Source organism: Scleropages formosus, chromosome 5, assembly GCF_900964775.1.
Source record: "Scleropages formosus chromosome 5, fSclFor1.1, whole genome shotgun sequence".
Lineage (NCBI taxonomy): Eukaryota > Metazoa > Chordata > Actinopteri > Osteoglossiformes > Osteoglossidae > Scleropages > Scleropages formosus.
Window position 1 is genome coordinate 10537028 of NC_041810.1, and position 137585 is coordinate 10674612.

Here is a 137585-nt window from a genome sequence, read left to right on the forward strand (position 1 = left end):
CCTCAGAACTTTCCTGGCCACAACTTCACAGTGTTGCTCAATATTGTTGTGTTTTTAATAAGGACCCATGTCATCTTTGGATATGGGCCATGAAAAATAAAAGAGCTTTTTCATGATGGCCAGGAAGGTGTCCCAGGAGTACCTTTGGTTGAATTTAAGCCAGATGTCGTAAAGCAGGGGAATATTTTCTTCTACACAAACATCACCCTCAACCCCATACATTTAAAGATGTTACAACACTTGATAACCATAACTGAGAACAAGCAATGGCCAACATCAGTTTTTTATTTTTATCAGATCTTCATTCTGATCGTCCACATTGCTCACTTAAGATATCATCTACAGTCCCAGAACACTTGACTTTTATAGAAGCTGACTAATGGAACATGGAACCAGTTGCTTTGCTCCTCATTCGTTTGAAATAATTGTTTACTTTTTGTTTTTAGTTCACTTCAAATCAGCTGCAGCTGTGGCATCAATATGATGAAAGTTAAGAGTTTGTTATGACACCAAGATGCATCTTTGATGAGTAATGGTGTTTGCATGGTGACAGCAGTTAATAATGAGCTGTGCTTGCAACATCTGCAGGATGCCCAAGGGGCTGGCATGGGCAACGGTAGTGAGGCTCTCCTGCTGCGTGCCATTTACTCTGCAGACCTCTTCACTCAGCAAACTGCTCAGTCACGGAACTTCTCCTGAGTTAAAACAACCTGAACAGGGAATTCTATGGAGGTTAGAGAAAACAACAAGCCTGAACACTTGCTTTTCCGTGAGTCTGTGGCATATATTGTAGGTGATGGTGAAATGCTCAGACTGGGAAGCAGATGTAACTAGCAGACACTGACCAGGATCAACATTTCGCACAACATGATGAGTGATGTGATGTTGTTGTCTCCTTTGGATGTGGCAGATGGGCAGACAGCCATGCACAGTATTCAACTGAAGAATTCAAGGTTCAAGGTGGGGGTGTTGCCAGTTAGTGCTAGTGATGGTAAGAGGCATCTCCCATGCAATGCTCAGGTAGCTCAGTCTCCCCAAGCTGCTCTCACATGGGTCACACTAAGGCTCCGTTTATGAGTGGAGCAGTGGAGCATCACCATCGTTTCTGTGTTCACCTCTTTTTCTGTTTTTCACTATTCTGTAAGGTTCTCAGTTTCAGACAGGTTTAATTCTTCACTGTATATTTGCTGCAATCGAAAACTACAAATGATCATATGTGATACATAATCACAGAGAGGAACGCGAAGCTACAGAAACAAGTGAAAAGCAAAACTAAAAGGGTACAGCATTAAAAAGTATACTCTAAACATATGAGACATTTCCATGAACAGTAAGAGAAGCTATTTAATCTCCCTGTGCAAGTAGCTAGATGGTTATACACTAAACAGAAATACTGAAATCAGCCCAGTCAATATACACAGTCCTTTGACCTTGAGGAATGGGAATTCAATTTGAAACTATTTAAAATAATTAATTCAGTAAGGACAATGCCGAATGTGGAAAAGTACTGAACTGAATGTGAAAGACAGATACAAACATAGTAAAATCATGTTTTTATTTAACCCTTTAAAGCTCATATAAATGTAGAAAAATACAAAAAAAATGACCATTGATTCTTCTGCTTGTTGTATTTTTTTTTTATTATGTGATGTTCATGTATGAGACATAGTTGTATAAAATAAACATTGTGCATTTATTCATTAATTAAAAACAATGTCTTTTACAATAAAAATTCACACTTTACATACACTCCCAAGAATAACTTTTAAAAGCCATAATAATGGCTAGTCCAAGAAAGACCTCAGTCAACACCTAGGGCTTCGTTCCATATTTCCACACCCTGGTGAAAAGGTAGGGCAATGAGAATATTCAACCAGATAGCCAGTCAACCAACAATCCAACCATCCACCCATCTATTCATTCAGTTCTGCAACAACCTAAATATTCAACAATTTGGCCTTGTAATTGTCCAAACACCCAATCTAGTAACCATCCAACCACCAAATAATCCAGCCATACTGCTGGAAATCCTGCACACCTTAGAGTTTGGACTTGGACTTCATGACCCTCTGGATCCATTTCACATAGTTGGACACCCTGGTGTAAACACCAGGCTTGTGGCTCCGCCCACAGCCATCCCCCCAGCTGATGATACCATATAAGAAGGACACTCCATTCTTAGTGCAAGCCAGTGGCCCTCCTGAATCTCCCTGTGTGAGGTACAGGGGTAAAGATTAGCAAACAAACACAAACATAATGTGTTGAAGGAGGGGGGTGTGTTTGCAGAAATGTTTAAATATTTACATAAACAATAACATCAGCCAAATAATGCCTAGAGAAGTAACAGAACAAACAAGAGAGGCTTGAAACCCTTCAGCACCTTGAAGTTTAATGGTATTGGAGCAGAACCAACAATATGGGTGATTTCACTTATGGGTCTTTCTAACAGTCACCTCCCAGCCATGTGCTTAGTCTGTGGATTTAATCTCAATGCACTATAAGACATTAAGAAACCATAAAGTTTACCCATTTTGCTTTTTACGTATTTGCTGAGCAGACTTGCCTACAAAATTACTTTGTGTTCAATTTAACCATTGTAACAGCAGTAAAGTTATGGATTTTCAGGTTAAGTGGTAATGAAAGAACCCCAGGACAGGGAGCTGAACTGATAAACAGAACATCATAGGTTCAGATCACAAAACATGTGACGATGGTACACAACATAAAAGTGCACATAAACACACACTGTCTGAACCACTTGTCCCATACGGGGTTGCGGGGAACCAGAGCCTAACCTGGCAACTCAGAGTGTAAGGCTAGAAGGGGAGGGGACACACCCAGGACAGGACGCCAGTCTGTTGCAAGGCACCCCAAGTGGGACTCGAACCCCAGACCCACCGGAGAGCAGGACCCGGTCCAACCCACTGCGCCACCACGCCCCTGCACATAAACAATACAACCTAAAAAACTGACAGCAAGAAAAACCTACCTGGCAAGCATCCACACATCGATGACTTCCAGCACAAAGCATGCTGGAAGTGACCTCTGCCCCATACACATCGGGCCTGGTGCACTGCTCAAATGGGACAATGTAGACCACCCCTTGCATCAGCTGAGCGGCATATGTCTTCGCCTCTGAGAAGAGGGACAATACAATAAAACTGTGATGAAATGGCTCAGGATGAAACAGGGCCTAGCAGAGGGCCAAATCCACATATCAGAAACTTACTCTCATACATGTGCCCCCAGCCTGTGATGTCACAGCAGTAATAGTCAGGGAAGGTGATATCTTCTCCAGGGAGGCATATTGGTCGTACAAATGGCGTGATTTTAGCACACCTGCCGTTCTCCTTCTTCAATTTAATGAGCACTGCAATTAGAGGAACATTTTGTCATAGAACTGCTGAAGCTGGAAAGCACACAGCTGATTATATAGGCTATAATGACAGATTTTAGAGTGTGTGGTCTTGTAAGGAAAGGGCCACACATGTAACTAAATCAGTGTACCCTAGATGAGCTTTCACCACCCTCCGTGTCCCGTGATGAGCTTTTTCACCCCTCATTTCTAACTCTGATTACTTCCATCCTGCTTGCAGATGCTGGCATGAGTGACAGCAGGCCTGGATGGAACCCAGACATAAGCACTATGTGTTGAGCTTAATAATAAAGTTTAAAATCAGGGCTGTGGAAAACTGCAGTTCTGGTACTTTTTATGATGGACTGAGCACACAATTATCATAAGAGATTCAGTATATGTAATCAGCCAGCAATTTCACAAAAGCATTTCCAAATCAGGTGTCAGCTGCCGCTGTCACTCTCCTGTCATTTTACACAGAACATCTCATGACATGCTCACAGCACAGCATGTAACTGACCATGAGGTTTGAAAAGTGAGGCTGTTTCATGGCCTGAGTGCTACCTACACAATCATCACAGAAGCCAAACACACAGCAAAACCACAACAGACAACCTGTACAGGGATGATAGGAAATGCAATAATATCATAGCTCTTACTTATGTCACGAATGGTCTCTTACCTATGTCATGAACGGTAGGATTAAACACAGAATACCGATCAGGAAATATGTACTTCTCAATGCGGTGAGATTTTGCATTGGGGCCCGTGTCGTTAAAGTAGTGCTGACCCAGAACTACACGGACTTGGGAAACCAAGGGGCTGCAAGAGAAATATAGCAATGGGGAAAAGCAGGTGGTTACAGAACTGGATGTTTGACCATCATGTACGGTCCTTTTCGCTATCCAGCTACATTATTTTCTTCTCCTTTGTCCTCTCTGAACTTAAACCAGGGTGACTCTTACTTGCCAGAGAAGCAGTGTGCTGCTGACACCACCCAGCAGGAGGCAATCAGGGTCCCAGCACAGAAAGACTCCCCAAAGTAGATAGCAGCCATCCAGGGGTGAGCTCCAGGCAGAGTAGCATGGCCACCCAGGATGCGTGGTCGTGGGACCCTCTTCTTATGTTTGGTCCCACAAGAGACAGGTCGACTTGGCTTGGGAGTGGCCACCGTGGGCGGCAGGCTGCTTGGTTTCATCAGGCGTGTAAAAACTATAGGTGGGTGGAGGAGGAGGAGCACCATCAACATGTTTCAACAAGTTCTGTAAACATTAAAGGAATTTAGCAAAGTGCAGAAAAGATACATGCTGGTCCAATGTTGACAGATACTTTGGCCTCTGTTACCATGGAAGCTTTATACTGTACATTGGGGTGACATGACACAACCTTACTGTGAGTAACCATCCATTGCTGGTAGTACCTCAAAATTTATGTGCTACTGGACTATTTAAATCAAACACAATTAGGTGAAAACACATACAGTACTTTGCAATGTAGTCAAGAAATGGGTAGAATTTACAGTAAATGCATTTCAAAGAATAAATCAATGATTTCAGTCCTTCACCATTCATTCATTATCAGTGACACCTCATCCTAATGCACAGTTGCAATGCTCTGGAAGCTATCCCGGAAGAACAGGCCACAAAGCAGAATACTGGGCATCATCTCCCAATGGATTTATATAAAAATTAAAACCATTTGACACTCAATATACACACATATAAGAAATGAAAGTGTTTAAATCAAAGGCTGTACAGAAACATTGTGCGCCTGTGGCATTCTGGTACTCACTGACAGGCGGCCTACAGGACGGGATGTCACAGTACTCCCAGGAGATGGCAGAATTTTTCAGCGTGTAACACCATGGCATTGAGTCTCCATCTGGGTTCCTGTATGATACACCGCGGGCATCACTGTGCTGCAAACTCCCTCTCACAAACAGCTTGTCTCCCTCTTCCCAGTGCAGAACTGAGGCCTTTCAGCAAAGCATTTGTGTTCACAGCCACAATCAATAGTAAAATGTCAGAATCCAACACCACAAAGTATGAAAATTCCTGTGCCAGCAGTCTAACACACATGCCCACATACCTACAGAATGCGTGTTCTCCCAAGCCCAGCAGGGCAGCACTCTCCACGTTGGCTACAGTCAATTCATCATGCAGAAGCTCGGAATTCCAGGCCAGGCAATGAGCCCCGGAGAATGTGATGTTGGCTGTACCACGGTAATCCGTACCATTCATCCAATAGCAGTCTGCCCCAAGGGCTGCGCAAAGGGAATGAGTCTGCATTAGCAGGAAAGAGCAGTGCACAGAGCCACTGGGAGCCCACTATATAGCAAGTTTACACAAACATGATTTATACACACTTCTCAGCACACTCTGGAAACACCCTATCAGTTTTTGGGAACTTCGGTGTTGGCGTGTAACTTCAGGAAGCACTCACTGATGCTGCAGTGCGGACCCGCAAAGCCAGGCCGGCAAGCACACACAGCTTCTCCCGTGGAGGTGATTGTCCGGCACACCCCTTCATTCTGGCATGGGTTAGAGGTGCAGGCTGCATATAAAAGCAAACAGCAAGACGTTTCAAATGCAAACACAGGAAACCCCCACACAGGTTCCTTCAAAACAGATGCACTGCATTTTTTCATCCTCCTGTGATAGTGGAAAAAACTTGGAAAGTTGGCTACAGCGCAATCATCAGGACATTCACCCGCTTGTGGTGAAAACTGACATCAGTCTAAAGAATGAAGGACATTTATCAATGCCCCATTATCTATGTTTTCTCAAGAAATTTACATTTATTCATTTAGCAGTCACTTTTCTCCAAAGTGACATAGATTGCAGAAGACAATATAAAAACTGCAGAAGAAAAAACCCTGAAATATATCCTTGAAGATTCACGTCACAAAGTGCACTGTGCCAAAGGCATATATATGGTAAACATCCTGAAAGTCAGCGTATAAAGGATGGAAAATCTAGGACCCACTTATTGGACAGTGCCCCCAGACCATGCAGTTTTTCTATTTCAAACACTTTCCCAGCACTTACTATATTTTACAGCAGATCTTCTGTTTGGAGATTTTTTCAACAACTTTTTTAACCAGATGAAATGTAAACATACTGTAAGAATTTATGTCTGTCCCTACATCAACTGTAGATATCAGGAACAACAAGGGAAATGGAGGGGAAAATGTCCATTTTCAAATCACTTGTGACTTAACACAGCCGGAAGTTTAGCATTTCTTTAACCAAACCAGCTGAAGTGTTGTGAAGAGCCTAAAGGCAAGAGTGGGCAAAGAAGCATGAGTTGGCCTGGATGTGTGTAACCAGAAGCCTGGTAAGGTGTGAGGGACAGTAGCGTGGGAAGGGAAGGAAATGTCAGTAAGAGGAGTCACCCTGTTGGCCAACACAGAATGACATGTGAATAGAGATCAACATGATAAAACACAGCCATCGGCTCCTTATTATCCATACCTGCATATCGAACACGCTCACACTTGATCTCCCCGCCAACACAGGTGCACTGTTCCACAGTGTGCAGATGGATCCTCCCCCAGGACTGAGAGGTGTCATAGTATCTCAGGTGCAGCTCCTCATAGCACTTCTCTGAACAAAGGAGAAAAAGAAAAAAAAGGGTAAAAGGACAAAGGGAGGAGGATGGACAGAGAGCTGAAGAAAGTATGGAGGAAGGAGAAGAAACAAAGAGAAAAGACAGAAGTGGAGAGACAAAGGAAACACAGGATAGGATGGGGTGAACTGAAAGAGGAGAAAAAGGATGAAGGAGGGCAGAATGGAGAGAAGATGAAGACAGACAAGAGGAGAATGAAAGAAGGTCTAAAAAGCTCAGAGTGATATAGGCAGAGGGTGGACTGGGCAACACACTGCAGGTCATCAGAGTATTTTGGAGAACCACAGAAAAATTGTTCCCTTCTAATCTTGTTGTTATTTTCCTACAGTATTCCCAAGTGTTGCTTGATGAGCTACACTCCTAGATTGTGCTGGGATTAAAACCATTTTATATGGCTGTAGTCCCAACTATGAACACCCTGTGTGTGTGTGCACACATGACTGAATGGGTGGGGGCAGGGCTCACCCTGCAAACACTGCCTCCCGGTGAAAGGCTCAAGGCAGCGGCACACGAAGGCCCGTCGGCCAGGGATGCTGATGCACAGCCCGCCGTTGGCACACGGGTTGTCGTCACATGGATCCACCGCTGCATGGGCAAACAGCAGCCATGAGCCAGGCATAGGGAGAGGGCTGCACTGGAGTTGTGGGGGCCACAGGGGGGTGGACCCAAAAGGACCACGTTCAAAGTGCATCTGACTTTTTCAACACACTTACTAGGGGTTGTTGGGTCTTCTGGGGCACAATAGCCCCACTGCCTGTCTCTGTCAAAGTTGGAAGTGGTCGAACACCTGAAATTCAAAGAACCAGAACCAGAGAGAAAACATTTAAAACTGATTTGCTGACAGAGATGAACAGAAACATCAACACTACAACTCTCTGATCACCCTTCGTGCTCAGTGTATCACAGACAGAATTGTGTCAATAGTCACAGCCTGATGGTATCGCTGTGACATGCACTCAGTGTGACGTGAGCACATCAAGTCTGGCACTCTGAGTGCTTTTAAGTAAATGACAAGCTGCTATTTTTATATTCCTATTTCCTACAGTTTGTCAGAAGTGCTGGCCAAAATCTGGACTACCTTTCATCTCTGGTCCAAAATTTTTCTGTAAGTTTACAACTGTATGTTTTATCTGTAAAACATTTTCAGAGTTTTACAAAGCTTAACTTTGGGAAAAGCACCCAATGAGATATTGTAATTCAAGTGGGTAATTCTGTAAACATGCATCTGCAGAGCCAAGTTGAGGACATAGAGCAGCACTATGTGGGGAAAGCCCAACCTGAATTACGCCCTGCTAGTCTTTGCAGATACCCAGTATTTATATGTATAGCGCATACTGCTAGAATGAATGAGCCACCTAGTTAGCTCTGTTCTAAAATCAGAAAACTCAGCCAGCATGTAAACAAAAATTATATTCAGTGATTTAAAAAATGTGCACACATTTGATGTTTATCACTCATTTGTTAGCCAAGTTGCGAGGTGCCAAGATGTTACCAATGAAGATTTCCAACACTTGACCTAATGCATCATTTGTCAAAGCCCTTCTTTGTGCACAAAATATCTATCTCCAGTAAATTATCTAATCACCACTCTCTGTGCATGAAAGTATGCATACATTTTTGGGGACAATATGTGTTTATGAAATGCAATAATAAAGCTTAAGTTTTGACAGTTTCAAATAAGTACAAGAGAATAAGTAGCTGTGATAATCCTTAGACATATGTACTTATGTTTCACACTGTCAACGATGAAGCAAATGTGACTATCAGACAATTACCATGAAACACTAACCCAACACTTTGTCTTACCACAAGCGCGATGATGGAGTGGGGAGACACTGATGGCGAAGGATCCCAGCGTATCGGAAGGGGAACCTGCATTCTTGCCCATCCACGGTGAGGACTGGAGTACATGTGTCAGTGTTAAAGCACTTGTCCAAAACAAAGGCCCAACTGAGCCACAGTTATGTAGTTCTTGAGAAACACCGTCATATACAGCCATCTACAGCGTTATATCACAGTACTTTTTTTTTTTTTTTTTCTACCTTTGTTGAGACCATTCCTGTCTGTGGTCCTTGAACTCAAAACCTTCTGTCCTGAGAAGTCAGGCTGGAGACACAGAAACCCTCATTAACATTAAAGCAATATGCATATTGCTGCGTGTTGTCATGTGTGCAAAAAAAACATTGACTGACATGTATAATGTGTGTCCAGCTGGCCAAATTATGTCCACAGGAGGCAACAGGTAGAGGCGAGTTGGAAGTGTAAAAAACGTTTACATTCATTGTCATTCACACTGTAAACAAGTGTCATTAAATGATTTTATAATTAACTGTTTAACATATTTATTCGCGAACAAATCAACTCTTTACCTTATAGGTCATTAACTTATTATCTTTCTAAGTCATAACTTATTATTATCAACTCATAACGGGTCTTCTCACAACGAGCGTAAAACTGTCCTCCGTCCAGCAGGAGGGGCGGAGGAGCTGAAGCCTGAGGTTTAAAAAATATCGGAGAATATGAAAAGTTTGAGGTAAAAAGTCGGGGAAGTTTGACTATAAAAATCTGAGATTTAGATTCGGAGACGCCTGAGCATAAAAACTGTGAGGTAAAAAGTAATAAGTCATACGTCTGAGTATAAAAAGAGTGAGGTAAAATTTTTTAAAAAAGTGAAAAAAAAAAGTATAGAAGAGTCTGAGGTAAAAAAGTGAGGTAAAAAAAATCGAGGACGTCTGACTCTGATTATAAGTGTCAGGGAAAATGATGAGTCAGAAGTGAAAAGAGTGAGATAAACTTAAAAGTGAAGAAAAAAGTAAGAGCCTGAGGTAAAAAGTAAGGTAAAATCGAGGATGTATTATTATAAAATAGTCTGAGTATAAAAAGAGTGAAGTAAACTTAAACAAGTGAAGAAAAAGTATAGGAGTCTGAGGTAAAAGTAAGGTAAAAAATCGAGGACGTCTGACTCTGATTATAAAAAAATGAGTCAGAAGTCTGAGTATAAAAAAAAGAGTGAGGTAAACATGAAAAAAAAACAAGTTTAAGTGTAAGAAAAAAGCCAGAGGTAAGGAAGTCATCGAAGTCAGAGTATAAAAGAAACTGGGGTAAAAGTCGAAAGTATAAACAAGTTAAAAAAAAAAAAAAAAAAAAAGTCCAAACTGTCAAGCTATAATATATAGCGAGCCTAGTATCAAGCATTCTGAGGTTGATTAAAAAAAAAAAAAAAAGCGCTAGGAACAGTGTGCGATGAACCAGACGTTCGATTACTTACCCAACTACGGACTCCGAAGACTTGAAACGGGAAGAGCAGCAGCAGCAGCGCGCGTCTCGTGCTCATTTCGGACGGTAACGAGAGATACGGAGTCACAGGCGCGCGTCCCCGCTCACAGCGCCGGGGTGGAAAGGGCGGAGGGAACTGTGCGTCATGGGGGACCTCGTGGGGACATGGACTCACCGTTTGTTGCCATGGGGGTTGACTTTCACTAGCGTGGTATATCGGACTCCCAGGCCACGGGCTCGGGGGGGGGGGACGTGCACTCCAGCGGTGCGAATCAGCACCTCGAACGTGTTTGCGGTGCTGTTTTCCCACCAGTCCGTCATTAGAGCCATAAGTAACTGCAGTGTGATTAGTGTGTAATGACTGGTGTGTGGTGTTCGTGCCCCAACATTTTCATTAGAAAGGAGTATTGATTTCAGCCCTGTTTCATATACAGTAGTGTTTATATCTATTTCTGACCGTGACCACAGATGACAAACTTTCTAACCTTTACAGCAGTAATAATAATAATTGCATGAATCTATTATTTATACCTGCTTGTCAAGCCTGGGTGATGTTGGTCCAGGGCCAGGCTGTCCCAGAAGCACCGGGTGTCTCATTGGGTGAGACATTGCTGCTGTCTTACAGTGCCTGGGTGGTGTGAGAGGACATGGGTTCGATCCTTGCTCAGTCTGTGCGGAGTTTGCATATTCTCTGCATGTCTGCGTGGGTTTCCTCTGGGTGCTCTGGTTTCCTCCCACAGTCCAAAGACATGCTGTTCAGGTTCACCCATAGTGTGTGAGTGACAGAGAGAGAGTGTGTTCCACTGATGTATGGATGAGTGACCCTTTGTAAGTAGTGTATCTAGCAGTGTAAGTCACCTTGGTGAATAAGGGCTGTGGGCTGATAACACTACAGAGTTCATTGGAAGGTGCTGTGGAGAAAAGCATCTGCTAAATAAATAAATGTAAATCTCAGTCCAGCACAGAGCAATCACTCACACACGTTACAGGAAATTCAATCACCAGCCTATCTGAAACACAACTTTGGACTACGGCTGGAAGCTCACGTGAAGACAAGAACAACATGCCAACCACACACACACTGAGCTGTATTCGAACCCAGAGCCCAGGAGCCGTGCGGTACCAATGCGAGCCACTGTGCTGCCGTGCCGCTGGTATTAATCCCCTTGCTACAATCTGTGTTTGATCGTGTACTCAGCAGTACCAGGATGTTGTTACAGCAGTCCACCACTCAGCCGCACTTTGCATCTGAGTAAACACACCGTGGGTCACTGACACGTGCTGGCCCGGCGGAATAAGGGAACATCAAAAATGGGCCACAGAGGAGGAGAGACGTGGCTCGGTCTACAGCCACATGACCAGCCTGTCCCTCCTGCTTTCCGGTGTGGAAGGAATCCGTATGCTTCAACGACAGTGATGCTGAACAGCTGGTCGAAACGGCAGAGGAGGATAAAGGGCTGCGTGTAAACGCACAGTTAGTTGACATCAAACATGGTTTATTTATGGTAAGTGGCAATAATGCAAGCACAGATAAACAGTTCACGGTTGGCTCACGGGTCATACGTATCACACTGTTTCCACGCCCACTCACCACAGAGTCTGAACAGTGTCATCACAAGTCTGAACTGCACGGTGGTCTAACAACCCAGTTTTATGGATGCAATATGAACATAAATGTACCATGTTTATTAGTCTTTACATTTAAGAGAGCACAGCCTAGCCTTTAACAATGTAGGCAATACCTTACACTTTTCTGTTGACACAAAACCTCAACAACAGTTTGGAAGAAAAGGAGTCTAGAACTTTCTTGCGTTTTCAGAGTGAGAATGTACAGTTTGTCGATGTGTTTGTACACGCATTTCCACCTCCAGCCACTAGGGGCAGCACAAGGCACCGATACATGCCGAAGCACCTCACACGAAGGTGGGTCTGCATCCGTGCTCGCTGGCTGAGCCGTCCTCGGTGCTGGTGGCCAGGAGGGAAGGCAGGTCAGAGCCCGCATACACACCCACCCTTGTTCTGCCCCGGTACCCCCGCAGCTCGGCCACGAGCCCCTCGAGGCTCAGGTTGAGCTCCGAGCTCTCGCCCAATGCCTCCTCCAGCTGAACCCCGTCTACATCGATTGCCCTCCAGGCAGGGAGTGGGGAGAGTGCCCTCTGGGGGTGGGTTGTGGTCGCCCTTTCTGCTCCCCTCTGTGCCACACCTGGAGACACAGATATCATGTTCAGAGATGCAGTGCAGGAGCTGAACAAACACTGTCCTCATGTAGCGCTTTGCAGGAAAGCAGCAACACGCGGGCCAAGCAACTAGGAGAATCGCAGGTAGATGTGTACCAATCAGATGTGTGCAGCACCTGTTGCCATATTTGTACCGCTAACACTCACACACTCCACACACACAGTGGTCCTCCTGACACGCAGCCACCCCCGAGCTCAGTCCGGCTTTAACACATCAAACCGGCTGGAGACACAGGGCAAGCACAGTAGTCTACCCTAGACTAAGTGGATGACAATTCCAGCCAATGGTTTCATTTGCAGCTATAAAACATGAAAAGACAAACAATTTCACACCACGGATAACAGAATGACATGTTCGACCATCCCTCTGACAGGTGAAACTGGAATTTTCCTTTTTTTTAAGACATTTTAAATTGCTTTTATACAGAGTTCAATTTGAAAAATGTTATGATTTGTCATACATGAAGCTCTTTAAAGAGCCCTAAAGCTGTATGAAGGTTCACTACACTAAATAGGACCTTGCAGTCAGAAGAAACTCTCAGTAGGTTGTGTGTCATGTGTCAGTTGCTGCAATGGCCCAGTGCCCCCTAGTGGCCAGTCTTCACATTGCAGCCAGTATTACGTTCATTAGCAATATTCTCGGTCAAAGAACCAGAAAAGCCGAAGAGGTGTCATTATCATTTCATTTAATTCTTGCGGACAAATAAACATAAAAATGTCTAGGGAATCGTGCAAACTGAATGGCAGACACCTCTAATTCTCAGTCTTCAACCTGGATGCCTGTGTATTCTGAGGTCCGCCCTTGTTCCTGCTGAGACATTAAGTTGCCCTTGATTGAGCCGTTTATAAATAACTTCCATAATTTAACTGTATTATTCAATGACTTGCTGTCAGTATTTTTAAGATAAACAGATGAATATATAGATAAACTCTGATTCCTAAGGAAACTGCACAAAACTGACACAAGAAATAGTTGAAAATTTACTTTTCAGCAGAGTTTAAATGAATTAATGCTGAGGGAACCTCATTACAGGGACACTACGGTCTCCAGAAGCTTGGGAGCTCTTTGACATCTGAACCTTCTGACACGGAACCATTCTAACACTTTGAAGATAACATCACAATTAATCCTTTGACCAGCTGGTGGCGCTCTAGCCTTGTCATGATCAGCAATCAGCGCAATTATATTCTCTGCTTCACCATATACTGAGTACCAATGCATACCAAACTACTGCACATGGACCAATAGAGCCCCGTCTCAGCTGCCGGCGGCTTTGGACACTCCTTCACCTGGAGCTGCCCCTACAAATGGACATAACTAAACTTAGCCATGCCGAGAAGCACGCCCGCCCCGGATACAGAGGTGCTGATCTTCGTCACGACTGAGTCACACTCACCTGTGACGTGTAACACCTGTAAGCCACTGTGGTGCACAGCAAAGGTCACATTGTAACAGGACCACATCTGCAAACTGCCCCAACGTGGATCCCCTCCAGAGTGCCACTGTACTTTGAAACTCAGTCCACCAGAACCACAGACAAAGAGGAGACTGAGAGACCGTCTCCGTCCACCCCTCAGCACGAGCTGCACGTGACCCCAACACCTAACCCTGAGGGTGGTGAGTCCACCAGACAGCTCTGAGTAGTCTTTGTGGCCTGAGCCTGATTGGGTTATGCAGGTAAACCAGTCAGCATGACTATGAGTAGCAAACATTTACTATGGTTTTAATCTTCCATGGGAGTCTATTAAATGGATTTGTTTGTGGGCCCCTCCCCTTCGGCCAATTTGCCGCAGGGGAACAGAGCAGCGGCTGAAGACAATACAGTTGTCAGTATTGCCAGGGCACTCGACCCCTTAGCCCAACAGAGATGTGAGCCATGTTTAGGGTAGACATTTGTCTTAGAAGAGTCTGCAGTCCATCTAGTTGGACCCAATAAGCTGAACAAACTGAGGCATCAGAAGATGCCGCCTCCTTCGGAACTCCCTGTCAGGGCACGGTTGTCTGTGAGTTAGTCCTCTCGTAAACCACACCACTGATGTCACAAATTCTTGGCAGGTTCTTAGTTTTTGCCTCAGTGTGGTAGAATGAGCTCCCTCCCTGCCTCAGTTGCTCAATCCCTCCCAGCATCGAAGAAGGGTCTCAAACCTATCTCTTTCAGAACCACTTTTCTTCTGATCTCCCGACAGCTCCAGAAATGAGTCCAGCACCACCTGCTATGATTATCTCTGTATTTGCTATTTGAATGTCACTTCTATAGGGGCTACTTGAGGGATGTGAACCAGTAACATGGTATCAGACAATCCAAACGCTGTGTCTCGATAATCCTGTGTCTGTGGATATGTTCTTCGCTTGTTGCTGAGGCTCTTCTGTTTACTGAGTTGGCCAGAAATTCGTCTAACAAATTAATAAATGTCAATGTGCATTTTAAGTGGTTACACCTCAGTGAGGAAGAAGGCAAAAGAAGAGTGCGGTGGATGAAGAGATACTGGTGAGATTCTGGTGAAGCAGTTCAGACAGCATGAAAGGCACCTGTGGACCATCACACTGACCACTCACATCACACCATGTCAGCAGATGTCACCGGGTGTGACTAGTCTGATAGTCGCAGCGCAGAGGTTATTTCATATGACACATAGACTGTATGTAAGAGAGATTTGTAATTCAGGTCTAACATTTATTAGGTCTAATCAAACAAATATACAGAAATAATTGATTGAAAGAACTGTGAACACGAGACAGCACAGAAATCAGAGGACAGCAATGATAGAGAAAGGAAGTGGAAAGCAATTCAACAATGCCAAGCATTTCAATTTTTTCCAAAGACATAATCAATACTTTACACTATGTACACAATTTTTAAAAAGCAGAAGGAAATTCAGTTTTGTATTTTGGAGAAAAATAAATAATAACACAAATATTCTGAAGTACTAAGCCTGTTCTGAAAAAAGATGAAAAGTGAAATTATTAGTTTGCATGTGAAGTGGACTTTCTGCAAGCATTGTTGAAGTGAGTGTCAATGAGGAGAGACAGGGAAGAGGTATCAATTCCAAAACTACTGATTTGCACCAAGAGGATGGAATACAAGAAAGCTGAGGGACTGCATGAACTGTGTGCAAACTGACACGCCGTGCAAAACCATTGGCACGTACAGTAGGTCTAAAGAGTGAAAAGTCTGTCATACCGTCGAGAGTCCAGGTACACTTTGATACCCTATGTGTTAGAACCACAGACTTCTGTCTGTGAAAAACCCCCATCTACTACCCTAACCCTAATGGGGACCAGGTGTGTATTGTGTGCAGGAGCTGTATGGAGGCTCACTGTTGTAGTGTGTGTGTGTGTGTGTGTGTGTGTGTGTGTGTGTGTGTGTGTGTGTGTGTGTGTGTGTGTGTGTGTGTGTGTAACAGTGTATAGAGCAAACATGTGCGGACCCTGCTCATCCCCTCGATGACCCCGACAAGCTATCTGTACATCTGCACAAGCTCCACTAGGACAAAAGGAAAGGAAATATCACGCACGATGGGACGGGAATTATTGTCCACAACAAAGCATTACAAAATTAATATTTCACTGCAGAGATAAAAAATGCTTTAAAACAACTGCAACATAACAGCGTAACAAGATTAGACACCTTTAAATGCTAATTTTTATTTTTAAAAAACTCAGTGCATAAAGTGCATGGTGACTAAAGTGGGTTCTGGGTCCACCGCGAGCCAGGGCAGTGCACTCCACACACACACAGATCACACTCCCAGGGTACCTGAGCCATGCTGCACGTCCTCCTGGCGTGGTGGGGGGGACACAGGGGACGGGGGCAGCAGCGTGCTGTTGGGGCTTGACATGTTCCCCTCGCCTACCAGCGTCAAGTCCGCCACATTCTCCTCCTCCACCGTCCGGATGGGGGAGAGAGAGGTGGGGAAAGGGGCGCAGCCGCCTTCGTCAGGCGGACTGCTGCTCTTCACAGGCCGTGCAGTGCTGCTGGGGGCACGGCCAGACAGAAGGAGGGCGGAGTCTAGACTCTGAGACTGGCGGCTGGCACTCAAGGTGTTCCGGCGGGATGTGGGAGTGGAGCAGGCAGGCGCGGCAGGTGAGGGTGTTGGCTCAGAAGAAAGCCGCAGGAAGTCAGGCAGAACCAAATTCTGTTTGCTCAGCAGGCCCCGCTGGTCGTCGGCACGGCTGCTCTGGGCCTTGGACAGAAGCTCAAAGAATTCTGAGAAAGGAAGAACAGTACTTAGCAGTGAAGCCCCCAGCCTGTATTCTGTGCAACAAGACACAAAACCAAGATATGTGTATAAGAATGGCCAGTGTGCCTCTGCATGGTCTGTTGTTTGCTAAGCAGATGGCATTCCTACGGGAAGGAGAAGGTTAGTGAGACCAACAGGAGGACGGTGCCAGTCACAGGAGACGTACCTTCGGCTTCATCTATATTAATCTTTTTCTGCTTGCTCTTTTCCCCCAGTTTGGCAGCTGAGCCATTTCCCCCTCTCACATTCACAGCTTTTTCATCCCCCTGGGTGTCAACAAGGAAAATGCAGGGCGTAAAGGGGCAGAGCCGAGGTGAGGCTGGAGCAGAGTTTAGGTGAGTAAATAACAGACAGCAGAGTTGCCAGCATCAGCCTCTCAAGTTTCATGCATTTGCAAAGATGTCCTTCTGTGTGTGTGTGTGTGTGTGTGTGTGTGTGTGTGTGTGTGTGTGTTAGGAGGTTCAATACAGACAGCAGTGTGGGAGAACACAGAATCAGTACCAGCCACGGAAAGCACAGTGAAACCCGAGTGACACCAGAGGCACCCCCAGTCAACACACAGGATGGCAGAGAGAGCGCCAGCAGAGAGCTTACCGCAGTGGATCGACTCCTCGCCATCAGTGGTGGAGCACGGCGAGCTGAGAGATCTGCTTAGAAAAGAACAGTGATGAGCCAAAGATGTGCCAGAACACACCAACAGGGGGTGCAACATCTCATCAAACTCAAAGTTCACTAGTGACAGCGCACAACGTGTACAAACTGGTAGAAGATGCAGCAGTGATGTGGACTGAGTCACGGTTTCTGTCTGCATGAATCTGTGGTGATGGGATGAGCTGCCTCCCACTCAAACCATAGAATTACCTCTGCCAACCTGTCTATACACACGGACACACACATATCACAGACTCCTGCACAGAATCAGTTCACCTGCCCTTCTAACACACAGGACACCGGAGCCATTTGTGTGTCTCTCTGTGGTCTAACAGCAGACACCCATGCTGTTGCAATAAGGTGCTGCGTACCTCTTCTAGAAGGATGGCGTGCCACATCAAGCACTACCCGCAGTCCATCCAAGCATGATATGGGTCGGCCCAGGTCCAGCAGCTCTCCATCCCCGCTCTGTTTACACACACATCAGTACACTAGGTACTTGTTTCACAAACAGCCAAGTAAGAAATTTTCAAAAACAGAAGCATTTTTCAGTTTATTTTTACTTTATTTGGGGGGAGCGCAGTGGCATAGCAGGTTTGCCTTTGCCTGCTCTCTGGTGAGTCTGGGGTTCAAGTCCTGTTTGGGGTGCCTTGCGACGGACTGGCGTCCCCTCCTGTGTGTGTCCCCTCCCCCACCAGCCTTGTGCCCTGTGCTGCCGGGTTTAGCTCCAGCTCACTGTGACCCCGCTTAGGACAAGTGATTTCAGACAGCGTGTGTGTGTGTGTGTGTGTGTTTTAGTTTATTTCCTTTACTGTTTTCTCAAAATTTGTCTGTAGCAAAGCACAAAGGACCACTATTTAACCTCCAAGCCAACAGATGGCAGTAAAGATCCTGTCTGGTGTGCCTGAAGGCCTGAACAACTGACATGGAATAGGATGTTTTGGAGATTACAGATTTTTATTTTTAGTAATTTTAAATTAGTATTAATTTCAATGTAGCTCTAATGTCATAAATGCTAAAACAAACAGCCTTACAAAGAATTTTTTATTGTAGATATACCTGAGATTTCTACAGAACCTAACTAGAGATTAATTGTAGGGACATTTATATTATTAACCTTTTAATGCTTGAAACATAGCAGTCAAAGTGACTTTGGGGTTATGAGCAAAATAAATTACAAACAGACTTTTGACCTCAACTGTCTTCATAAGGCAAGCAGCTGGTGTGTTAGCAATCACGTAAATGCAGACAACTGCATCTCATTCAAACACCCACAATGTGGCCTTCTGTCACACAGAGAAAGACTCCTGTGGTACATCTTTAAATACAAAGTACTGCACATATACACAACTTACAATTCTGGCTTCCAGGTCATTTAAACGGAGGCCATACTTTGCCACGACAGGTCGTAAAACCTCAGTGATGGGTTTTGTGGGTTTTGCCTTCAGCCCAACAGATCGATTAATTGGGACAAGGTCTAATCTGAAATTAAAAAAAAAAAAAAAAAACAAAAGAATGGATTTGATCTCTTTATCAATTGAAAGTCAGCATTTTCTGCAATGATCCTAAAGCATTTGAATGAAGTACCTTGTAAATAAAAAAGATAACTTTAAAATGTAAGAGTGAATAAAAACAAACACTTACCTAAACAAAGTGCGTTTTTCTAATCTCAAATCCCGGGAGCTCAAGGTCACACAGTCTTGGTCAAGAACAAGAGGCTTTGAAAAACATAAAAAATGTTAACACAACTACACGTTTTTATTTAATTGGTTTACCCTGTCACTTTCCTGTTTCTTTCTGGGGCTAGATCGTGTGAAACTCTACTGCTCCACATGATGGCTAAGCCTCTGAATGATGTCCCTACTGCTCCAAAAGCTTCTGTCAAATACATATAGGAACAGGTATGTGTACCTTCTCTCCCCCAGCCAAGAAGAGGTCCACAGCTGCCAGGTTAATGCAGCGCTTCTCACAGAGCCCCAGAAGCAGCTCCCGGATGGACAGGCCTGGACGGATGGGCAGGTGGAAGCGAGAGCCATCCGGTAGGCTGACAGCGCAGGATGCCGGCACCTTCTCTTTCTCACACGTGGCCACAGGGGTCCGAGAGTCACCCTGCATGAGACACAGCAAAGACTACTAATGGTCAGGCCAAACAGGAGGAACCTGAGCAAGACGCATAACAAACCAGCAAGGAAGCAGTAATGAAACGGACCATTTAGATGGATAGTAGGAGGGGCCAACGGGAGAGACTTAGTGCATGGACAGTAGAGTGAGGCAGTGGGAGGGAAAATGGGAAACATTTCATAGGACACACTTTCATATGAGGAGTTAAATAAGTTACAGCACAAACATAAGACTATTAGAACACCTGGACAACTCCATTTCCTGGTATCTTATTAGTTTATATGGCACTGGAACTCTGGGGTGGTGGACGGACAGCAAAACAGTTTCTCAGATGTCACACAGACCTCAACCCTTCCGGCAGAGCTGCCAGAGCCCAGCTCCAGACTTGCACTCGAAGACAGAGACCCCCGTGACTCCCGTCTGCCATTGCTGCTGGGGACATCTGTGAGAAAGGCACAGCACTTACCTACAGCACATCAAGCTTTTGTTCAAAGCAACAACCATAGCCTGAGATGACTGGTGAGGTTGGTTTTGATAAGTACCATCCACAATGACCTCTCTCACCATGGCTGCTGTCCCCCATGTCTGACTTTTTGGGACCCTTCCCGAAGCTGGTGTTTCGGTTCCGTAAGGAGAAGATGCCCCTCTTCTTTTCAGCATGCTCCTCTTTGCACTCCTGGGTTTTCCCTTTCACAGGGTTCACCTTCTTTGCTTCCTGTGACATCAAAGAGTAGCACATCAATCACTGCTGCCTTTTAACTGTCCCTCATAACCAAATTACACAATGATGTACAGAGAAACCCCCCCATCAAGTTTTTGCCATGTTGACAGGTGGGATGAGTCACAGATACAGTACACTAATAGGTAACATCACCTGGGCTACAGGTGCAACACAATCCAGTCCGTGTTACAGGCTCACAGGAGGCCAAGCAGAACTAGATGACCAAAGCATGAATAAACAGCACCACGCTGATAAATCGAAGGGCCGGAGGTGGTGTCCAGTTTGATGAGCCCCTGGTCTATCTGGAGCACCTGAGCTCTCGATGAAACCCAAATGACTTAATGTTTTCAAACTACAGCTGAGCACTTTTGTGATTTGTGTCTGGATTTGTGGACTCCTAAGGGCTACCTGCTAAACCAGCCTCATGAACTCCTGTCACTTAACAGCTTGACCAAACAGTACTGCTCTGAGATATAAGAAAAAAACCAGTGCAACGCTCTTTACTTTGCAGTATGCATGAGGATTATCAATGTTAATGACTCATTTCTGTCCTTCAAAAGAGGCTCACGCTATTGAATAAAGGTATTTATGCCAATATGAGACTTGCTAAACATCTCTCTCCCTGTAAAAGTATAAAACCATTTATTTCATTCACTTTGGATGCAGTTGTGCCCCTAAAAGCTTGAAGGAAGAGGACATGGCCAAACACAGCAGGCACCTTTCTGGGCGTGACAAGGTTTGGCTGCTCAGGGCTGCCTGAAGCACGGTGGATGCTGGACAAGGGATGACCTTCTACTTCAGCCAGCATGCACTCCTGGTACATGGAAGATCTGAGGAAGCGGGCGTAGCTGTCAAACTTCATCAGGTTAAAGATCTGTAGGAAAGAATATGCAAGACTCTGCATTAACAAAAGCTAATGTGACTTTGGAGTTAGCTGGAGCAACACTAACATAGAGGACAGCCATGGAGCTATTTTAATGCTCAGGATGGACATAGAAGATGGAGCTGAATTAATAATCAGTATCCTTGACTGATATTGGATCTCTGATATTCCTGAATGAACTGGACCCTTCTGCACTCAATAACAAAGTGAAGGAATACATTATAAAAATACCTTAACGCTCAAAGTACAAACACATTTATTTAAGGCTGGAGCTTAAATCCAAATCAGTAATCTTGATAAAGTGAGCAAACAGGACCAGAAGCTTTTGAGTTGGAAAGTAAAAAGCAGAATAAAACTATGTGATTTTGTGCCACAGAACTCTATTCTAAAAAAAAAAAAAAAAACGTAACAGAGCCGTTCAAGCTGTTCGCAGTTCAGCTAAGGTCAGTTTTTTTAATGCGCTGCACTGAGACTTTTCCCGCCTGGAGCATCCCACGCTATGTCACGCGGCTACCGCTGCTCCTCCGCCTTGTCAGAAGCTCCAGCTCTTATATTTAGAACCACAAGACTGCAGTCATCTGTCAAATGGAGGAATGGATTGGATGTCCTTGGGGGATGCAATGTCCATGCAAAGGCTGCAGAGGCCCAAAGACAGCGTCTCTTCCTCAGACACGAAGGGACAGCAAGGAGAAACAGCACCAGCGGGTCTATGGCTTCACATGTGCATCACATTATTCCGTCACTTTGTGTAACTCATGTGAGCCCCATTTAGGCTTTCTGGGCCACTAACAACCTTGGCCTTGTTTCTGCTGGGAACTCTGGAGCAAGACAGATACTTGCTCCTCAACTTACAAACACAACCAGGAACAGAAGTCTCTTTTTTCTAAACCCAAGGTCACGTTTAGAACTAAGTGACAAACAATAAATGCTACAAAATACAGACCTCTTGACTTAATTACAGGTTCCATAAGAAACTCAAGTATAGCTTCATTTTTAAATTACTTTATAAAACTGAAAATAAGCATACATTTTCTTCACATTCCTACTGAATACGGATTTTTGACTGATTCATCCCATACATGTGTATAATGTTCCTTCCATTGTTACTGACCACCAGCACTCAGGAAAACAGACAGGACTTGTACACTGTTGAAATGTGTTCAGTTAAGACAAACCCACATTCCTGTTGTGTTTGGGAGTTATTTACTGCATATATTGGCTTGGAGGGTAAGCACAGGTTAGGTTTGCACCACTACAGAAAAAATTTTTACAAAAATAAGTAAAGAAAGTGCAGTTATATATAAGCATTTTTTTCTTTGTTTTTCACCTAAAGTAGCTGAAGTAGACACTTGTTCAGACGTTTGCCAATAGTAAACACCAAGCAGAAGTAAGTGCACTAGTAGTGCAATACTGTAGTACCTATTAGCAACACCTGTGCATTGGTGGAAGGCACAAAACTATCATCATAAGGTCAAGCCTTACAGTACACTTTTCCAACTGCCCAAATACCTCCAGGTAACCATGGCAACCTACCTGGAGTTGTGGCTCCTGGAACATGTCTGGCCGCGGGGCGTTGAGCACATCATCCGCCAGCTGAGCCTGACGATCAATGTTGACAGGAGTGGTGGCCCGGCTGGACAGGAAGTTGTTGTAGATCTCGCATGCCTTCTGGGACAGCTGTGAGCAGAAGGATGAGAGGGTGGACAGTGAAGGGGTGCAATTCCTGCAGGGAAAAGACAGAACTCCTGCAATACGAGTCTGTAGCGAACACCGTCTGACACATCAGCAAGAGTTGTGCAGTTTACCTGTTTCTTATCGTTCTCAGGGACATGGCTGAACGACTCACAGGCTTGCCAGAATAAGATATTCTCCTCACTAAATTCTTTCTTCAGAAATTCCTGAGTAGTGAAAAAAAACACACAAACAAGATCCAACCCAACTTTTTCCAACAGGGCAGCTGTTCCTAAACACCCAGGTCAATGTGACCCTCATTCCCCCAACCCAGCACGCACAGAGAAGCAGTGGACACCCTCTGGGTCTTGCAGGAGGCGTTCAAACCCAGTGGCCCAGCTGGCCACATTCTGGTCGTGGTGGTGCTGCCGCAGGCCAGGTCCATTGGGCAGGCTTGCACTGCTGGCCAAGCTCGTCTCACTGGTGCCACCCTTGAGGCCTAGGAGGTGGCACACAGAGGAAGAAGAGGCACAGTTAATGCTGACAGTATTACAAAAGCACATACAACTCACCTCCTGTAAATGCTCTACAAGATCCTCACAGTATCACCAGGTGATCTGAAGTTCAGTATAGCTGTTAATCACTAATGAGATATGCCTTCTGGTCATAGCTGCAGTTTTTAACTGCTTGTCTTCAACAAACAAAAGAAATCCTAAGGCACAATAAGGACTAAGAAGAAAACCCGATTAAAAAAAAACTATTATACAGTTATCTTCTAATACTAAAATTATTTGTATTTTAGCGCTGCAACACACAGTGAAGAACACTGGGCAGAGTAGACATGACTCATTTTAACAGTGCCACAAACATCACATCACACACAGCAGGTCTGCTATGTTTCTCTGGATGAGGCACGAGCCAATAACCTTTCCAGAAGAACACCAGAAGGCCATGAGTTCTCTGTACAGTGTGTCTCATCATGAGGAACCCTAAATGAGTGAAAAATTCAGTTGCCAATATGTGAGAAAGCATGACTGTGTGTACTCACCAACACCTGAGACTGCCGCAGACTGCAAGAGAACAGAGAGAGAGGGGTGAGGGACATGAATAACCACTCACATGATTAGCACAATTTTTCACTCAACTAGATGACCTTCATGCACAGTCTAGGAGGAAAGAAGTGTGCTGACGATCATGTGTCTCCTAAGGATCCTTTCGCATGGCACGGTACAACCTTGCTTCAGATCAAAGCCAGCTGAATGAGTTGGTAAAAAAAAAGTGAAATGCGAAGACAGAAGGAACTGAAAAAGCCACAATTTTAAGTGTTTAAGCTGCTCTGCTATTGGAGACACTCATGCCTGTTCAGGTCAGGTTCTACAGAACAGGCTGGATCTCATTAACAGATTCATGACTGTGATGATGGAGAAACCTGAGTGACAAGTGTGGGAAAGCACGGGCTGACAGGGGTGTTATTGGGAGGGAGATGGCTCCTCCTGCCCCCACACTTGTAGGAAGCCAAGGAATCAGGAATGATAGAAACTAAGCAGGAAAGAGAAAAGCACAAAAAATGACAGCTGAGGGTAAAGAGACCTCTTATATCATAGGCTGAAACAAACCAAAAATACCTTCCAGTCTCCATGGACTTCAGTCCAGCAGAGTCTAATTAGCCCAACAGTACCATGTCCATGTGCCAGCCACAGAAGAGCAAGTGAAAATAACACAAGTCTCACTTGTACTCCACGAAAAAACACGAAAGATCTGTCCAAGTCCACAGCGTTTGGAAAACAAAGTTAGCATCACCCTAAAGGGGCTTCACTTACATAATGCTATGATCTGATTATTTATAGAAGGAAAATCAGCTGCTACTGAGATTCGTAAAACAACTGGTAGCCAGACAGGAAGAAAAACTTCCCAAAAAAGAGAAAACAGCCAGTAACTCTCAACCTGTTTGGGCATGTTTATGTTCCCGGTAACAGAACTACTATAATTACTGAATTATGTTACAGTGTGGGGTATTATAGGGACACACTACATGCATACAATAACAAATTCAGCAACCAAAAGCATGTTTATTTCAGAAGTCTATTCAGAAGATTATTTCAAATGTCCAAGAAAAGAAACAACTGAGCAAAAAAGCAAACAATGAGCACACAGCAATCCCACAAAACAATCATGAGAAAACAGCAATAATATCTGTAACACCACAATACAAGCCAGTTACAGGGTGCTTACCATTCGCTTGTGTTTTCTAAAAGACAACCTCTTTCTGAGACTCATTTCTCCTGAACTTCATGCCACTTTGTCTGTCTGTGTACCTGAACACCCTCCCTTGACACTGAGCGGGATACTCGACACAATGCCGTGCCTGTACATGTCGGCCCAAACCTGCCAGACCACTCAGTGCCCGCTTCATCCCCCGGCAGCACTGCCACAACATGCGGCAGAAGGCGCCCATTACAAGTACACCGACAGCATCGCATCTCCCTTCCATCTTCAACAGGATGCTTTGCGTAACACAGTAAAGAGCACCCACATAAACATGCTACAATCAATGCAGACTAACAGCAGACTGACAGAACACACTGCTGAAAATTTCCTTGCACCACCTTGACCTCTGCCACATCCAAGTTGAGAGCTACATAATCTTCTGGCTGCTTCACCACCCGAGTATGGTGTGAACATTTTTCTCCAAAACGACTTCCAATGAACACTAGTGTTATCAGCCCACACCTTATTCATTCAAAATGACTTACATTGCTAGATACACTACTTACAATTAATTACTCACCCATAAACCAGTGAAACACTTCCTCTCTGTCTCTCTCTCTCTCTCACACACACACACACACACACACAACAGATTATTTTACAGTCACCAATCCACTTGAACAACATGTCTTTGGACTGTGGGAGGAAACCGGAGCAAGTGGAGGAATCCCACGAAGACAGGGAGAAACATGCAAAAACTGAGGCAGCTATGAAAATCAAAGGTGAGTGAGTTTGAAGGCAGCAAGCAGTAGGTGGCATAGTGGTTTGAACCCCTCCTTCTGGACTCAGAGATTGAGGATTCAAATCCCACCTCCTTTTGCAGAAATCCTGATTAATGTACTTACCCTAAATTGTTCCATTAAAAAGAAATTATCCACCTTTATAAATGGATAAATAGTGTAAGCAGGTTAACACTGTACATAACTTGGGAGAAAAGTGCCAGCTAAACAAGTAAATGTTGAAAGAAATGCCCAAATGAGTTTTATCAAGTCAAGCATATTCAAATGTTGGTTAACTGAATGATTAAGCTGTCTTCAGTTCTCAACAAATGGGTAACTTAAGAATATGCAAATCAATATTAGGTTGTGACCTATGACCCAAAAACAGACATGAGTACGGTTACTCTACATATTTAGCAATTTTTTTGTCAACATAAATATTCAGACACCAGTATAAATGTGAAAAGTGCAGAATTTTTGGCCGACAAGCTTCCATGTACATTTCACGTCAGCTGTGAGAAAGGAAAAACTCATATAAACCTGTTGGTTACAATGCAAACCAACAGAGCATGTTGCCTGACTGCGAAACACTGAATGCCATGTTCCATGTTTCCTACAGCCACTTCCTCTTCATGAGATCTTCTCTGGGCTCAGATCAATAAGCAATACAGAGGGAGACTCTGCAAAATCCACGTTTTCCTGAAAAAGAATCTGAAAACACCACCAACACCACTGCATATATCTTTGAACTGTTTGAAAGATAGCAAAGTTAGTGATATTGTCTAATGCTGCTCAAAAACAAAACCCTGGCCCTGGTTATGGCTCAGATACTGTGACACACACTTTATTTAAATTGAGTTGTATGTGGCTTTGGAGAAAATCATCTCCCAAACTTAATAAATGTAAATAACGACACTTTCCAGTTTACAGTGTGTCCTCACATTTGACACCGGCTGGAATTTAGTCTTGACTCAAACTCTTCAGAAGAACCAAATGTAGGAGTCAAGACAGAGAGCTGTATGAAGGAGGTTTGGTTGCAGGTGCTAACGTATAAAGCACCCCCAAGGCACACTGAACATCCATGAAGGGTTACTAAGGGTTGAAAATCTTGACATGTGAATGTCCTCTTCCAAGCTTAGCACATTTTGCAGAGTTTTGTGAAAATCGCAGCAATTCTGTGGGAGCAGTAAACAGAACCCTGGTCCACAACTGTCAACATAAACATCCTGACATTAGAGGCAGCTGAAGAAGATGGTCATTTAAATCAGCAGCATTCCTTCGAGCTGAACCTGGCTGTTGCGATAAGCACACATAGCAAGAAGCACACACACTACTGCTACATTGATCTGACCTATTTCTCCAAAGCAACTTACAGTTTTAAGACAATAATTTTTAGAGAAGGATAATTTCTCTTGTGTCAATTTAGGATAAGTACCTTGCTCAAGGGTTTGAACCAGTTCTTGAAAACAAGGCAACAGCTCTAACCACTATGCCACCTGCTGCTCTACACACTGAAAGTTGAACTCCAGCTTTCATGTTCCTCATAAACCTCACCTGAAAAGCAGCTGAGGTAAACATGCAGAGACTGGAATCCAGTCATTCACAGTGGCCTAACAGTGCTCGGTTCCTGTCAGCAAGGAGAAATCACCTCCACGTCTGCATGGCCTGAGAAGCAGAGGGAGCAGCAGAGTGGCGAATGGTCCTCTGGAGGAGGGGGAGCGTGGGCGATTGCAGAACCATTCCTCGGAGGAGGAGAAGCCGGTGGACAGCGCTTGTCGGGCTGGGGCCCTGGCCAGGTTGTGTGGGCGGTCGGCAAGAGGCAGGAGGGAGGAAGCAGTCGAAGGAACTGCCGACTCGGGTGCTGGAAAGCTGGGGGGGTACAGTGCACCAAAACAACATAAAGAGCACCCTCTCTTCTTAGTGAGGCCATATACTGACTTAACTCCAGGACAGCCCGCTGGCCCATAGGCAAAGGACTGGTCCCAGCAGAAGACACAACTCGGTCCCTGCACTTCCAAAAACATGGCTGTTTTGGCCACGCACTAAGAGCCTTCCATGTTTCGCAGCACTGTGTAACTGCTTCTGTGTTCCTTGCAGTCAGAAAGCTGCATTTTGCATTTCTCTGCAAACACCAGAATGCAAACCCATTGTCTACGCTAATTAGCAAAAGGTTTTGTCAGGGTTTCCTCCTCAAGCCAAGGGCATAATGAAGACTGAGTACATGTCCTTCTCCAGGAACAGTGGATAAAAACATCTGCCCAAGTGGGACTGACTCCCAAGAACAGAGTGAAATCTGTCACTGCGGCAATGAATCACCACCCTGCTGTTAAACTGGTAACCTTTATTTATCTAACACCTCTGTCCAAGGCCACTAGCAGTGTTAGGTAAGCAACTTTTATATTGATTTACCCAATTGTAGAGCAGACTATTGTTACTGGTGTAATTTAGTGTAAGTACCTTGACTGAGACTACTACAGCTTGAGAGTGGATTTGAACCAGGCATCTTCAGGCTACAAGGAGATGGCTGTAACCACTATGCCACCTGCAGCTTCTGACTAGATGCAACAGGGACTGAAAGAAAATTAGTGCTGCTGTTGAGCACTCCTCAACAGGCTCACGAGCAGCCAGTCACAGATCACAGCAATGTTAGTGAAAAAGGAGAACGAGGCCCAGTGGGGGGGTCACTCTTTCCCACGCCTGCAGCACAAAAGCCTTTAGGCAAAGACTATACAATACAAAGACCTTCATTGGGTCCTGAGGCCTGGAGTCAATTGTTTTGGGGGAGCAGCATTAAGCACCAAACTCAGAGAACTGGGTAAAAAGTGCTCAGCCTGAGGACTCCATGTCACCCATCATCTCTCACAGTACTGACAATTGTTCACTCTGGGCTGTACATCACTGTTGAGAAAAATGTCTGCTAAATGATAAAATGCAAATGTAAAGGCAGGCAAGTGTCTCAGTGCAGGGCCCCGAGGTCTCGGGCTGTGGGCTCGACATACGGCATATTTCTTTAGCATCCGCAGGTCCAGTGGATAGAACAAGACAAAGGACTGCAAACTGAGAGTCCAGACCTTGTGCCAGATGTCAGGTCTCCTGGTTAAACTCCCACCGCCTGCAAAGGAACACGTTTGTTCTACGAATGGTTCACCCACGCACTGAAAACACCGCACTGCAGAGTGCTGTTGTCTGAACACTGCCCTCTGCTGGTGGCTGTCGGAAGAGTGCCGGCACCGCTGGGGAAGCCCATCGAATTCACAGCACCGTGCCCATTGACCAGTGTCAGGTTCAAATAACTAAAACATACAAACACTAAACAAAGCATACGTGGCACAAAGTAACCTGAAGATCTGTAAAGGGCATACATTTACCGTACTGGCAAATGGTAAAATCAAAACCAAGGACTAAAATATGTCTGAGAAATCAGAGAGAGCAGGAGCTTGCATAACAAGCTACTCTAAAGTTACAGCGCACAAAGAAAACAACTAAACTAAGTGCAACAAATCATATCATTGCAACAAAATATTGACTGAACGAAGGGCAAATCCTCTTCACAATTCACAAGATAATGAGGATTTACACTCCAATGAGTGTGCCAAAGGATATGTTATCTGTGAAATCCTGCAGGGCCAACCATTGCACCTTTAACTAAACAATTTTCGGGACATTCAGATTGAACAGAATCTGAGAGACAGCCTGCTAAATGACACGTTTTAATAATGATGTAATCAACGGATGCAGATGAACAAAGCTCTACTGAAGCTGAGGCCAGATGTGTCCAAATGTGGATTGAGAGTCCGCAAATCACAAGAAAGATGAGAAACAGAGTTGACAGGGTGGTGAAGGACCCCAGTGCGGGAACTCGACTTTCCAGTCTAGTCCATGGTACTCACTCTGCCTGGGCTGCCCAATGAAGTTTGCTCCATGTGCAGTGGTGCGAATCCTTCAGCTGGGCAGCATCCCCACTGGCTGGTGGAGGTTCGAATTCCAAAGCGCTGCTGCACGTTCAGGCGTTCCTCGTCTGTTCTCGCACTCCTCTGTATGCTCTATCTCTTGCTTGCTCCCTCACTTGCCTGCTTCCCTCTCTCTCCCTCTTCTGTCCTGCCTCCCTGCAGTTCCCTTAACGCCCACTTGTGGCAAACTATCTTGGCTCAGCACCGGTCAACTGTTTCACATGGGGGCAACACGAGAGAATCTGATAGAGTAAAACTGCATATGGACTGGACATGATGTGAAAGGAAAGTGTGACATAAAGGTGGAAAAAGCATCAAAGGACAGTGAAGTGAGGGAACATAAAACAGTGCAATAAAAAGCACAGCACTTTTCCAGCACACTGGATGATCCCTGAGTAGCGGAACCCACCTGAACACTCCAGTGCCCAGCAGACAGATGAGAAATGCTGCTTTGGATTATGGTTAGGCAAAAAAGAAGATCTTAGCGGAACAAAAAATATTCTAGATAACATTTCATTGCCAAGGAAATGATGGGGAGACATGCAAGAGGTCCTAGAAGACTGCCCATACACACTGCTGGCACAATACAGTGTGGAGAGGGCACGGAAGGGTGCTCCCATGACCATTTCAGTTCATCATGCTTCTTGGTAAGATCTGGAATAGGGGAAGTAGCAGATGAACGGCATTCATCTGAGCACACACCAGTTAGGGTACAGGTCCCTTATGACTTCTGGCTTTGCGTCTGTCTTCTTTCACCTAAGACACAGACAGAACTTGCCCTCTCATCCCACTTAAGGAAAGACTGTGAAGAAGCTCAAGAGATGCCACCTGAACTTGGAATTCCATATGGCAGCAGCTACAGCAAACATTACATGTCAGTGCAGTGGTTTTCCCTATGTCACCTAATTAATTTCTCTGACACTTTTCCAAGGTGAGTTACAACATGAGGTCTGTACACAGCAATTTACAGCAATTTACCCATTTATACAGTTGGCTAATATTTACTTTATCATTTCAGGATAAGTACCTTCCTTCAAGGTACTGCAGTAGGAGAAGTATTTTGAGACCAAAATCCTGGACAGCAAGGTGCAAGGTCTAATTACAGTGCCAGTTGTTCACCCTTGTTGGTGGTCCCTCTGGCCCACAGTGGTCCTCCACCACACTCCAGGGTTTCCAAGGCCAGATGAAGAACACGGCTCTACTTAACAGGCTCATTACACTGTTGACACTTTTTACCATACATGTACAGCCTCTACACATTTTCCCAATTCTCTATGTCTTCACCAGTGTGAATTTCTTCACCCACAGAGCACCAAGCCCAAGTAGAATCAAAATCCAGAACAGAGCTGTTAAATCAGGTTCGAGAGTAAAGAACTCCTACAAGCACCTGGGGGACTGTGACTGTGACTGCAAGAGAGCGCCCCCCGGTGCTGCCGCCTCCAAGACACGAGGCAGCCATGTCCAATCTCATTAAGTGACTCATGGTAAGAGAGTGGAGAGGAGATCGGAGGTGTGAGGCGCTTCCATTTGTCCAATATTGGAACCGCAATGTCCAAACCTGGTTTCATATGGGCTCAGTACTGAGCCAAGCGCTGAATTAGAAGCCCAAACATAATTGTCAGCACAGAGATTCGTCACAATGGCAATTGGCAAGGAGAACCTGCGGCAATTAGGAGATGTCTGTGGGAGGGATGAGCCGCCAGGAGCACAACACTCAAAATGAGATGAATGTGTAAGACAAGGGTGGCGGAAATTGTGTGCACAGGACTGAAACAAATCTCTGTATATCTGAATGTATTTATGTAAGTGTGGGGAACATGAATTAATATGTGTGTATGTATCTATGTCTGAATATAAGTATAATTAGTGTGTGTGCTTCAGTGCACTTCTCAGTGTTGAAGGCTGTAATTGGTGTGTGTGGCTGAAGAATGACCTTCGTGTGTCTGAGTGTATTTGCACACTAGAGTCTTAATGATCTTCTTCTTCTGTTCTTGGCTCCCCAGATAGTTCCTTCTCGAAATGTAGGCCCTTTCATTGTACCAAGAACAGCTGGGAGCACACCAGGCAGTCCTTCCATCATCATCTAGAATAATGCACATACTGTATAGTAACTTATGTTAAAAACAATTCAGTTATGAATTTTTGAATATACAAAATGTTTTCCAATTTATTTACTTCTTTTTAATTGCTCTTTTTATTACTAAATCTCAGTTGTCTCATAAGCATCAGTGAACTCTTTGTGGCTCAGGAAGTAATTTTTTTCCCTTTTTAAATAAAAAGTAATTAAGAGTTTGTTTTATGGGAATTCTCTTCATGAGCAGATCTTCAAGGACGAATTACCTCCAGGAAGAGGTGAGGGAGGAATGTAAAATTTAATAAACTGATTTGTGTGTCTAGGTTAATTACTTTGTTCAAGTGGAACTGTGTGCATTTGTGTGTTTGTGTTTTTATTTCTATTTGTGCAGACACATTTGGGGAATCTCGGAACAGAGTTAATGAGGGGAGTGTCAGAATGTGGCACTACTCTGGCTCAGCTACTCAGCAGCCAGCTTTCTCTCCCACATACAATACACACCACTCCACTGCCACAGCAAAGGTGATGGGAGTAAGAGAGTGGCACTTTAAAAATTCCATGACAAATGAATAACACAAGGAGAGACGGCCTGCAACCGACTCCTCCGGAGACCGCTGCACACATCAATCCTGAAAATAATAAGAATTTGTTCCATCCTTCAAACAAGGAGCCACAAGGACCAGGACACATGGAGAAACCAGGAAAACCCGTGTTCACTATACTCATTATTGGCTGTAACAAAAGATAACATGACAATCACACAGCATGTTTTCTCACCACCTGCATTCTTTACAGCTTCAGACAAGGAGCTTTAAAAATCTATTTGAGGATCGCCACCTAATGCCATTATCCTGTTGTGAGATGCTCACTAATGAACAAGTTCTCCCTCAGTTAAACCCAAACACACCAACATTTCCAACATCAAAGGGGAAATGATGCTTTTTACATATCCTGCACCTTCTGAGTCTTTGCACAGAAAATCATGCAGGGTTCCTGCATTGTCATTATTCTACACATCGTACCATGTCCTCTGCTTGAATGTGCAGCTTCAGTTACAAATCCAACAATTTCATGAGATAACAGTGAACTTCTTCAACAGATACAATACAGAATATTTCTGGCTAAGAACTTATATTGCATAATCCAAGTAACCACCTGTTTATATGCCTGTAAATACGCCTCATAAACGGACAATCTGTTGCCTGCAACAGTTAGAGGACATGATATTTTTACATTTTCTTTTTCTAACAAAATCTTCTTCAGCAGAGGCAATACCACCCCCAGGCTGAAAAGGGGGGCTACGATCAGAAATAAACACAAGGGGCATGAAAAAACACACGGTCAAACAATGACAGAAGAGGTGTCATTAAAAAACTGTCTCTGTCAAAACCGTTTTCAAATTTCAGTAATGGATAATATTCATATAAATCCTACTTTTAAATACCAGTAATGATATTCAGTAATGATATTCACATAATCTGTTTTAACGATGCTGTAACAGAAGAATTAATGAAAAATTTTTAAGGCAATAGGAGACAGTGGACCCAAATGGTTTTAATTATGCAATAAAAAGGAGCCTACAGGCCATGTAACAGAGACCCCTACCTCCAGGTCATCCAAGGAACGGGTCAGACTCAAGAGCTTGGGCTGGCCAACAGAGCGACGAGGGAAGGGAAATGCCACTCCCAAAGCTCCAAACCTTGACCGCTGTGGGAAGAGAGGGAATAGGACACATGTTAGCACCCCAGCACTCAACCTTACTTTGTCACCCTAAGCCACTGCACTGCCCATTGGCACCTTAAATCACATACATATTCAGAAAGGCACCATATTTTCAGCCATTTTCCACTTCCAGCAGCACCATCCAACACAGCCACATGCAAATGTACAGATACAAGAGTGCATTATTTCACACAAAAGGTACATGGATAGCCTCTGTGACCTTTTCTGGGGTGATTCCACAATGACATTCTGAGCACTCACATCTCATCCTCTTCCACACTACCGTTGCCATCTTACTCCTACGTCAAAAGCGGACAATAAGCCCCCTCTGCCAGGAGCCCTGCTATTAAAGTGATGATCCGGCTTGTGCCTCTGCTATGGAGTAAAAGAATTACCATCAATTACCATAGTAGCACGCGGATGAGGCCCTGTAATTTGCTTAGCTTCCAGCGCAAAACTGTCTTCCGTGTTAACAGATGCAAGCTAAAAACAGATCTGACATATTCCCATGCAGCACACATTATATAAGCAGCAGTTTGGAAACGTTCGCAATTTTGGGAAAACATAAAGAAAGCAATGGTTTCAGATTTTTAACAGAAGCAGTTAATAGAAAGCACAGTAAATCATATTTACTGAGAGAATGAGACCAAACGCATGGAAAACCCACACATGCATGAACACACCCACACGCTTCAGAGCCAACTGCTCACATTCTTTATTCTGTATTATACTTTACGACAGACATAGCTAATCTGTACCTGTCATCATCCTGCATCCAAGACCCGCAAACACAGAACACACTCATCTGGATAAATAGGAATCAATATGTGGAGAGCAAAGTCACGAAGTTGATTATAACCACTATCACCACAGAGAGGATGCTAATGCAAAACAATGACAAATTCAGCTCTAAATCAGTAAATACCAAAGTGCTAAATATCTTCATGCTAGTATTTTCTTATAGTTCAGTAGGTATTCAGCTAAATAATTTACACAAATGACAGCAATGACTTTATCAGGTAGACGTGATAAACCTCATGCTTACAGGCATACTGGCTCCTCAACTTACAAACACAACTGGAAGTGCAAGTCTGGAAGTGCTCTGAATGCCCTTTACTGCTACTTATTGGCTGGGCACAGAAACACAGGTTGCGTTCGCTCGTACAAATTTTGTAAAATAGGTAACTTCAACAATTCATAGGATCAGGAGACAGCATACTTGTTAAGCTTTTGAGCTCAGTGTTTCAGCAAAAAGTTTTTAGCAATTGTCCCTATTTGCAAGACATGTCAGAAAGGTCTAAGTTTCTATTTCATGTTCAGAGTTTTGAGAAACTGCAGTGCACCTTCGGTAAAGGATGCAAAGTGTTATTGAAAAAAAAAATCCTGATTTTTATAGGGAAAAAAAAATGTGCTGCAATAAAAACAAACTTATTTTGTGGCTGTAGCTATTCAGACCTTTCGTAAGAAAACCACTCTATATCTCACATGGATTACTCTGTGCACACACACTGACTGTCCCAACCGGGGTCGCAGTGAGCCGGAGCCCAACCCAGCAACACAGGGCGCAAAGCTGGAGGGGGAGGAGACACATCCAGGACGGGACGCCAGTCCGTCACAGGGCACCCCAAGCGGGACTCGAACCCCAGCCCCGCCAGAGAGCAGGACCCAGCCAAGCCTGCTGCACCACCACGCCCCCTCTGGATTACTTGATAAACTTTAAAATCAAGTGTATCAAAACTATGGTACGGCATTTCTTCTGTAACCACCGTCAACTGAATCATTTATTTCAGGCTAAATGACACTCGTGTCTAACATTTTTACTTTAGGTTTATTGTTCATTCTCTCCTGTGCTCCAGATGAGGTGTGATAGTCTCCTGACCTTCCTCTTTCAGAAAAGCCACCTCTTCACTCATCTTCAGTGAACTGTCTAACAGCTATTTTTCTGTCTCACTCAGCAATGGTTCTCATCATAGCTTACTGTGACTCTAGACTTCAAGTTCTATAATAATTTGTTTTTATGCCTCACTTTGTAATACTTTGATTGTCCAGTTTATGACTGATGTTCTGTATTTCATCGCAGAGTCATTTTTTTCAGTGTTATCCATTGACCGTGTAAATACTGAGGAGCACAAATATCACAAGTCATCAGGACAAGGGTATCTCTCACACACACACACACTTTCTGAACCGCTTGTCCCATACGGGGTCGCGGGGAGCCGGAGCTTACCCGGCAACACAGGGCGTAAGGCCAGAGGGGGAGGGGACACACGCAGGACGGGACGTCAGTCCGCCGCAAGGCACCCAAGCGAAACTTGAACCCCAGACCCACCAGAGAGCAGGACCCGGTCCAACCCACTGCGCCACCACGCCCCCCACAAGGGTATCAGATAATGAAAAATAATTGTGTTCTATAAAACACGTTGAGAAAACAAGTACATTTGTTTAATATGTGAATATAGTTAATTCAACATTTGCACTTGTAAATATTGTACATCCCTGAGGAAACTGCTCATCCAGGGAGTTGAACGGAGGAGGAGACCTCCATTCTTCTCTCCTCCTCCCCCATTCAGCATCATGGGATGATTCAGACTTTGCCCTGTTCCGCTCCTGTGCTCCCCACGGCTTGCCATCTTCGAGAGCTCCTCGCTGTTGCCGAGATACTGTGGTGGACCAGGAAACTACGGGCAGCTCACATCTGCAGCATGTGAGACAGCAATGCGACACTACATGCCAAACTACACAAATAGACCCAACCCACAGCTCTACACTAAACTCCAAATTACACAACAAACCCAACGAACAGCTCTGCACTAGGAAATAATACTGGAAGAGTGCATGACACACCAGCGCTTGTGTTGTTGCAATGAGCTTTAGCTAAATCTTCTTGTTGAAGAAGAAGACCTAATACTCCCAGTGATTGCTGGTCTCCTCCTCAGGAAGGCACCTTCATTCTTTAGAGAAACGACCCAATAAGCAGCCCGTCGCAGTGTCTCAGCACTGTATTTTTCCACCAAAATATCTCCAAGACAAAAAACATACTGGGAATACACAGTAGATATACTGTGACCAGTAGAGGAAGTTCTATCAACTCTGCCTCAACGAGACTGAAACCACTGTTCAGGAGACAGTACGACAAAACCTAGTTTTTATAGTCTCCATGCATCCTAACATGTTGAATACTTACTCCAAAATATTTGGCTGACAGTGTAGACACCTTCTGGCCATCCACTGGCATTTCACTAAACACTGTCTCAGGCACAAGTTACTGGTACACACAAAAAAAAAACTCATCCATTTCCTAGTGGTTATAGTAACAAGTGGATGTTAGAGCATTCTCTAATGGCTTAAAGACTTCAGTCACAGTGCAGTTTGCATGTCAGTAGTGATTATGGGAAAGAAATTACATTTAAGTTTAGTATGAAAAAAAAATTAGTTTAGGAGCAAAGATGTTTTGTAATATCTGTGACAATGCTAATGTCAATAGTTAGATGTCTTAAGTCAAAGACTGAAACTGGAGCATACCATTAAGAATGGAATGACCAAGTACAAACTTGCAGCATGTGTGCCGCAATCCTGGACTGAATCTCTTAAGATTCACTAAAACTCATGACAGGTCACACACACATCATTCTGGGAAAGTGCACCACTAGCTCCCTCTACCTTCCTCTTCCCACATTTGCTCTGCTTTCCGCCGGTCAGCTCTCCGACTGATCTGTCTGGGAAAAAGAAAGTTTTGGCCCGTTTCTCCTTCCAAACCACTTCTTCAGCTGCAAGATTTCCAGTGCTTTGGCTCATGGGTCGTGGCTTCTCTCTGCGATTTACATCTGTGGATCCCAGATGACATTGCCGGTCACTATTCTTGGTCACTGCTCCATCTGAAAGGGTCCCGGTAAGATTAAAGGCCACTTTCCGGGAGAAGCCAAAGCAGTTTACTGTGTTCACGCTATTACATGGTCTACTGGGGCTGCCCTCCAGGTTGACCAGGAGGACCCTATCACTGGGGTCCTCTGTAACGAGGTTGCCAATCCCACTGTCGCAGTCAGTGTATGGGTGTGTATCGGGAAAGGCCCGGGGCTGATCCATTTCCACAGACTCATGAATGTCTTGCTGGAGTAGAAGAAACAGTTGCAGGAGGCGCTGCACTGTCGAGGGAAACTCCAGGCAGCCATCGAATACGGGCGTCGGGGTGCACTCCAAACAGAAGCGCCTAGCAACATCCTGATGGGCTTTGTGGCTGCATAGTTCAGGGTCCACAGCAAACGCATGGCAGGAGGTCCTCGGTCTGTTCTCCACAGGTGCAGCGACCAGTCCAAAGAACCGGCCGTCATCAGGGCAGATGGCGCTGAACACCAGTGTTTCGGCGAGGTAGCTGGCTAGCACAGCTCCCGAGTCACCGCGCACCCGGACTCCCGCAGGCACAGCTTCCACCAGGACCAGTGACCGAACCGTGTGCTCAGTCCACAGGCGTCTCAGGCAGGACCGGACAACATCCTCCGTGGGGCCTGTGGCAGCGGGCAACTCCGCACACCCTAAGTACCCCACAACCATCCTGATGTGGGGGACATCCAACCACATTCCGTCCCCACTCTCACACCCGTCCACAAAAATCGAGTCCCAGTCAGGGACCTTGACTGGTCCCATGTCCACACCCGACCCCCCAGTGGCTCTGCGGAAAAAGCTCAGATGCCTTTTCGCCTGTAGGGACATCATTTAGCCTCTGTGAAGAAGTTAGCAAATGTGGAAAATGAAGATCAACAGTATAGTCTTCGCTGAAGCCAAGGACAGAAACAGCTGGGTCTCTCAGTAAGTCACAGCAAGCTGAAGTCACCTCAGGCAGGGAAGAAAAAAAAGTGAGAGTCACTGAATGAAATTTAATGAATTAAGTGCAGTGTGGACTTCTCAATAATAATAATAATAATAATAATAAAAATAATAATAATAATAATAATAAAAATAAAGAGAAGAAAAGTTACCTCAGACGCGTACTCGTCTTCACCTGTCACCCTTCCTTTCCTGGCGCTCAAACCTCAGACACAGCAAACCGTCTCGATTCAGAGCCCGCTTCTCAAAAAGCCCCGCCTACAATTTACAAGTGTCCAATCACACGGGCGCCAATACTCAGAGACACGCCTCCAACTCCGGTTTTTCCAATCGCAGTCGGAGATTCCCCAAAATCCCGTCTCGGATTTCTTTACCTCCGGCACAGTTCCACCCAGTAACGACTTTTAAAAGCGCTGATCCAATCACAGAACGTGGATTCCTGTTGCCATGGCACCGGAGGGAGTTTCCAGTACAGCATTGGCTACGTGTTCTGTTTGTCATTTTTAAACTCACGTCGCGTGCCTGTCGAGCAGGTGCACGCAGAATACGCAAAATCGTCATTTCAACAGAAAGATGAATCATTTACTGTTATAGTGGACCTGATAAACTTTTTTCCTATTTTCAGGTTTATTCGGTTTAGTAAAGGTGTTACAACTATACAAATTGTATTACAATAACCCGAAATTTTACAGAAACGTTGTGAAAAAATGGTGCTGAGGCCATGCCAGGCATCTTTATTTCGTCATTTCTTCCAACTGCTCATACATGTTAACGTGACGTTGAAGTACTTCACATACTACTGTCTTTTTTGAAGGAAAAAACTGTATATTTCTTTGTCGATCTTCAATGTCACCTGTCACAGTGTTAAGTGGCCTATGATGAATGAAGCATGTGTATGTAAAAAGTCTTTTAAGGTTATGCAGTCAAAGGGAAATAATAATGTCCTCTGTCGGCTCCACGTTGACACCGAAACACAACTAGTGTGACATGCACCCAGAATTCATCAATATTTTCACATGTTGCATATGCTACACAATAAACATCACCAGGAATTTTTATTTTGGCATTTAATGCTGAAATATGTTTGCAGTTTTTGCACCAGGTAAAACAGCTGAATTCTTCTGACAACTTTTATTTTTAAGCTGTGGACATTGCATGTGTTTATGTGTGGTGGCGTGTGTCTCAGCCCTGGCCTGGACCCACCCCCCTGGAGTCTGCTGGTACCCAGGGCATCGGCTGCATCGCTGGGGAGATCATCTTCTCCAGGAGGTTCATCATGCGCTCCTGCAGCTGCAGACTCTGCACCTGGAGGAAGTTCTGCTGGTGCATTACTCGACGCACCTCCCGACACGCCTCCTCCACGGCCCGGCCCAGCCGCCTCTGCTCCTGCAGCATGGCCTCCAGCACACGCAGCTTCCTCCTTTTCAGCGCAGAGCGCAGCACCTTCTTCCTCTTTGTGGGCGGCGGCTGCGACCTGCACACAGCACTGCGGTCAGGGGACACCTGGACTCTCTGAGGCAGCACAGTGCTGACCTCCTGAAACCTGCGCATGCTAACACACATATAAGCATACGTTCCTTCACAGAAAACGGTTCCCTTCCAACGGCTGAGTACCGTAAATGAGTCTCCGGGTACCACTAAAAAGTTGAGCATCCTAACAGTCAGTCAACATGGATGCAAATACGCTGACTCCTCTGGAAAAGCGTGGAGTCGGAACTGTGGGACCACCTTCATTCAACTCACTTCCACAGTGTTTCCAGTTCCTGTCTAGTGTTCCTAAGTGCCGGTGATCAATAACAAGATGAGAAACGTTTCATGTTTGCGGCAAGAATCGGTCGACAATCAGCACTGAATACGAATTCATGCCAACGACATTATTTTGATTTTCAGTCGTTTTAAATTAGTTTCATTAAATTTTAACATTGCAAAGTAGTCTGTGGTAAAAATGTTCAAATACAAATACATTGTAGGTCATTTTATTTGTCATGGTTACGTCCAAATTTTTTACATAATTGAACCGGTGCATAAACTGAGGGATGTCTGTCTTACGTACCTTTTGTTTATTGTGATTTAATGGTGAAAGTGGCATTGGAGTTACAAACAAACTGAGTCACTGACCGGTCCCAGCTGTGATTGTACACCGAGGAGCTATTGCACCCAGAAAATATGAACACCCGGCGGTCAAGAAAGACAGTCACCTGGGCTCCAGGGACTGCAGGCTGCCCGAGCTCTCGGAACCCCCCACTTCCACCTGTGGCTCCTGCTCCTCAGAGGAGCCCGTGTACTCGGGCAGGAACCCTGGTGGGGAGGCACTGGGGAGAGACGGCGATGCCTCGGGGCAGGTCACAGAGAGATGCGGGGGCTGCTGCTCACAGCTCTGTGTCCCGCCCACATCCAGGGCCTTGGACAGAATGCGGTCTATCGCTCGGAAGTAGGGCCACTCTGGCGTTGGAGCACTGCCGTTGGCTGAACATTTCAACTTCCTGTTGCGGGGCAGAGGGGATTACATCACCACACACACACACACACACACACACACACACACACACAGCACTTCTGCATCTTCACAACAAATGCTAAATGACCTTGTACTGGAAGCCTTTATGACTGCATACTGCACAACAGGGGTGTCCAACATGGGACACAGTTATAGGTATCCGCACACACTCTAACACACATTGCAACTAAAAAAATATAATAATTTTCAGTATAGACCTTAAGATGCACTGTGTCACTTGCCATGATAGTAACACATGTGGCCCTCAGACTTGTTCACAGAAGTCACTGTTACCCTTGGCTAGAAAAGGCTGTAACCCCCTTGATGTACTGTGCGGTGAATGAACATGCACACACAAAAGACAGTTCCTTTAACACACTTTCTCAAGGGTACAACAGCAGGAGAGGAATTCAAGCCTGCTCCCATAAAGTGCAATGGCAGAGCCTCTAACCACTCGTGTGCTCTTCTATCGGGCAAAGCTACATTTGCCACATTTATTCAGCATAGCAGTGCCACTCAGCAACGGCTGCGCTGCCAGTCCACCAGAAGAGCGAGGGCCTCATCCAGCCTACACTGGCTCTGATCCACATGTTCAACGCTTTGAGTGACAACAGCGCTGCCCTGTGGGTGGGTTAGCCCTTCCTCTCCCTGGCCTCACGGGTGCCACACGCTGCCGTCCCTCCCACACTTGCCTGTACTGGAAAGTCATGTTCGTAATTTTCATCTTAATTTCTTCCCTGTGCCGATGTTCGCCCGTGAGCTCCAGGAACCTCTTAGCCATCTTCTCGTAGATCTTTGCGTTCCGCTTGGCCTTCCTGAGCTCGGCAACAAACTCCTCCCACACACACACGAGGCCCTTCATCTCTGCGTCCGTCCAGTTGCGGGCGCGCCGGTGCTTTTCGCTGTGACCCAGCAGAGCGAACCCCAGCCCATCATCTGCAGCCATCGCATGGGGGAGCAAACTGAACGTCCTGTGGTACAAATGTAGAGAGAGGTTGCTGTGTCTCACCCCCTTGTCCTCCGAGGGGTAGGCAGGCCAGGCTGTCCCTCCCAGCTCAGCAAAGAGGCCTGCAAACGGGGCCCGGGGCCGTAGAGGGATCCGGTTAAAAGCTTTTAAGTGGGGAAGTTCGTCACCGTGATGTCAAGTTGCCTTGGCAACCATGTGTGAGCACTCGCTCGCTCGCTCAGGTCTCTCTCTCTCTCTCTCACCGACTCCTGCTCCATAGCAAAAAGCTTTTAGCTGAAAGCCCATAAAGCAGCCTGGGGCTCACTGCAAATCCACACGTAAAATAATACCCGCAGGGAGGTGAGAGAGCAGGATGTTCCGTTTCCTTGGCGACTTGCGGTTACTCTTAGATTCTGTCCAAACAATGCATTTAAAAGCTTTTAATGCCATCTATGTGTATATGTTTTTTTCAAAATCTAGTGCTTTTAGAAAACTCTTATAGAATATCAATAGCAATGGGCTGAAAGATGCCACCCTGAGCATTACAAAGGTCAGGGTGCAAATGAAGGAGAACAAAGGACAAAACCTACAGAGCTGACACAGTTTTTCATAATCCTGCTGTTATTTTTTTCAAGTTCTGTCTTTGCCTCTGATCATCTTTCCACCTGAAGCCGTCGCACCACCTCACCAGGTCAAAACAAGGTCAAGCACGGGATCAGAATTACATGACCGAATATAAACCCTAACAGAAACAATGTGGCACAACAGAGCTGCGGGCTGCAGCATTCTCTGCTCTTATCTTTTATGGGAAATCACCAACAAAACAATATTTGTAAGACAGGTGTGACACAGCGTGCGGCGAGAGAGAAAAGGCACACAGAGCAGCCACTGCTCTATCACATCTGTCACGTTTTGGACAGAAGTGACTTCAGAGCTGCCTCTGCAGCATCGCGTGGAGTTCGGGAACGGTGCCTCTGGACTGGCAGACCGGGGTGGTGGTTCCTCTTTTTAAGAAGGGGGACCAGAGATTGTGTTCCAACTACAGGGGAATCACACTCCTTAGCCTCCCTGGGAAAGTCTATGCCAGAGTACTGGAAAGGAGAATCCGACCGATAGTCGAACCTCGGATTCAGGAGGAGCAATGCGGTTTTCGCCCTGGCCGTGGAACACTGCACCAGCTCTATACCCTCACTAGGGTGCTGGAGGGTTCGTGGGAGTTTGCCCAACCAGTCCATATGTGTTTTGTGGACCTGGAGAAGGTATTCGACCGTGTCCCTCGTGGCATCCTGTGGGAGGTACTTTGGGATTATGGGGTCCGGGGCTCGCTGCTACGGGCTGTTCGTTCCCTGTATGACCGGAGCAGGAGCTTGGTTCGCATTGCCGGCAGTAAGTCAGACCTGTTCCCGGTGCATGTTGGACTCCGCCAGGGCTGCCCTTTGTCACCGATTCTGTTCATTATCTTCATGGACAGAATTTCTAGGCGCAGCCAGGGAACGGAGGGTGTCTGTTTTGGTGGCCGCGAGATCTCGTCTCTGCTTTTTGCGGACGATGTGGTCCTGTTGGCTTCATCAGGTCAAGACTTGCAGCGTGCACTGGGGAGGTTTGCAGCCGGGTGCGAAGCGGCGGGGATGAGAATCAGCACCTCCAAATCCGAGGCCATGGTTCTCAGTCGGAAAAAGGTGGATTGCCCCCTCCGGGTTAGGGGGGAGTTGCTCCTTCAAGTGAAGGAGTTTAAGTATCTCGGGGTCTTGTTCACGAGTGAGGGAAAAATGGAGCGGCAGGTTGACAGACGGATCGGTGCGGCGTCCGCAGTAATGCGGTCATTGTACCGGTCTGTTGTGGTGAAGAGGGAGCTGAGTCGTAAGGCGAAGCTCTCAATTTACCGGTCGATCTACGTTCCTACCCTCACCTATGGTCATGAACTCTGGATCATGACCAAAAGAATGAGATCGCGGATACAAGCGGCAGAAATGAGTTTCCTCCGCAGAGTGGCTGGGCGCACCCTTAGGGATAGGGTGAGGAGCTCAGTCACCCGGGAGGAGCTCGGAGTAGAGCCGCTGCTCCTCCGCATCGAGAGGAGCCAGTTGAGGTGGCTCGGGCATCTGTTCCGGATGCCTCCTGGACGCCTCCCTGGGGAGGTGTTCCGGGCTTCTCCCACTGGGAGGAGGCCTCGGAGCAGACCCAGGACACGTTGGAGAGACTATGTCTCCCGGCTGTCCTGGGAACGCCTTGGGGTTTCCCCAGAGGAACTGGAGGAGGTGTGCGGGGAGAGGGAAGTCTGGAGGACTCTGCTCGGACTGCTGCCCCCGCGACCCGGCCCCGGATAGCGGAGGAAGGTGAGGTGAGATGAGATGAGACTTCAGAACTGGATCAGGCTGAGCAGCCTGTCATTGTCACTGTGAACACAAGGTGGCAGTAAGTACCCCATGCACAGGACCGGCCCCCTAAGACACCGCCCACTCTGACTTCCCTCCTTTTCCACTGCTTGTGGTGCTCCTCTCATAGTCAAACAGGCCAAACCCACTCAAGTTCCACAAGAAGTACTGCAGAAGAACGCTGCAGATGTAAATAGGATGTGTATATTAGATATAACATCTTTAACCATTTGTCTCATTAAAGGGAAAATTGAGATGTTCATATAAACCGTAATGTTTTACCGTAGTTTAGAACCATAGTTTTATTTTTTAAGTATGGTATAAATGTCAGACAAGGTAGAAAGACCAGCTGGCAAAGCTTGTACAAGGATTATGCTGAAAGTCCCTTGTGTATGAAGATGGACCCTGGTATTTCTGTCAGTGAGCAGGAGAGGACAATCCAAATTTTATATTACATGTGGGTTCTTCCAGCATTTGGACATCATCTACATGTTCAGGCCAGACCTGGTCCCTCTTGATCAATGCTCTTTTTTCTAACTTTATTAAATTCAATAAAGTTAAAAAAAAATTACAAATATTAAACACTACATAGGACAGTACATAATTACACACACACACACACATTTTCAGAACCGCTTGTCCCCGTGACATAATTACATCACCATCCTATTAAAAGAGTAAATTCACATTATTATATCTGAAAGATTATTTAGTCATATGTAATTAAACAACTCATATTTCACAATATAGAGAATGTGAAACTATCAGAGATTAAAAACAAGATACACATATTAAGAATAAAAACTTGGGCTTTAAGACCTTAAAACAATAAAAATGTGCAAAGAAAAATCCTAAAGTAACAGTACCGCAAGTCGTTTCTTGAATATAATCTAAACCGATAGAGTTGGTCTGGAGGACTTGCAGGGTATACAAATATTTCTTTGATATATTTTAGAACTTTGATATACTTAAACATTGAGTTTCATCAGGTTTTACAGGGAAATCATGATCTAAAAAAGCTGACTGAGGTGAGCTTTTGTTAAAGGGCTCATAAGGATAAACGCAAGCAAGCGCTGTGATGGACAACAGCTTTTGACATTTAACTGGTCGCTCACTGGAGGATCCAGGACCTCACTTACAGTAGCTGTGGGATGGAAACACTCACAGTACATGTCATTCTCTGTGAACCTTGGTTCATGCCTTTAAAGGTCCAGAACTGTTTTACGTAGTACAGCACATCCTTACACAGGAGGGGACATGTACTGAATGTGAACCAGAAAGGGGTGGGGTGTCCCAAGTTTGTTTGGACATAAGATCAGTACACCACACCAAGCATCACTTATTCAATACAACATTTGGTTTATTGCTATTTATCTGCTTCGTAGACTCTTTTAGGACCTTCAGCAACTTACAGATTAAACTTTATTCATTTGTACTGACACCTGAGAGTGAAACTGAGGCATTCATTATTATCTGTGGTTTCCAGAAGCACGGAGTTGGCCACAATGTTCTCAGCCTCTAATGCCATCCTCTGAGTCCCATCTGGACTCCATTTGCATACCTGAGAAGAAAGGACGGTGGTGGTACCAAAGCTGAGGTGGAGGATCATCTTCAGGTGGTGGACACCAGCTTGACTGTGCTTCTCCATCGCTTGATATGAAGCCCCACACTTTTCAGCAGTGTGTCATGATCAAATGGAGATGCGGAAGCTGTGGACTCAAGTGCAGAGTTTATTTAGAAGTGTGAAGTGCAAAGTTGGTCAGTATAGGTTTGGTGCTGTGACAGGGATGAAGAATTGAGAACAAGGAGATTCTAATGACATGGAGACTGGAAGATTCGGGTAACACAATGAAGGCAAGACACGGGAAGCAAGAACTTGGAAACAAGTAGCAGGAACCCCAGAACAAAATGTATGTGATGCAGACCAGCTCAAGTAGAGCAGGAACAACAGCATGCTCTCCTTGATCATCTATTGCATGGCTGCTCTCTCTTTTAAAAACACAGTATTGATTGACTGATTGACAGAGTGAAAACAGGTGTGCTGGATATTCTCTAAGAACTTCCAACTGAATACCCGTGCAAAATGATCAATATACAGTAGGTGTGCAGCTGAAACAGAGAGAATTACAATAAATTATGCAAATAATAAGTTCACAAACTAAAACATTACTAAAAAACAACAGCAGTATACATTTTTCCAGTCATCAGCAATTTAAGAATTTGTTTAAGAATTTGTAGTTGTTAATTTCATTCTGGTCTTCAAGGAAATATTTGGTAATTCACAGAACTGGACAGTTCGCAGAATAAACACTGAGGGACTGCTCCCTTTGCCATTGACCGCTCTGCGTCAGAAGCCACGCAGACCCGTTTCAGGTGCACCCAGTTCCTCTCCTTCTCCACCACTCCTGCTGCCATGGCTGTCCCGTGCACAGCTGCCGCCGTCCTCAGCCTGCTCTCGCTGACCGCAGCTGCCCCGTCCGGCTGCGAGGACGCGCTCACACCCCTGGAGACGGTCAACCACTCTCAGGTATGGCTCATGCCTTCTGGCTCACCCTCTGGTGCTCATCCAGGACTCTTTAATGTAGCAGATGGAGGAGCTGAGCTCTTTTATACCCTCTGCACATTGTTCACAGTAACAGCCATCCCTTTTGGATGACTAGGAGAGGACAGGACAGGACAGCTTTATTAGTCAGTGCAGAGAAATGGGATTATGGGACATGTTGGGGTGTTTAGGAAAAAGAGGTGGCAAGTTCTGGCCTTGTCACCTGAAACAGGTTCGCGTTCTTCATCAGGACTCCTCTTGTCTCAGGAGCCATGGTTTTTTATTAGTCCATTTGAAGCAGAAGGACTCTCATACGTAAATAGAGTAAAACCATCTAAGCGTCACACCTCCCTTCATCTGGATGATGATCATGATAAGTATGTGCGACAACTAAATCTGCCTTTTTCTCTTGCCAGAATTCTGGGAAATGGTTCCTTGTTGGAGGAGCTTGTGAATGCAAGAAAACGCAAACCTGTCTGAGAAATATAGAGAATGCCTGGATGGAAATGATAGTTAACCCTCAGCGTGACAAAATTTTTCTCAATGCTGCTGCCAAGATGTAAGTTCACTCAGAAAATTATCAGCTCACCAGGTATGACATGGAAAATAGTCACTGTGCTCCTGTTCTGCATGTGTTGCTAAAAGCAATGACTATAGCAAACAGTGAAATATTAAATTTAGTCAGCACTGTAGTGTATTGAGAAGCCGGGCAATGTAATGGTTCAACCAGTTTGTGCTCCTTAAAGACCTGCAGGTAGTATAGTCCACTTTTCTTGGTTTCAACGTGTTTACTGTGTTAATTTTGTCACAACTTCTCATTTCAGCAATGGATCATGTCATTTTTTTCTTGAAAACATAGAAATTGTTAAAGCCTCTCTCCTATTTGGCAAGTATCTCTATGACTATGCAATGCAAATGATCTCTTCTAATTGGTAAAACGTTACATACTGCAGTCGGATATGAGATGTACGTCGCTTGGGAGAAAAGCGTCTGCTAAATAAATAAATGCGAATGTAATGTATGTAGATATAAGCGATGTGTAAACATTGTTTTTAATGAGGAACACAACAGAAGTCGAGAAGTGAAAGGATATTGCGGTGAAACAATTTGCATGCAAACTTCAGATTTTTTAATTGCCTGCTGTGTTGAAGGAAGATCCACAGGAGAAGCTGAAACTGAGTTTGCATGATCAGATCAGGTGCTCCCAATCTGGAACTTTCAGAGCTCAATGGGACGCGACTGAATGGGACAGTCTGTTCTTGTGGTGTTTTTAAGACCCTGAACGGGTTGACGACTTGGTCCATCTATACAACTGTCCCAGCTGCTTGCTCATGAAATTCAACAACACTGAAGACGGGAAAACCATTCATTGTGTACAGCTGTGGGGTGAGAACTCCTCCGACATAGTCCTCAACAGGGACCAGGTCAACTCAGATCCCAGACAGTGTAAAGACTGCCTGCACACATGTGGACTGCTCAGAGAACATACTCAGACACACACACACTACGGTCAAACACTAGGATGTAACTGCAACCACGAGTCTGGTGCAAATTATGGTTCCCAAGTTCTGTCACATGTGACCCTGTCACCAAATTGTCTTCTGTCTGGCCACCACGTCCACAGCAAGAACCAGGAATCTCAGTGTTGCGGAGCTGGATGCACACAAACGCCGAATGGAGTGTTTTGGCTTAGGAGGCTTGATCTTGAAGGACCCTGACACAGGTGACCCTGGGAGCCAATCCACCCACACAAACTTTCAGCTGTAAAATCTCTGAACAAATATTTGCGTTGGTAGGTAAATATTAATGAGACATGAATCCGTTCAAAGTACCGCTCATAAACATGATTCCCACAGTCCCTTCCCTGCTGACGCTTTTACCCAAGCAGAATATGACCTTTTTATACAGCTGGTCTTTAACTGCAGTAAGTCCAAGATTAAGTATCTTGTCAGGTTCAAACTAGCAACCTTCAAGTCACAAGGTCACAGCCATGACCAGTACCCTAGAGGCTGCCCTGGTAAAGCTTATCAGGATAGAGCAGGACAGGTGTGGAAAATCCAGAGATATGGAATTCCCTTCCATCAATACAGCTGAGCAGCACACCTGTGTGGGACTGAATTCACTTTCGTCATGCTTCTCCTGCAGACCTCTGTCCCAACAACCTGAACTTCTCATCCAAAGTCTGGTCTATGAAGCACCAGCTGACCTCTGAGACCCCGCTCAACTGTGAGAATTTGCTCAGACCGCAGTATCCGAGTGACCTTACTCAGGTGGGTGTGGAGGCCTGCAGATCACGCTTTGGTGCCTGTGTGCACGTGTGGTCATTGCATGTCTGAGATTGTGTGCATGACAGAGGATGTGACCGTGATCCTTGAACCTTGACTGGAGGAGTGGGTTTCATCATTTGTTTGCTCTACATACAGTTTGTTACAAACACATTTGCTCAGGGAGATAAACCCAGGAGATCCCGAGCCTCAGTCCACTGATGTGCTCTTCAATCACCTTCAGGTGTCGGGAAACTGGTTCCTTATTGCCGAAGCAGACAATAATTCTAGAAGTTCTATGGCAGAAGTGGAAAGTGTCTGGATGAAGATATCGCCAACACCACAGAATGGCACCTTCTACATCAACACTATAATCAAGACGTAAGCTCATCCAGAAACATCTTCTTTCTGGTACCACCAGGTGCCTCATGAGTTACACAGGTGTAGAACAAGCAACAAACGTCCTGTGGAACGAGGAGAAATCATCTCTTATCGAGTTTTTCAAATCCTTACTCTTCCTCACTGCACTTGTTTTGTACTCCTTTCTCTGCTTGCAGCCATAAGGGTTGTGAGATATACAGGACCAACAGAACCATCGCCCACAATACTATCACAGCAGGCAAGCATCACCACGCTGAGCTAATGATGAGTAGTTAGTTAACATTAACGATAAGGAAATTAAAGGCACAATGTGCTCCCTTAATGACTGAATATAAATGAAGATTAAACAATGTTGAATGATAGAGGTTTGTGTGGTTTTCCTTTTCAAAATGGCAGTTTCTTCAGGCATTGGTCCAAAACAGCATGTGATGGAGCTGCTCAGCTGGTCCGACTCTCTGCTCTTGAAGTTCAGCCACAATGCACAGAGCAAGGTGATCTTGCAGCTGCATATCTGGGGTCAGTGCATTTCCTCTGCTACACCCATGCCAGGGTACCGTGTCCTTCATGGCTTTTGCCACAGTCCCACTGTGGGAGGCGTGCTCAACCCCTCTGACCACTGCTTCCACAGGAAGAACCAGGACCCTTAGCGAACCTGTCATGGACACGTTCAGGAGACACGTGGACTGTCTGGACCTGAGACTCCCTGTGTACATGGACCCTGAGAAAGGTTACCATCTCCTCTGAGTCCCACAGACCCTCACAATAATCTCTGAGCCTTAAAGTCTTTGAGAGAGGATGCTGGAATTGTCCTCCAAACATAACATGAAGCAAGACTTGCCTACATGCTCTTACATTTACATTTATTTAGTTAGCAGACACTTTTCTCCAAAGCAACTTCCAATGACTCTATGCAGTGTTACCAGCCTACACGCCTTATTCACGAAGGTGACTTACACTGCTAGATACACTACTTACAATGGGTCACTCATCCATACTCCAGTGGAGCACATTCTCTCTGTCACTCACACACATTTCTTCACAGACTCAGGCCAAAATGTGCCAGAAGGACCAATTCTCCAGTACAGCACCTGGCATTTGAGAACATCTGTCCAGGACTAGTGTGAGTTCCACACTCTCTCTTACAGATTTGTGCTCTAAAGAAGGGATCACCTCATTTAAAGAGGATGTCGCCACACACCAGTATTCCAAGTCGGACTGACGATGAAATGCCTGCGAAAAGCGGCCGGCCGGTCCACAGAGAGTGACCGTGACAGACAGGATCACAGACATCACTGCCTTGCTCCTGTCAGCTGAATCCCATTTCTTCAGCTTCTCTACATTTCCAGTTCTCACTTCCAAAACAGGAATATTCTGGGAAAAAAATTGAAAGGAATCTGATGAATAAAATATTACTGACATGAATGTGTTTTTAATTATTTCTACAATTCTGGTTTACAAGTGGTGACACAGTGGGTTTGGCCGGGTCCTGCTCTCCGGTGGGTCTGGGGTTCGAGTCCCGCTTGGGGTGCCTTGTGATGGACTGGCGTCCTCTCCTGGGCGTGTCCCCTCCCCCTCCAGCCTTGCGCCCTGTGTTGCCGGGCTAAACTCTGGTTTGCCGTGCCCTCACGTGGGATGAGGGGTTTCAGACTGCGTGTGTGTGTAGTTTACAAGTCAGTCCTTCAGTGGGTGAATCATCTGTGGAGATGTGCACCATCCAGCTATTAATGTGACTTCTTCATGCTGTGTCACTCATTGGCCTTTATCAAACACTTTTACAGACTAACAGTCATCATTACATATTAATATTACAGATCTTGTATATTATCTTCGAGCCCAGCTGTTAGTGCTAGTGCCAATGTTTAAAACAGACAGAAATGTGTGAACCAGCAAGTGCAGCAACAAAAAGAACAGCAAAGACAGCGTTTTTATACAATAACACTGCAAGTTCTCAAAATACTTACTTAATGCCTACTACCCCTCCTGGGGCGTAGGCTGCCGACAAGGGATCTCCAGGCATCTTTGCTGAGATGTCCTGAGTACTTGTTGGCGTTTCTGTAGCGGTGTGGGTTTTTTACGGGGTGGGGCCGCTAGTCCCACGCCCAGCCCTCCTCCTTTATCCGGGCTTGGGACCGGCGGGGGACCCCGAAGGAATCCCTAGGCGGAGTCGTTTTCAAAATAACTCCAAGTAAATTTTTCCCTCAAACATTTTTCAGACAAGTAGAGATGTCTAAAAAATTTTAACTGAAGTATGCACATGTACAGTTTAAAATTTTAAATTGTGGCAGAAAAGAAGTGTAGAAAAGTTTATTTATAGAAATAGTTATGAAACGTCAACCAAAATGCAAGTTAGAGAAGAGACAATATTTAGTGGAATTAATCATTTGTCAGAGCGATCAATAATACTTCTGTAAGGTTCAGAGAAAGTGTTTACTTTGAAATCAAAAGTGCTGTTTCCTAGAACTGGACAGTAATCAGAACAAACACTGAGGGACTGCTCCCTTTGCCATTGACCGCTCTGCGCCAGAAGCCACGCAGACCCGTTTCAGGTGCACCCAGTTCCTCTCCTTCTCCACCACTCCTGCTGCCATGGCTGTCCCGTGCACCGCTGCCGCCGTCCTCAGCCTGCTCTCGCTGACCGCAGCTGCCCCGTCCGGCTGCGAGGACGCGCTCACGCCCCTGGAGACGGTCAACCAATCTCAGGTATGGCTCATGCCTTCTGGCTCACCCTCTGGTGCTCATCTAGGACTCTTTAATCTAGCAGATGGAAGAGCTGAACTCTTTAATACCCTCTGCACATTGTTCACAGTAACAGCCATCCCTTTTGGATGACTAGGAGAGGACAGGACAGCTTTATTATTCAGTGCAGGGAGATGGGATTATGGGACATGTTGGGGTGTTTAGGAAAAAGAGGTGGCAAGTTCTGGCCTTGTCACCTGAAACAGGTTCGCGTTCTTCATCGGGACTCCTCTTGTCTCAGGAGCCATGGTTTTTTATTAGTCCATTTGCAGCAGAACGACTTTCATCATTAGAATAAAACCACCTGCAACATCAAACCTACCTTCATCTGGGTCATGGTGATGCAAAATCAGCTTCTTCCTCCTGCCAGATTTTCGGGAAGTGGTTTCTTCATGCAGTCAGTTCAAACAACAAGGAATTTCAGTCCCTTGCTGGGGGTCTGAAAAGCTTCTGGATGGAGCTGCAGCCGGGCCCTGAAAATCACACGACCCTCCTGAAGACCGCGACTCAGGGGTCAGTTTGGCCTGAGACTTTTCGGTTCATCACGGGCCGCAGACGATCTCTCAGATCAGCTGTTTGCTCCTGTTTGGAACTTCAGACAGAGGATTCATGTTTAAAGTGTAATTTGTTAACACGTCTCACCAGTGGGAGGTTCAGAGGTGTGTTTCAGTTGGAGCTTCACTTTCTGTTTGGTGCAGCAACTCAACAGCAGCTCATCTAACAGCTCTGGTCACATCTTCTTCTTGCAGAAACGAGTCCTGTGATATTTCCACGTCCACCATCACCAGCACCACACTCTTCGGCAAGTACTTGCTTAACTCCACAGTGCAAATAACTGAGTGTCACGATAAGCTCTTTCAACTACTAAAGGTGTCTCTTTGGTAGGAATGCAGTTTGAAATAAAGAACTGAATCTGGGAAGAAACCCAGCGACAGAACAGTGTGAACTTATACAGCATGAACACACAGGTCCATTAAAGCTTGAAGCCAAGCAGGATGAAGGGAAGACTAAGGTCCCCCATTTAGAAGATTTAGTTGGACGACACAGCTGGTCTTACTGTCTGACAAATGGAATGGGCGATGGGGCAGGCTTTTGTGTGCTGTCCATCAAGATTAGCCCCACCCATGCCATAGATTCCCCCCTCTGGCTCACAACTCTTATGCTCCTGAGACCCAGCCGTTCACTTTTGTCCACTTCAGAGGACACATATTTTTAATGAGATCCCCTAAATAGGGGACAGCTGGTAGCATAGTAGCTAGAGTCACTGCCTTTAGACCCAGAAGTCAGAGGTTCAATCTCTGGCTGTACTACTCTTGAGCAACGTACTTACCCTAAATTGCTCCAGTAAAATTATTGAGCTGTATAAATGGGTAAATAATTGTAACCTGAACATTGTAAGTTGCTTTGGAGAAAAGCATCAGCTAAATGTAAATATTCCAAAGGCTTTTCAGGTTTTGAAACATCATGGGTTTGAGGGGATGGTTTGGACTAATTCCAAGCAAGATATACTCAAATGCATAAGCTTTGGTGTTCACTCTCAATATCTTGCCCACTGGAAGTATATTGAAATAAGCGTTCATGCATGAAAGGACAAAATGGAAATATTATCATTATGAACTGATGATGGCACTGTTTAGCTGGCAACAGTTTTATGATGTTCCCCAGGTTTCAAAATTGGCCACGATATGAAGCTGCAGCTTACCCGTCCTACCTGCCTGTTTATCCTGACCAACCACACTGTGGCTGAAAAACCTGTCATCTTACTATACATCTACGGTGAGTAGATGTGTCAGAGCAGGGCAACCATGACCCCCAGCTACTCTGCTGTGTCCAAAACCCACGACCATGACTTCCACAGGAAGAACGCAGAAGCTGGGCCACTCGCACATGGACACGTTCAGGAGGCGTACGGACTGTCTGGGCCTCGAATTCTCTCTGACCCTGGACCCCGAGAAAGGTCTCACCCGCTCTGCTTCTGCACCCAGTCTCACCAGACCCCGAGCTCAATATTTTGCCCATCATATGTTTGTGAGACGATTCTGGAATCCAGCTCCACACACCTTCACCACAGTGCTTCTCACATGCCTTCCGTGTATCTAATGAAAGACACGGACAATGCGCGACACAAGTACATGAAGCTCTTTGATCGTGTGAGATGTCAACACCATGATGGGTCAACAGTACACGGGTTTTGGGGTTAATGTGACATATGTGCTCCATTTCCAGATGTGTGTCCTGAAAAGGAGGACAAGGTGCCCACATCTCCACCTGCCTGCGAGGATCTGTTTGCTGTGCTGCACTCAGTGGACCGTGCGCAGGTGGGCACGCTCAGCTGTGTACGAGGCTACCTGCACACCTCAGAGCAGTGTTCTGCCTTCCCTTTAGCAGCACTGAGCCCTGTGTCTGTTCTCTCGTTGCCAGATATTTGGGAAATGGTTCCTGATTGGTGCAGCGAGCAACTACTCGTCCACCTCGCAGAACTATACATCGTCTCAGGCAAACGTAGACAGCATCTGGATAAAGCTGTCGCCGACCTCTCACAATGACACCATCCTCCTCGAATACGGGAGCAGGCAGTAAGCGCATCCTTCGTCTCCTCCTTAGGCGACCTGTCCGTCACACACGTGTACAAGCAGCAGCACACGGCCAGTGGAACGAGGAAGAACGACAATTTTAATAATTTCCGTCCGTCAGCGGAATTTGCGTCTGCATAATGTTTCTACTCCTGTTTCTGCTCGCAGGCATGGGTCCTGTTGGACATTCTCTCAGAAGCATAAAATCACCAGCCACATTATCGCATACGGCAAGTACTCACATATTACGCAATATACAACACACACACAGTCTGAAACTGCTTACCCCATGCAGGGCCGCGGCAAACCGGAGCCTAACCTGGCAACACAGGGCGCAGGGCTTGAGGGGGAGGGGACACACCCAGGATGGGACGCCACTCCATCACAAGGCACCCCCAGCAAGACTCGAACCCCAGACCCACCGGAGAGCAGGACCCGGCCAAGCCCACTGCACCACCGCACCCCCCCACAATATACAAAATATACATATATACATACATATGTATTATATAGACTGATACATCCCTCTGGGCACCGCAAGGAACATTTCCCCCAAGCAGTCCCAGTTGTCCCTCATGTACGAAGAGTTGACCAGTCAGACATCCCTGTGGGAAAACAGACTCGTGTGTGAGAATCATTCTAGTCACATTGTATGAATAATCTGAATAATTCATATCCTTAACAAAAAGGGGATTAAAGAGACAGTAATACTTGAAGCAACCGCCTTTAAAACAAAGTTTAAACTTACTGTAACTTAATGAAGAAGCAAATGGGTTTACACCTAATGGGCTCTGCGTTCTCTCAGGCCCCGTCACAGCGATGGAGCTGCTCAGCTGCCCCAACTGCCTGCTCCTCAGGGTCAAACACAGCACGGAGGAGCAGACGGTCCAGCATCTGCAGATATGGGGTCAGTACATTTCTAAGCGGACGCTAACCCTAGGTCACCGATGTTCAGAGAAAGAGCCCCTGAATCACTAACCCCTCTGACCACTGCTTCCACAGGAAGAACCAGGACCCTGCCTGATTCTGTCATGGACACGTTCAGGAGACAAGTGAACTGCCTGGACCTGGGACTCCAAGAGTTCATGGACCCCGAGAAAGGTCACCATCTCCTCTGCGTCCCACAGACCTCTCACTACATCTCCGTGCTTTAAAGCACCTGGCTTTGGAGGACATTTGTCCAGGACTAATGCAAGTTCCACACTGTCTCCTGCAGATGTGTGTCCCGAAAAGGAGATCTCCTCAACCAAATAAGACCTCAACACACACCAGCAGTCCAAGAGCGACTGATGATGTATCTTGAAAACGCATGTCAGTTATACAAGAGTGAACCAGTAGTGTTAGTGTTAACAGGTTAAAACAGTACCCCACTTCTCAGCTGCTAATGCCGGAGGTAAGCAAAGGTGCGCAGTCCAGAAAAAAGGACATTTTACTCATTTACTCAGCTGGGTAATTTTTACTGTATCTGTTCAGGGTAAGTACCTTGACTGACCGATTTCAAAAAAAGAGTACTCCTGTGTGACATTCTTACTGACCATTACTCCTTGTGTCATTAGCACATTAACTGAAATTTAACGTGTTCATTAATCAATTCAAACTGAAATTTATTAATTAAATACATTTGTAAATGTTCTACGACCCATTATAACAGTCACCGGTGACACTAAAGCACCTTTCATTCGCCGCACCTTTAGTGTTTTTTTTATGAATCTAACCGGTTCACCCGGCCACACCCGATGCTCACCGTCTCACAAGCAGCGTTCCTCAGGCACCGCTCCCAGGCTGCGAGATGGGGGCGTAGCCTCGATTCCCATCTGTCACAACAGTTTATTTCATGTTCTTCTCCCCCATGACAACTCCAGATCCAAATGGGAAGGAATCCAGGGAGTAGAACCATTCTGAGTGACAGTTCTGAACTTTTCGTGATATTTATTGAAGGTTCAAAGGAGCCAACCTACCGCCACGCGGTAAACTCCTCGCCACGTACCGCAAGCAGTCGCTGGGCAACAGCCCAGGAGACGGCGGCACTTAAGTGAGCGCGTAGCGGAGCACTTCTACGAACGCGTCACTGCCGAAGTCAACGCGCACTCTCATTATGCAAAAGTGGCAAGAGCTTTAACTGAGCATCTCCGATGTGCCCGGCTCTCCATCGCCGTTCCCAGACCTCCAGATGGACGGAAAGAAACACTCGGAGTCACGGCTCCCTCTCCTAGCCTTTTATTCTTGCTCGGTTTCATTTAGTATTTCAGCGTTACTTTATTTACATGTTCTTTAGGCTCGGGGCCCATTTGTTCATTTGCACCGTTGTGGCCACTGTTGTCGAGGAACAGCTTTCCAACAGGCACCTTTAACATCCTTTCACGACAAAATGACGCGCGCACTTTCTCTCTCTCTCACTCACACACACACAGACACACACACACACACAGAGCAAATCTCTACACAATAGAAAAACAAAGTGCAAAAACAACTTTTGTCATTTCTGCTGTAGCTCTCAAAATGAGATGAAATGAGACAATTTGTTAATAGTAACTTGTGAAGTACCGCAGGACAATAAAACATTTTATCATAACTGATTTAAAAAAAAAAAAAAAAAAGTTAAAAAAAAAAACAAAAAAAAAAAAAAAAGACATCGTGCATAACCGAGTCAGTAACTAGTACCTGAAAAACATGGTTTTCATGCGGTCGTGTACATACACACAAATACATACAGATACTGACTATAAACATATGGCCACACACGTATGTACAAATACAACGTACCGGTTGCGGTACATCTTCATTAACGGGTCACTCACAGACCCAACTTGGACAGACCGGACAGGTGACCGCAGGCGGCGAGCGTTCGAGTCACTGAACGTGGCACACGTTCCGGAATTCTCTCCTCCGGCAGAAATGGCTCAGCGCAACCAGGTCTTGAGCTCCGCGTTCGCGCCGACCGCAGCGAGGTCCGAACGAGCCGGATGTTCTCAGGGACACCCGAAAGCCTCGGCTTCCTCGCGAGGACGACGGCGGTCACCCCGACAGCAAACATTCATTCTTTCGAGCTGCCAGCGTAAAACGTGATTTTTGCGCGCTCTGCCTGAGCAGGTACGGCGCCACCTGCCGGGCTGCGATGGACTCAATGCCCCCCGTCCAGGTCCTGAGTTCCTGTCCAATCTTGTGTCTTCGCCACAAAGAAACACAGCGCTTCTCCCTGTGGCTGAACCGCGTTCCAGCCTCATTTGGAAATGACTCTTCTTCCACAGTCTGGACGTCCATCTCCTTCGCCTCGTAACGCTGAGCATCACGTCATTCGCACCTGGCTCATATTAACAAAACCTAAACAAAAATACATCTTAAAAATAAGACAAACTAAGGGAAATCTTTTATGAATGTTAACAGCAATACAAGTTAAGTTCAGCTATTAAAACAAATGGAATGCCTTTATTGGATGAAAGTGCTGCGATGATGGAAGCAAGTGAATCGCTGCCCTTCAGCAGCACCTGGAGCCAAAGACGCCTGACTGATGTCTTCGTCGTCGTCTCTGGACCGGCAGCAACACACGGGAAAGTGCTCAGCCTCTCGAACCCAACTCCCGACTCCCTCTTCTTGCCCTCCACTGCCTCTCTGTCCATCTCCCTCAGTCCCTCCAGCTCACATCTACCTGTGCTTTCGTACCTGCCGTCCTCTCCCTGCCCCTCCACGTCTCTCAGCTGTCTCACGTTAACCTTGGTCCCGAGTTGTGGTTTCACTCCCGCTCTGGATTTGGACGAGAACCTTCTTTCCGTCAGTTTGTGCCGATCCGCTCCACACTGCGCCAAGCTGTTGCACCAAACAGCCCCATCCCTGTGCCGTGCTCCCGAACCTCCAGCTACAGAGATGGGTCGGGGGGGGGGTGGTGGTGGTGGTGGTGGTGGTGGTGGTGGGGGGGGGAGGTGTTGCCTGGGGAACACCCTCAGTCATGGGGAAGGCTGTCCTCCTCGGTGATGCCCTGTGCCCGCAACTCCTCCAGCACGTTGTCCAGGTACCCCGGGTCCGGGTAGCCGTGGCCTGTCAGGTTGGAGCCGAACTCCGTCTTGTGGTGAACCTCATTCCAGATGACTGTGTCTGACTCGCCCGTGGTGCTCGACGTGCCCACAGAGAAGAGCAGCCTGCGGTCCCAGGCCACCAGCAGCAGCCGCAGCACCTAGAAGAAGGTGGACAGGTAGTGAAGCCCCACCCAGAAGCAGCGGGGTTGGTGCAAGGAAATCGCGGGCGAGCGGAGGCAGGGTCCGTACCTTGCGGCCCTTCTCGCTGTCCGGCAGGTAGCAGTGGCGAGGGAATCCTCGCGCCGTGAAGGGCTTCCCGGGATTGGGGTGTTCAGGACCCTAGTGGAGAAACGATGACGCGGCGTCACTCGAAGTTCGGGCGCCGCCTGAACTCCTGACGTACGACGGACAAATGTGTTGGGTGGTACCTGGATGCCAGGCGGGATGGTATAGATGATGCGGATAGTGCGGCAGTCGGGGTGTCCGGGCAGAGAGTGCGGGATCACGTGGTACTCCATCTTGCCCGGCGGCTGGCTGCCCGTCTTCACGCCGTAGATGGTCTTGCACGTGGGGCACTGCAAGCTGCCATCACGGTTGCCGTTGTTGTACATGGCGACCAGGCACTGCACGTGGTACTGGTGACCGCAGCGGCTCAGGCGGCCCACAGATTCAGCTCGCGCCACGCCAGCCACGCCAGGACCCTTGTAGCCCGAGGGACCCCCCAGCGGCTCCATGCAGATGGTACAGTCCTGGGGGTGGAGAGACACACACACACGCACACACACACACGGTGAACACAGGTGGCACCTTTACACAGAGGGCTCCGGGGCTCAGTTCCCAAAAGCAGAGACGCAGCGGCATCGCAGCGCACATAGTTAACGCATCTCGTTAGGGTGCTGCAGTCGGGATGCGAGTGCAGTTACTGTGCGATTCGGATCACGCTGCCGAGGCCGACCGTACAGCGCGGGACGCGGAAACTGCCAGAAGGTCTCGGCGCAAGCGCCACAGAGACAGAGGATTTGTGAAGAAGAGCAACTCACCTCTTCAGGGGGGTTTCGCACCTTCTGCAGGTACTTCTTCACCACCTCCTCCGGAGTTTTACCTGGAGGACGGATGACAGGAAGTTGTGTTCACTGAGCTCCACCCACACAGTTACCTGCTGAGTTTTTTTTTTTTTTTTGTAGTACTATCTATTGTATCTTTTGTTGTCTATAGTCTGCGGAGAAGCATTCAAGCAGGAACTTCATAGTACTTTGTACACAGTACATGTACTTATGACAATAAACCTTGAACTTGACCTCGGGTGTAGGACTGGCGACACCACAAGGGTACACCTGTACAGGGAGCCTCACCTTTGCGGACCTGCTTCTTGGTGGTCTTGCGGCAGCAGTGGCCCAGACCAGGAATGGGCTTGATGTCACTTTTGCTGACAGGGGGTGGGTGCAGGACCAGTTTCGGGGGGCGGGTTAGACACACAGGGAGCCCCGCAGCACTCATCAGGATCCCTGTAATACCTGGAAGAAACAGCAGGGGGTAGGCATGAGACAGACAGGAGCGAGCATGCATGCAAGCACACACACACACACAGGGACTGCAGCCCAATCTGTCTTTCCTGTGCCCAGATGGCTGCTGGTTACCACTGGTCAATAGAACTGGTCACCAGTGGTCACATTGTGCCGCTCTGCCAGCAAGAGCTAAAATGCTGTGCTATGGTCCTACCTGCCAAGGCGGGGTGCACGGGACTGGAACTGTTCAGGTTCTTCACCGGGACCGTGGGAACCCTGAAGCGGTCGGAGACACAAGCTGCGGTCAGACGCAGAGCACGAAGAGCGGACAGGTGAGGAACAGAAGAGCAGCTCTGCGCGGAGACCCGGCAGAGCGCAGCAAACACACTCACCAGTAAGAGCGCGTACCATTCGCACACTCCACCACGACACAGGCCAGACCACAAACAAACTAACGAAAAACAAACAACCTCTCCCGGTCTCGACGGAACTCTTGCTGGGGACGGCCCTCTTTCGGCAGCCAAATGAGCCGAGCGCCCAGATCGCGATACCGAACGAACGTCAGAGTCCGGGGTCCGAATAAATTAACGAATGGGATTAATGTAGTTTCATTCAGAGGGAACCATGACCAAAAAAGAGAAAAACTAAAAAAAAAAGCGAACGTTGAATCTTCTGCTCCCGCCAGATGCAAGCACCGCATCACGTGTGTGTGTTACACTGCTCTGCCCTACACGCTCGAGTGTATCCAGCGCCGAGAGCCCTTCGGACCAAAGTGTGTTAAACGAAGATATACGAATGCAAAAATAAGTACAGATCTAAGGACCAAGTGGTGGTCAGAGGGCCCAGTGACGGACTTTCGCTATTAGCTGCCCTCCCATATTTTGCCAGATAAAATATAGTTTTGGCATTTTCGTGTCACATGGCAGCCGTGTCTGTGTTCATCTGCCGTCGCGCCGCTCCTCCTCCCGTCAACACGGGCGTTTAGCGTGATTGAAGCAGCGCTTTGTCTGTGCTCCGTGAAAGACCGCGTCCAGCTGGCTCACACACCCGACTGGTCCCGCCCACAGCCCCCTCACTCACACACACACACACACACGCACAAACACACAGAGTGTACTCCGTCACAAATGCCTGAAGACAGTCCCAGACATGTTCCCATAATCCTGGTGTCCTGCACCTTCTGTGTGCGCCGATCCCCTCGCGACCCCACGTCCCCCCGGCAGCCTGCCCCCCCCCCCTCCCCCAGCGCAGCGCTGCATTGTGTTGCAAATTCAGACTGAACCCTAATGCAGCGACAAAGGTTTCCGTGGAAACGCCCTCTTGCCTGCACAATGAGCACAGAAGGCCCCCAGCGATGAGAAAGCCTGGGAACGGAGCTGAAAGCGGCTGGACGGGTAGGGAAGGGGGAGTATGCGTGCGCCAACCCCCACCGCTCGACCCCTTGTCTGCACCCCTCAGCTGCAGTTCAACCCCAATTCCTTCACTCCAGCGGAGTCTCTCTCAGCAGATGGCTGCATTTCACAGCCCAAAGCCAGCCAGACACACACACACACACGCACGCACGCACGCACGCACACAAACGCTGTGGTGGAGGGCTGCGCTACAGGAACGCCGTGTGCATGTGGGGTGGGGGTGGGGGTGGGGGCTTACCCTGATGCGATGAGCGCCTGCGACTGGGCAAGGGCAATTCGCTGCAGAGCGGGTCTGCTCAGTCCCACCAGGCTGGCGCGAGTTGGCACAGGGGCACCGAACGCTGCCGGCGAGGAGGTGGAGCTCAGAGCGCAGGCAGCTGCTGAGGAGGACGTGGACGAAGAGGTCGTTGTGGAAATGAGGGTAGCGGTGGGCACCAGAGGGGCGGTGCTGGAGGACGGCGGTGGGGCCGGCGTGGGCGGCAACGGCTGCTGGCCTGAAGGGGGCGCTGGCGGGGGTACCGGAGGCGGAGGAGGCCGAGAAGAGGGCAAGGAGAGCGTGGCAGACTGGACCGATGAGGGGCCGGCCGAGTTTTTGCGTGGCGACAGCGGCCGGGGATGGGGATGGGGCTGAGGGTGGGGGTGGGGGAGGGGGCGGGGCAGGGTCTGTGAATACGTGCTGGCGGCGGCGGCGACGGCACGAACCCCGGAACCCGACATGGCACCAGGGGGCTTTTGCGTCACGCGCCGGCCTAGCGTGTGAGCCATGGCACTGGCCTTCACGCTCAGGACCAGCATGCACTGCGGGCACGCGCACGCCCTGCCCAGGGGGCCGAGGGAGGACGGGGGCAGGGTCGCGCCGACGTTGCTCACGCTGCCATTCCCGCTGCTGCCCACGCCGCTCACAGCCACCCCTAGCAGCGCTCCGCTCACACCGCCGGCTCCCCCGGTGCTGGACCCCCAGGCCTTGGGCAGCGGCCCCGACACCAACGGGTACGCCAGGTCTGAACGCCTCTGGATGCGGCGCCGCCGCTGCGTCTGCCGGTTGATCTGCGTCATGGTCTGGAAGTCGATGAGGTAGCAGAAGCCGAGCGGAGCCAGGTCGAGCCAAGGCTGTTGGCGGTCCCGCGCCGCCTGGATGGTGATGCCCACCTCCGTGTCATAGGGCGTCCAGGAGCCAGCGTCATTCTCCCACTCCCACACCCAGCCCTGCGCCGGCGCCGACGTCGGCTCGTAGAAGCTGCGCCGCACTGGCCGCAGGGTGCCTGCGGGGGGCAGCGTAGATAACAGTGATGAGCTGGAGCACTGACACAGGAGCACTGAGACATCACGGGTACGAGACACCAGAGCACAGAAATCGGTCTGGCTGAACACAGGAGGAAAGGCGTCGAGAGCCCCAACCGCGGCACCTCAGACACGGCTCTTCCCACCACTTTCGCCCACCCGCTCGGTCTAATTCTCACTGCGGCCATTAAAGGACCGCTGGAGGTCACATCCAGCACTTCAGAGCGACACATTTTACTGACACAACAGGTGGCAAAGTCTCTCAGCTTCACTGTACCGTGTTACCGGTACACTACTGCAGTAATACAGCACAGCAGCAACGCTGTGCAACACGGGCGCACGTGGCACCGATACCATTCTGTCCGTACTTGGACGCGTTAACAAGAAAGACCGGTCGACCGGGAAGCCACTGTAATATGACTTAATATGACTTACGCGTGCATTTCTTATGAGACCGACTAAATACGCCGAGCTCTCGGGTAACGGGTTTCCTGTAAGATGAACAACTGCTGCTGCGCCTTATGGAAATATTTACTACAGGTTTTTTTTTTATTCAAACAACAGCACTTTCCCCGGTGACGCGGTCATTTCACTTGCGCGGAGGGTCTTTTATTCACTGCCAACAATGACTTTCACACAGCACTTCTTCTGTAACTGAACCCATTACTGTGTATCAGCTTCCTCGTGTCCTTCACGCTGACCGTCTCGGCCAATCACAGCCTCCATCCGTCCGTCCATCCATCCATCGCCAACAACTGCTTGTCCCGAGCGGGATCGCGGTGAACCGGAGCTTAACCCAGCAACAAAGAGCGCAAAGCTGGGGGGGAGAGGAGACAACCCGGACGGGACGCCAGTCCATTGCAAAGCACCCCAAGCAGGACTCGAACCCCAGATCCACCGCACCTCCTAATCACAGCCTCGATTAATGTAAATATAACATCACAACTGAAATATCAGGGCGAAAGAAACGAATTCATTTATCTGACATGTTTCTGAAAAGCAACTTACAGTATTCAGCCACTTACAGTGACCTTCCCCATTATACAGTCATTTTACTGTATAAAAAAGTACCTTGGTCAAGAGTATTACAGCAGGAGGGGGGATCTTTACCTGGGTTCCTCAAGTTCTTATTATCTATAAAAATGCAAGCAATAACTCGGCTGCTTGAACAATACGAGCAGCTTGCACTGTACGGATACCCTTGCAGCGAGGTAAATGAAGCCTTAGGGGAGGGACGAGTGCACGGTGATCACAGCGACTTCTGTGCGCATCAACACACGCCGACACACTCCTCCCGCTGAGAGAGAAACCTGCGACAACTGGGAAACGCAGTTCGGCCGACGTTCCTCAAGGGGAAAATCCTCGGATCCCCGACGATTTCCACGTGCGATCGAGCGGCTTGTTCGGGACAAACCCGAAACGTGCGGAAGCGAACACCTTCCCCACTTTCGAGTGGCGTCGCGTCCACAGCGATGCCGGGACGCTCCGGGCCGATCCCCACCGACCAAGAGGACTCGCTCTCCCCCACGTCCTCGGAGCAACCTGCTGCTCTCCATTCCTCCCGTGATGAGGAGGTGGGGGAGGGTGCAGCTCATGCCACAATGGCTGTTCTCATACGGGAGGGGGAGGGGAATGGGGTCCGTGCCCAACTTTAGACGACGACCCCCCCCCCCCAGACAAAGCACTCCCCACGTTTAGAGCTTCCCCATATTCTCCACTGAAGCTCCTTCCTTTCAGCAGCACTTCCTCCTGCAAGACTCATCTGCTTGACATCAAGTCGTCCTGCGTTTCTTTAAATCTTTAGAAAAATCACAGTGCGGCTGTTCTTACGTCGACGTTTATGCGTTTTTAGCAGATGCTTCACTCCAAAGCGACGTACCGCTCATTGTGAACAGAAGTGCCTCAACACACACACACACACACACACACACACACACACACACACACGATTCTCACACACTCACTGAGTGCAACACCACTATTTCAGCAGCACACATTATACCGGTGGCTACATGGACATTGACAGGGTGTTTGCTTTCTTTCTGTCACACAGATCGCTAGTGAAGGTTTACGGATCTGTGAGAAGATCAAGAGAGAAGTAGCTCTGAAAGAGACGGGTCTGAGACACTCCTCAAATGCTGGGAGGGATTCAGCAGCTCTGAGGGTCAGAGGGAGCTCAATCCACAACACCGGGGCCAAACCGAGAACCCTTGAGCTTTTGATTTCGGACCTCTTGTGCGTAGGACCAGAAAGCGGCCAGAGGAGGACCGTAGGAATCCGGCTGGGGTGCCTGGTCCTCGCTTCACAGGAAATGTTCCAGCATGTTCTATCAGCTCCAAGTCATAGACTTGCTGAGCTCTACTTTACTCCATGTGCCATTATCATATTCTGTATATTTCTTCTCCAGTGTTCCATCGCGTCCCAAAACTTCGCCCCTGAACCGTCACTTAGCCGCACCACGGTAACACCCCTGCTTGAAGAACAGCAGACTTGCAACCCTTGACCTCTGACCTCTTCCAGGGCTCAGCTGTGTGCGTTTATGTCTGGGATAACACGAGATTAGCATGTGCAGCTGGTTCAGCCGAACACAACGGGCCGATGAGAACGCGGCTCCCGGACCCGTGTTCCTCTCTCTGTGACGCCGCTCTTTGTGTCCACCACCTGCTGCACTCTGTGTCACACAGCTGGTCGTCTTCCGTCCCACAGTGCCGCTCACTCCTGGGAAGATTCTTCAGAGCCCCGACGACACCCCCGTCTTCCTCCCGCCGATCGCCTCGGCCCCCGAGCCGAGGGCCCCCCGATCTGCCCCAGCCTTGAGGGACTCACATCTGCTCCGCAACGGGAGGGGCTCTAAACTACTGGGTGGAGACCCCCACCCCCACCCCACCCCACCCCCAAAGGTCAATGGGCTTTTCTGTGCAAAACCCTCCCAATGGATCACACATTCTTCTTCTTTTAGTCATCAGAGTCATGACCACACAGCGTCTGGAGAGCGATGTCCCTTAGAGAACTGTGGGACACGGACACACACACACACACACACCCTGATTCTAGAACAACCACCTGTATGGTGCTTAAAGTTTCACTGACTGATAACTGATTTCATTCCCTGAAGATCAAATATTACAACATACTGTAAAACGCGATAAAGCCAAAGTGCCGAAACGACGGAAACGCACCCTGAAAGGGGCTCAAGTGGGATGACCGCTGTGTGACTCAGCCTACAGTGTGTCCAGCGGAACAGCTGCGCTCGGGACGTCCTTCATCGAGGCACATCTGTCCCCGGCCGTCAGCGTCGCTCATCAGAGACGAAGCCCAAACCCTCAGCCGGTCACTAGACGCCAACTCCAAACTCCGAGTCTGATCGTTCCTCTCGGAAAATGAGAATCGGCAGGGGCGGAGGAGTCCTCGCCGATGACTGCGGAGGGACACCGTAAGGGGGACCGACTGGCGCGTCGGGGCCACAGGCTGCTTCGGGACCGGGACAGGTCGACACGCTCACGCTCGCACGCACGCACACACGCACTCACCGGTGTCCTGGCGGAACTGGTGCATGGAGTGCAGGTCGATGATGTAGGGCGACAGGCGGCTGTCCACGTGCCCGAGCACCACGCTGCCGCCGCGCGGGTCGCTGCGCACCGCCGCCTCGATGTGGTGCGACACGGCGGGGCTGTAAGGCCTCCATCGGCCGTGCTCGTTCATCCACTCCCACACGACGACGGCGGAGGCCTGCAGCATCGCGCCCTGCCCACACACACACACACACAGATCACTGCATTGTCGCTGGACAGATAACACACTTGAGTGTGTTACAGTCCAGCCTAAGTGCTCCGTGTGTGTCGTGTTTCTCCTGAACAGATACACTGTACCGCTCTGCCTGCGCGCGCGCGCACACTCACTCACACACACACACACACACACACACACACACACACTGTATAATTGCCTCATCGCGGCGCGAGAGCGGTTTTGAGCTCCGTCTCCGACTCCCTTTAAATGACCTGAAATGAAGTGAAAATGCAGTAAAACACGGTAACGGCTCCGCTCTGTCATCCAGAGGGAGGGAGTGGGGCGAACACATTTCTGACGCAAACAAACAAACAAACAAACAAAACAATCAAAACAATCTGGGCAAGACAGAGCGACACTCACTGCTTCTTCGGTTCCGAGAGGGGCGGAATAACAGATCCACCGGGTTTTACCACAGTAATGTACTGCGATTCCACACTGTGCTGGGCGGTGCAGAAACTAAGCAGAGTAAAACAGGGTGAAGCTGAGCGTGAGTCAGTGTGTGCGCGAAACAGGCCCGTCCGGTTCTAACACAGTGCCGGGGGGCGATCATCAATCAGTCATCGGCCACCATCCATCAGTCATCAGTCATCGACATCGGCCGCACAAACGCGCGCTCCTCCCGCGAACTGGAGGAGGAGCGCTCAGGTTCGGCCTCGCGCCGGGATGACTGAGGTGAGGGAGGGCCGCCGGGATGACTGAGGTGAGGGAGGGCCGCCGGGATGACTGACTCGAGGGGCGAAATGCAACTGAAAGTGTCCAAAAGGAGGTGCCTTGACAGTGCGGCGACTGTGTGTGAAGAGAAACGCCTTGTGCAACAGAATGTCACATGTGTACAGGCAAGCGGACGCGCGCGCGCGCACACACACACACACACACACACACAGCTGCAGTGCTGTCCAGTCACGCAGAGACAATGAAAGAGCCCACCGCCGGTACCTTCAGATGGTTCTCCTCTGTGTCCAGGTCTCCTGTGTCGTGTCCGGTCCGGCCGCAGGTCCGACGGCGGGCCCACTAGTCTATACAGCTCCGTCCATCCGCTCCCCAGGAAAAGGGGATCGTCCCCGGTGCGCCGAGACGCTTGGGGGTGAGGTAAACCCACGGTACTCCCGGTTCTTCCCTCCTCCTCCTGCGCTGTTGCCCCGTCCAATGGTCAGTCAGTGTTGGCCGAAACTAAGTCCCCTCCGCCATTCCATTCCTCCGTGTTCACGGGGACTCGCTCGCTCACGGGCGCGTGCACATGTCCGCCGCGAGCACTGCGGCGAAGGTGCCACCGAGGGAGCGTGCGTCCGTGTGTGTGTGCGTAGATGTGTGTAGATGCGTGTCACCGAGGTCTCGGACCCGACGCCCGACCCCTGACCACGCCCAGTGCAAACAATCCCGGTCCCTGGAGCCAATGGGTGAAGAGAGGCGCTCCACCATCATGAAACACACCCCGCGCTGGCCGCTGTTCAGCCCGATTTACGTAACTAAAGTCTCACATTACACGGCTGATGACATAATGTACAAAGTATGCATTTTTAATTAAAACCCTCATAGCCGCATGACAGCAAACAAGTGTGGAAACAGACGATATTTATAAAATCGTGAATGGCCGTATAAAAAGAATGTGGAGATGCCGGGGATTGAACCCGGGGCCTCATACATGCGAAGCATGCGCTCTACCACTGAGCTACATCCCCCTGCCGACATGTGACTGCACAGGATGTCTATAACAACGCGCACTCAGCCTTGGCGCGACACCGCCCCCTGGTGGTCCTCATTGCAATGGTACTTCTACGGCTGGCCTGGTGAAGACGCTTTTGAAATGTATCGTGCTCGATCGTTTTGCTACTGTCTTCACATTATTCTCTTAATTGTAGTTACTTAATGACTTTCCTTTTCATATTTATTCCGTCAATCCGCGTCTAAGGAAGTTCCGCGGCTATGACTTATATATTTTTATGACAATCAAGAAAGGGTTCAAACCGATTATGTTTTTGCACGTCCGAACTCCGAGTCCGAGCCTCCATACGGAAGGAATAACTTTTATTTCATTAAAAAATTGTAGGGTCTCATTCTTGTCAAAGATGGCTCTTTTTTGTGTCTTATTTCTTATGAGCATCTCTTCTCTATTACGAAGTAGTAAGTTAAAAGTGTACCATTTTGTTTGCTTCTTATTATTTACTCATTACTAAATTTTGCTTAGCGTTACATGAAGATGCATGTTGATATGCGCGCGCCGTGGCCCATCATGCTCAGCGGCTCCATAGCTCAGGGGTTAGAGCACTGGTCTTGTAAACCAGGGGTCGCGAGTTCAAATCTCGCTGGGGCCTTCCCGTTGTTTTCTTCACAAATGTCTTGTTTTATTAGCGACGGTATGAATATTATACATTAAACCGCAGCTAGAGCTGCAGAAGTGTCGGTGAAGAAAGCGGCTATGGGGGACAAAAAGGTAGCGCCACCTGTCGGTTGTTACACCGCACATTTTTGCAGGCTAGTAGAGAAAACCGTCAGAAACTAAAGTGAATTTTGAAGAAGAGTGAACGTTTAGCAATTAATAAAGGGACCGTGTTGTTAATAATGATTTTCCCCCACGATATTTTATGACAAAATAAATAAAGTACGTTCATGTTTACAAACGCAACGCATACAGAAAACTGCCACTTTGACAATAGTTTTAGAACGTGAACTTGAAAAGAAACCTGAAGCCATGAACTTTGCAAGAAAAACCAGTTTTAAACGTTACACTTTTGTTCTAATAGGTTCAGTCCGAAGGTCTCCGAAGAGCCCGGATAGCTCAGTCGGTAGAGCATCAGACTTTTAATCTGAGGGTCCAGGGTTCAAGTCCCTGTTCGGGCGGGTGTCGTTTTAGTTGCTCTTGGACACGTGGTGTCCATGTAATTTCTATTCTGTGTTCTTTCTGCACGTGTAATGTCAGTAGCTCCGCAGCAGTCAACTTCGTAGCGGTTAATTTTCCTTCATAAAGGCGGTAACGTCCTAGAATACGCATATTCTGGTCTTTTGGTTTTTATCATGCACTTTATTTTCTGTAAAAATCTGACTTTCTCCACTTTGAGAATTGAACAAGAAAAACGTTGCTTGCGCCCAACGTGGGGCTCGAACCCACGACCCTGAGATTAAGAGTCTCATGCTCTACCGACTGAGCTAGCCGGGCTGTTACGAAAAGGGCTCTAACACGCCTTTATTAAGTTTTGGGAGACGCCATACACTAGTACTTTTATTGGAATTGACCAGTCATATTGGAGTTTATTTGTTCCAGTTTAGGTATGAGTCCAATCACAAAACGTGTTTGAAACACGCAGACAAAGCGCGCGCAGTTAAAAAAGGACATCACCGAATTGTGTCTTAACACTAAGAACAAGATTTTAATAATAGTACATTAAAGAAACCTGTTTCAGAATGACTTCAAGCACTATATCCGTAGCAGGCAAACCACCAATTATAATACCCGCCCAAATTATTCAAATATGTACTTCTGTTGAAACTTGCAAAATACACATTGCTGCTTCTCTCTGTATTTTTTTTTTAAATCAGTCACTGTGACGGCGATTCTCACCTTTACTGCACTGCATAGCAAATTTTAATGCATCCAGTGGCTATTTTCAAATGTTTTTCTGCAGCAGTAGGCCTAGCGCACCAGGCCTAGTTGAACCTCTGTTGGTGTTACGTTAAATAGTAAGGGAAAAATATAAATAATAATAACACGCACTGGAATTCGCCTCAGTCTCCACTTACCTGCAGTTCTACCCCAACTGGTTTGTAGTGCATCCAGTGGGGCGGAGTGGCTTTACCGTGTTTTTACAGCACGGTGTAACATGCCCAAGCTGACTGACTCGTCAGAATTCATACACCTTTTAAAGAACGTACATCGGTGTGGACTGGGATGACAAATGCGAAAAGAAGCCTCTTTTCAGTCATATTGTGTGGACACATATTTTCTACTTTCTTTTAATGGATTTAAGAAAAGTAAAATATGTTAAAGCGGATATTTCGACATAATACAAGACAAAATGTACAGCCCTGAAGTTAATTTACAAAAGAGTGAATACATCGATCTAATACCTATCTACAAAATAAAATAAGCTGCTTTGTATTTTAAGTCCAGTTTTTCCTGTCGCCTGTCGCCCGTCCTTTTCTTTCTCTCTTAACATGTAAAAACCATGATGAAACGCTTTGCTTTCTGTGCTCATATGAGATGTGCACACATCCATACGCAGTTTTTATTTTGTGTGTGTGTGTGTGTGTGTGTGTGTGTGTGTGTGCGTGTGCGTGTGCGCGTGCTTCACAGAGCTGTTAGATCTCCATCGCCGGTCTTCTCTTCTCGCTTCTTTTCGTCCTCCCAGATGACACTTCCAGAGAGCGGCTCCAGGTTGATGAGGAGGGCGCCGCCTCCACTCGCTCCCTGACTGCCCTGGCCCGTATCGTCCTTCTCCTTTTTCTCCTCCTTCTCCTCCTCCTTCTCCTTCATTTCACCCCCTTTGTCCTCCGTCTGCTTCACTCTGTCTCGTAAATCCACGCCCTCCATGCTGGAGTAGTCATCAGAGGAGTCCTCCTCGGCATTGTTTTCCTTTTCCTCCTGGCCGTCGGCTTCCTCCTCTCCACCTTGCTCCACGTCTGACTCTGGCCTTCTCTCATCCTCCTTCAGCTCCTCCTGTTCTCCTTCTGTGTCTACTTCCTTGCGGGGCCACAGATGGACCCCCAGGCGGCTCTCGACGGCCCTCACCCCCTCATTCAGGCGCTCAAGGGCTCCTCCTTTGCCGTAGACGAGCTGGTGGACCGTGTACTGTCCGTCTGTCTCTCGGTTCAGCCGCTTGTACAGGTACACGAGGGCCACGATGAGCAGGAGCAGGAGGACAGCCAGCACTGACACCGTGATGTTGCTGCTTTCGTTGTCAGCCATTGTGCCTGACAGGGAGATCAGAACGTGGACGTTACTGCTAGCAGTGGGCAGGAGGCGGAGTGCCAGGCCCCCCTGTAAGGAGTCGTGCCAAAGAGGGAAGAGAACATGCTACCAAGCCATGAAAAGCCCTTGCGCACACATACAAGCGTACTGTTGGGTGGGATGAAATCATATCTGCACATTGATGGCAGACAGAGGTCCAAGGAGGAGCTGCAGCAAGAGGAGACCATTTGTGGCAGGAAGGTCACAGAGTTTAGACTGGACCTGCAGGTCGACAGCCCTTGCTTCTCTTCTTCGGTGTGGAGTGAAATTAATACTTATTTCATGACCGTGACGCTCTAGGGGCCGAGTGTGAAATGGAAAGTGTGTTCTCCTTCGGGTAAAGCGCCAATTACGGCTCTCTCTCCAGCCAAGGTGGGGCCGACAGCCCTGGAGCCACACCGAGAAGGCTCACACGCACATACGCAGTTAGACCAGGGACCCTGAGCATCTGGTAAACACAAACTCACAACACATACACAAAAGAAGAATTTGAAACACAGCAGGAACAGCAGGTGTGCTGCCGCTATGAGACACGGCTCTCTGCCGAGGGGCCTCCCCAGGGGCCCGTCCTCAGTCGACCAGGTGCCTGTAGGGCTGCGGGTGCAAAATGGTGAATTTGAAAAAAACTGTTCTGAAGAAAAAAATTAGGATGGGTGGAAACCACTTACGAAAAAGCACGGATAACTGATAAAACCCTGAATGGGAGTAACTTTTCGGGCATGTAGTTTATCAAACCACACACACACACACACACACACACACACACACACACACACACACACACACACACACACACACACACACACACACACACACACAGGAAATGTCTTCTCAGCTCGCAGGCGGTGGCTCTAACAAGCAGTCTGTGGTGGAAACTTTTTTTTCCGCTTCTTCTTTCAAACTCTGTTTTTTTTTCACAACTACCTTTTTTTTCTGTCAACCAACCTACAAATATGTTGTTAAAAAAGAAATTAAAAATAAAAATTAATAAAACAGATGGCTCTAGGAAGCAACAATTTCAGAAACAATTTCGAAAAGGCAGCTGTGTCATGTAATATTGGAAACAAAGAGAAAAAGATGAAGAACAAGGAGCAGGGGACCGTGAACCCAGACACTGCTGGTCACCATTCAGCATGTCCTTCCAAAATCAGGAATTAGGAATCAGGAATCAGGAAGGAGGAACCAACCTGGCATCGATACACAGCTCATTATGAATGTCCTCAATTTCCATCTGTGACTCAAGAAGGTTCTCAAAACGCATCTTTTTTAGACCACTTCTCTCCTGATCTCCAATCTGCTCCAAAAATATATATTAGTAATAAACTTGCTGCCTATCCATCTGACATACAGCTACTAGTGCAACATGACCCTGGTTGTAGACTAAGTGACCAGACTCCAAAAATTGCATGTCTATATGTCAGCTGATGAAATACCACTTTTGGGGAGAACTGTAAAATTAATAAATGTAAATATAAACTTCCTGTGTGAACACACACTTCCTGCACTTTGTGTAGATATCTCCATATTCTATTCGTGTTGCAAGGTTTTTGTTGGGTTATAATATTAACTATCCAAAATAATATTTAGATAGAAGATATTTGTGAGGGAAGGTCTGGAGGGTCCTGCCCCCACCCCTCGAAGCCAGACTTTGGCCCTTCTGGTCTGATACCAGGCTCACAGGCCCTCAGTGCCACTCGGGGAGGAGCTGGAGTGCATCAGCGGCACTATAGTTAACACTGAATTTGGAGAAACAGATAAACACACACACACACACAGAGTTCAATGTGTGACTGCCAGCTGCCTGTAAGGTCTCGCTCATGTACGAAAAATGAACATTAATGTCATGAAATTGGCCCAATTTCTGAAGAAGGAACCTGGAGGCAGAGCGGAGCTGTATTGGAGCAAGAGGAAGGGATGGGGATGATTGCAGTAAGGACAGGAAAGAAAGACAGGGCGTGGTTAAGGACAAATAAACATAAGGGAGAGCAGGTAGATGGAGCGACAGGTACAGCTACCATTGGTCTGAGGGAAGTGCATTCAGAGCAGAGGTTCAACAAGAAGACCGGGCGTCACAATGTGCTCACCTTCCTGTCTGCCCCAGTCCCTCCTGGTCTAATATGCCTCAAACGATGGACAGAGAGTAATGAATGTCTGGAAGAAGCGTGAGATGCGCAGCGACGGGCGGCAAGAGCAGAAAGGAAAGCAGAGCAGGAGGTGCAAGCAAAGAAAGGCGGGACAGAGCAGCAGAAGGAAGGGGAGGAGAATGAGTGACAGTCAGAGTACGTGAAGGGCCCGATGCACCCCTCAGCAGAGCTCCCCGTGCATCGGAAACATAAGCAGCAGATGAGGTATGCAAATAAGGTGCTGTGTGTGAGATAAATTCGTCACAAGTATACTGTGACAATTTGAAAGCTATTCAATAACCATGCATTGCCTTTATATAGAGGGGGTGCGGTGGTGCAGCGGCGCAGTGGGTTGGACCGCAGTCCTACTCTCTGGTGGGTCTGGGGTTCGAGTCCTGCTTGGGCCTTGTGATGGACTGGTGTCCCGTCCTGGGTGTGTCCCCTTACGCCCTGTGTTGCCGGGTAGGCTCCGGTTCCCCGTGACCCTGTATGGGACAAGCGGTTCTGAAAATGTGTGTGTGTGCCTTTATATATGCAATATAATTCTTTGTGAACTTTCCAGCTCCTACAGGTCAGAGTTCCCTCTTCAGAGCACTGGCTTTCAGTGTTTCTTTCCACCAAAATGTGCTCTTTCTGCTCACAAAACATTTTCGCCATGTGTTGAGTTAAGTGTGCGGCCAGTTATTGCACTTCCTCTTTGAATCTGGATTAGAGTTATTTCTGGGCACACTTAGCTGGCAGAAGAGATGTCACAGGCGTCGAACTTATGGCCTCCTGATGCTGTACAGGCCTCCTACGTGGTCCACATCTAGGAGTGTTATGAAAGGGTTCAGCTATGGATGACTGACTGACAGACCCCTTGAACCACAACCTTGCACGTGGAGGATGGCGTACCGGAGCTCTGCAAAACAAGCATGCACACAGTTGCCGGAACAGTTTGGTGCAGACCACAGTATCGCTGCAGCCGTCACAGGAAGTGAAGAGAGGGATTGAGATTGAGAGAGAGAGAGAGAGAGAGAGAGAAAGATTGGGGGTGGCTGACATGGGTCTCACACCACATCCTGTTTTCAGCATGAGCAAACACACACACATGTGCACCGCATAAAGAGCGCTGCTCCTCATGCTCCGCACTGCTGCTGTGTGAGAGCTGCACGCGCAACACAAGTTCCAGTTTCACCCTCCTCTTTGCCTGGGAGTGCAGTAACGCTGCCCTGTCGCACCAAGCATTGAACCCATGAACATCTGTAAAACCACTACATGAGGTTGTTGTACAACATGCTTTTCTTACATGGCAGTTTTGGGAAAATACCACCTCATTGGTATCACAAGAGTTTCCCTTGAATAGCAAACAGCATGAGGTTTGAGACGCACTGACAGCAGACAGCTGAAACTGCAGCAACCAAAACCCAGAACTGACACCATCTGTGCCCCACACTGATAAAAACTCAAATCACTGCACTATAGAAAGTGGTTTTATTTAAGACCAGGACTGAATAAAATCATGTTTGATCCACAGACAGGACACACACACACAGACCATGGCGTGTGAAATGAACCTGTTATGGACTGATTGTTAATCGCTCATTTCGGTACAAGGCTGATGATCTTGACACGCTGCTGCGTATCTCCCGATTGCTTCCTACATATGTGATGAGTACGTGTGTGTTGTGTGCATGTTGCACAAGTTACAGTTTGCTGGAGCTGTGAGGACAACTCAGGTGCACTGTTGCTTACAATACAGTCATCCATAAAAGATAGAAAAAAAAAAAAAAAAGATGACCATCACCATGACGACATTCACATATAGTTACATACATGTCAGGATCAAGACTTCACCCGGACAGCAACAAAAATGTTTTAAACAGAAGTTCCAGTATCTGAATGTTAACCTGTTCCACTGGTCACACAGTATGGAGTGCGTGTAGGCTGGGTTGTGGATTAAGACACATGGCGTAACACACATCACACCACAGCGAGGAACTGACAACAATAAAACAAGAATAAAAACATACAAGAATGACAGGACTACAGGTCAAGGCTACAATCTCATCACAGGGCCACCATACAATCTAAAAATTATACATGTGCTGAAGAAAAGAATGTAAATATGTAAATGAAAGCACACACAGACACACGTGTTTGTGTGCTGCTATGCATCCAAGCAAACTTCTCTATCAAAGCTACACATTCACATCAAGTACCTGAATAAAGAGCCCTATCACACGGCATTAATAATGCACCACTACAGAGTCCCTCTGGGTTCAGAATGGGCATCTGCTGCGCTGCGCGGCCCCCCAGTGGGCTGCTCTCTTGGCTCCCGCCGTTGTAGATGAGCTCAGTGGGCCATGGAAGCTGTCACACCTCGCCCTCCTCGAAGCGCGCCAACTGCTGCTCCAGCTGCTCGATCCGCTGGCCTTGGGACAGAACGAGAGCCCGCAGCGCCTGCACCTCCTTCAGGACATCGCACAGGCGTTCCTCCTGCAGGGAGCGACACAGGGCAGTCAGTCCCCCTCAAGAGGGAATGGCGGTCAGTGTTTGTGCATGGGGGCAGGGGCACGGTGGTGGTTTGAGTCCTGCTCGGGGTGCCCTGTGGTGGACTGGCGCCCCATCCCGGATGTGTCCCCTCCCCTTCCAGCCTTGCACCCTGTGTTGCCGGGCAGGGTTCCGGCTCGCCACGACCCCACTCAGGACAAATGGTTGTAGACATTGTGAGTGTGTGTGTGTTTGTGCGTGTGCTCTCCCAGCAGCCCTCACCTCTCTCCTCACTTGCTCCCCATCAGTGACACTGCCTGGTGTGGGCGATGCCACACAGGGCCCCTCGGCATCCATCTCCAGGGGGACCGCACTGCAGGAGCCTACAGGGGACTGCATGGGGCTTTCAGGAGACCCTTGGGACAACAATTTTGTGCGGCTCCTTAGGACTTCCTGCTGTTTTGAGGAGGGAGTGCTGTACCCCCCACTGAGGGATACCAGCAGGGGCGGCGCGTCCTGCCCTGCAATCCAGTCCTCGGCCAGCAGTGCAGGTTCCAGGCCTGCCGTATCTGGGTACAGGTCTCCCTGGAACAGGTCAGACTGGGGGGGACAGAGTGCCGTTTTCCATGTGAGCTGCTCGAAGGTACAGTTGCAGAGCCCTTTCACAAACAACTACAAACACAGCACTCGAGTTCCCACGGAGGATCCTTGACCATGCTGTATCACTCACACCTCAGGAATGTTGTGGAGGATGAAGGCTAGGACTTGGGATCCTACCAAGGTGTGCCTGCCTCTCACTTCCTCTCATTTAGCCCCAAGTTGTCTGCTAGATTACAGAAGTGAGACTGCAAATGAGCGCCCTCTGTTGGCACACACAGTAGAGTCACCTGTCCTCACCTTCCTGGGCACTGTCATGGAGATGGGCTCCACTTTCCTCTCGTGCAGCTTGTAGAACCTGGAAGAAGTCGAAGTGAGAATGGGCGGATTGACGTCAGAATGGACAGCAGGGTCGACTGCAGCAGGCAGCAGCAGCAGAGGTACCTCGCGATCTCGCACTTGTTGACATCCACGCCCCTCTTGCTCAGAAAGCCGGCACCCCGCTGTGGCTCCTTGCTGCTGTACAGGTTGAGGAAGTGAACGTAGGGGGGCTCCTCGGTCACCTCGAAATAGCGAATCGTGCAGTCGCCCTGAAAGAGCACACGTGGGAGACAAAATCCAGCAGACGAATCCATTTTTTGGCCGCAGCACATCCTCACAAATGTGATAACTATGCAATAAAACATAACACATGTGAAATGGAATGGAGCACCTCCTTGTGGACTGGGGTTGCCATTACACTGCTCCTTTTTGTTCTCCCTTTTTCCAGATCAGACAGAGGAGCTGATGGTACCTTCTATGGGCAACAAGGATTCACAGTCAGCAGGTGAGACGTGTCTCTCACCTTGCCACACAGGTAGACCATGCTGGTGTCGGGGTCATAGAAGGGCAGGAGCACTCCGTTGCTCGTGTCCATCTCCTGCATGATCATGGGCTCAGACAAGTCGGCCTGCGCAGCGGGGAGAGGAGGACACACTCACCGCACACAGCGCATTATGATTTATGTCTGACAGAGGCTCATGTCAGAGTACTACTGACCGGCGTGTGCGCAAGCTTTTTTAAAACATTACAGGCTTTTCAACTCTCTTTCCTCCTCTGCTCGACATCCCGAACACCCCCTACAGGCTCACCGTGTCCCAGAGTGCCAGCTGCCTCTCGCTCATGCGGCTGAAACCCGTGGTCAGGATCTTCCCGTCAGACAGGAACACGGCTCTCATGGGGCGCGTGCCCTCGTGTGCCTTTTCTCTCACCTGTGGAGCAGGGTCACACGCCAGTTAGTGCTCTCATGGGGTCACAGGTCAGTCACAGGCAAGCACATCCATGCACAGAACAAGCAATGGGGTGGCACCTTGAGCACGGTGCTGCGTCGCGGGTCGATGACACGCAGCGCCTTGTCCTTGCTCGTGGTGCACACGGCACTGCCCTCACGGTTCCAGCTCACGCTATAGATCAGGTCCATGTGCACATCGGCGAGGCGATACACCTGCTCTCCCGTGCCCACATCCCACACGCACAGCACGTTATCGCAGCCTGAAGGAGAGGCACACATACGCACAGATGTATGCACACAGACTCGCACAGAAATGCGCGCGCGCGCACACACACACAAAACACGGGTTGAAGCAGCTTTACCTCTAATTCTGTCTGGACTCCAGCAGTGATAAGAACAGTGCAGACAAACAGCAGATGTACACAGGGGTGGCAACACGTGAGGGGGAGGGGACACTGGGGGAGAGTCACATGTGTGGGTGGGGCAGTCAAGGTGTCCTACCTGCACTGAGCAGAATGTTGAGAGCGGAAGGATGCCAGGCAAGGATCCCGACCCGTTTGCTGTGGCCCTCAAGTGTGACGGCCGCCTCGGTCATAGCGCTGCTCAGGCCCCCATCAGGGATATGCCACACCTGCGCAGGAGCTTCACATCACTCACGCCAACATACATGAACCCAAAACACAGAAACACACACATGCACGCACACACTCACCTTTACAGTGCAGTCTTCTGATGCGCTGGCGATGAGGTTGTCATCATGGGGACACCACTGTACATCTAGTACGGGGGCAGAGTGACCGCACACAGCTGGAGTGTTCTGGTCAATGCGACCACTCTGACATCCGAAGAGGCATGGGGTTGAGAGGGTGAGATTTCGCGCGCGCACACACACACACACACACACACTTCATAAGAATTTTTAAAAAAAGGAAAGCAATGCCCTCTCCCTCAGATGAGAATATAACACATCACTTCCTGATTATGGGATGTTGTGTCCTGACCATCACACCACGTTTCTGTTGACCAAACACATAACTGACAAACACACACACACACACACACACACACACCTTGCTGAGCGGTAGCACGAGGAAGGAGCCACCACCCCCAGCTTCGACGATGATGGCAATGAACTTGGGGTTGGCAGCGCACAGTGGCCCCTCCCACGTCACACGTGTTACCCGCACATCATCCAGGCACTGCTCTGGCTTCCAGGCCTGCGCAAACACGTGTCGGAATTTGCTCTGTCTGACGACACCTCTGCGGAAGGACATGTCTGTGCCTACAAAACACACTACAAATGTGGAAACACACACACACACAAACACTTATGTTTTCACTACACAGATGCATCATTGTGTTACACATTCAGAAGACATTCATATGCGATTGGTCACAGGCCCGAGTGCAGTACGGTAGGGTACAGGGGAGGGGCGTCCACCACAGAAACACACTCGGTGTTTGAGTTGATTGGTCAGCAGCTGGATGCATTTATAGCAGAAGTGGATGCTGTGGTCCCGTGTGACAATGATGGGTTTATTGATATAGGTTACTGTACATCTCCCCTACAGGACCTTGATGTGAGGAATGACTGACTGACTAGCATGCATGCACAGACACACACTCTGCAGGTCATGTAGATTCACCTAACCACAATGCAAAGGGAGCCATATTTGGATGCACAGCCCAGGATCTGAGGAAGCAGCCCTACCCACTGCCCAACCAGTGGCCCACAGGACAGCAAGTGGGGCACAGGTTAGATCTACCACCTCTTACTCTGTGGTCACAGGTTCCAATCCCCCCTCCTCCTGCTGTGGTACTCTTGATCAAGGTACTTACCCTGAGCTGGGACCGTAAAAAATACACTAGTTGTATAAATGCCATGGTAAATCAGTGTATAGTTAGCACCACTTTGCATCAGCTAAAAAATTAAGGCAAATAAATAATAAACTCCTTCGTGCAGCAGATAATACCAAACAGTCTAACATGCAAACATAAAACAGTATAATCCAGACAAAACAATTATTAATACTCTGTTACAATTCAGAGACGAGGAGCACAAAACACGGAGCAAAGGACGCCTCAGCCGACTACACTACTTCTTACTTATCTGTGTACGCATAATTACCCCAATTGTACCTCTCTCCACCGCAACGTGCTCCTAATTCGCGAACCACAATGAGGACCGAGGGAGCCGGCAGAAGAAGACCGAGATAAATAAAAACCCATGAAACAATAATCCTCCGTCATCTAATCCTCCGCCCCTCCCTCCCAGCGAGCGACCGAGCGAGCGAGCGAGCGCGCGCACGCATGAGTGTGTGTGCGCGCGTCACGGCAGCAGAGAGAAGTGAATAAATGATCATAAGGTGTGGCGGACGCGCACGCACACGGCTGTGTAGCCTGAGGACACCGGCGAGTGCAGCCCTGACATCAGTCTAAGACACACACAATGGAGAGGAGGGAAAAGCAAACCGGGAACGGCGAGGACTGGAGGGTTTGGAACCCGAATGGTCGCCACGAAAGGCGCACTTCCGTTCGCTGTGGCTGCTGTTTTTCTAACCGACAGCTCAGCGCGGTCCACCTCCATTGGTCACTCTCTCGCCGCTGCCTCAGCGCTTATTCATCTGCAAATACGATCGCGAGAACGAGAAGGAATAGTAGACAAATACTTGAAAATAAACGAAAAGCAAATAGCAGAATTAAACGCCAAACTGATATAGCTGCTGTACGGTATTTTTTCTGGTACTGTAAGTTACCGTGGACAATGCAACGGTGTCTTTTCAAACAAAAAAAAAATAAAATAAAACAGATGGAGAAACATTTCCGTTGTTAATAATTGACACTAGATTAGTTGTCAAAACATACGCCTACACAGGTCCAACGGGCATAAAAAGGAAACCAAAAGTTTTGTAATTGTGAGGAGAACTATGCGTGTTACTAAAAGCACAATAAGGCATAAATTCATCCAGAAAACAAAAGTGAAACATGTTTTTCCTTAGCTAATATCTTCATACAAAGTGACTTATAATTTTCCTCATTTATGGGTATTTGACTGTATTCAGGTTCAGTATTATTTTTTCTCATTTCCCCCCTCCTCAGACCTTAACAGCAGACCTTTCTTGTGAAGTGGAGGCCCTCTGTGGAAATACATTCCATTAGGTTTACACGTTCACCCCTCCCCCCCTCAGAGCCCGGCGGCTGAAACCATCTGGAAAGAGCTATGAAAGCAAAAGCTGTATGGCGCCTTCTCGGAGCACTGCATACTCTACAAACGCTACGTACACGACATACACTCGGCAGGCAAACTTGGCCGTACGGAAAGAGGTACCGTCATAGCTAAACTTTACTCTAAGGTAATGGTATCGAATGCATACAAACCTAGATTTGGAAGTTGATGGTTGACTAGAGGACTGATTATCTGTTTATTTTTAACCAAATCTCGTTATGCACCATCTCCTGTGATTAGAATAGGAATTCGAATGATCAGTCTTACACAAATGGAAAGCAAAAAAATACTCATGTGACAGGGTGGAAGCAAGTACTGACTGCTGGATAAACCTTGTGCAAAAACTAAAATTTTACTAAGTGGATGTCACAGAAAATGTCATTTTTACTCCTCTTGAACGTGTAAGTGGTAATTTGTACAGTGTGTACTGTTGTGTGAGCCTTGTTCAGACAGCAGCGGTGCTTATCTGCACATCTGCCAAAACATGCCATTGCTCTGTATATCCTCAAAAAAAAGTCCAGCTATGTTGTTCTGGTGATCTCAGAGGTGGAGTCTGGAGAAAACCTAGAGCTGCCGCAACTTGTTTTTGGAATGTAATGTATTTTTTTCATTTAGCTGATGTCCTCATCTAAGGTGACTTTCAATATTAGGTTTGCACACAAAGCTATGTACACTGATTTTTTTTTTTTAACATTATTAAATAAAGTATGTACACCGATTTACCCATTTATAAATCAGGGACATTTTTACTGCATCCATTCAACCACCTTAATCAACGGCACAATTGCAGGAGGTAGGATTTGAGTCCAGCTGGCAGTGTAGTGGTTACAGCTGCTGCCTTTGGACCCAAAAGTCAAGCATTCGGATCCCACCTCTAGCAGTAGTACCTGTCACGCCCATGCACCAAACGGTTCCAAAATCAGAGCAGCGGGGTATAAAAGAAGCCAAGCCTGCATGCCTGGTTGTGGAACCTCATCAAGAAAAACCGCTTCTCCTGCATATGAGACAGAACCTCATCTCTCCCAGACTCTCCTTCCTTTGCCCCATGTCCCTCAATCTCAGCATCTACATCTGCAGATCTCCTGCTTTGTCTGCTTTACTTCGTCCCTAGTACAACATCTGCACCTCTGTCGACCCACGCCTGTCTCCGACTACAACTCTTGCTTGACCCTTGTGATGCTCACAATAAACGAACCCGCATTTGGGTCCTCACCGAGCACTCAGTCTCTTCCTCTGTCACTGACAGTACCCTTTAGTAAAGTACTTAACCCAAAGTTGCTCCAGTAAAATTACCTAGCTGTAAAAATGAGCAAATAATTGTAAGTTGCTTTGGAAAAGATGGGTCTGGGGTTTGAGGCCTGCTTGGGGTGCCTTATGGCGGACTGGCATCCTATTCGGGGTGTGTCCCCTCCCCCTCCAGCCTTGCGCCCTGTGTTGCCAGGTTAGGCTCACCACAACCACACTTGGGACAAGTGGTTGTGGACATTGTGCGTGTCCTATTTGATTCAAGTCAGGTGGCATACTTGGCTAGGTCATAGTTTTGGGGACATGGTGGCACAGCAGGTTTGGCTAGGGCCCACTGTGTGGCGGGTATGGGGTTTGTGTCCCGCTTGGGGTGCCTTGTGGTGGGCTGGCGTCCTGTCCTGGGTGTATCCCCTCCCCCTCCAGCCTTGCGCCCTGTGATTCTGGGTTAGGCTCTGGTTTGCTGCAACCCTGCTTGGGACAAGTGTGTGTGCTTTGGGGAAAAATGTCAGCTAAATGAATAAATATAGGTCCTTCAATTGCAAGGCATCAGCTCTCAATTCTGTAGTATCAGAAAAAAAAAATGTATAAAGTGGTTTTTTTTACTTCAGTTGTAAATAGCTTAATGGTGTAACATTTCTCAGTTATTTAATTCTTTCAAAATGTTGGAATATTAAAAATGATACACAGCTGTTCTCAAATCTGGTCTCTTCAGACACAGTGTATTTTTGTGTATTTAAGCACTCAAGTGCTTCTTCATTAAATTTAGCAGTTTCCTTAGTTAAATTCAGACTCCTTGTTCAATACTGAAACCCGTTTGACTGACAAGATGGTGAAATCTTGCACACATTTCTAATCACCAGGCCCAGGACAGAGAACCACAGCTAAAAAGAAAGGCTGCTGTATCTGACAATGATCAGTTAGTTTTACTATGATTTTAGGTGTTAGACCTGTGCATGTGCATTTTTTGTCTGCAGAGCCTAGCTTGTTTCCGGTGAATTCTGTGAACTTTGGCCTTGGGCTTCACAGATAGGTCACACCCTCCTTGAAATGCTGAGAGCACTGTACGCAGCCTCAGATCGGGAGAGAAGGAGCTGTCAAACGGGTCAGAGCAGAATAAACAGAGAGCAACAGCATAAACGGAGAGCGGCGCCATTAAGAAGAGTGGCCTCATGGGGTGAAGAGAAAGGGGCGCAGACACTGTCCAAGGCTCATTGTAGACACATTTGGGGAAATGAAGAAACAAACAGAATATTCAAGCAAAATGCAGATGGCCACAGGAAACTGTGTCTACTGAAGTATGTATTCCTCCACCGTGCCACCTAATGATTTAAACACATGCACATTTAAACACAACATATTTAAACACACAATTAGGACACCATTACTTGGGCTAAAATAAATATTTTCACTTCGCTTTGCCAATAACACTGCACTTCATCTACAGGAAACGCTCAGTTTCACTTTCAAAACTTTGTAAGCGAAAAACATTGGACTTTATCTTTCCTACTGTTTTATTAATAAAATACATTGCCTACTGAGTGCCAGTTCTACAAACCCCATTTCCAGAAAAGTTGGGATATTTTCTAAAATGCAATAAAAACAAGAATTTGCGATTTGTTAATTCTCTTGAACCTTTATTTAACTGACAAAAGTACAAAGAAAAGATTTTCAATGTGTTCACTGACCAACTTGATTGTATTTTGTAAATATGAGCAAATTTATAATTTAATGGCTTCAACACACTCAAAAAAGTTGGGACAGAGGCAAAATAAGAGTGAAAGTTTATAGAATATTCAAATAACACCGTTTTGGAAGATTCCACAATAAGCAGGTGAATTGGTAACTGGTGAGGGTATCATGATAGGGTCTAAAAGGAGCATCCAGGTCGTGCCTCACCTCTTTGTGCCAAACTTCGTGAGAGAATTGTTCGGTTCAAAAAGAACATTTCTTAATGCAGGATTGCAACGAATTTAGGTCTTTCACCATCTACAGAACACAATATTCACGTAACCGTGAAAAGTTTCATGGAATCCGGAGATATCTCTGTGCGTAAAGGGCAAGGACGGAAACCACTAATGATTGTGTGTGACTTTCGAGCCCTTAGATGGCATTGCATAAGAAACCGTCATGCTACTGTGATAAACAGAGCCACATGGGCTCGTGAGTACTTCAGCAAACCATTATCACTTAACACAGTCCGCTGCTGCATTCAGAAATGCAATCTGAAACTCTATTATGCAAGGAGGAAGCCATACATCAGATCTATGCGGAAACGCTGCTGAGATCTCTGGGCCTGAGCTCATCTCAGATGGACTGAAAGGTTGTGGAATTGTGTGCCGTGGTCAGATGAGTCCACATTTCAGCTTGTTTTCATTTTGAATGTTGAGTTCTCCATGCAAAAGATGGAAAGAACCATTCAGACTGTTAGCAGTGAAAGGTGCAAAAGCCAGCATCTGTGATGGTATAGGAGTTCATCAGTTCCAACAGCATGGGTGACTTGCATATGTGTGAAGGTACCATTTACGTGGAGGTGTTTATTGGGATTTTAGAGAGACATATCCTGCCATCAAGGCAACATCTTTTCCCGGGGAGTCAATGGTTATTTCAGCAAGACAATGCCAGGCCTCATTCTAGACGTGCTACAACAGGGTAGCTTTGTAGACACAGAGTGCTTGTGCTTGGCTGGCCTGCCAGCAGCTCAGATCTGTCTCCTATTGAAAATGTATGGCACATCACAAAGAGAAGAATCAGACAATGACAACCATGGACTGTTGAGCAGCTTAAGTCTTGTATCAAGCAAGAATGGGCAAAAATTCCACTTGCAAAACTGCAACAACTAGTATCCTAAGTTCCCAAATGATTAAAAAGTGTATTTACAAAGAAAGGTGATGTAACACAGTGGTTAACATGCCTCTGTCCCAACTTTTTTTGAATGTGTTGAAGGCATCAAATTCTGAATTTGTTTATATTTACAAAATACAGTTAAGTTGGTCAGTGAAAACATTGAAAATCTTTTATTTGTACTTCTGTCAGTTAAATAAAGGTTCAGGAGAATTAACAAATCGCAAAGTCTTCTTTTTATTGCATTTTAGAAAATATCCCAAGTTTTCTGGAAATGGGCTTTGTAGATCTGTGTTGATGTAATGTTCCCCCTTTACCTTACAAGTGTTATGTATAGTTATGTAAATTCAGTTTCAAAGACCAGCAGGTCATATGCACAGGTGTAGTGACATGTTTGTGTCACCAATTCACTTCAAACGAGACAGGATATGAGTTATATTTCTCCCCAGGTTTTGGTGTCGACATTAAGGAGCACCTCCAGCAGGCACTGCTGCTCCATGGGAAAGAAGAAGTCCTCTTGGGGCTGTTTTCGGCTGTGCAGGAGAAGAGCCTGGGTGTGTTGTCCCATAGTTTCCATTTTAATGTGGCAAGTCAACAAAGAATGGCATTCAGACTCATGTCTCTCCTTGCAACTGATCATCCATATTCATGTTTATTCCCCAGATGGCTAAGAGAAACCTTCTTATTTAAGGAATGTTTATTTTCCAGGGTGTTCAGAAGATACGTTCTTTCTCCAGTTATGTTTGCTGTCAGGAATTTCTCTTGCTTTTGGTATCCTGCTCACTGTTGCTGTGACCTATCTCCATGTCCAGCAGGATGGAGAGCTCCCACCTTCGGTTACTGCTGCAGACCAGAAGCCCTGTGGATCTCCTTCTTCCTCAGATGGAGAAACCACTCCATCCAGGAGGGGTCATACATCCGCCAACCCGAGGAACTGGGCTGAATGTCAGGCTCGGCAGGACTCAGGTCTTAGCCTTGCGACACAGGGTACCAGTGAACTTTCCATTAAATAAACTGAAGAGATGCTTAGAAGGTTTTCTGTACCTGCTGAATGATTTATGGGTGTGTGATTCTGCAGAGAGTGAAAGAGGCTTGATTCATGGAGTCACAGAATGTGAGTATGCCTCTGCAGTTTATACTGGTTTGCTGCATCTTTCCAGAATTCTGCTCAGTGCAGTTTGCCAGCCCAGCCTCAGCAACAGGACCTCAGGCCTCCATCTCTGCCCACAGCAGCAGCACTGTGGTGGCTCCAGTGGTCAGTAACTCCAGCATTGGCACCTTGAACATCACTGCCACAGTAATGGGGGATGGGAGCTCGCATTCCAGGACCACAGGTAAAAACATTGTTTATGGATCAATCTGACATTTTATGCTGATACCATTTCAGTGCTGAGGCTATTAAGTCTGACTTTCACAGCACTGATACATCTCACATGCACTTTTACTGAACACATTAATGGTCCAAAGCAGATTACACAAAAAGAGCAGCTGACAAATTTCTTCTGATTTTCAGTTAAAACTATATTTAAACTCCTTGTATAGGTACATTTACATTTATAAAAACTTTCTTTCACTTGTGAGATTAAAGCAGAGAATAAATTATATTTAGCATTTCATTTCACTTGGCTAATCTCAAACAAACTAATTTTTACAGCTGTGTATATTTTTCCAACACGGCTCAGGGCAAGTATCTTGCTCAATGGTACTATAGCAGTGACTAAGAGGGGGATTTCACCTTGCAACTTTCAGGGTACAAGTCCATGTCTTTAAATGCTACTCTGCTTCCTGCCCCTTATTCTTTACACATAGAGAATTATTTTTATTTGTTCATTGACTGAAATAATATTACTCATTAAAAAAGGAGCCAACTCTTGACTAATCTTTTCACGATTAGGATATATTTATGGGTTGACTAACACTTTTGTTTAATCAAACTGAACACATAATTTCAATGTATTCATTAGTCCTAATAATCCTACTTGATATGATAAGTTTTTTACTTAAGCATTCAGGTTAACTTTGAATCATGCAATGAATTTGGTATATAGTATATCTTACTAGTAAGTATGAGCTTGGCTAAAATGAAAACTGGCATTCCTCATGGCCTCCAGGGACCAGGATCCCACCTCTGGTCTAGAGGTTTCAGCTATATCAGCTTCTGTTTTTGTATCTTAACAATGATGTATTCCATTTTGACTACTACATAATGTGTACAATTTTGAGTACGCTGAACAGTTTACTTAAAATAGTTTCAGAAAAGCTATTTTCTATTTCATTACTGATTATTTGTAGCACAAACCCATATAATTTCTTACAGAACCAGTGATTATAAATTCACAAGAGGTCCAGATTTTAAAGAGGCCAGTCATGTGTAGTGAAATAACTTAAGACACAGTAACATAAAGATTTGCCCTGGAGGACATGGCAAGATAAGCCCTAGAGAACCCTTACTGTACAATTCAGCTGTACATCGTAACATAATTTTTTATTCTTATTTTAGGTATTTCTGTGAAAGAAGCCCAAAGCAAAATCAAGTCTAGCCTGGAGAAGAGGTATGCAAGTATTTTTGAAGGAATACCTAAGAGAGGGAAACCATCCTGCCTGATTGACATCTACACTGACCTTTATATAACGAAGGGTGAGAGTGAGCAGGTCAACAGTGAGCACGAGGTGTGGCACGCTCAGGCTGCTGCTAAAAGACTAGAAACAGAAGAACTCACAGTCAAGTGCAATGACATTTTTAAATCTTTAATTGCAGACAAAGGATGTGTGCTAACAAAAGGAATTGCTGGCATTGGCAAAACAGTTTCAGTACAAAAGTTCATCATTGACTGGGTTGATGGAATAGCGAATACAGATATCACGTTCATTTTTCCTCTTCCATTCCGTGAGCTGAATCTTGTAAAGCACATGAAATTCAATCTTTTAGAGCTTATTTACCACTTCTTCCCCAGAATGGCAGACATCGAAACAATTGACCTTGAAGAGCACAGAGTTTTGTTTATCTTTGATGGTCTGGATGAGTGTCAACTGTCTTTAAATTTTTACCAAGACAGCAGTAAAAATATGGGGAGTATACTGCGAAATGTAAAAGAGTCAGCCTCACTGGATGTTCTTCTAGTTAATTTAATTAATGGAAACCTGCTTCCCTCTGCTCTCCTCTGGATAACGTCTCGGCCAGCAGCAGTCACTCAAATACCGAATGAATGTGTGGACTTGGTGACAGAGATACGAGGGTTCAACGACACACAGAAGGTTGAGTACTTCAGTAAGAGGTTCAGACACGACAAGGACCTGGCATCCACAATAATCAAGCATATCAAGTTATCTAGGAGTCTCTACATTATGTGCCACATACCAGTCTTCTGCTGGATTTCAGCAACTGTCCTTGAGAAAATAGGGCACAGCGAAGACAAACCCAAAACACTGACTCAAATGTACACATACTTTCTGCTGTATCAGACAAACCAAAAGAATCAAAAGTATGGGCAAAATGAGACAAGCCTAAAGAAAATGTTGGCATCGGAAATAGAAATGATTCTGAAGTTTGGGGAGGTTGCCTTTCATCATCTCAACAAGAGTAATCTTGTGTTTTATGAGGCAGACTTAGAACAATGCAGAATTAATATTAAGGACTCCATGTATTCTGGTATGTTAACAGAGATCATTAAAGAGGAGTTTGGATTCCATGAAAACAAGATCTACTGTTTTGTACATCTGAGCATACAAGAATACCTAGCTGCTTTATTTGTACATGAAAGATACATACACAAACACGAGAATCCTTTTAAGACGCCTGTGTCAACGAGGCACGAACTGTACGACTTACATAAGAGTGCTGTGGATGTGTCCTTAGAGAGTAAGACAGGTCAGTGGGATCTGTTCCTCCGGTTTCTCCTGGGAGTTGCGCTGGAATCCAATCAGACGCTTCTGTCTGGTCTGCTGGGAGAGCCGGGATGCAGCCCACCGAAGCTTGAGAACACTATTAAATACATCAAGCAGCAGATCAGAACGAGCCCCTCTCCAGAGAGGGCCATCAACCTCTTTCACTGTCTACATGAGATGAATGACGACTCCCTGGTGAAGGAAATCCAAACCTATCTAGGTTCAGGAACACCCTTGGATACTGAACTATCTCCAGACCAGTGCTCGGCCCTGGCCTATGCACTGATGATGTCCGAGGAGGTGTTGGAAGAGTTCAACCTGAAAATCTACAACACAACCCCGGCAGGACGGCGGAGGGTGCTGCCCATCCTCAGGTTCTGCCGCAGAGCTCGGTGAGCCACCCACAGCCACAAAGGGCTAAGTAGTAGCCAGTACTGTGTGTATAGCGAGCTGTATCCCACTGCCTGATAATCTTTGTAGGAATTTGTCAGTATCAAGCACTGCATTCCAGTATGAAAGAAAACTTTTCAAAACCAGCATCAAAACTATCCATTGCTGAGAACAGAATCAACTGAATATAGGATTGCAACAGACGAAGTCAGAGACAGTAGGTGCAGTGTTCGTCTGTTGGCGTCTTTTATTCACCCGTCGACAGTGAGGAGGCAAAGGGGGGGAAACGGGGGAACCGGGAATGGGTAGACAGGAGGTTCGACATGGTCTCGTTGGCGTCGTGCACAGGGTTGGGATCGAGATTAGAGTCGTGATTTGGGTTGTGCTCGTCTCTTCACTCATGCTCTCCTCCTCCGTCTCTCCCTTTCACTGTTGAGTCCGGGGGAAGAAATAGTGTCAGTGATTAGCCCCAGCTGTGGCTCCTTTCCCCCAGTCTCCACCCCCTTCTCTGGTTGCCATGGCGTGTTACAGGGATTTAATACTGAGTTGTAGGCAGATAAAAGGTGACAAAATCCCTGATGGGATGACCAGAAAGGAAGCAAGGCCTCAGTGGTGAACAGGAACTGATTAAGGGCTTTTTACAGTGGTGCAGCAGGTAAGCACTGCTGCCTCACAGTGCCTGGGCTGTTCAAGTATGAGGTCCGATTCAGCTCAGTATGTGAGGATTTTGCATATTCTCTATTTTAGCATGGGTTTCCTCCCAGAGTCAAAAGACATGTGTTGCAGGTGGATTGGTGACTCTAAATTGCCCATAAAATATAAATGTTGACATTTTAACCTTGCGATAGACTGGTGTCTTGTCCAGGATGTACACCTCCTGCTTTGCACCCAGTTATTCTGGGATAGGCTCTGGGCACTGCAACACTGACAACAACAAGCGGTTAATGACAGTGAGTAAGAGAGAGCTGAACAAGCGTTATATGACATTTACATTTATTCATTTAGTTGACGTTTTTCTCCAAAGTGACATTGTTAAGGTATTTATAGTTATTTACACAGCTGGGTAATTTTAGTGGAGTAATTTCAGGATAAGTACCTTGTTCAAGGCTAGTACAGCAGGAAGTGAGGTTCAAACCTGTGATCTTTGGGTCCAGAAGCAACAGCTCTAACTACTACACAACCAGTTGCCACTAAGACATTAACTGCAGGAGATACATTTACATTATCTCATGTAGGTGATACTTCTTTCCAAAGGAATTTACAATGTTAATCTACCTACAATTATTTACAAAATAACAAAGGTCTATTTACATACATTTGTTTGTGCCTGGCAGCGTGAACCACTGCAATCTGACCAAGTTCCTGCTGGAACCAGTGCTTGTGGCACTGCAGGCTCCCAGCACACTGCTCACTGAGTTAGACCTTGGGTACAACAAGCTGGGAGATGTGGGAGTGGAGGTCCTCTGTGCCTCCCTGAAGAGCTCAGCTGGCATTCTGCAGGTTCTGCGGTAAGATCACATGCTGATATGACATGTGATGACACACATCAATATGGCAAGCATGCTCCTTGCTGTATCAGCACTATCTGTGAAAATCAATAATCCCCACCATGGAGGACAGTAGTTGAAGAAGAGGTGGTTTGCTGGCTCTTTATCTTCTTTATTCAGAAATGAAGATGCATGACTTTGTTCTTTAAATTACAACATTTACTTGCACAGTGCTCTTTTATCTAAGGTAACTAGTTGTAACTCACAGCTTAAAATTTGCCAGATTTCACACAAAAATATTTACTGATGTAATTCAGGTGCAGTGTGTTGGTCAGCATAGCACCATCCCAGAATTTGAACCAATGAAACACTGTATCCGTTTTTCAATGCAGACTGAATGACTGTAACCTGACTGGGAAGTGCTGTGAAGACCTGGCCCTCCTCCTGCTGTGGCAACACTCAAGCCTCAAGGATCTGGAGCTTAGGGGCAACGACCTGGGAGACTCAGGTGTGAAGCACCTCTGCCAGGCCTTGAAGAACCCCATCTGCAGATTGCAGCGACTTGGGTAGGAAATGATTGGTGGCAACATAACAGGTTGGGAAGTAGACAATATAGCAATATACAAGAACAGCAAATAGCAAAGGGCCATTGATCACATGGAGAGGAGGAGATGACCCCTAAAAGTGGGACACTAAAGAACTGGCCAATGGTAACAGAGATAAAACAGGAAATAGCAACACTTTTTGCCTCTTCTTTAGGCTTTCAGGTTGTCAAGTCACAGAGGAAGGCTGTGCTTCTCTGGCTTCAGCTGTGCATTCAAACATCTCACATCTGAAGGAGCTGGATGTGAGCTATAACCATCCAGGGGACTCAGGCATAAAACTCCTCTCAGCACTTCTTGCACAAAAAGACTTCAGTTTGGAGAACCTGCAGTGAGTGTGTGGATTAGCTGTCACTTATTATACGGCACATATAATATTTGTAAAAGCTCACCTCAGTCACCATGTGAACTGTTTTGGCTTTCCTACAGTCTGGAGCATAGCGGCCAGTGCAGAAACCGACCAGGAGTCGAAAAATGTATGTGTCCAGTTAACAGGAGTTACACACTGTACAGTTTGTATATTTTAGATAGAGATCTTCAAATGCACACTGACAAGCCACGCACACTGTGTAAAAGTTGTCCAACTTGACCACTTTAAACATCTGAAGTTTGTTTTTTAGATATTATCCCAAAAATTTTGTGTAAAAACTGATACGACCAAAGCTGAGGCCAGTTTTTGTGAATTGAATTGTTCCAGATGCCTGTCAGCTCTCTCTGGACCCCAACACAGTGAACAATCTCCTGGAGCTGTCTGAGGACTGCAGAACAGTGACGTACAGAGGGAAGCATCAGTACCCTGAGCATCCAGAACGCTTTGACTGGGCACAGGTGCTCTGCAGGGAGGCGCTGTCGAGGCGCTGCTACTGGGAGGTGGAGTGGGAAGGTGGGGACATTGATGTAGCTGTGGCCTACAAAAAAATGGCCAGGAAGCTCAAGACTGGGAAGTGGGATGCATGTGGCTTTGGGTTTAATGAGCACTCGTGGTCTCTACATTTTTCTGGAGATGGGTACTCAGTCTTTCACAACAGTAAATCAACATCTGTGCGTGCGCGTTCGGCCGGCTCCCGTAGGATTGGGGTGTATCTGGACTGGGCCGAGGGAGTCCTGGCTTTCTACCGGATCAGCAAGCGCACTGTTCTTCTGCACCAGGTCCTTGCCATATTCACAGAGCCTTTGTATGCTGGATTCAGTGTTTCTCAGGATTACTCACTGTCCATCTCCAGCCTTGACTGACATCCTAGTAGTGAAGAACTGGCTTCCCATCCAGGGTGTACCCCACTCAGCGATTTTGGGATAGCCTATAGACCACTGTGACCTTGATCAGGACAAGCAGCTATTAAAAATGGATGGAATATATGTTATGTATAATTTTCTCCTTTGAGGTACAAAGCTGAAAAATAAAGAGTTTACATGAACACTTTGTGTGGTCTCATTTACATTTATTCACTTAGCAGACACTTTTCTCCAAAGCGACTTACAATGGATACTATGTAGTGTTACTAGACCACACACCTTATTCACCAAGGTAACTTACACTGCTAGAGACACTACTTACACTGTGTCACTCAGCCATACATCACTGAAACATACTCTCTCTGTGTGTCACTCACACACTATGGGAGAACCTGAAAAGCATGTCTTTAGACTGTGGGAAGAAACCCACACAGACACAGGGAGAACATGCAAACTCCACACAGACTGAGCAGGGATCAAACCCATGTTCTCTCGCACCACCCAGACGCTGTGAGGCAACAGCACTACTCACTATATCACTGTGCCGCCCGTCTCATTCACATTAATACTACTGTTAGCATCCTGTGATTTACTTACATTTACACGTATTCATTTAACAGATGCTTTTCTCCAAAGCAAAGTACATCTCACAGAAAACACAATGTGTGCATTACATTAGATTAGCAGAGAGACTTTGACGCAGGCGCGTGATTCTAAAGCACGGTTACTTTGTTCCATTCCACCAGATGAACCTCTTCTGAGAAACAGTGGATCTGCTCACTGATTTTCATTAACCGCTTGTCCAAGGCAGGAGGTTGCGATGATCCAGAACCCAGGGGCACTAACTAAGCTAGTCACTGCACAGCCTATCACAGAGTGGCCCCTCACACATATTCAGCTGCTGTTTGCTGTCCTTGCTGTTTTCTGCTAGTTAGCTAAAAAAGCAGCTTCATATTGTTTTTTTTAAACGATTTCCCTCACCTTTGCAAGCCTGGTGGACCTTGACTTGGCTATTGCCCCTATGCTTCTGGGACCAGCTGTGGACTACCACAGCTTAACATATAACTGATTTGCTTACCTAGCCGGTTTCTCTAGTTATAAGTTTAAGTCCTATAAATTAAGTTTTGGTGTTTCTAGTTATACTTTTAATTAATCTCTCTAGATAGATAGATACAACTTGTATTGTCATTTTATAGTACAGGTACACAGCGACGAATTGCAGCTTAGCATCTAAAAGTGCAAATAGTAGAATTGTGCAAATGTGCAGTTAAAAATAAGAGATTTATGTACAACAAGTAAATTAAATAGGACAGAAAGTATGTACAGAAGCTGCTGAGCAGATAGTACGAATATAGATATCTAGAGTCTACTACCTGGTGTTTGTAATTGTAAATTCGCTAACATCACTGCTAGCTAGCTATTTTTTTTCTAGCTGTAAGTTTGCTAGCCTCTCTGTTAGCTGGCATTTCCAGTTCAGTTAGCCTCTCTGCTAGCCTGTGTTTTCACCTGTAAGTTCGCTAAGCACTGCGAGCTAATTTTTCTAGCTACAAGTTTGCCATATTCTCTGATAGCTTTTCCAGTTATAAATTCGCTAGCCCGTTAGCTGGTTTTCCTAGTTAACTGCGCTAGCCTCTCTGCTAGCCGCTTTTCTTAAGCTGTCGAGTGTCGGTTTATCAGAATCAGAACGAGCTTTAGGGAACGTGTGAGTAAGAGATATGTGATAAATAGATATAAATGTAAATAAATCGGTCTTGAAACTCCTTTTTACTGTGCGCGCGGTTGTCCGTGTAAAAGTTTATCGTGTTATTTTTTTACATGAAACTTGGCGTACCATCAGATTTTGAAAATTGCACTATTTCACTACCAAAAAAGTCGGAATATTATATTCCGTTTGTGCAGTCACTGCACACTTAAGCGAGTTTGCGCATGAACGCAACAGGTGGCTCCGTGGCGCAATGGATAGCGCATTGGACTTCTAGTCAAACACAAGAGACGTGATTCAAAGGTTGTGGGTTCGAGTCCCACCGGAGTCGCACTTTTTATTATATAAAAAATTCTAAAAATGTATGACCTAAATTAGAAATGTTTTACAAAAACATGCATGATTAATTTAGCCGACGATTTTCTCCAGAGCGACCAATAACGATATTTATCACCTATATATGCTTGGTGACTCGCTTCCGCTCCCTCGACCTCGCCTTAAAGTCGCAAACGCCCTTCTATTTTATTATAAGCCATTATCATGATAACCAAGAGTATGCACGCATGCTATTTTGTAGAGCAGCGCTTTGTAATATGTTAACCAATGTCGCACATTGTCAATATATAAAATCATAGTAAATACAGAATAATAATATAAAGACAGCATTGTGTTTTCATGCTGGAATTATTTTCACTTCCATTATGATTATTTCACTAATTCACTGCTTTCTGCTTGAAATGCTTTCTTTCGCTTTTCATTCCTCCCACCTCTAGAATACTCAACTTTTTGTTTGTTATCCACTGTAGAATAAAGTAATTTGAATGGGATCACAAACTGAAAGTTCTGCAAATAAAGCGACGTTTCTGCAACTCAAAAGCGGCGGCTCACAGACAGACTGTGGGTAAATGTGAAGTAGTGGTTCAACGCAGTGGGGGTTCACGGGGAATATAAGGGGTGAGTGTCTCAAGGAAGAGGAGGAGGAGGAAGGAAAGCCTGAGAGGTGTTAAGACGGCTGGTTTGATATGCGGGCCCTTAGGAAAAGTGATCCCTGGACCGAGAGCATTTATTTCTATTGTTGCATCCCAATACCTCTCGCTGTGCCGGTGCTCCCAATAAACGTCCACGCCAGCACAAGTGACTTACACTCACTGGTACAGTTACAGTTATCACAAGCTTACAATGATTTACCCATTCATACAGCTGGATAATTTTACTGGAGCAATTAGGGGAAGTACCTTGCTACAGCAGGAGGTGGATCGAACCTGCCACCTTCTGAGCCAAAAGTGGCTGCAACTACTATGCTAGCAGATGTCCGTGGTGTTTAGTCATTCAGCTGGCAGAAGTAATGTAAGTAACACATGCCCACATATTGCGAGCAATTTAGAGTCACTAATCAGGGCAGGTGGAGGGCGCGGGGTCCTGCTCTCCGGTAGGTCTGGGGTTCGAGTCCTGCTTGGGGTGCCTTTTGATGGACTGGCATCCCGCCCGGGGTGTGTCCCTGCACCCCGTGCTGCTGGGCCAGGCCCGGCTCGGCTCAGGACCAGTGGTCTCAGACTATGTGACTCTGTGTGTGTGTGTGTGTATGTGTGTCTAGTCCGCCTAGAACGCACACACTTTTGGAGCGAGGGAAGAAAGCAACACTGTCAGAGTGAGAAGGCAGAAGCCCACACAGACTGAGCCAAAGTTGAACCTATGTCCAAACAACCAAGTCGCCTGAGAGGTGAATAGCAGGTGAAGCAGCAGCAGTTGGAGAACAAAAAGAAAAAAGCCTCAGTCTAAGGGTCTCCAGAGCACTTTTGACATTCTGTGCCTGATTCTGAGGCTTCTTCTCCTGTTTAAGTGGTAGGCAAAAACAGGAGAACGTTCTCTTTTTTTATTTTCCTTTTAAATGAATTGTTACTAAGAGTTTGCTTTACAAGAATTTGCTTTGTGTGAAGATCTTAAGGTTGCTTTTTTATTGTCACCAAGAACACCCGTCAGTGTCACTTAGATGTGTGTCAGCTGATTCGAACCCATCTTTACTGATCTTTTTAAAAGTTTGCTAAGATACACTGGGCCCTAGGCTCGTCACTGTTCAGCCCATTGCACACAGATTCAGTGACAGATTTACATGCGACTCATAATTGTTCCGACAATCTCAAAATAATAAAAATATAAATTTGCTTTCCTCCTTGCTAGCAGGCTAATACTGCACATTTTCATGATTAAAACCCAAAGACATGCTGTTCAGGTTCACCCACAGTGTGTGAGTGACACAGAGAGAGTGTGTTCCACTGGTGTATGGATGAGTGACCCAGTGTAAGTAGTGTATCCAGCAGTGTAAGTCACCTTGGTGAATAAGGTGTGTGGGCTCATAACACTACATAGAGTTCATTGGAAGTCGCTTTGGAGAAAAGCGTCTGCTAAGTACACACACACACACACACACACACATTTTCTGAACCGCTTGTCCCATACGGGGTCGCGGGGAACCGGAGCCTAACCCGGCAACACAGGGCGTAGGGCTGGAGGGGGAGGGGACACACCCAGAACAGGACGCCAGTCCGTCGCAAGGCACCCCAAGCAGGATTCGAACCCCAGACCCACCGGAGTGCAGGACCCGGTCCAACCCACTGCATCACCGTGCCCCCCACAACTTTATATGTTTTTTAAATGATTCTCAGCATTTTCATGTTTGGTGCACGAAGGTGCAGAAGGTCCTGCGTGTCCTTGTCAAGAGACTTGAACCCAGCACCTCTGTTTTGTTGGATTTTCCTGATCCTGCTGGAACAGCATTGTGAAGGACTATAAGTGCCTCCAGCACTACACTCCCTTCTGTGACCAGTTGTCACCCTTCTTTTATTGTGCAGAACCCCAGTGTCTCAGTGCCTCAGAGCCAATGACCTTTCCTGAGCGCCACTCACTCCTGCAGTATCAGTGCAGCACTTTTGTGTTGAGGCAGCAGTGAGAGAACACAGGCTAGCAGAGATGCTATTGAACTTATATACTACTCTTCCATACATCGGGAACAGGGGGTTGGGAATAGCAGCCCTACTCGATGGCAGTGGGGGGTGGGGGGACAGATGCTCACACTCCCACCATTCTGTACATTAGCGGTATGACGTCGTCGCTGCAGAGCTGCAAAGAGTTCAACTGCTGAATCAGTGGATGCAGGTTCGACAAAGGGCCGAGGGGACAGGAGAGAGAGACGTGGGACAGACTGCCCGACAAATCTGCTTTACTGTTTCATGCTTTAGGCTGCTTTTGAAAACCCAGCTGACCTGTGGGACATCTGCTGTGAGCTGGGTGTTGTCTCCCAGTCTGTGATGTAACGGCTGTCTCGCTCAGTCACCTGGAGTTGAACCCGCGGATCCTGTGGCTGGTCAGCGAGCAGGAAGTGGTTACCTTGTCAGCAAGGTAAGCATTCCTCTCTCCTGTCTGCTCATGTCTGTGCCATTTCCCAGTCTGATCTCCATTCCGTTCCCTGTGTGACTGGATGGGTGTCAGATGCTGGGGAGCCTCTAAGCTTCTATGGATCTAACCGTAACACCATAGGCTATTCTCATCATCGTGACTGACAGGTGCTACCTGATCCGGTGCCTCGTCCACCTTCTGCTGCAGACCCAATGGCAGCGCTCGGCCTGCCCGCCCTGTCCCGCGTGGCAATCTGTGGCGGCACCCATGGAAATGAGCTGTCGGGTGTGTATCTGCTGAGGGAGCTGCAAAAGAGTAGGCAGGAGGAAGCTCCGGACTCCGTGGCCCTCGTGACGGTGATGTCAAACCCACGTGCCGTGCAGCAGTGCCGGAGATACACGGAGACTGACCTCAACCGCTGCTTCACTGATGCCACCTTGAGGTCAGAAGCAGCACTGAGTCTGGCAATGATGACGGGATTTGGAACAGAAAGATAGACAGTCCAGCTCTGACCGCCCCTCTTTCGCCCTTCTTCACCCCTCCAGCTCGCCGATTTCCGACCGAACCCCATATGAAATTGTGCGAGCTCAGGAGCTGAATGCTCTTCTGGGCCCCAAAGGCAGTGCCGATGCTGTGGACCTGGTGTGTGACCTCCACAACACAACTGCCAACATGGGGCTGTGCTTCATCTCCTACTCTGACTGCGACTGGATCTGTCTGCATATTTGCAGACACCTGCAGGCAAGAGCAAGCGACTGCTGATTCCCTGTTGACAGTAGACTGAGAGCTCTAACAAGTTAACTACAATGTACTGCCTGCAGGTGGCGTAGTGGTTAGAGCTACTTTGTACTCAGTGGACCAGGGTTAAAGCCAGTGTGTGCTGTAGTGCCCTTAATCCAGGTACTTTCCCAGACTGGTAATTAAAAAAATAAAAGTGATCCACCCGCAGGGTAAATCAGTGTAAGATTAACACTTTATTTCTTTGGATAAAAATGTTAGCTGTCTGAATAAATAATAAATATACTAAAACTTTAACCCTACGGTAATTATATGAAGTGCTGCTTCTAGCTGGTCAGTTTCTGTGATTAAATATCATGATTTGAAAGCGCTCCTCCCCCTGGCGATGTCTTCTCAGAGGGAGATGCCATCTACACCTGTGAGGTACCTGCATTACAACATCCCGCAGTCAGAGGCCTACTCTCTGGAGTCTGTAGGCAAACATGGCTTCGGTGAGCTTCACTCTTTCTTTGTAAGTCTCAGTCTCAGTCAGTCTTTTCCCCCAGTGTCTCGTCTAAATATGATTTCCTCCCACAGCTACCTGAACCACGACGTTCACCTTTTCCGTACTTAAAGTCACTAAAATATTTCTTGACACTGTATTTAATTTTACATATTATATTTTCCAATTAAGCAGGGGGTGCGGTGGCGCAGTGGGTTGGACCACAGTCCTACTCTCCAGTGGGTCTGGGGTTCGAATCCCGCTTGGGGTGCCTTGCGGCGGACTGGCGTCCCGTCCTGGGTGTGTCCCCTCCCCCTCCGGCCTTACGCCCTGTGTTGCCGGGTTAGGCTCTGGTTCCCCGTGACCCCGTAAGGGACAAGCGGTTCTGAAAATGTGTGTGTGTGTGTGTGTGTGTGTATTTTCCAATTATTAGCTGGTGAGTGAAATCTGTTAATAGGAGAATCATGCAGACTGCTACTGCCAGTTTGTCTGAAGTATTACTGTGATTCGACCTTTTATTGGTATCATACAAAACAAAGACTGTCAAAGGACTTGCACCCCAACATCTAGAGGACGCAATCACTCCATACAGCCCAGCATGAGCCCTGTGCTTCTCCACCTCTGTCCCCTTGATGGTCCTACTCATAAGCGCCCAAAATGAAAGGTCTGTAGGTTCTCAGTTTTGACCTTGATATGGTGGAAAAAACTTTCCTGGTCCCTCGGCGCTGCTGAATCCCCCCAGCATTCAAGAAGGGTCTCAAACCTATCTCTTTCAGAACCACTTTTCTTCTGATCTCCTGACAGCTCCATAAATGAGTCCAACACCATCTGCTATGATTATCTATGTATTTCATATTTGAATGTCACTTCTTTAGGAGCTACTTGAGGGATGTGAACCAGCAACATGATGGTATCAGACACACAAGATGTGTGTAAATAATCTTGTGTCTAAAGCTTTGTCTGTTGATGCTGCAGTTTTGATTACTCTGAGTTGCACATCACTTTGGAGAAAAGCATGTGATAAATTGGTTCCGCACTGGTAATGCGGCAGATGTAGGAGAACTGGCGACCATAACAATTAAAGTTGTCTCTCTCCCCCAGCAATGGAGATTGGCCCGCAGCCACATGGTGTCATCAGGGCTGATATCATGGGTATCATGGCAGAAGGGGTTCGCCTGATGCTTGACTGGGTCTGTCGTTTTAATTCCGGTGAGTAGAGCTGAAGCCCTCTCCTACATCACCTACATTCATGCATTCACCCCCATGGCTCTTCACAATTCCACCACATGTCCTCTCTCGGTGGAGGAATTCAAATTTGACCCTGACTGTTACACAACCTGCTGCCTTTCCTCAGGGGAGCAGTTTAAGGGAGACAAGATGGAAGTGTACACCTTGGTGAGGAACGTCGATTACCCTCGAGACCCAGCGACTCATTCGATCATTGCTGCCATTCATCCTCAGCTACAGGTACCTCCAGTACCAGAGGTTTGCTGGAGAGGCCACAGTGACAAAGTTCACTGAAGAAGCAGCTCATCCAGCTGCTGACTCTTTCTGTTGCCTTTAGGACCGTGACTTCTGTCTCCTCCATCACGGCGACCCTCTCTTCCTGCACTTCTCAGGAAAGACCGAGTGCTACCCGTGGGCAGAGCCGCTCTACCCCTTCTTCGTCAACGAGGGTGCGTACTATGAGAAGGGCATCGCCCTCTCACTTGCCCACAAGAACACGGTGGGGATTCCGCCTATTTGTGTGCAAAGAGACTGAGGGGGAAAGAGGACCTGGACCACGAGGGCCAGATTTTTGCAAAGCAAACTTAATTTGCTTCTCTGAACCAACTCAGGAATAACAGTGTTAATGTAAATGAAAAAAGAAACGTAGTGAACAGCAGGATAAACAAACCTGTGGATTTTTCCCTTGGGAGTGAGTTGGAGAAACTTTAGTGCATTTAAATTTCAGCTGCTGTAGCTGAACATAAACTCGTATTTGCACAAAATCTCCGTGTTATTAAATACTTTTTATCGAAATAGACTGCTTTGTTTCTCTTCTGTTATTTCTGAGTTTCTACAAAAAGTGACAGGCAGCAGATGGCATAGTGATTAGAGACTTGGGTTAAAAGAAGAAAAGTTTAGATCCCAACTTTTGCTGTAGTTCCCTCAATCAAGGTACATACCGTGAACTCATACTCAGCTCAATCAATAAAAAAATAATTGTCTGTAGCTATAAAGCCCCCCACAACCAGAGCATATTCAGAAAAACAGAGAGAGAGCAAGCAAGTGAACAGGGCTCTTTATTTCAGTGTGACACAAACACTAGTAAAGCACTGAAAAGACACCTGAACATGATTATCAGTGCTGTGAAGATCACTTGATACTCTGCTGTGCCCTCAGCCCTATTCCGTGTGCTTTAGGAGAACAAGCTTTATGTGCTGAACATGTACAGTAACGGTCTCACAAGCTACCAACCTGAGGTGCAGTTTGGGTAGAAAGAGCAGCAGGAGAAACTAAAAGTTAAAGTAAACTAAAAAATAAATTAAACACAAGTAACTTCCAAACTCAAAGGGAATTTTAACGGAACAAAACCTCAAAGTGCCATTAACAACTGCAACAATGCAGATATACTTTTCAGAACCAGAGTGAAACATCTACAGCATCTACTGTGACAACATGGTAACAGTGGATCCGAGCCCATCTCACCACAGTACACTTTTTTTAACACTGTTGGTACTGACAAAAGCAGTGCAACTTCATTCAAATGCCCAGCGATGCATCAGCACTTGTCTATTTTGGGATATGACACTGAAACTCCCTGTGTGCAACACTACTACACCAGCGTTAACTCAACGACACTGAACTCACAATACCCAACAACAGAATTACTAAACAGCCACAATCAATCAGAATAATAAATCACTAATGTAAAACTGCCATGTATTGTACACATTTTTTTATCCTTTCTCACCATTGGTCATGCAGTGGAACCCCTCACAGCAGTTTAGGTAACACAGTCCTCCATAGTTTCCATCTGCCCATTACTCACGAGGCATTGCAGCTGACTTTTTGGGCTGAGCCTGGCTGCACTACACAGATCACCTGCCTCCCACAGGGATTTCCCTGTCTCAACCCACTAGGAGGAGACTGTTTCAGAGAAAATGGATGTATAAGCCTCCACAACTTGTTACCATGGCAACCCTCACCACATTATGCAATTAAAAAAAGAAGAAAACTGTATAAAAACAGATATAGCTCTCTATAAGTGGTATGGCAGAGGTTCCAATCATGACTGGGAAGAGTGAGTATTGGTTTACATGACACTCTGTACACAGTACTATGGTAATGGTCACTGCACACAGTAAAATAGTGATAGTCACTGGACACAGTAAAATGGCAACGGTCACTGTACTCAGTTATATTGTAATGGTCACTCTGTAAGCAGTAACATAGTAAAGTTTGGACTCTGCCAAGGTGGGTGAAGTGCTGGTCACTACGCCACTCTGTAAGCAGTCATGCGATAATAGTTTTGACCGTGGCTGCGAGCGGCCCACACTAGCAGGGCTGCAGCCATCATGTGCAGTGGACAGGAGATGAGGGCAAGGTAGAGTGACCATCCCAGTGACCCATCCACTCCATCTGGCAGGACGGAGGCACGGTGAAGCAGGTCCATTCCAGCCAGGTAACAGCATACTGTGGCCAGAGTGCACAGGCCTGAGTAGACAGATGAAGTCCATTAGATCACTAGCTTCACTGTGGCAATAATAATAATAATAATAATAATAATAATAATAATGCACTGTGCAACATTCCTCATCTTGCTTTTGATCACCGACCCTGTAAACAGCTGTAAACACTACGGAAGTGAGTTGAATTAAGGAGGTCCCACACTGCTATTCTGTTTAGGTGCCCCTTACTTCCATCTATTGGCTAAAACAGATGGATGGCAGTAACAGGGTGATACAACAGAAAATAGATAAGTGAAGATAATGCAATTAAAAAGAATAAACTGATCTGAAATACAATGATATGTTTAGAAATGTACAAGTAGTTGTTTTTAACAGAAGCAGCCAGCACTGTAGAAATTATAATAACAATTATTCTCTCACCAGCCAGCAGATGGAGCACTCCGATGCCCAACATGGGGGTGAGGCTCCGACACAAACAGGCACACACTCCGATCATGCCCCCCAGCACTACCAAACCCAGGGAGACGAGTGGCAACAAGAACTGACACCTCCACAAGTCTGCGTAGAGAAAGCACACGGAAATCACTCTACATAACAGCCCCCTATACGGGGGGTCCACAGAAAGTGAGGTCACAGGTGTGTCAGTGGTAAATACCACAGTACTTTTAACAGAAGGCACAGTCAGTGCAATCAGGAGAGCTAGAAGCAGGCAGAACACACATGTGGCACAGACACACCCCAGATCACATGGGTCATCCCACAGCTACCACTCACATGTCCTCAGCAGGTCTTCTCCACTGTTGTGATTCCCAGGCTCACGGTACTTGGGAATGAACTGCTGGGGCAACGTGAAGCTCACACACTCGGTCACCATCTTTGGATCTGAGAGAGAGAGAGAGAGAGAGAGAGAGAGAAAGAGAAGCAGGAGTGACCGAGGAAAAGGTGCTACAAAGCATCATCTGCTGTACCAAACAGGCCCTCAAGGTGGTGTACTTGTTAAAGACCTGCACAACATAAGGTTGTAGGCTCATACCTGGCTCCCTGTACCAGTGCGAGTGGGTGGGCACCAGGATGCAGCGCCACCACAGCCCCATTGTGCCATTGAGGCGGAACAGCGTGTCGCTGTAGGTCTTCTCATCGAAGTCGGCGCCCAGGAAGTCGTCATGCAGGGCGCGCAGTTCCGAGGCGTTGGCTTCACTCACAGCCGCTGGGCTGCGGTACTCGTACCAGTGCTGCGTGCCCACGGCCACGGACAGGTACACAGTGGCCAGCAGGCTGAGCACGGAGCCGATGACCAATGCCGTGGCATAGCGGTTGTCCACCATGGCTGTACTCCAACTCCAAGGCTCTCTGAGGAGGAGGACGCCCTCGACTGCTCAGGGACTGGGCGGTTGCCGCTGGGACGCATGCGGGGCACCCGCATCAGTCTCCATCTGTCCAACAGGAGGGATATAAGTACACCAACATGCGATGAGCAGGAGCTTGTGCTCCAGGAGAGAGACACGAGACCCCTCGCGCTCTTCACCTCAATACCAGCACGCTGGACCTGTCAAGTCAAGTGTGCAGCTTGCAAACACCAGCACCGGTCATACCGGTCACACTGCCACTGGTGTAAACGTCACACACTCACAGCCTCTGTCGTCTGGTCACGGGGTATACCGCTGTAAATCATGCCACACTGTTTTCACCCTGTAGGTCCAAACACTGGTTACACTGGTGATACTGCTAAATGGGAGGCTCCAATCTTGTGATTCCTCAAACACACTGTGTGTGTAAACTAAGTGAACCCCCTAGCCTAGCTTCACACACACACCAATCAACATTGTCCCATGACAGCAAACAACAGCGACACAGCGGACGAGTCAGTCGGAACTAAACAGAAACCGAGCACTGCTAAACCGTCATGCTGACACCGATGCAAACTGCCCGATTTAATGTCGAGGTGCAATATTTACTGTATACAGAGATGGAGCAGAGCCAGCTGTTCTCCTCAGACACCGCAAGCCGGACATACGTCCTCCTCCCCCTTCTGAAGCCGCTTTGCATACTGGGAGATGTAGTTTATATGGAACCTTGCCTCCTTTCGACACAGCTGTCGTGTTGGATAGTGAGATTTTAAGACTGATAATAATAATAATAATAATAATAATAAGTACATCAAAGTATGTGAAAGAAGAAAGAAACAATCAAATGTCATTGGTGTAAACAGTATGATTATTCATAATCTTTATAGAACAGTGCCTTAATTAATTCTCGGAGTACAATGAATGGATTTAGCCATTACACTGACAGAACACACGGTCACAGTCAAACAGCTAACCCAGCATGACTCCATACACTACAAACTGCCTGCAGTTCACAGCCCATGTTCTATATATTTATTTATTGTCTTATACTCCTGTTCTGTGTTGCACCATCATGGTCTCTGGAGAAATGACGTTTCGTTCTGCTGTATACAAGCTATAGAGGGATGAAAATAAAAACAACTTGAACTTGACCACACAACTTTTTTTTTTTTCTCCCTGAAGTAGCGTCGTCGTGCTGTCATTTCTGAGTTCTCCGCTACCTGTAAAATCCTTTTCATAACATTCCTTGAAAAAAAGGTATGGACTTTACCGCTGAAATGTATCTACACCAATGAAAAGAAGTATCCTATAAATACACACACACACATTTTCAGAACCGCTTGTCCCATACGGGGTCACGGGGAGCCAGAGCCTACCCGGTAACACAGGGCGTAAGGCCGGAGGGGGAGGGGACACACCCAGGACGGGATGCCAGTCCGTCGCAAGGCACCCCAAGCGGGACTCGAACCCCAGACCCACCGGAGAGCAGGACTGTGGGCCAACCCACTGCGCCACCGCACCCCCCGTATCCTATAAATAAATTTATGAAATTTACCCAAGTAAATGCTTTATTCAGAAGGCATTGAGACCAGGTGTTCATTTAATGAAGGTCTCTCAGAAACAGCTCCTTTGGTTCTATAGTTACACACAAAAATTCTGGTTGGACTTTCTTAATACAGTTTCTGTGGTTTCACTTTTACTTTTGAACAAGTATTGCTTGGATTTTGAAAATATGATACAGATGACAGTAGACACAATATAATCAGCCTTGAATATTATATACTGTAACGTCCCGCGTTACAGAGAGTTTGGGCAGTAAATTAGTCTATTGTAAATGGTTGCATTCTGGGTAAAATGTGATTTAGGTGTTCAACCACTAGGGCGACTTACAGGGAAAATAATGGGGTAGCATTCACACAGGCCTTGAAGAGATTATTAGAGCTGTGTAAAGTATTTTCCTGCTTACAAAGAGGATTGTGGGGTTTGTTTGATTGTGGATTTTAATGTATTGTTTTAGTTGTGTATTAATAACTTCATTGAATGAAGTTTGAAAAACAAAAAAAAGGAGATTAATGAGTTGGCTGTTGGGTGCAGTCATAACAACCTAGAGCTGAACATACTCAAAATGGTGGAGATAATTATGGGTCTTAGGAGAAACACCCTGGCATTATCCCCCTTCACCATCTTGAACAGCACTGTGTCAACAGTGAAGTCATTCAGGTTCCTGGCCACCACCATCTCACAGGACCTGAAGTGGGAGCTCCAAATAGACTCCATTGTGAAGAAGGCCCAGCAGAGGTGGACTTCCTTCGCCAGCTGAGGAAGTTCAGTCTGCCACAGAGGCTGCTGATGCAATTCTACTCTGCAGTCATCCAGTCTGTCCTCTATAACTGGTTCTGTTCAGCAACAAAATCAGACCTCAGAAGATTACAGCAGATAGTCCGGACGGCTGGAGGAACCATCGGCACACCCCCCCACTCTCCAAGAATTGTACTCGTCCAGAGTGAGAAAAAAGGCTGGCAAACTCATCCTAGACCCTTCGCACTCAGGCCACTTCCTCTTTGAACTTCTGTCATCTGGCGGGCGCTACAGGGCACTGAGCACCAGGACAGCTAGGCACAGGAAAAGTTTCTTTCCACAGGCCATCTACCTCATGAACAGCTAAATGCCCCCTAGGGAGTAAACTGGTGCAATAAACAACACTATTTATTTTTCACATCATATCTCTTATTCACTTTCCCTTGCATTGTATATAACATACCTGTAAAAACATACAATGTCTTGTGTCTATTTTGTATATTGTGTACTTTAAACTCTATATATTTTTTTATCTTTTATTAGCTCACTTTACTTTTATCATCTGTGTCTTCTCACTGTCATTCTGTCTGTGCTGTGGAAGTTTCTGTCACCAAGACAAATTCCTTGTATGTGTAAATATACTTGGCAATAAAGCTCATTCATTCATTCATTAATTCATTCACAATAGTAGGTAAGGTGTACGGCAACACCCTGGGAACAGGCCAGGGGATCGCCCATCTTGAGCAGTGAATGTTACCGAGTAAGTCTCCTTTCAATCATTTATTATGTATGGTTTTATGCCTTGGGGTATGTTTTTAGTGTTTTAAATGTTCTGCCATGCAATCTTTATATTAGCCGGTTTCATTGTTTTTTATTTTATTCTAAATTTTGTTATTGGCATAGCAGTTTTTGGGATTGATTTATTTATTGAATAAAGATTTTAATTATCAGAAATTATGAATGGAGATACTTATTCCTGTCGAGTTGGACAGTGTGTTGAACCAGACACCCTTGGTGGGCTGGTGATCCATTCTGATCTGAGGAGATGCGTTGTGAAAAGGGAATCACCCAAAAACAGTAGGTAAGGTGTATGGTAACACCCTGGGAACAGGCCAGGGAACTGCCCATCTTGAGCGTGAATGTTACAGAGTAGGTTTCCTTTGAATTATGTATTATGGTTTTAAGCCTTGTGGTATGTTTTTTTTGTGTTTTAAAGGTTCTGCCATGCAGTCTTTATATTAGTTGGTCTTATTGATTTTATTGTTTTATTTTAAATTTTATTATTGGCATGGCAGTTTTTAGGATTTATTTATTGAATAAAGACTTTAATTATCATCAATGATAAATGGAGAAATTTATTCCTGTCAAGTTAGACAGTGTGTGGAGCCAGACACCTTTGTGTGGGCTGGTGACCCATTCTGCTCGAAAGAAAAAAGCAAAAAATCTTGAAGTGCAGGTCTTTGAGGAAGTGGGATGCTTGTATCGATACTATTATTTCCCTGTGTACCGGTGTTTAATGAAACGTTTGTTATGAATGTTGCCTGTGCGTCTTTCTTTGCCCCATCCAAACCCAGGGCACCACCCACTGCAATACATAAGCATAAATTTACTAATTTAAAGCCTTTCTTTCCTGTGTTTAAGAAACAAATTAAACATTACAAGGGCACTATTCTAATTTCTAAAAAAAAAAAAAAAAAAAAAAAAACAGAAAGCTTCGAGAGCAGTGCTTCTGTCATCTTACCCGTTTGCGATTGTTGTTTTCTTTATTTTTGAATGTATATTTATTTTTGTAATCAGTTCTTTGTCTATTGACCTGTTTATTTTTTTTATTTTCTTTTTGTTATATTCCTTCTGGCATTGTTTGTAATATCTGGATTTGGTTCTTTGGTTCTCTCAGCAATTCCATTGGAGGTTATATCAAAGTTTTTTTTTAAAAAGATGCCAGTTAAACCCATTCTCCTTTTTCCGATGGGTCGGCAACGTCACATTGCATTTTAGGAGTTGTAGTTCTCACACCGCTTCACCAGACTTCTTGTCCAACAAGCTAGTGGTGCTGTCGCCTTGGATTCTGGGACTTTTAGGCCTTTATTCGCTCTCCTTATCCTTCTGAAAAAGTCGGGGGTGTTGCTTTCTGTGCTGAGAGTCATGGTTCTCCCTTCTCCAACTGTGGTTTGGAGTCACTGCCCGTTTTTTTAGTGCCGTGCATTTGTCCGAATTGCTCTTTTAGTCATTTCAACACCATGTTCATGTTGTGCTGTAACACAAAAACTTACTGCTACCAAATGTCTGTTTGGGTCATGTCAGTGCTTTCTCCATTGTTCATTTTTGTTTGTTTTCCCACATTTTACTGTAACATCAGAAAGAGAGTGGAACATTTGCTGAATCCTTAAAATTATTTATTCTATTTTGTTTGTCTTCAAACACTTGCTTTTATTTTTCTTTCAAGAAAAGGTTGTTTTTTTTTTATTCTGGACGTCCTACTTTTGTTTTCCTTTTACTGTCGAGCCTATGTTGACAATAAAATACCTGCAATTGTTAGATGTGCTGCATTCCAAGCGTACACTCCGAGTGTATCTGGCTATGACGATGTCTTTTGTCTTTCTCCAAGCATCCAGCTCTGTCTTACATGTCTATAAAGAAATGTCAGACTGTCTAATCTGTTAACATCTTTTACCATGCAGGTTATTCATGATCTGCTTGAGGGCATGCTCTACAGCATGAAATCCCTGTTGGCTCTGAATCACCATGCTTCTTGGAAATCTATTATTAGTCAACAATGACAGAAATGCAGTGACTTGTAGCCTCATGAGAGCTCTATTGTGCTTCTCTGTTTGTGTGTTCAGATAAGAAAATTACGCATGAAATGAAACAATGTGGGACATTATGTGCTGTGATAGACCATATTGGAAGAACACTGGGATAATTCGATCAACTTCTGCATGATATGGACCAATAGATCTCTGAGCTCTGAGACTAGTAGATACAGTACTGTAGGCATCAGGGTACAAAGAGACTGAAACATGGTATGAAAGATAGCAGCTGTGACCCTTGACTAGATTAATTTACTCTTTCTGCTGTTCTGTCACAGTGTTAGTGCAAATTGATTGTATCATGTACAATACTATATGAAGTTGTACCTTTCCAAATTCTTTGAGCACTCCAACATGGATCCCAAGATCACATTAGCTGTCAATGATAGCTTGTAGAGCTTGCATCATGAGAAAGATTAAAATTTTTAAACATTTTGGATGGTTTGTAAATTAAACAACCATTTCCTTGTTTTCCATGTTATTTATCTCCATTACTTGTCTATGAACAGGGGGTCTTTGAAATAACATTGTTTTCAGAAACATTATTGATTCAAACAAGCTGAAACGTGGACTCATCTGACCACAGCACACATTTCCATGACTTTTCAGTCCATCTGAGATGAGCTCAGGCCCAGAGAACTGGGCAGCGTTTCTGCATAGAACTGATGTATGGCTTCCTCCTTGGATAATAGAGTTTCAGGCTGCATTTCTGAATGCAGCAGTGAACTGTGTTAAATGACAATGGTTTTCTGACGTACTCCCGAGCGCATGTGGCTATATTTATCACAGTAGCATGACGGTTTCTTATGCAATGTCATCTAAGGGCTCGAAGGTCACGCACATTCATTAGTAGTTTCCGGCCTTGCCCTTTACGCACTGAGATTTCTCTGGATTCCATTAATCTTTTCACAGTTACGTGAATATTATCTACTGCAGCTGGTGAAAGACCTAAATTCTTTGCTGTCCTGCACTGAGAAATGTTCTTTTTGAACTGACTGACAATTCTCTCACGAAATTTGGCACAAAGTGGTGAGCCACAACCCATCCTTGTCTGCAATGACTGTGTCTTTGGTGGATGCTCCTTTTAGACCCAATCATGATACCCTCACCAGTTACCAATTCACCTGCTTATTGTGGAATCTTCCAAAACGATGTTACTTGAATATTCTATAAACTTTCGTTCTTATTTTGCCTCTGTCCCAACTTTTTTGGAGTGTGTTGACGACATCAGATTCTGAATTTGCTTCTATTTACAAAATACAATCAAGTTGGTCAGCCAAAACATTAAAAGTAATTTCTTTGTACTTTTTCAGTTAAATAAAGGTTCAAGAGAAATTACAAATTGCAGATTTTTGTTTTATTCCATTTTAGAAAGTTTCCCAACTTTTCTGGAAATGGGGTTTGTACTTTAGAGTTGCAATGAACTGGTGTCCCTTCCAGGGTATAAGCATTCTGGTATACTTTGTCATAAACCTATGAAAAACAAATGAACTTTTTACCAATAAAAATAACTTTGAATGCATCAGGTGAGAATGCAATTAAACAAATCCCCCCTAGAAACACACTGGATGAAACCAGGGGCTCTGTATGAACTGTGATTTGAGGTTTTATCCAGTTAATTTTGCTGATATAATCTCATTTCTCTTGGTTTTTTTAAGCTTATATTTTTTTGCCATCTCATTGTACTCAGATTTGACTAAGCTGATGACACATTCTAATTAATCAAAAATAAAAAAACAGGTATTAAAATGTAGGACTTGACAACCTTGAGCATAGTGTCATGATCAATATGAACAGACAGAAGATAAGCTCCAATGTGATGGCACCTGTGAAGAAGTGCAGACAGAGCACAAATGAGCACAATTCATTTTGTGAATATATTCATTTGTATATAAACTGGACCCTGAGACTTCCTAGTCACGCTGGAAATGACAGGTAACCCTATTTGGTTGATGAATAATGATGATCCTTAATCAGTACTGGTCAGATAAAAAGTGGGTAGAAAGCTTAAAGGACTGAAAGATAAGGCTGTCATGGAAATCTGTACGTCACAGTCATCAGGGACCTAGTGAAGTGTGCTGCCGAGTCAGCTGACAAGAGCAGTGGTGATTGGGATCACAAGTGAAGCTTTCAAAGCAGACATGTGCCTTAACCGTGAACACCATGGGGGGTGAATCCTAGAACGTTTCACTGTACCGGAAAATTGTTGCTGGAAAACTGAATACTGATTATTATTGCTTAACACTGCGGAGACTACTAAAAAAAAAAGTCAATCATTGCCCATAACACTGATATTTTTTAAAAAAGCTGTACTGATAAAAAAGTAATAAAAAATCAGAAACAATAATGAAGTAAAAAAGTATATGATAGTGTTACCTTACAGGGTGTATGAATTTTGGGCCTTATCTGTTCTTGTTTAATAGTTTGAAACTCATCATACAAAGACGAACAAACAAAACCGTCAGCAGATAATTGTTCATCGAGGTACACATCACTGTACATGTAAATTATCAGAGAGTAAATTTCCAGGAGCAATATAGCATTATAATTAGACCTGAAACACGACCCTTGTTTTTTTTGTAATTTTTGATGTTTCTGTGGCAACTATGGAGTTGTTAAACCAGTTCATGCATCAGCAGCACTGAAAGTCAGCATGTCCCACTGCAACGTCACACAAAAACCATTTGTATAAAGATAAAGAACGGGGGAAATGCACAATAAACCTTAATGTGAAAGACGACAAGAAAAACAACAATAATAATAATAATAATAATAATAATAATAATAATAATTATAGCTAGTGCCTTTATTCACACCTACTTCTGAGTAACAAGTACTGGAGAAGCACAGTACCAGGAGACTGTTTTTATGTTCAAAAGAGCTGTCGACCCCTAGAAACTGCATAAGAATTCTTAATAATAATCATAATCATCATTATTACTCTCATATTTAAGAGTTCTTAATCATTCTTACTCATAAGCCTGATGAATCTCAGTTTTGAAGCAGTTCAGATGTCTGCTGGACACTCATACCAGCACTTAGGGCATGTGGACATGAATAACTGGTCCCCACTTGAGCAAAACAAAAGCAATAATAAGTGAGGGTTTGTGATCTTCACGACCTCTGTAGACATAGAGGACAGAGAAAAACTTGCAACCACAAACAAACACGATCACTCAGGCACACACACGCACACACACACACACACACACACACACACACACACACACACACACACCCTGTAAATTCAGTCAGTGACCACAGTTTGTCATGAGACATCCAAACTGTAATTAGAACGAGAAGTAGACAGAAAGGTGTCGTTTGCAGGCCAAAGGAAACACAGTAAGGAACTGAGAACCAGAGATAGATGTCAACTGGCATCAGTCATATGATAAAACACTAAAAGACAGTGCAGTTGCCTGAGTGACACCCTAGTAAGTGAAGAGGAGTGCTGAAGGAAGAGTGTGTGAAGAGTTGCACACAATATAAAAAACACAATACAAACACAAAGCACAGACCAGTACAGAGACTTAGATACAAAATATGGAAGTGACCTAGACTTCAGCTAAACAGTTGATAGCATTTCCACTGTATACACATCCACATAAAACAGAAAAGAGACAGCAAGAGATAGCGACAAGTTGCTGCGCTGAGAAACCCGAATTCATCACAGTGCTTTGGATACTGGTAAGTTCAAAGATTTCTACTTCTTTGACTAGAATTAACTGAAGATGAGTATGTATACCAATATAATACAAATTATGGTTCATGTCTGTTTTTAACTGTCCATTAAGATAACTCAGATGTTTATGTTCATATTTAAGTCATTCATACGGATCATTTGTATTTCAGACCTACACTTTTTATGAATTCCTGTTATTTATTGCATTGTGAACTCAGTTCCAGCAGTAGTAGCAGGAACATACTGTACACATATATACTGAACTAAAATTAAGAACAATTAAATTCTGCTGAAGTGAGTTCTGAATTTCTAAAGGGTGAAAAATAACTTATTCAGTCGGTACTGGTGAGAGTCACGTAAAGATAAAATATAACATAACCCATTTCATTCTGGAAGCTGACCTCTGGCTACAAGAAATGGACCTGCTTTTTCTGTTAATTCTCGGAATTCGTATGGGTGAGTTACACTGTGTTTTCTCTCTGTGTGACTGTGTGAATTCAACAAATAATCAAATGGTTAATACATGCACAGTTTTGCAATGAATCTTGTAACTCAGCAGCACAAGGGAAAAAGCAGAAGACATGAAATAATGAGATGCACCAACAGACATCTGTGGTATATATACCAGGATATATACCTAGATGTGTATCAAGATATAGAGTGTCCTCCAGACTTATTGGCATCCCCATAAAAATGGACAAAAGAGCAGGATAAAACAAACAGCTACATACTGTCATCAAAAAATAAAGGAAAACCTTTGAATTTCATTCACGAACACCTTTTTGAAAACAAACATTCATTCATGAGCAATACGGGTTTCAAAATTATAGGATCCTATGTTTCTCTCCTGGAGCAGAGGGAGAGGAACAGCATGAAGTGGGAACTTTGAGTGCAAAAGACTACTATAGTCACACACACCATTAGTTCGTTTGCGGTCAGGAGAGTGATGCGCACAAAGAAAAGCACACTATACCCAATGTGAAATATAGTGTTGGGAGATGGATCAGTGATGCTGTGGGGCTGTTTTGGTGCCACTGAGGCCCTTGTATCATGGTGTATATCATGACGTATGTTGAGATGTATACTAGCTTTTGCAACAGGATGTGTCTCATGCTGAATTGAAGGTATGACGATATGTATCAGAGTGGGTATGTGGCTTTGTACCATGATGCATACACCCTTTATCACAGCTGTGTCATCAGTGACGACACATACAGGATCTACAGCTGTCTCCACAACCTTCTCCGCACCCAGTCCGGAAATTCACATGGAATTTACGCTCAATTTGACATTCAAGAAAGACCTTAGGAATTCATCTTCTGAGAAGTTCCTGTTCCTGGCAAAAAATATAACAAAAGCGGTGAGTGTAATTAGCTATCTTCAGAAGTACACTTTGGTGTAACCTTCAGACAGCTTTTACTGAAAAGCGAGAGAGGGTATTCATGTCTGTGTATTGTGTGGACTTAATTGTGTGTTGATTTCAGTATACTGTATGATCTACTATTGAATCCTTTCATGATTACATAAGTTAATCCATACCATTTTGTTATTTTTGTCACTTTTATAATTTTTTTTAAATGATTCTGTTCTTTGTTTTTCAGTTAGACTCATTGTATGGAAGGAAATATCCGTTCATTGGCACTATGGTGACAGGCTTCAGGTAGGAAAATTGAACTGTAATCATCCTCCCTGAATCAGCTGTCTCACATGATGTATGAGAAAGCTCAGAAGTGGACAAGTAAGAAAGTGGTGCAGGACCTTGCTTAAAGGTCAGTTTTAGTGTGTTGAATTGTGCTGAATTATGACTCATGAAGACTTTCTTTCAGACCTCTGCCTTCCTATGGGTTGTCAAAGCAGAAAGGAGTACAAAAACAATGGAGCAAAACAGCAAACCACAGATATGTACATATTCTGCCACAATGTCTTCATCTCAGGTGAATACAGGGAGTTCCACTTCCCTTTTGACTCTCCCTGGGTCTCTTCAAGTCCCTTAAGGGCTGGAGTTTCACTGTGCTTTTGACCAGGGGCAGCTAGTTTTTACCCTGGACTGGCATTGAGCATGCAGTGTGGAGCTGCCTATTACATTTATATTTATTCATTTAACAGAAGCTTTTCTCCAAAGTGACACACATCTCACATCCAGTGAACAACGGACTTCCAATGAACTCCATGCAGTATTATCAGCCCACTCACCTTATTCACTAAGGTTACTTACACTGCTAGAGACACTACTTACAATGGGTCACTCATCCATATATCAGTGGAACAAACTCTCTCTGTCACTCACACACTATAGGTGAAACTGAACAGCATGTCTTTGGACTGTGGGAGGAAACCCACACAGACACAGGGAGAACATGCAAACTCCACACAGATTGAGTGGGAATCAAACCCACGTCCTCTCACACTATACAGGCACTGTGAGACAGCAGCACTACTCGCTGTGCCACCATGACATCAGCTCACACTCAGTTAGACAAGGCAGCTTTGAGCTGAGCTAAAAAAGAACACGCTAGTGGCTTTCAGCAACGCTCCCATAGGTGCTGAAGTTCATCCTTCATCCTAATTTCGGATTACTTCCCCGCGTGGAACCTGGCCAAAGCAGGAGGCACCTGTCGTATTGAGGCCATCTTTGTTCTTCTCTACAGTACTTCTAGATTACTGTATATGTAGAACACTGGGGGTTCATACATATTCTTGGGTGGACAAAAAGGTTTTTTCAAACTGCTGTTCCTCTTACTGTTTTTGTAGACATGTGTATACATTTACAGGAAAAAACACTATAACTATATGATTATGCAGAACATACTGTATTTTTGTATTAATTCTATGTGTTATGCTTGTTTAATGTTGTTATGTTAGCCTTGTATGTACTTTAGCACCAGATTTGTGAAACGATTTAATGTGATACAGACAACATTTTTGATACTGTGTACAGCACATACTTATAGCTATAAGAATTAGTGGTGCTTCTTCTGTTCTAGGGAAGGTTCCGTTGTGGTCAGTGTCTCTTTGATCTTCTACAACGTCAGCGTGATGCCCGGCCTTGGTGAGGTGCAAGAGATACTGAGAGCCTCCAATCTCACCCTGCCATTGGTGCCATGCTCCATCAGTGCCTCACGTGAGAAACCATCTGTCTGTCTCAAGCTCCGCAGAGTCACACTAAACATTCAAGTCACTCCTGACTGACACATTTCAGCAGTGTTCCTTTTCTCCATTCAGACTACATCTCCCATTAGCACCAATAGGAAGGATTTTCAGTAGAATATAAAATATACAGAGTGATCCTAATGTCTTTTGTTTCTACTTAGAAAGAAGAACACTTAAGAAGTACTATATGTCCCACTTCCCTAGGAGTTTAGCCAACACAAGCGAATATAAAACACTATAATCATACTTAAGTATTTTTATCTGAAATTAAGTGATCCATTTAGCCAACCTATAACCTCCTGCTGTCTCTCTGTATTACAGATCCTACTCCACCTCCGCCAGTCACTACAGTCAGTAAGCAATCTTCAAAAGGTCCATCTACTACACTGACAAATTATCATACATTCACTTTACCACAAAACACACTTTCTCAGAATCCAGTAAAAAGAACCCAGCAAACAGTAACCATCCAACATAATACTGAAAATGCAGCATCTCCAAAATCAACCACTTTAAGAAAAACCACTACAATTACAAAACCCACATCTCCAAAATCAGTCACTTTAAGAAAAACCACTACAATCGCAAAACCCACATCTCCAAAATCAACTGCTTTAAGAAAAACCACTACAATCACAAAACCCACATCTCCAAAATCAACTGCTTTAAGAAAAACCACTACAATTACAAAACCCACATCTCCAAAATCAAATACTTCAAGAAAAACCACTAAAATCGCAAAATCCACACCTCCAAAACCAAGCAGAACTACAAAAAATACTGTAACAATATTGATGAATTTTTCTGACCCAACTACTACCATAAACAGTACCAGAGTCCATCAACCCAGCACTGGCACAGTGACCACTGGTACAAATAGTACCACAGGTCATCTACCCCACACTGGTAAACTCACCTCTGATGTACATAGTATTCCTCTACCCAACACTGATGTACTGACGATTGGTACAAATATTACCACAGCTCCTGAACCCAGCACTGGCACAGTGACCACTCGTATAAATAGTACCACAGGTCATCTACCCCACACTGGTAAACTCACCTCTGAAATACATAGTACTCCACTACACAACACTAATACACTGGCTATTGGTACAAATATTACCACAGCTCCTCAACCCAGCACTGGCACAGTGACCACTCGTATAAATAGTACCACAGGTCATCTACCCCACACTGGTAAACTCACCTCTGAAATACATAGTACTCCACTACCCAACACTGATACACTGACTATTAGTACAAATATTACCACAGCTCCTGAACCCAGCATTAGCACAGTGATCAGTGGTATAAATAGTACCACAGGTCATCTACCCCACACTAGTAAACTCACCTCTGATATACATAGTACTCCACTACCCAACACCGATATACTGACTATTGGTACAAATATTACCACAGCTCCTCAACCCAGCACTGGCACAGTGACCACTGGAATAAATAGTACCACAGGTCATCTACCCCACACTGGTAAACTCACCTCTGATGTACATAGTATTCCTCTACCCAACACCGATGTACTGACGATTGGTACAAATATTACCACAGCTCCTCAACCCAGCATTGGCACAGTGACCACTGGTATAAATAGTACCACTGAAAATGCAACAGCTGCTAGAAATACTACAGATGTGACCACAACCACCATTTCCAACACTTCTACTACTGTAAACACTCCTGAAACCACAAGAGAAAGCGATATTAACACTACTGCGGATTTGTATGATTCAACAGAATCAGAGCTCAAGAACATCCCAGAAACTACAACAACCACAAACCCTGACATAGACACCACAGACTATGATACTTCAAACACAACTGAAGGAAGTCAAAAAGACTTCAGCACCAGTTCTGTAGATCTGTTTGATTCAACTGAAGAACAAGAGGTCAACACCATCCCAGAGACTTCAGATCATAATACAATCACAGATTCTGACATAGACACAGATTATGACACTACAATCACAGCTGGCACAATTCAAACAGCCATCAGCACAATTTCAGTAGATCGACATGAGACGAAAGAAGAACCAGAGCTCAACACCATCCCAGAAACTACAATAACTGTAGACCTTGACACAGACCCAACACACTATGATACTTCAAACACAACTAACACAAGTCAAATAGACACCAATCCCACTTCTAGAGATCTCTATCATTCAACAGAAGAGCCAGAGCTCAACACCATCTCAGAATCTATAACAACCATAGATCTTGAAATAGACACAACACACTATGATACTTCAAATACAACTAACACAAGTCAAATAGACATCAGCCCCACTTCTATAGATCTATATGATTCAACAGAAGAGCCAGAGCTTAACACCATCTCAGAAACTACAACTATAGACCTTGAAACAGACACAACAGACTATGACACTTCAAACACAACTGAAAGAAGTCAAAGAAACATCACCACAACTTCAGAAGATCTGTCTGATTCAACAGAAGAACCAGAGCTCAACACCATCTCAGAAATTGCAACAACTGTAGACCTTGACATAGACCCAACACACTATGATACTTCAAACACAACTAACATAAGTCAAATAGACATCAACACAACTTCTATACATCTGCTTAATTCCACAGAAGAACCAGAGTTGAACATCATTCCAGAAACTACAAATGATAATAAAATCACAGATTTTGACATAGACACAGATTATGACACCACAATCACAGCTGGCACAATTCAAACAGCCATCGACACAACTTCAGTAGATCGATATTATACAACAGAAGAACCAGAGCTCAACACTATCACAGAAACTACAACCATAGCGCTTGACATAGAATCAACAGCCTATGATACTTCAAATACAATTAACAAAAGTCAAAGAGACATCAAGACAACTGCAGAAGATATGTATTTTTCAACAGAAGAACCAGAGCTCAACACCATTCCAGAAAGGACAAATTATAGTAAAATCACAGATTTTGTCACAGATACAAGTTTTGACACCATAATCACACCTGCCACAATTCAAACAAACATCAATGCAAACTCAGTAACTCCTAATGAATCATCAAGAAAAACTGAAATTAATGAGCATGTAGAACATACTGGTACAACACTAAATAAAAATAGCACTAATGAGAAAAACGTAGCTATATCTTCGATAAGTCAAGAATTCATCAGCAGAAGTTCAGCAACTTGGTTTAGTTCAACACCCCAAACCCCAGTTAACGTTCTGTCAGAACCTGCAAGTTTTACCACAAAAAGTAATGCTCTACTTCATATGTCCACATTGACAACAGCAATTCCTGCACATTCTAATTGGCCAAGCTCTACTTTCCCACTGTCTACTTCAAGCACTGCTGAGGCTATTTCATCAAACACTACTTCGTCTCCCATAACACCCTTTAACACAGCCCCACCGTCACCAGTGGCACATACAGGACCTACAGCTGTGTCCACAGCAGAAGCTGCTGGTACAGCTTTTTTCACACATAGACCAGAAGTTTACCTGGAATTTACACTCAATTTGACATTTGAAGAGGACCTTAGGAATTCATCTTCTAAGAAGTTCTACCTCCTGGCAAAAAATATAACAGAAGCGGTGAGTTAAATTGCCTCCTTTCAGATGTAATCTAGGAACAGCTTTTACTGAAAAGTGAGTGGTGAATATCCACACTCTCATTTCTCGGTGTGTACCTTTTGTTTTGTGAAGACTGTTTATGGGTTATTTACTTCTGGCTACTCTATGATCTACTTGTGAATTCTTTCGTAAATACATAATTTTTATTATTTAAAATGCCATTACACCATGTTGTAACATCAGTGATAGTAAAAGTAATTTTGCTCTTTATTCCTTTAGCTGAATTTGGTGTACAGAACCACATACATGAATAAGTTTCTTGGCACTGTGGTGACAGGCTTCAGGTAAATGAATTTCATTCTGGAACCAGATTTATTTGTTTATTTATTTGATGCTTTTCTCGCTAGCAACTTACAATGTTAAGTTTCTATAATAAGCTGCAAATATATACACATTTGAACAGCTGTGTAATTTTTTTACGGCAGTTCGAAGGTATTTACACTGATCAAGGGGACTACTGTGGGTGTGGGTATTCAAATTTAGGAATTACTTATTAGAAGGTTATTGTTCTAAACACCAGGCCACCTGCTCCATTGAAAACTGATCTGTGAGGATGTCCAAGAGCTGAACTGCAGGAGGTACATTTCTGATACTGTACAATAGATACTTAAAGCTATATGAGCAAATGGTGCTTCCTGTGCTGGGCCTCTTCTAGAAAAGGTTCTATTGTGGTCAGCGTCTCCTTGATCTTCTATAACATCAGCGTGATGCCCAGCCTCGAGGAGGTGCAGAACACACTGAGAGCATCCAATCTCGCCCTGCTGCTGGTGCCATCTTCCATCAGTGCCTCACGTGAGAGACCTCCTGTTTGTCTCAGGTTCCGCAAAGTCACACTCACCTTTAAAGTCACTTCTAACTGACCACCTATTAGATTAGCACTGTTAAATTGACTCTCACACACACTTACACACTGAAGCCGCTTGTCTCGAGTGGGGTCGCGGCAAGCCGGAGCCTAACCTGGCAACATAAGGCGCAAGGCTGGAGGGGGAGGGGACACACCCAGGATGGGACGCCAGTCCGTTGCAAGGCACCCCAAGTGGGACAAGAACCCCAGACCCACCAGAGAGCAGGACCCAGTCCAAACCCAGTGCACCACTGTGTCCCCCGTCCCCCACTGTTAAATTCTTTGATTAAAATACATGACAAAAAGACTAACCCTAACCCTTCTGAGAATGACCTGCAGGAAAACAGAAAAGCCCCAGTTGTAAACCAGTGTATTTTGTGAGTGTTATAAGCAAATACAAAACAAGACAGTCTTATTCAAGGATCTTAGTCTTAAATGGCAGTGATCCAGCAAACTGCCTTCTGACTTCCTCCTGTCTGTGTGTTTTACAGAAACTTCACAGTTTCCTCCAATTACTGCAGTCAGTGCACAGTCAGATATAAGTGCACCTCCTACATCAGGAAACCAGCACATAGCAGGATTATCAACAACACAACTAAACATGAGCACAAATACAAATTGCCAACCAGCACATGCAATCAATATGACAGTAAAAAACACCACCCAACCAGCTAGGGACATAAGCAGTACCGACATGGTCCTTGTGAACACGACCGCAGTGACTGCAGATGCAAAAATGAGCACAGCCAGCATCTTGACTAGAGAAATTGTAAAAAGTGCTGTAAATACTACATCTAGTAGAACTTCAACCACAATTAGAAAAACTACAGCAACCAGTATAAACCCAACCACCAGTAGAAAAACTGCTGAAACCACAAAAGCCATATCTCCAAAACCAACCAGATTAAGAAAAACCACTACAATCGCAAAATCCACATCTCCAAAATCAACCACATCAAGAAAAACCACTACAATCACAAAACCCACATCTCCAAAATCAACCGCTTTAAGAAAAACCACTACAATTACAAAACCCACATCTCCAAAATCAACCGCTTTAAGAAAAACCACTACAATCGCAAAACCCACACCTCCAAAACCAAGCAGAACTACAAAAAATACTGTAACAATATTGATGAATTTTTCTGACCCAACTACTGCCATAAACAGTACCAGAGTCCATCAACCCAGCACTGGCACAGTGACCACTGGTATAAATAGTACCACAAATCATCTACCCCACACTGGTAAACTCACCTCTGAAATACATAGTACTAAACTACCCAACACTAATACACTGACTATTGGTACAAATATTACCACAACTCCTGAACCCAGCATTAGCACAGTGATCAGTGGTATAAATAGTACCACAGGTCATCTACCCCACACTGGTAAACTCACCTCTGAAATACATAGTTCTCCACTACCCAACACTAATACACTGACTATTGGTACAAATATTACCACAGCTCCTCAACCCAGCACTGGCACAGTGACCACTGGTATAAATAGTACCACAGGTCATCTACCCCACACTGGTAAACTCACCTCTGAAATACATAGTACTCCGCTACCCAACACTAATACACTGACTATTGGTACAAATACTACCACAGCTCCTCAACCCAGCATTATCACAGTGACCACTGGTATAAATAGTACCACAGGTCATCTACCCCACACTGGTAAACTCACCTCTGAAATACATAGTACTCCACTACCTAACACTGATACACTGACTATTGGTACAAATACTACCACAGCTCCTCAACCCAGCATTATCACAGTGACCACTGGTATAAATAGTACCACAGGTCATCTACCCCACACTGGTAAACTCACCTCTGAAATACATAGTACTCCGCTACCCAACACTAATACACTGACTATTGGTACAAATACTACCACAGCTCCTCAACCCAGCATTATCACAGTGACCACTGGTATAAATAGTACCACAGGTCATCTACCCCACACTGGTAAACTCACCTCTGAAATACATAGTACTAAACTACCCAACACTAATACACTGACTATTGGTACAAATATTACCACAACTCCTGAACCCAGCATTAGCACAGTGATCAGTGGTATAAATAGTACCACAGGTCATCTACCCCACACTGGTAAACTCACCTCTGAAATACATAGTTCTCCACTACCCAACACTAATACACTGACTATTGGTACAAATATTACCACAGCTCCTCAACCCAGCACTGGCACAGTGACCACTGGTATAAATAGTACCACAGGTCATCTACCCCACACTGGTAAACTCACCTCTGAAATACATAGTACTCCACTACCCAACACTAATACACTGGCTATTGGTACAAATATTACCACAACTCCTCAACCCAGCATTAGCACAGTGATCACTGGTATAAATAGTACCACAAATCATCTACCCCACACTGGTAAACTCACCTCTGAAATACATAGTACTCCACTACCCAACACTGATACACTGACTATTGGTACAAATACTACCACAGCTCCTCAACCCAGCACTGGCACAGTGATCACTGGTATAAATAGTACCACAGGTCATCTACCCCACACTGGTAAATTCACCTCTGAAATACATAGTACTAAACTACCCAACACTAATACACTGACTATTGGTACAAATATTACCACAACTCCTGAACCCAGCATTAGCACAGTGATCAGTGCTATAAATAGTACCACAGGTCATCTACCCCACACTGGTAAACTCACCTCTGAAATACATAGTTCTCCACTACCCAACACTAATACACTGACTATTGGTACAAATATTACCACAGCTCCTCAACCCAGCATTGGCACAGTGACCACTGGTATAAATAGTACCACAAATCATCTACCCCACACTGGTAAACTCACTTCTGAAATACATAGTTCTCCACTACCCAACACTAATACACTGACTATTGGTACAAATATTACCACAGCTCCTCAACCCAGCATTGGCACAATGACCACTGGTATAAATAGTACCACAGGTCATCTACCCCACACTGGTAAACTCACCTCTGAAATACATAGTACTCCACTACCCAACACTAATACACTGACTTTTGGTACAAATATTACCACAGCTCCTGAACTCAGCATTGGCACAGTGACCACTGGTATAAATAGTACCACAAATCATCTACCCCACACTGGTAAACTCACCTCTGAAATACATAGTACTCCACTACCCAACACTGATACACTGACTATTGGTACAAATACTATCACAACTCCTCAACCCAGCATTAGCACAGTGATCAGTGGTATAAATAGTACCACAAATCATCTACCCCACACTGGTAAACTCACCTCTGAAATACATAGTACTCCACAACCCAACACTAATACACTGACTATTGGTACAAATATTACCACAGCTCCTGAACCCAGCATTAGCACAGTGATCAGTGGTATAAATAGTACCACAAATCATCTACCCCACACTGGTAAACTCACCTCTGAAATACATAGTACTCCACTACCCAACACTAATACACTGACTATTGGTACAAATATTACCACAGCTCCTCAACCCAGCATTGGCACAGTGACCACTGGTATAAATAGTACCACAAATCATCTACCCCACACTGGTAAACTCACCTCTGAAATACATAGTTCTCCACAACCCAACACTAATACACTGACTATTGGTACAAATATTACCACAGCTCCTCAACCCAGCATTGGCACAGTGACCTCTGGTATGAATAGTACCACAGGTCCTCTACCCAACACTGGTAAACTGACCTCTGGAATAAATAGTATTCCAATATCCAACACCAGTACACTGACAACTGGTATAAACAATACCTCAGCTCCTTTACTCAACACTGGTACACTTCACACTATCAATACCACACCTGGCTCCAGTGCATCTGCTGTCACTACCAGCCATAGTTACACTCCTACCATCAGTGTGAATGGTAAGATCACGATTCTGCTGAATGCTTCCACACATGGTGGTGGCATGAATCCTGCTGGATCTGCACTGCCTTATAGAACACCATCTGGCCCTCTATCTAACTATTCAAGCACAGCAGCTACCACTTCAAGAGCCACTGCAGCCACGCAACTCACCACCCTGAGACCAATATCAAGCACAAGTATTTTCCACAGAAAGTTCACACTAAAATTCAGCCTCAGTGAAACGTTCACGGCTGACCTGCTGAACTCATCATCTGAGAGGTACAGGATTCTTGTGGAGACCATCACCCGTGAGGTTAGTCTCCTACCCCTGTCTAGCTCATCGATATTCATCATTTGGCAGTTCTCTGTTTATTTGCAATGCTCAGCTTACTGTTTGCTTTTATGCACATTTCTGCAAGATGCACGTCACTTTGGAGAAAAGTCTGCAAAATGAATAAATGTAAATGATGGTCAGTGTTGCTAGGGTGTTGATGAGGAATAAGTGTCCTGGAAGTGTCCATTGATTGTAGAGACAAACTCTCACTGTCAGTAGAGACTTTCCTGGAAAAAAGGGCTTCAGTAATATTAATGTGTACCTACCTTTCATTTGATACATTGCTGTTCTCAGGTGGACAAAATGTATTCAGAGAAATTCCCAAAGTCCTTCTTCAGAAGCATTGTAACAGGATTCAGGTAGAGTATTTCAATCATTGTTTGATTTTTGTTTCTTTCGTTGGATCCCACATTTCCTATTGTACCTCCATCATGCGCAAACTACTTCAAAGCAGTTCCGGTCTAACTTATTTCAGGATATTTCTGTGTAGCATCCTTTCTCGGAGGATCATCTCAGAACACACTGAAGGGACTACAGATGTTCAATGTAGACTTCCAGGGTGGGGTAGGGGGCTGTCTTCCTGCCTTGGACCACATCGCTCTGTCTCTCCCCTTCTAGCAACGGCTCCATAGTGACAGAAGTTGATCTTCTGTTTAATGAGGGACAGGAGCCGCTCAGCGTGTCAGCCGTGCTGAAGGTGCTATACGCCACCCTTACTAACAACTCCAACAGCCCCTTCCCTCTCAGGATCATACTGATGTCCATACAAGTGTTCGGTAAGAAGTCACCAGGCACTACCATTTGTTCAGCTTTTTCAAGAGCGGCATCTTTCTGCTCCTCTGTAGATACTGTGAGGAAGCTCCCTGAGACTGCATCGTTTTAGCACTTTCATCATCTGAGGTCAAATATGCTAATGTATTGTGACATTTTGTCGGGTTTCTGGTTAGGTGGTTCATCAAAATATAGTTTTCACTCAGGGTAAGGAGTCTGGCGTTCTGGGAGTATCCTGCAGTAGAGTCGCTGCTCCTCCAGAGCAAGTGGATTCAGTTGAGATGGTTCAGTATGTTGTAAGAATGCCCCCTGTGTGGCTCCCATTCCAGTTATACTAGGCACATGGCCTTGGGAGGAGACCCCGGGGGGCAGAACCAGGGCATGTTGGAGGGATTATATCTCATGGTTGGCATGGGGTCACCTGAGGATCCCCAGGAGGAGCTGGAGACTATGGCTAGGGAAAGGAGGGTTTGGGGCTGTCTGCTCATCCTTACACCACCATGACCCTCATCAGGACAGGTGGGAGAAAACTGAGAGACCGACTAGTAGTTTTCACTCTGAGAATATTCAATCACAACATACATACTGTGGTTACCCGTTTGTACTGTCTAACGGTCAATCTGCATCAGTAGCGGACATGTCTGGGAGGTTGTTTGTTAATTATAGTGCTTCCACTCTCTCATCTGCACAGAGGAGATCTCCATATCTGTGAACCTCTCCCTTGTCCTCCCGTCGGCATCTGTGTTGGACCCCAACTCCCTGTTACACAGAAACATCAGTGCCGCTCTTGACAACTGGGTGAGTGCGTGTTTCATGGGCCCATGGACTCGCTGGCTTGGCTCCATGTCATTCCAAGCTGTTGTGGAGAGACAGTTGAACCTGTTGTATGAATGATGGTTTGCAGTGTTTGAAGTGACATTATTCATAACTTCAGCAGTGTATTCAGTGGTATCTCATGCGATTTTACCCCACCAGCTGAAGCTTGTTCTTAGCAGACTTCTTGGGAATACAAGCAAGGCATTATCTATAAAATTCAGGTACACACCTGCATGAATGTCTGGTTGTCATTCCTGTCTTGTGTTACAAATGTCTCTTTTTGGTGAATAAGTTATTGTTAGGGGTGAAATGGTTATGCAATCTGCAGTGGTGTGGTTTTGGAGCCCTTGAGCTCTAGTTGATTTCTGCCTGGGTTTAAATTTGAGTCTTCCCTCTGTCTGTGGACTTTGTGTTGGTGTTCTGGTTTCAACCAAAGGCTCAAAGACTTGCTGACATCCCACTGAGGATGGCTTGCTGCTCTTCTATAAATGGATTTTGCAGATTAGTGTTAGTACATTACACTGTATGACCAGTACTTGGTATATGCGATAACTGTGTATCATATTCAACCAGTACTTGTTGTACATAACCAGTACTTTGTGTATCTAATCTGTTTCGTGTCATAAGAGCCAAAAACAGGCCAGGCACTGAAGAAAACAGGGAGACAGCCAAGAGACACCAGTTTTAATTCTGCTAGTGACACATTATTGCAAGGCACCTGGTTTCTCCTGCTGTCATTGCTCCTTGTGATAACTTCTGCCTCTCTTTCAGTGATGCGCATGGATGGGCGGATGCCTCGCTGCACTATCAACTCAAAACCCAAATGCCCATGTCAAATAACATTATAGCTGCGGCCATCCTCACCTCCCAGAGTCCCTTCTTGTATTTGAAGCACCTGCTTTCAGTCAGTGGTCAGTAGAATTGCAGAAACATGTGGAACACAAACACAAACACAAACCCGTTTGTCATGTAAAAGGTTTTAATTCATGCTTCTTCAGGTTTTCAGGCCCAATTTGATTCATTTCCATTGCTTATGAGGATCACCAGTCTGAACTTCTCAGAGGATCTTTCCAAGCGGGGATCAGAGCACTTCGGCATCTACAGCACATATATTCGTACTTCAGTGAGTGGCTCAGTATACACAGTCCTCTGCCTTAGAAACAAACCAGGAGTTGCCTAACCAAATTCCTGATTTTTATGCTTTCTTTTCCGCTATTTCTTTCAGGTGAGAAAGCTTTACAAAAACACCGAGGGATTTAATGATGTCTATGTTACTAACATGACGTAAGTGCTCACGTACTGCTCTTTTACACATTGTTGCAGCTCTGTATGTAAAAGCTCTTAACTGCGCCCTGTGTAGATAAATGTTATTTTCATTTTGTGATATAACAACAAGTCCTAAAATTACACACACACACACACACACTTTCTGAACCGCTTGTCCCATACGGGGTCGCGGGGAGCGGGAGCCTAACCCGGCAACTCAGGGCGTAAGGCTGGAGGGGACACACCCAGGATGGGACGCCAGTCCGTCGCAAGGCAGTCCTAAAATTAACGCATGGTATTTAATGGTAGCTTAACACTTACATTACATTTTTATTAGAATACTTATAAGTAGCTGAATATTGGGGGTGCGGTGGTGCAGCAGGTTTGGCCGGGGCCTGCTGTGTGGTGGGTCTGGGGTTAGAGTCCTGCTTAGGGTGCCTTGCGGCGGACTGGCGTCCTGTCCGAGGTGTGTCCTCCGGCCCTGCGCTGCCGGGTTAGGCTTCAGCTCACCGTGACCCCACTCAGGACAAACAGCTGTAGACATTGTGTGTGTTTGTGTGTAGCTGAATATGCAAGTTTGAATTAACAAGTAATGCAATAATAATGCAATGTGGGTTTTACTGCAGCAGTGTCTCAGGTTCGACAGCCAGTTATGAAGGTCAGGCTTCATACGGGGAACTCTGGCACCCAGGCAGCCAAGTACCTTAAATGTTATTGTGGTACTCAATGTGAATAACTAGAACAAGACCATGCATGAGGTCCAGGGGCAGTGGGACTGTTGGTCACAGAGGGGGCCTGGCTGCTGGGATTGAACCTAAAGCTGTGCAGAGACTCACATGGAACAGGCCAATTTCCTGTTTCTTCACATGCTCACCAGTTCTGCTGGACTCTTCTCTCCTTAGGGCTGGGTCTCTGGTGGCCCATCTCATTGCGGTTTTTGAGAGGAACACAAGCACCCTGCTCTCTGTCACTGAGGTTCTGAAATTGGGTCTGGCCCAGTTGGAGATGGATGGGCTCACTGTGGACCCTGCAACACTGGGCATTGGTACACACAGCTCTTGAGACACCGCCATCCAGTCCTCCTTTAGATTCTCCCTGGACCTTTGCTAACAGTTGTGTACTCCTTTCCCTTCCCTTCCCCCCTGCCTCTTGAATTCTTCCTGCAGTGCCCCCTTCCTCCATTCCTCCCACACCATGGCGTTTTCCAGGGTACGCTGTGGCCATCCTTGTCATGTGCGGTATTGTCCTCATCCTGCTTCCTCTGGCTCTATTTGTGGTGAGTGTTTGTCCCTAGGATACGTCTACAGCACTAAGTCCCTCAGCAGTTAGCATACTGGTTAAAGACACTGCCTTAGGATTTGAAGGAGTGGGGTTTGAACCCCACCTCCTGCTGTAGTGTCCTTGATCAAGGTACTTACACTGAACTGATACAGTAAAAATAGCTAAGCTAGTGACTGAAGATTTCAAAGTTTTAATCCAATTCTTATTTATTTTAAGTGTTCTTTCTGCTGCTGTTTTCTGAGTGTGGCCACACAAAACTTCATTGTATTGCATACAATGACAATAAAGTATCTTATCTAAATAATGGGTAAATCAGTCTAAGTAACACAACACTGTAAGCCACTCTGGAGAAGAGTCAAATAAATAAATGTAACACAGGTTACACTTGATGGCTTAAAGACTGAAGGTTGTTTCAGCCCTGCCCTTTTTGTCAAAGCCCTGATCGAGGTCCTTACCCTACGTTAGAAAGGGGTCAAGTACCATAGGACTATTGTTCTGGGCTGTTGCTCTGACACCCTTGTTTCTCATCTCTGCTTTAGGGTATAAAGACTGGGATGTGGAGGCGAATAAGGACCATGGTGTTCCTCAGCTCCTGGGGCTACGACGTAGCTGGAACACACTGCAGGATCTGAGAGCCTGTCCTTCACTGGCATCACACATAACAACATGAACCTCTGTCTTTTGGCTAAAGGGTTTCCTGAACACAAAAAAGATTACTTTTGAATTGTAATGTTCTGCAAAACATCTTTAGTTTTATTCCTGAAATGAAAATATAAACAAGAATTAAGATGGAAATTTAGAAGACAAAAGGCACAGATATGAAATACTGGTTACATAAAATTCACTGATATTTAGCATACCAAAGGTAATTTTTTTTCTAACTGAATCAAGATTACATTGTCTCAGTTTAAAATGAAAAGTCCAGAATTAGAATTAGAAAATGCTTGTGCAACCTGCATGAAGTAGTGTTACCTGCTCCAGAATGACAACATTATTCCTTTACAGTAAGAGTTTAAGTGATCAAATTAATGCCGGAATAAAGGGAGTTTCATCTATACTAATGAATGAAATATTATGGTGAAGACTGATTGTGTTGTCTGTATTACAAGGGCTGCTCTGGTGCAATCTTAATTAAAGTTAATTTAATTTGTTTTCTTTCCTTTGGCTTGAGAAACAAAAATGAAAGAATCCTTTATGTAATGAAAAATGTAGAAAGTGCATAAATGCACACATACCCAAAAGAATCTTATTGCACATAAACAAGTTATGCTTAAGCATTAAATAATTTCCATCAATTTCTCTCACTTCAACAATACCAAATATTATTTTTGGCCAAACAAACCTTAATATGCAAACTGTGGTACACAAGCATGAGTTCAAGTGGTGGGGGAACCATTGGACGCACAGCAATGCACTGAATTGTGATGCAGCGATACATCAATCAGGCTTTCGGAAAATAAAAAGTTCAATTTCACTTCCTGCTTTGGGAGGTTTGCTAGAAATTCTTTGTTTCACTTCTTCAGCTGTAAATACTGAAATGCCCCTCTTTTTACATCGAGCTGTAACTTACACACACACACATTGACTGAAACCACGTGTATCGAGCAGGGTGGCGGTGAGCTGGAGCCTAACCCGACAATGTAAGGCACAGGGTCAGAGCGGGAGGGGACACACCCCGGACGGGACACCAGTTTGTCGCAAAGCGCCCTAAGCAGCACTCAAACTCCAGACCCACCAGAGAGCAGACACAGGCCAAACCCGTTATGCCACCGCACCCCTAAGCTATAACTTGCTTTGGAGAAAAGCTTCTGCTAGATGAATAAACATAATAAAAAAACAAGAAAAATTTTGTTACACCCTCTAACATTATTGTGCTCTGATCAATATTTAAATTAATAAGAGTTCCAGAAATCCCCAAGGATATCCACTGCTATTAGATGAACACTACATTATCCTTTTTATAAATTATTACATATGTAAAAGTATTAAATTTACATTTACATTTATTAATTTAGCAGATGGTTTTGTCCAAAGCGACGTACATCTCAACAAAAGTACAATTTATGCATTACATTAAGAGAAGGAGACATAGCTGCAGACATGAAAGTCTCAAGCAAACCTAGTTCGTTACCTACCACTTGCTGCACCGAGGTTCATCGATCGAGTAGGTGCATAAAACGCAGGATAGACAAATCCCGATGCCCTCCCCAAATTTTTTTTTTTTTTTAAAAATATTATAAGATACACAAATAAGCAAGTACAATGCCAGAGTAGTGGCTGAATAAAGGTTGTATCTGGAGATGCTTATGGAATTATGATGCGTGAACAGTTACAGCGTAAATGAGCTGGAGAGATCTTGGGTGAAGTGGCTCTGGAAAAGATGAGTTTTCAGACCCTTCTTGAAAGTAGACAGAGTTTCCGCAGTTCTGAGTGACAGAGGGACGTCATTCCACCAGAACGGACTCAGAACCGAGAACCTCCGAGCTTTACCTTTTGTGCACGAGACCACCTAGCGAGGAGAAGTAGACGAGCGAAGGGGCCTGGCTGGGGTGTAGTGGTTGATCAAGTCTTGTTAATAGCTGGGAGCAGTTCTATTGATACATTTGTACACAGTAACCAGGGTTTTGAATTTGATTCGGGCAGCTATAGGAAGCCAGTGCAGAGAAATGAGTAGAGGAGATACATGGGAGCGCTTTGGCAAATCAAACACAACTTGTGCAGCAGCATTCTGTATTGGCTGCAGAGGTTTGATGGCATTAACAGGAAGGTCACACAGGAGAGAGTTGCAGTAGTCCAGATGGGAAGTCACCATGGCCTGGACAAGTAGTTTGGCGGAGTCAGTAGTGAGGTCGGGACTGGTCCTACAAATGTTATGCAGGATGTATCTGCAGGACTGGGTTGTGGCTTCAACATGTTGAGAGAATGACAGACTTCTGTCAATCGTTACTCCCAGACTCTTAGGGAAGGAGCTAGGCAAAATGAGTGAGTTGTCCAGTTTGATCGACAGGTTGTGACAGGAAGACAGGCCAGCTGGGAGGTAAAGAATCTCTGTTTTGGAGAGGTTGAGTTGGAGGTGGTGATCATACATCCATGAAGAGATGTCCGACAGGCAGGTAGCAATGCGTGCGGAGATGTCTGACGCACCAGGTGGAAAGGAAAGGAACAGCTGGGTATCATCAGCATAGGAATGGTATTTAAATCCATGGGAGGCTATGACCGGTCCGGTATTACAAACTCCCAGGGCAGGAGACAGGGCTCAAGTGCAGGATCTGTGGTTCGTTTGTCCAAAGCACAAGGCAAAAGATGTGTTCTGGGACAGGCGTGGGTCAAAAAACCAAGGGGAGTATGTCATTCTGAGGGATATCCTAGATAGTGGTCAAGGTCCAAAGCGGTGGTCGAAGACAAGGGAGTCAAGACTTGGGAGCAAGGATTCAGGGTGAGGGCATCAAGGCAGGGAAACAGGGCGTGCAAACTGGTTGTGCTACAGAGGGGACAGTTATCTCATAGAGATTCCACAACTGGGGAATCTTTGCTCTTTATACCTAACTGGTCTGAGTACTTTCAGGTGTTTCTGGTTGAGGTGCAGGTGTAGCCCGGATGGTAAGACCAGGATAAACCAGTATAACATGATCATTCTTACTACGAAGACGGAGTGATGTACTCAAAACATAACGCAAGATTTATGTGATGGGAACTGTGTATTAAATACATACCTAAACATTTTATTATTCTCTATATTTTGTTGTATATAGATATATTTTTCTATCTGATAATCTTTGCTGTATGACGTTTTTTAACCATCTGATACAGTGGTTCACTGTATGATGTTTTACCGTGTGACATAGCATTCTGCTGTAGGTATTTGATACAAAGCTGTACTCACCATGTTTTCCTCAGCAACTTTCTCATATAACTATGTAGTGACACTTGTAGCTTCTGGTAAATTGGATGTGCTGTTTGAAGTAAAAAGGCACCAAACAGGTTTTAACAGAGAATAGTTTTAGCTTCCTGCTTTTGAAAGTTTTCCAGTGTCCTTTCTGTTTCAGCAATACATTTAATAACCACAAAGGAATGTTTCTCTTTTCATGTAGAAAGACCGGACTAACCACAGACGAGTTAATACGAAGGAACATTTTTGTTCAGGTCGCATTAATATTTTGGCAAGTTCTAATTTTATGTTTGCAGTACTGCGGTGTAGTGTATGGAGCACCAAAAATATGGTGAGCTCAACACTGAATTTATTCATACATAATGTAATGTAATGTAATGGGGGGAAGCGGGGGCACAGTGGTTTTGGCCGGGGCCTAGTGCGTGTTAGGGCTGGGGTTCAAGTCCTTCTTGGGGTGGCTTGTGGTGGACTGGCGTCCCGTCCGGGTTGCGCCCCCTACTCCCCCCGCCCAAGCCCTGTGCCCTGCTTTGCCAGGTTAGGCTCCGGTTCACCTCGGGACAAGTGGCTGTAGACATTGTGTGTGTGATAATGTAATGTCTTTTCAAACTGGGCTTTCCTAATTATTGAAACCTAAAACATCTAAAACACATCTACAATGTACATCATCTAGAGTAAAGCAGGTGTAAAAACGACCTAAGACAAAGAGCTACTGTTCCATATCTCATTCGAATAAAATAATTTTAGAACATTCTCAAATATTTAAGTTGAAAAAACTCTGACCAGCCCCTTCATACAACATCACCACATACGTACGGCTAAGAGGACCACACCTTCTCACTGTGTTTCCTCTAACACATGCAGCTTGGCCAGAACAGGAAAAACTGTCTATACATCCAGAACTCTGGTGATATCCTTCAGTGAAAACTGCACCTGTCAGACAGAATGCCATAATTAAATGATACATGAATGACCCTGAAGCAATAAAATCAGCATATCAAGGACTTTTATCACCTGCAAGAAGGGGTAAGCCCTCCCTCCTTTAATAAAATTGAATTATTATTACTGTTGTTGTTGTTGAGATAAATAATAAAAGTTACGTATAGGTTATTAAGAACATTTTATCATGTCACAAAAAGATTTAAGTACTTACTGAATTTATAAAATAACATTATTATTACTATGTAAGGGGGTGCGGTGGCGCAGTGGGTTGGACTGCAGTCCTGCTCTCCGGTGGGTCTGGGGTTCGAGTCCCGCTTGGGGTGCCTTGCGACGGACTGGCGTCCCGTCCTGGGTGTGTCCCCTCCCCCTCCAGCCTTGCGCCCTGAGTTGCCGGGTTAGGCTCCGGTTCCCCGTGACCCCGTATGGGACAAGCGGTTCTGAAAATGTGTGTGTGTGTGTATTATTACTATTTTTCAGATAAATAACACTTGGATTATTTGTAATGAACAGCAGATTGTTGCTGGTCCAGATAAAACTCATATTAATTTTCTGTAGTTCGTAATCAATCAACAACAAATTACACAGTGAAAAAATGGAGTTAGAATAGTTAAATATTTTCAGAAAACAGTTTTTGGTTTAAAAAAAGATTTTCAATAAAATCCTATGTAAAATATCAGTAGGTTGTTGTTCTGATGACATCACAAATAAGTCTATGCTCTACAGTTTAACCAGGTTTCTGGATTATGCTCAATACTGCATACAGACCCATTAGAGCAAAGAAAATTTTTAAAATTTCAGCAGATTAATTACAGAAACAACATCTGCATTGTTTGAAAAACTATGTCAGATTTTTTACCAGAAAGAAAGGTTAAAAATTCAAAATTAAGGTGATAGCTGTTTTTCTATTTCCTATTTCTTTGTGGGGGGCGCAGTGGCGCAGTGGGTTGGACCTGGTCCTGCTCTTCAGTGGGTCTGGGGTTCGAGTCCCGCTTGGGGTGCCTTGTGACGGACTGGCGTCCCGTCCTGGGTGTGTCCCTTCCCCCTCCGGCCTTACGCCCTGTGTTACCGGGTAGGCTCCGGTTCCCCGTGACCCCGTATGGGACAAGCGGTTCTGAAAATGTGTGTGTGTGTGTGTGTATTTCTTTGTGTTTTAATTGACCCATTCTCAATTTTACTTGAGTTGCTGTATTGTATTACTGTTAAACCTTCGTTCTGGTCTTGGCACTATTGTTTATTATTCTTTCTCTTCATTCCACTCTTTTCACTCGACTTCCTTCTACTTTCAATTCTATTTTATTTCACTCTACTTGTTTTATCCATTTGCACACCTGAGTACTGTTTCTGAAACATTAGATGTTCCTTGGACAAAGCAGCAGAGAAGACTGTCAGTTAACCAAGTTTAAATTAAACTTATAAAATTTAAGTTTTAAATCTTAAAATAAACTTATAAAATGACTAAATGATTGTGATCCACACACTGGATTCTACTTACTTACCTAGTTTAACCAGTGCAACTTGAGGTTCGCTTATTTTTGCACCTGCAGTACTTCAGTTTTTCTACTACACCTATGGCTTTCTCTAATCCAACATATACAACCAGTAATTACACACCTATTATGTCAGATCAAAAAAGTATGTAAGTAAACATTTGTGCAACGCCACAGACATGGATCAGAAATATCTTGGTATGATACACGTGTTCAGATGGTGCATGATATGAGTGCCAGTGAAGATGCACCCTTTGGTATAGCATTAGTCGCTCTTGTGCGGCGAGCTCACTTATCTGGTGAAATCTTAAAATTGTGTTTATTGTGTTAATTTGGGACAGATTTCATAAAAATGCTGACAAAATCTGGTCCATTAATACCTGTTATGGTATATATGCAAACAGCGCATGCATACTTCTTGTAGGTGTATGTTTTTACTTTCCTAAAAATCAATGTAATGCAAAAACATTTTACAAACATATCAGAAAAGTTAGTTATTCCTTTTTCCTGCTATTTTTGTGTCATTCTTCAAGACAGGTGAAGTGACAGTGAAAGTGTTCTACTCTAATACTGATTTTAGGTTATTTCTTTGGATTTACCCTGGTCCACATCCTGCACAATGAAGCTCTTGGTTGCTCTTCTACTGCTGCTAGGTGAGAATTTTATCTATTTATTTAAATGTCTGAGCTGTTAAAATGTCTGCTGGTGATTGTGGATGAGACTTTTCTACTCAAAGTCTCACTTCTTTAGGGGATGATTGGTTCTGGACCACACATACACAAAAAATGTAGCCTCTTTGATGAGCTTTTAGTTTGTTGGTTTTCCAGAGTACGTGTGACCTCTGGCACATCTTTGGTTTCGGCTTCATCTACAGGTTGTCGGACCTCAATAATCCTCGACGGCCAGGATACCACAGCCGGGCTGAATATCGGAAATGACATAACTATTGAGACCACAGCTGTTCCACCTGCTTCATTCAGCACAGTGATCAGAATGGAGTTCACCCTTCTGATGAATTTGACCTCTGATCCCTCCAGCCTGTTCTCCAATACCTCTGCCCCCCTGGCAAAGAACATTACTACTGAGGTCAGTGCAGTCCTAGCCTTCCCCACAAGTTGCCCTGTGCTTTGCTTGTATGGTGTTTACTCTCATACCATTATATACAGTATATACCTACCGTAAATATGCATAAAATATTTATTTAAATACTGGGGGTGCGGTGGCGCAGTGGGTTGGACTGCAGTCCTGCTGTCCGGTGGGTCTGGGGTTCGAGTCCCGCTTGGGGTACCTTGTGACGGACTGGCGTCCCGTCCTGGGTGTGTCCCCTTCCCCCTCCGGCCTTACGCCCTGTGTTGCCGGGTAGGCTCCGGTTCCCCGTGACCCCGTAAGGGACAAGCGGTTCTGAAAGTGTGTGTGTGTGTGTGTGTGTGTGTGTGTGTATTTATTTAAATGTAAACAAGCTGCAACTCAACAAACTACCCTGGTTTTACATTTACATTTATTCATTTAGCAGATGCTTTCCTCCAAAGCGACGTACATCTCAGTGAAAATACAATTTGTATATTACATTAGAAGAAAGAGAGACATAGCTGCAGACATGTGATTCTTAAGTAAACTTAGTTTCTTTCCACTGGATGCACCGATGTTCATCGCGTGAGTAGGTGCATAAAACGCAAGATAGACAAAGTCTGATCACGTTCCTACATTTTTTTTTCATAAAAAGGTACACAAACATTTACATACAATACAGGAGCAGCAGCTCTGTGAAGGTTTATCTGGGGATGATCATGAAGTTACGGTGCATGAACATCTACGCCTTACACGAGCTTGAGAAATCATGGGTGAAGTGAATCCAGAAAAGATAAGTTTTCAGACCTTTCTTGAATGTAGAGAGAGTTTCAGCAGTTATGAGTGAGAGGGGGAGGTCATTCCACCACAACGGAGCCAGAACTGAGAACCTCCATGCTATACCTTTCACGCACAGGCCCACCAAACGGGCAGAAGCAGATGAGCAAAGCGGTCTGGTTGGGGTGTAGTGGTTGATCAGATTTTGTAAATAGCTGGGAGCAGTTCTATTGATGTATTTGTAGGCAACAACCTTGGTCTTGAATTTGATCCAGGCAGCTATAGAAGCCTGTGCAGAGAAACGAGTAGAGGAGATACATGGGAGCG

At 45.6% G+C, this 137585-nt stretch overlaps 13 protein-coding genes and 5 non-coding genes across 26 annotated transcripts; 9 read left to right on the forward strand and 9 right to left on the reverse strand.

Annotated features, from left to right (window-relative positions):
• Nucleotides 1-1622: 1622 nt before the first annotated feature.
• hgfac (HGF activator) lies at nt 1623-10344 on the reverse strand. 2 transcript variants are annotated; one of them, XM_018746692.1, is made up of 14 exons: nt 10251-10344; nt 9025-9088; nt 8789-8882; nt 7696-7769; nt 7448-7567; nt 6829-6960; nt 5798-5908; nt 5444-5618; nt 5147-5244; nt 4321-4567; nt 4038-4177; nt 3230-3370; nt 2990-3135; nt 1623-2210 (listed from the first exon to the last, which is right to left on the reverse strand). In XM_018746692.1, the coding sequence occupies exons 1-14, from the start codon at nt 10314-10316 to the stop codon at nt 2040-2042; spliced, it is 1779 nt and encodes a 592-aa protein (XP_018602208.1). In that variant the 5' UTR covers nt 10317-10344; the 3' UTR covers nt 1623-2039. The 2 variants fall into 2 exon arrangements, with proteins under 2 accessions (XP_018602208.1, XP_018602209.1); XM_018746693.1 differs by lacking the exon at nt 7448-7567.
• Nucleotides 10345-11811: 1467 nt separating this feature from the next.
• rgs12a (regulator of G protein signaling 12a) lies at nt 11812-25094 on the reverse strand. Of its 2 annotated transcripts, XM_018746707.2 has the most exons (16): nt 25017-25094; nt 23833-23854; nt 23126-23283; nt 22919-23011; nt 22647-22790; nt 20949-21104; nt 20074-20224; nt 19854-19951; nt 19300-19497; nt 19033-19106; nt 18744-18870; nt 17760-17856; nt 17332-17384; nt 16904-17003; nt 16254-16703; nt 11812-12461 (listed from the first exon to the last, which is right to left on the reverse strand). In XM_018746707.2, exons 1-16 carry the CDS (start codon nt 25059-25061, stop codon nt 12172-12174), a joined length of 2256 nt encoding a protein of 751 aa, XP_018602223.1. In that variant the 5' UTR covers nt 25062-25094; the 3' UTR covers nt 11812-12171. The 2 variants fall into 2 exon arrangements, with proteins under 2 accessions (XP_018602223.1, XP_018602224.1); XM_018746708.2 differs by lacking the exons at nt 23833-23854; nt 25017-25094 and having other exon boundaries at nt 22647-22836; nt 23126-23203.
• A 2321-nt stretch (nt 25095-27415) lies between these two features.
• Nucleotides 27416-38224, reverse strand: LOC108931103 (uncharacterized). The gene is made up of 3 exons (XM_018746699.1): nt 37178-38224; nt 33401-33502; nt 27416-27640 (listed from the first exon to the last, which is right to left on the reverse strand). The coding sequence occupies exons 1-3, from the start codon at nt 38222-38224 to the stop codon at nt 27416-27418; spliced, it is 1374 nt and encodes a 457-aa protein (XP_018602215.1).
• Nucleotides 38225-39503: 1279 nt separating this feature from the next.
• On the reverse strand, nt 39504-41921 carry msantd1 (Myb/SANT-like DNA-binding domain containing 1). The gene is made up of 3 exons (XM_018746721.2): nt 41528-41921; nt 40537-40821; nt 39504-39812 (listed from the first exon to the last, which is right to left on the reverse strand). The coding sequence occupies exons 1-3, from the start codon at nt 41779-41781 to the stop codon at nt 39521-39523; spliced, it is 831 nt and encodes a 276-aa protein (XP_018602237.1). The 5' UTR covers nt 41782-41921; the 3' UTR covers nt 39504-39520.
• Nucleotides 41922-46499: 4578 nt separating this feature from the next.
• Nucleotides 46500-50757, forward strand: LOC108931100 (uncharacterized). Its single transcript, XM_018746695.2, has 11 exons — nt 46500-46683; nt 47115-47257; nt 47523-47584; nt 47974-48084; nt 48323-48421; nt 48844-48968; nt 49207-49343; nt 49520-49581; nt 49740-49859; nt 49972-50070; nt 50489-50757. Exons 1-11 carry the CDS (start codon nt 46570-46572, stop codon nt 50560-50562), a joined length of 1146 nt encoding a protein of 381 aa, XP_018602211.1. The 5' UTR covers nt 46500-46569; the 3' UTR covers nt 50563-50757.
• A 1053-nt stretch (nt 50758-51810) lies between these two features.
• LOC114909050 (uncharacterized) lies at nt 51811-56334 on the forward strand. Its single transcript, XM_029251794.1, has 11 exons — nt 51811-52043; nt 52450-52592; nt 52829-52881; nt 53745-53855; nt 53938-54036; nt 54306-54397; nt 54501-54655; nt 54821-54882; nt 55458-55559; nt 55655-55753; nt 55869-56334. Exons 1-11 carry the CDS (start codon nt 51930-51932, stop codon nt 55904-55906), a joined length of 1068 nt encoding a protein of 355 aa, XP_029107627.1. The 5' UTR covers nt 51811-51929; the 3' UTR covers nt 55907-56334.
• A 519-nt stretch (nt 56335-56853) lies between these two features.
• dtx4a (deltex 4, E3 ubiquitin ligase a) lies at nt 56854-67984 on the reverse strand. The gene is made up of 9 exons (XM_029251791.1): nt 67589-67984; nt 66391-66604; nt 61818-62841; nt 60382-60443; nt 60015-60176; nt 59703-59764; nt 59091-59411; nt 58912-59001; nt 56854-58820 (listed from the first exon to the last, which is right to left on the reverse strand). Exons 2-9 carry the CDS (start codon nt 66596-66598, stop codon nt 58590-58592), a joined length of 2160 nt encoding a protein of 719 aa, XP_029107624.1. The 5' UTR covers nt 66599-66604; nt 67589-67984; the 3' UTR covers nt 56854-58589.
• A 275-nt stretch (nt 67985-68259) lies between these two features.
• trnaa-cgc (transfer RNA alanine (anticodon CGC)) lies at nt 68260-68331 on the reverse strand. Its single transcript has one exon. It is a non-coding gene; the product is annotated as a tRNA-Ala (tRNA).
• A 560-nt stretch (nt 68332-68891) lies between these two features.
• On the forward strand, nt 68892-68964 carry trnat-ugu (transfer RNA threonine (anticodon UGU)). Its single transcript has one exon. It is a non-coding gene; the product is annotated as a tRNA-Thr (tRNA).
• A 453-nt stretch (nt 68965-69417) lies between these two features.
• On the forward strand, nt 69418-69490 carry trnak-uuu (transfer RNA lysine (anticodon UUU)). The gene has a single exon. It is a non-coding gene; the product is annotated as a tRNA-Lys (tRNA).
• A 243-nt stretch (nt 69491-69733) lies between these two features.
• trnak-cuu (transfer RNA lysine (anticodon CUU)) lies at nt 69734-69806 on the reverse strand. The gene has a single exon. It is a non-coding gene; the product is annotated as a tRNA-Lys (tRNA).
• Nucleotides 69807-75173: 5367 nt separating this feature from the next.
• Nucleotides 75174-80577, reverse strand: coro1b (coronin, actin binding protein, 1B). 4 transcript variants are annotated; one of them, XM_018746733.2, is made up of 11 exons: nt 80444-80577; nt 79127-79350; nt 78769-78891; nt 78558-78687; nt 78135-78316; nt 77917-78036; nt 77631-77735; nt 77231-77376; nt 77087-77144; nt 76472-76789; nt 75174-76195 (listed from the first exon to the last, which is right to left on the reverse strand). In XM_018746733.2, exons 2-11 carry the CDS (start codon nt 79328-79330, stop codon nt 76073-76075), a joined length of 1509 nt encoding a protein of 502 aa, XP_018602249.2. In that variant the 5' UTR covers nt 79331-79350; nt 80444-80577; the 3' UTR covers nt 75174-76072. The 4 variants fall into 4 exon arrangements, with proteins under 4 accessions (XP_018602249.2, XP_018602250.2, XP_018602247.2 ...); XM_018746734.2 differs by lacking the exon at nt 80444-80577 and adding an exon at nt 80196-80315 and having other exon boundaries at nt 79127-79338; XM_018746731.2 differs by lacking the exon at nt 80444-80577 and adding an exon at nt 80196-80315.
• Nucleotides 80578-81211: 634 nt separating this feature from the next.
• On the forward strand, nt 81212-93114 carry LOC108931127 (NACHT, LRR and PYD domains-containing protein 3-like). Of its 3 annotated transcripts, XM_018746730.2 has the most exons (11): nt 81336-81380; nt 83502-83822; nt 85818-85922; nt 86181-86355; nt 86529-86702; nt 87869-89645; nt 90978-91151; nt 91523-91696; nt 91890-92063; nt 92162-92208; nt 92430-93114. In XM_018746730.2, the coding sequence occupies exons 3-11, from the start codon at nt 85866-85868 to the stop codon at nt 92963-92965; spliced, it is 3288 nt and encodes a 1095-aa protein (XP_018602246.1). In that variant the 5' UTR covers nt 81336-81380; nt 83502-83822; nt 85818-85865; the 3' UTR covers nt 92966-93114. The 3 variants fall into 3 exon arrangements, with proteins under 3 accessions (XP_018602244.1, XP_018602245.1, XP_018602246.1); XM_018746728.2 differs by lacking the exon at nt 83502-83822 and having other exon boundaries at nt 81212-81380; XM_018746729.2 differs by lacking the exon at nt 83502-83822 and having other exon boundaries at nt 81212-81380; nt 86184-86355.
• Nucleotides 93115-94906: 1792 nt separating this feature from the next.
• On the forward strand, nt 94907-94998 carry trnar-ucu (transfer RNA arginine (anticodon UCU)). The gene is given in 2 exon segments: nt 94907-94943; nt 94963-94998. It is a non-coding gene; the product is annotated as a tRNA-Arg (tRNA).
• A 3242-nt stretch (nt 94999-98240) lies between these two features.
• Nucleotides 98241-101041, forward strand: LOC108931130 (N-acyl-aromatic-L-amino acid amidohydrolase (carboxylate-forming) B-like). Its single transcript, XM_018746736.1, has 6 exons — nt 98241-98502; nt 98606-98801; nt 99196-99289; nt 100381-100488; nt 100634-100746; nt 100844-101041. Exons 1-6 carry the CDS (start codon nt 98273-98275, stop codon nt 101039-101041), a joined length of 939 nt encoding a protein of 312 aa, XP_018602252.1. The 5' UTR covers nt 98241-98272.
• Nucleotides 101042-101561: 520 nt separating this feature from the next.
• Nucleotides 101562-104980, reverse strand: LOC108931112 (claudin domain-containing protein 1). 2 transcript variants are annotated; one of them, XM_018746710.2, is made up of 5 exons: nt 104909-104980; nt 103987-104386; nt 103728-103835; nt 103502-103511; nt 101562-102978 (listed from the first exon to the last, which is right to left on the reverse strand). In XM_018746710.2, the coding sequence occupies exons 2-5, from the start codon at nt 104276-104278 to the stop codon at nt 102681-102683; spliced, it is 708 nt and encodes a 235-aa protein (XP_018602226.1). In that variant the 5' UTR covers nt 104279-104386; nt 104909-104980; the 3' UTR covers nt 101562-102680. The 2 variants fall into 2 exon arrangements, with proteins under 2 accessions (XP_018602226.1, XP_018602225.1); XM_018746709.2 differs by having other exon boundaries at nt 102538-102978; nt 103374-103511.
• Nucleotides 104981-112653: 7673 nt separating this feature from the next.
• Nucleotides 112654-124272, forward strand: LOC114910509 (flocculation protein FLO11-like). Its single transcript, XM_029251890.1, has 9 exons — nt 112654-113094; nt 113486-113545; nt 114280-114449; nt 114691-114749; nt 114916-115023; nt 116074-116210; nt 116561-117274; nt 122386-124080; nt 124259-124272. Exons 2-9 carry the CDS (start codon nt 113506-113508, stop codon nt 124270-124272), a joined length of 2937 nt encoding a protein of 978 aa, XP_029107723.1. The 5' UTR covers nt 112654-113094; nt 113486-113505.
• Nucleotides 124113-130212, forward strand: LOC114910483 (uncharacterized). Its single transcript, XM_029251792.1, has 11 exons — nt 124113-124943; nt 125259-125323; nt 125583-125740; nt 126427-126533; nt 126711-126772; nt 127323-127462; nt 127550-127674; nt 127777-127835; nt 128720-128862; nt 128984-129093; nt 129638-130212. Exons 1-11 carry the CDS (start codon nt 124428-124430, stop codon nt 129728-129730), a joined length of 1578 nt encoding a protein of 525 aa, XP_029107625.1. The 5' UTR covers nt 124113-124427; the 3' UTR covers nt 129731-130212.
• Nucleotides 130213-137585: the final 7373 nt, after the last annotated feature.

Excerpts from the sequence above, each read along its gene's own strand:
- coro1b (XM_018746733.2), bottom strand. The coding sequence starts at position 79,330 with ATGTCCTTCCGCAGAGGTGTCGTCAGACAGAGCAAATTCCGACACGTG. Across the intron at positions 78,688-78,768 it reads CAGAAGACTGCACTGTAAAG|GTGTGGCATATCCCTGATGG; the intron begins GTGAGTGTGTGC and ends GCTCCTGCGCAG. Across the intron at positions 77,145-77,230 it reads AACAAGTGCGAGATCGCGAG|GTTCTACAAGCTGCACGAGA; the intron begins GTACCTCTGCTG and ends GACTTCTTCCAG.
- LOC108931100 (XM_018746695.2), top strand. The coding sequence starts at position 46,570 with ATGGCTGTCCCGTGCACAGCTGCCGCCGTCCTCAGCCTGCTCTCGCTG. Across the intron at positions 47,258-47,522 it reads CTCAATGCTGCTGCCAAGAT|CAATGGATCATGTCATTTTT; the intron begins GTAAGTTCACTC and ends TTCTCATTTCAG. Across the intron at positions 49,860-49,971 it reads CTTGCAGCTGCATATCTGGG|GAAGAACCAGGACCCTTAGC; the intron begins GTCAGTGCATTT and ends CTGCTTCCACAG.
- LOC108931112 (XM_018746709.2), bottom strand. The coding sequence starts at position 104,278 with ATGGTGGACAACCGCTATGCCACGGCATTGGTCATCGGCTCCGTGCTC. Across the intron at positions 103,836-103,986 it reads GCACTGGTACAGGGAGCCAG|ATCCAAAGATGGTGACCGAG; the intron begins GTATGAGCCTAC and ends TCTCTCTCTCAG. Across the intron at positions 102,979-103,373 it reads AGTGCTCCATCTGCTGGCTG|GCCTGTGCACTCTGGCCACA; the intron begins GTGAGAGAATAA and ends CTGTCTACTCAG.
- LOC114910509 (XM_029251890.1), top strand. The coding sequence starts at position 113,506 with ATGGACCTGCTTTTTCTGTTAATTCTCGGAATTCGTATGG. Across the intron at positions 114,450-114,690 it reads CAAAAAATATAACAAAAGCG|TTAGACTCATTGTATGGAAG; the intron begins GTGAGTGTAATT and ends TTTGTTTTTCAG. Across the intron at positions 116,211-116,560 it reads ATGCTCCATCAGTGCCTCAC|ATCCTACTCCACCTCCGCCA; the intron begins GTGAGAAACCAT and ends TCTGTATTACAG.
- dtx4a (XM_029251791.1), bottom strand. The coding sequence starts at position 66,598 with ATGCTGCAGGCCTCCGCCGTCGTCGTGTGGGAGTGGATGAACGAGCAC. Across the intron at positions 60,177-60,381 it reads CGTGCACCCCGCCTTGGCAG|GTATTACAGGGATCCTGATG; the intron begins GTAGGACCATAG and ends TGTTTCTTCCAG. Across the intron at positions 59,002-59,090 it reads CCATCCCGCCTGGCATCCAG|GGTCCTGAACACCCCAATCC; the intron begins GTACCACCCAAC and ends TTTCTCCACTAG.
- msantd1 (XM_018746721.2), bottom strand. The coding sequence starts at position 41,781 with ATGGCTGCAGATGATGGGCTGGGGTTCGCTCTGCTGGGTCACAGCGAA. Across the intron at positions 40,822-41,527 it reads AACATGACTTTCCAGTACAG|GAAGTTGAAATGTTCAGCCA; the intron begins GCAAGTGTGGGA and ends GCCCCGCAACAG. Across the intron at positions 39,813-40,536 it reads CTGCAGTCCCTGGAGCCCAG|GTCGCAGCCGCCGCCCACAA; the intron begins GTGACTGTCTTT and ends TGCTGTGTGCAG.
- LOC114909050 (XM_029251794.1), top strand. The coding sequence starts at position 51,930 with ATGGCTGTCCCGTGCACCGCTGCCGCCGTCCTCAGCCTGCTCTCGCTG. Across the intron at positions 52,882-53,744 it reads CACCAGCACCACACTCTTCG|GTTTCAAAATTGGCCACGAT; the intron begins GCAAGTACTTGC and ends GATGTTCCCCAG. Across the intron at positions 54,398-54,500 it reads ACTCAGTGGACCGTGCGCAG|ATATTTGGGAAATGGTTCCT; the intron begins GTGGGCACGCTC and ends TCTCGTTGCCAG.
- LOC108931130 (XM_018746736.1), top strand. The coding sequence starts at position 98,273 with ATGGCAGCGCTCGGCCTGCCCGCCCTGTCCCGCGTGGCAATCTGTGGC. Across the intron at positions 98,802-99,195 it reads ATATTTGCAGACACCTGCAG|AGGGAGATGCCATCTACACC; the intron begins GCAAGAGCAAGC and ends ATGTCTTCTCAG. Across the intron at positions 100,489-100,633 it reads GGTCTGTCGTTTTAATTCCG|GGGAGCAGTTTAAGGGAGAC; the intron begins GTGAGTAGAGCT and ends GCCTTTCCTCAG.
- LOC108931127 (XM_018746728.2), top strand. The coding sequence starts at position 81,294 with ATGGCGCCTTCTCGGAGCACTGCATACTCTACAAACGCTACGTACACG. Across the intron at positions 85,923-86,180 it reads TGTGCAGGAGAAGAGCCTGG|CAGGATGGAGAGCTCCCACC; the intron begins GTGTGTTGTCCC and ends CTCCATGTCCAG. Across the intron at positions 91,152-91,522 it reads GGCATTCTGCAGGTTCTGCG|ACTGAATGACTGTAACCTGA; the intron begins GTAAGATCACAT and ends TTTTCAATGCAG.
- LOC108931103 (XM_018746699.1), bottom strand. The coding sequence starts at position 38,224 with ATGTCCCTACAGGCGAAAAGGCATCTGAGCTTTTTCCGCAGAGCCACT. Across the intron at positions 33,503-37,177 it reads GCAAATGTGGGAAGAGGAAG|CGGTCAAGGTTTGGAGCTTT; the intron begins GTAGAGGGAGCT and ends CTCTTCCCACAG. Across the intron at positions 27,641-33,400 it reads GTTCCTTGGATGACCTGGAG|CTTTCCAGCACCCGAGTCGG; the intron begins GTAGGGGTCTCT and ends GTACCCCCCCAG.
- LOC114910483 (XM_029251792.1), top strand. The coding sequence starts at position 124,428 with ATGAATAGTACCACAGGTCCTCTACCCAACACTGGTAAACTGACCTCT. Across the intron at positions 126,773-127,322 it reads GCATTATCTATAAAATTCAG|TGATGCGCATGGATGGGCGG; the intron begins GTACACACCTGC and ends CCTCTCTTTCAG. Across the intron at positions 128,863-128,983 it reads CCCTGCAACACTGGGCATTG|TGCCCCCTTCCTCCATTCCT; the intron begins GTACACACAGCT and ends TTCTTCCTGCAG.
- rgs12a (XM_018746707.2), bottom strand. The coding sequence starts at position 25,061 with ATGAGTCTCAGAAAGAGGTTGTCTTTTAGAAAACACAAGCGAATG. Across the intron at positions 23,855-25,016 it reads TTAGAAAACACAAGCGAATG|TCTGCGGCAGTCTCAGGTGT; the intron begins GTAAGCACCCTG and ends GTTCTCTTGCAG. Across the intron at positions 17,857-18,743 it reads ATGACCTGGAAGCCAGAATT|AGCGGGGATGGAGAGCTGCT; the intron begins GTAAGTTGTGTA and ends GTGTGTAAACAG.
- hgfac (XM_018746692.1), bottom strand. The coding sequence starts at position 10,316 with ATGAGCACGAGACGCGCGCTGCTGCTGCTGCTCTTCCCGTTTCAAGTC. Across the intron at positions 5,619-5,797 it reads GGGTCCGCACTGCAGCATCA|CCCTTGGGGCAGACTGCTAT; the intron begins GTGAGTGCTTCC and ends CCCTTTGCGCAG. Across the intron at positions 4,178-4,320 it reads GCACACTGCTTCTCTGGCAA|CCCCTTGGTTTCCCAAGTCC; the intron begins GTAAGAGTCACC and ends TTTCTCTTGCAG.